Genomic DNA, 144,179 nt, shown 5'->3' on the forward strand with positions numbered 1-144,179 from the left:
ATCCATGAAGCCATAAGGATTTTGCTTTCAAAAAGGAGAATCTTGGACGGTGCAACCTAATCAGTTCTCTTACAGGAAGAGTTTTCCTTTTGGTCATTGCTAATTCTTTTGGAATGAATGTTGCATGTGAATTCGAGTATCCCTGTTCCTTCTACTCTTCCCATTGTGGGCCGCGTAGAAGATCAACTACAGAGGGGGCCGCGTAGAGGACCGACTACAAATGTGGACGTCGGGGACATGCAAGACCCGGGGGAGTTTAGCAATGCAAGATATTGTACCAGGAGCAAGATTGTAAAACGAGAATTCACGTTATTTATTGTAAAACGTTTTTTTTTTTTGCTAGAGGCACAAACCACTCTTCTCCAAATCGTGATACAAATTGATCCCGGTCTTTCCTTTAGAGATCTATTTCAAAATTATATTTTTTTTCTTCTACAGGCTTTCCTATCTTCTATGTACCGTAGGCTGGGGGTCTAGGCTTAAGAGGTTTTCCAAGGTTTCCCTGCTTAAGAAAGTTCCCGAATGGGTAGACCCTGACATCAGTTCATGAAAGATCATCTTCCTTGGTTGTGCACAGCAAATATAACACCTAGATGCACGTAAAAGCAATACAGCCGCGGTACCGGTCTCTTCATTTCTTCTGTCTTCAACATTTCTTTTCTTCGTCTGTCTCAAATATAATATTCTTTTTCAGTCGGAGGACTGACAATCATCACTTCCGGGTTATCCACGCTAATAGATAGCTCGCGAAGTGTGTTCGGTGAATCAAAATTGAGCTCACAAACTTCGCTCGCTGCGAGGGGCATTGTAATCTCCCCACGGAAAATTACCCTCTACCACGCAATAATTAATAATGGTCAACCAAATCATCCACATGTATTTACGTTTGAAAAGTATCTGATCAGATTTTCTAGTAATATATGCGCCGACAGCTCGTCGACGCCAAGGTATTTTTCTAGCACGTTTATTCTTTGGAACAACAGAAGTACAGAAATGTATGCTCCATGGTTATTATAGTGGGAAAAAGGAACAGCTTCGGAAGTATCGGTTGGAAGATTATCGGATTGCTAAAAGAGATTTATTTACTCGTCTTCGCGCTAAAGCGAGCTAGGAAGTTTGTGCCGCTAGCGTGATATACAGAAAGAGAAAGAAAACCCTGTAAAAGAAAATTACATGAGACTTGGAACCAACAGAAAACGGAACATGTACGAAAATGGATTCAATATACAATTTTCCTCAGAAATAAGGTTTGTGACCATTTTATTCTAGAGTGAATGACGAATGAGTTCTCTGTCTGAATCATTAATGATTGTCTGGGCCCTGTAATTAATTGGGAAGTTTCAGCTGTGACGAAGAGAGCCTGTAATCTCAGAGTTTTTTGAAATCGTCCAAAAAGGCTTCGTCCACATCTGAAATTTTAGATCTGTCGTAAACTGAACGAATTGTTCAAACGATCGATTTTCCCAACTGAATGCAGCGCTTAATAATAATAACAAATGTAAAGATCTTTTCTAGCAAGCCAGCCGCTGAATATTAAGACGAAGGGCTCCACCAGAGATTCTACTAGGCTGATTTCACGTAAATAATATAGTTAAACTGTACACAGATAAAGGACAGAGAGAGAGAGCGAATGAAATTAGAGAAATTACTCAGAATCCTCCATTAGCATAATTGTTTCTCTGTCTCTTCACGGATCAGCCTAATAAGAAAACACGAAGCCCTGACTTTATTGTACCGATTTATGTGTGAGGGTGAAAGAGCGATAAAGGCGACAGATACACATCTGTACAGACAAAACATTACACCAAGTTAGCGGCAAGCTGCTTTCGTATAGACTTTCATCATTTACAGAGTAGAAGTCATTATAAACTGTTACAGAATTATGTGAATAGATCGAGCAGGCACAGTGTAATGTGTCCCAGGACAGTATTCGAAATATGTAAAAACAACAGGATGCCTGAGTCAGCAACTGCATTGCCACCAGTGGGGGCTACACCACATACTGACATGAGTGTTTCAGAATGTACTAATTCTTTTCCACGAGTGCAAATCAATGTACAAAAGAGTTGCCATAATCTGTAAAATAAAAAAAGGAGTGATGACTCGTTATTTGTTTATAACAACATTTTCAGAACTGAAGTAGGGATTTATATAATATCATACTAAAGTACATAGCCCTTCCATATATTTCACATGATGCACAAAATATTAATAGTGCAGAACTGCACATCAAAAGTACACAAAAAGTATATATTTATCATTTTCAAGACTAGTCAGTCCAATTCATATCGAATCTAATTGTATTTCATTGAACTTCTGGTACTTTTTAATGGCTGAATATTACTCTTTGCAAATTTAAAAAATTCTGCACATCACATGCTTTCATGGCTGACTGTCATCTGGAGTTCTGCCTTTATTAAATCTGTTAAACATCTGTTTCTTGTGTCATACCATTTAATCTTCATGAATAAAAAGATTCGCTCCACAAAGTAGTTGTGACACAGAACAAAAATTCTACCACTATGAAATATTTGGTACACCTTGCTCAGGCACAGACGAAAATAGCTTAAGAAGTTTGCACCATAAGAACCTTCTTCACAGTCATTTCCACTTTAGTGCATCCACAAGAAAGTAGTTGCAGAATCAGGATCACTAAAAATATAGGACACAAGTTTGTTTCCACAGTCAAGACTTGAATAACTTATGTTATGTTTCACTACCTGATACACCAAACCAAGTTAATATGCAGTGCTTTTTCATACTCTTGTTTACTGTTTAAGTTAAAGAAAAAGCTTGATAGCTTATTTGAATTTCCAGAATTACACTTTTACTTTGATGTCTCTTGTATTTTGCATGTTGCCTCAGGTCAGTCTGAACCCACGCAAAATACTAAAATGCCTCATTCACGAAATTCAACATAACCAAAGAAACTACACACATAGAAAAAAGTTTTGCATTACCCCAGTTCCCAGAACTCCTGAAGATATACATTGACTGTAGATATTGTATCACAGACACAGTCCCTTTGACTGTTCAGAGGTGTCACTAAACCCACCCGAAGATATAAACAACCATCCATGAGTTGCGCCTGTTAGACAGAAGGGGTCCGATAGCTGGTCAGTTCCATTCACTCCACCAGGAAGAAAGTACATGGCACGTGTTGTCTGTAGTTCAACCATGCCTAGACGGTCAATACCACGGCTCGATCGCGTCCGCATTGTTACTTTGTACCAGAAAGGGCTCTCAACAAGGGAAGTGTCCAGGTGCCTCAGAGTGAACCAAAGCGATATTGTCAGGGCATGGAGGAAATACAGAGAGACAGGAACTGTCGATGACATGCCTCACTCAGGCCGCCCAAGGGCTACTACGCAGTGAAAGACAGCTACCTGGCATGGAGAAACCCTGACAGCAATGTCACCATGTTGAATAAAGCTTTTCGTGCAACCACAGGACTTTCTGTTACAACTCAAATTCTGTGCAATAGGCTGCACGATGTGCAACTTCACTCCAGACATCCATGGTGAGGTCCGTTTTTGCAGCCACGACACCAAGCATCATTTTGGTACACATGGGTCCAACAACATGCCAAATGGACTGCTCAGGCTTGGCATCACATTCTCTTCACCAATGAGTGTCACAAATGCCTTCAACCAGACAATCATCGGAGACGTGTTTGGAGGCAACCTGATCCAGGCTGAACGCCTTAGACACACTGTCCAGTGAGTGCAGCGAGGTCTAGGTTCCCTGATGTTTTGGGGTGGCATTATGTGAGGCCGACGTATGCTGCTGGTAGTCATGGAAAGTGCCGTAATGGCTGTACAATACATAAATACCATCCTCTGGCCAATAGTGCAACCATATGGGCAGCATATTGGCGAGGCATTCATCTTCTTGGACAACAATTCGCGCCCTCATCGTTCACATCTTGTGATTGACTTCCTTCAGGATAACGACATCGCTCGACTAGAGTGGCCACCATGTTCTCCAGACATGAATCCTATCAAACATGCTGGGATAAATTGAAAAGGGCAGTTTATGGACGACGTGACCCACCGACTACTCTGAGAGATCTACGCCGATTCGCTGTTGAGGAGTGGGACAATCTGGATCACAGTGCCTTGATGAACTTGGGGATAGTATTCCATTTGAATACAGGCATGCATCAATGCAAGAGGACGTGCTACTGCATATTAGAGGTACCGGTGTGTACAAAAATCTGGGCCAACACCTCTGATGGTTTCACTGTATAGTGGTACAACATGCAATGTGTGGTTTTCATGAGCAATAAAAACGGCGGAAATGATGTTTATGTTGATATCCATTCCAATTTTCTGTACAGATTCCGGTACTCTCAGAACCGAGATGATGCAAAACTTTTTTTGATGTGTGTATGATAGTCATTTTTCAAGAAAATCAGTTATAAAATTACATTTATTCCATAAAATATAATAGACTTAAATACAAAAACTGAGAATATTCACTGTGGCTAAAAAGTAAATGGAGGCAGAAATATTGTGAGAAAAAACACACAAATTCGTTAATAGTGGAGTGTCTCTTAACCCAAACATACAATGTCATAGAACAAGAATGTTAGTTCAGCGATATTTGCAGTAAGCAAATTTTCATCTGGTTCTTTACAATTAAATAAATAGTTCATCCTGCATGTTTTCACTCATCAATGAGTAACAGAATCAAATGAATTTCAGGTTTTCAGTCAGTCATCACTGGCTACAAGCCCAAAATTTGTTTGAACATTCACTTAGTTGGGAAAATTTTAAAACGCAAAAATGTGTTACAGGAATTATATCTGCTGTTACTTCTAGAACATATTACAGAAGAACAAGATATTTTGAGAACTCTTTCAGAAGACACAACTCATCAATGTCATCCGCTGTTACAATTTTTTTTCTTTTTTCAAAAATAGTGCAAAACGTGCATATAATACTAGAACCAACAACAAAGCTCTATAGTGACTACAAGCATTTGACATAAAGGAGTCAGATAAATGGATATACATGTATTCAAGAACCTACCAGAATATGCCAAATGTCTTACGCATAATGTGGTGAAGTTTATGACTGAATTAAATAACTTTAAGTTGGGGAACTTCTTCTACTCCCCTGAAGATTATCTTCTCAGAAAGTATTTATATAAATTTTTAAGTTACACTTTAATTGAACTGCTAAGTGGAGCAAGTAAACACGGCTGCTTTTCCTAATTTTATGGGAAAGACAAAAACTGCTTCATAAGCCCTGAAGCAAACTTATTCTATATTTTTTCAAATATATATATGGTTATGTAGTGCTTTAGGTTATATAATTTTTATCCAACTTTATGTAATTGGAAGCTCAACTATTTTTCCCTTTTTACAGTAAACAATGTGGAACATAAAAGCCTTATGTTTTGGAATATAAATTAAATTTTTAAAATACTTTCTGCATTTAAGATGATTATGGGTAGTTTGGCTTTGTAGGCAGTTTCCTTGGTAGTTCTAGATTCAGCGAAGTATTCCTTAAATAAAAGCTCTCGGCTTATAGGCCATTGATTTTAGCGTTTATCTTAAATTGAGGTACCTATGGTGTATCTTTGCTGAAGCTAAGTTCATGATGCTTTGATAGGGCAAAAGAAATGTTTTACTCCTTTGGAACATCTTTCCCATACGAATCCTTACCAAGGCAAGTATTTTGTATAATGTTGGCTACCAAGTACTGTAATTGGTAACGTCTTCTGTTTTCATGGGAAAAACACTAAGCTTGTCTTTCTTCTGTGAAGAATCCAGTACAAGAGTAGTAGGGAACAGCCAGTTCTAACACATTTTGTCTGTACAGGTTGCCTACATCAGGAGCAAGCATACATTCAGGGGCAAACTTGATTGATTTATGACTCACTCACCCTTCCCTTAACCTATAGTTACGCTAATTGATTTATGACCCTCTAGGGATAATCCATCATTCTCAGAAACACCCACCCTCCCTTTCTCCTCCTCCATCCTTCTGGGAAAACCCCAATCCTCTTGTCTTCCCTTGGTGATGCAATCACATTATTGATATCAAGTTAATTGACTAATTAATTAAATTGTTTAATTAATTACCTCCTCCCCTCTTGAAAAGACCTTCAACCCTCCCTCAACCCCCCCCCCCCCCACACACAGAAAGAAAATTGGTGGGAAAATCGCTCAGTCTGTGCAGACCTGCTGGTGTGGAACTTGCAAGTATTGCCCTACCCAGCAACTACACATCATAATTATATAATTACGCTGCTGGAGATCGGAGGTGTTGTCTTGTGCAAAAATTTTTGTATGTGTGCTCACCTTGATGAGCAGGAATCAACTGAGCTAGTGCACAATGCCACTACCAGAGGATGAATCACTCCACCACCTCTCGCCCCGTCCCTCCCCAACCTCCCAGAAAAAATTGGCGGGAAAAGTCGCTGAGTTAAAAAATGGCTCTGAGTACTATGGGACTTAACATCCGTGATCATCGGTCCCTTATAACTTAGAACATCACACACATTCATGCCCAAAGCAGGATTAGAACCTGCAACTGTAGCGGTCGCGCGATTCCAGACTGACATGCCTAGAACCGCTTGGCCACATTGGCTGGCCTCGCTGAGTTAGTGAACTGGGAGGATCCCATGACAGGAAATTCAATTGCATTGCAGAAGGTATAATAATATATTGTGTATTTATAAAATTCAGTTTGCTGGAATTGGATCTCTTTATTTAGTGGGGAAAGTTCATCAATCTCTGATGTTTATTTAATTTTGTAAGATGCAGGTCACGTAAAATACATCAAAAAGAAGTAACTAAGTATGTAAATAAGTATTTTTTTTCTTCAATTGGGTAAGGATTACCATCACGAAATCGACCTCAACAAAACTCACCACACATAATTACACTGTTAAAAACCTTCTGACCACATCTTCTCACTAACCACAGGCAACTGTCACGGGGGCTGAGGAAGCTAGACCATTGCTTCTTCATACATCCATGAGCCAGTCACTCCACCATAAGTGCAACACGTGCCACTGGCCCAGCCAGGATAGGAGTGGAGGTCCGCATGTGCGTCAACCCCTCTCAAGTGGCTACTTCCTATCGAGCAAAACATCATGTGATGGTAACATTTTGATATTTGATACCTATGAAACCATCACTGCTCTCTCTCAAGTGACTACTACCTGTCTGTGAGCGAACCAACATGCGCAAACACACATAGACCAAGATGTTTCTCTACCATCCCCACCATTCATGCAGACCTGGTGCTAGTAGTTGGTATATCCCTTTGTTCTCATGCTTCTGGCTCTACGGAAACCTGTAAAAGATGAAGCAAAGGCATTCCAGAAGGACTAGGTAGCGTCTGTTGTGTGCCACCAGAAACCACTCTAACTCTTCCACTGTCCTAAACAAAACAGTGGGTCCTGGAAAACCCCTAACCTTTCCAAAGGTGCTGGGCTATGGATGTCTTGGAAATAGGTTCTGCACTCTATCAAAATGATTAACTAATTAATTAACTCAATACCTTCTGTTTGGGACAGTTTTTCCTTGCATCTTATTGGTGGATACTAACTCCTGACTAACTATTCCGTTAGAACAGGTCTCAGGAGACCCAGTGGTACTGTCTGACCTCCATATCATCCTCAGCCTATAGCAATCACTATTTGTGGATATGGAGAGGCATGTGGCCAGCACACCACTCTCCCAGCTATTGTCGTTTTGATGACCAGAGCTGCTACTCCTCATTCAAGTACCTCCTCAAGGTGTCTCACAAGCATTGTATGTATCCTGGTTTCCAACAGCTCTCAACAGACCAGATGGTCATCCATCCAATACTAGCCAACCCTGCAGTACTTAACTTTGGTGATGTGACAGGGACAGGTGTTACCACTGCAGCAAGCCCATTGGCATTTGCATATACTAGGACTGGTATAATTGGCAGCGAATTTTGAAATTCGAACCCTCAACTGCCCAGTTTCCAAACCCTACTCTTCCCCCTTATGGATTTTTTCCTTGCATCCTGCTGGCAGATAGTGGCACAGGTAGGTCTTTGACAGGAAGTTCATCATGACAGAGGCAGCTGATAACTTAGAATCTCAGCTCAGTTGCACTATGTCCTTAAACAATTTGCAGGAGATGAGGCAGAGATTTGACTGGAGTGTGCTCACAATACCACTATCGAAAACAATAGATTGATGAATCACAAATTTGATGTTGCTATTGATATTTAAATCACTATATAATTCTTACGTTGGTTCTCTCAGCTGCACTAGTTCGAAGAATGAGGACGAGGAGGAAGGGTCTACCACATGGTAGGATAATAATAACAACAACAATTACCATTTACAACTCCCCCCAGCAATACTGAGTCCCCTGGACTGTATTGAGAAGCATTAAACACCACACACTTAAATCATATTCCATTCCATAGTAGTAGTTGTTACCACAGGAGATAGGACATGTACAGGGGGGACATTTAGAGACTATCATTCAGTATCGATGAATTGTAGGAGCTACGCTTATGAGTTTATTTGTGCACTGGAAGTTAGTGTTTTTCTCACTGTGATAGCTCCTTACCCAGTCAGTGATGGACGGAGGACTAGACAGCCCTCTAATTACGAAAGAGTGCTGTTGGAATGTAATGGGCTTTACAGGGAATTAGTAGGGGTCTGTGACTTAGTTAGGGTATCAGTTCTTCCTTCTCTGGCAAACGCCATCTATGATGTAAGAACATACATAATGTAAATAAAAATGCGAGGGCTTTTTAATTGTAATTACGCCCTGTATTCCTCGATAAATATGTGATAACCACAATATGGCAGAAGGTTTTCGCTGCTGGGAAGCTACTGTAGGCTTTGTAAAACAGCGCCCAGCTGGTGTGAACATGGCCATACCATAATTTTTCGGACGCTATACATTTATAAACCAGAATCGCGCTACCTGTCGGAAATGTGATGCTGTTGGAATGTTAAGTTACTATGGCTACTATCCCATCATATCACCAGACGTCTGCTGGAAGTGATCAGACTACTGTCCCTGTAAAAAATTATGTATGTCTGTATGGGGGGAGGGGATAGATTGGAGGTGGAGAATTGTGATTTCGATGCATTGAGGACTATATCCGACTGTGAGGGGTTATAGATACCTTTTTGTAAACATCTGCGCGATATACCAATGCAAGGGTTCAACTAGACTGCTATAGCACATTAGCAGAGTGGGCAATACCACTGTAACCAAAAGAATACATATAACGTCCTCTTATTGGTTCCTCTCAGCAGATCGTCACATGCTCTTTGTCACACTATCAACTGCGATGTTTATTAAAGTACACAAACCCATATTGGTGATGTCCTTCGAATCCTTTCGTCCACAGAAGTGCTGTTGATTATTGCATAGTGCTAGACACCTGTGCTTCACAACATTTGCCTGAGAGAGTTTTGGTGGGATGCAGCACCTTTCGGAAATGGTGATTGGAAATACCTGCAGCCTATTCTCGAATCTGATTGGCTGCAAGATTCAAATGTCAAATGACTTCCTAGAACTGAGGAGAACCGAGACACCTAGCCAGTGTCCATGTGAATATACTATAATTTTTTTTGGAGGCTACACACTATTTGTGATGATTCGCTCATTGTTGAATGTCATCAGACTGAGACTACAATCGTAATATCTAACTGATAAATAGGTGGCTGGTTTCCTAGGAAGATTTTGCCTGGATTCTGGGTGCATGGTGGAAGTAGCCAGTGACTGGAACGATTGGACATTTCCAGTTTAAGGTGTGGGCTGCCACTTTGGTGCCCAAAACGGTCAGGTGGGGTTCTCACCGTAACGCCCTCTGAATGGGTGAATATGCGTTGGGCAGCCTTCGTGATCGCATGTGTTCGATATTCTCTGATTTTTACGTTGATGTTCGAGAAGATTCAATATCGATCACTGAAAGGTGTTGGCGCTGAACATATTGGTAGCATCCGAATTCTTGTTACTCTGGTCATGCTGGACACCCTCCACAGCCACACAGTCCTCTCCAATGGGTCGAATCCGGCTGCAGACCTGGCTCGATCACCGAGTCGCACGTCCATGGCGGCAACTAGCGCCTCGCGACCTCTGGCCTGGGGCGCTGCATGTGGACATTGGGACGTGAGCGCGTAGGATGTACAAGTGTTCCAGCACTCTTCAACATCTAACTATGACAACTACTACTATGGAATGGATCGTGGTTTAATATTAGAACCGCCAGAGCGCTCAAAACGACAGCAACACGTTTTCAAAACGTTATTTTGACTGCAGTTTTTGTCGTATTTCAATGAGCTCCAGTGACTTTTCTAGATTAAAGACCAGAATCACTCGTACTAAATATATTTATTATTTGAAAAATGGTTAGGACGCTGTTAACAAATGTACCTAGAACTGCGAGAGTGGTCGTTTTGACCGCTGTATTGATTATTGTAATAAAATGTTTTACAACATGTCCTTCTTCCCCTGGTTGAGATTAAATCTGTTAACAATCAGTCTCTAAACAGTAATAATACGCACAATAATGAAATTCTTTTAATTTATTTATGTCCACTGTTTGTCTCAGCGTCTCCAGTCATTTTGCCATTCGCTAGCTTGTAGCAGCATAGTGATCATGGCTCACAGGTCTCCGTCGCTTACCGATGTAGAATTGTTCGCTCTCTTCCGTGATATTCCAGATGATAAGTCTGAAGCAGAATGTGGCCTAGATGAAGAAGTCCTAAGAGAAGATGCAGACGAATATTACCGTCACTCTGGAAGCAGTGATTCACATTATGCTGAAAACGTAGTTGTTCAGTCAGGTTAATAATAATTATGAAATGCGTTATTTACATGTCAAAATTCAACTTTCATATAAAATTTAGGATTTAGATGACAATTATTCTGAGCAGACACTTCTAATTTGAAGTTTTGTATTGTTCTGTTATGACAGCAGAAAATGTATCACGTAAAAGAAGATATCAGAAGGGACAGATCAACACATGCCTCCCAGGACCATGTAATATGTTGTTGCTGGGTACTGATGGCATCACGGACTGGACTGCAGCTAAGTCTGGAAAGACCACATCTGGTAGATTGACGAGCCATAACATCGTAAGAGAAAATGTAGGACATACATCATATTCAAAGTGATATGTTTCTGATGCCAGTGTAGTGAGTGCATGGTGTCGGTCTATTGATGAATCAATTACTGAAGATATAAAACAGTGTACAGAAATGGAGGCAAAATGTGTTCCAGGAAATGAATTGTGGAGTGTAAGTTTGGGGAAACTGGAGGATTTTATTGATTTATTGTATGCTCATTATGTTCCTGGAACCTATAGTACTGAACTTGATGAACTGTGGTATAAAACCGGGGCCCACCTATCTTCAGTGATACTATGAGGAGAAACTGCATTCGAGAAATTCCAACATTTTTGCGCTTCTACTTTAGAAACACATGATCAGAACATTTGAAGACAGATAAATTCGCTTCAGTATCAAAATTTTGGAACAAATTCATTGAAAATTGTCATTTGATCTATATTCCAGGTGACAATTTGACTCATTAAATGTCTTTTTACAAGCAAAACAAGATGTCCATTCTTACAGTATATGCCAAACAAACCAGATACATTTTGTACAAAATTTTGACTTCTGGTCGACTTTGACTCAAAGTTTCTGTGCTATGGTATCCTTATTTAGGAAAAGACGACCACAGATCACGCGACCAGACTCTTCCTGAAAGTGTAGCATTGAAGTTGCTGGAGCCAATTCAAATGAAGGGGCGGAACATGACTACGGACAATTTTTTTGCAACAGTGAAACTGGGCGAGAAGTGGAGAACTAAAGGTACTAGCATTTTTGGAACAATTAATCGATCAAGAAGAGAAATGCCTAATGCTGTCAAGGCAATGAAGGCTAATCTTTACAACTCAGATCCCTTCAAACATTCCATTGGCACTCTTACTGTATATCAAGGCAAATGAAACAAGAATGTTCTTCTGTATAGCATTTTGCAATCAGAAGTTGAACTTCAAACTGGTCCAAAAAAAACTCCAGAAACAACAGATTTCTACACCAATACAAAATATGGTGTTGATGTGATGAATCAAATGGTAAGAAGATACACTGTTCGAGCTGGTACTCGTAGATGGCCACTTCATGTATTTTATAATAATCTTCAGTTGGCAGCTATCAATTCATGGATCATTTTCACGAAAGTAACAGGGATGAAGATCACTCATCGAAATTATATCCTGAAGGTAGCAGAGGAGCTTTGTATGGGATACATGCACTTGAAAATTAACTTTGTGGAAACAGAAACTGAATCTGGAAACTCTCCAGAAGAAAATAAAATGAGGAGACAATATCAAATATTATATTGGCAAAAAGCGCAAACGGCGAGTGTGTGGTTCTTGTTCAAAGGACATAACAAAGGACGTGGTATGTAGTTCCCACTACTAAAGATATTTAATCCACATCTATGTGGATTTGGCAAACAGATTTCATGACTATGGGCGCAGTACATAAAATATTACAGTATATAAAAAAATCAGACAGCAAAATGACAAGAACATTTTTATCTTAATACAATAACAGTTCAAACTCATTTGTACTGGAACTGTTGCAGCTCACATTGTTTTTGTCATAGTTATACAAGACCACTAGAACAAATTATTGAGCTTTTGTACCCAAAATGTTTAAAAATTTATATGTCCTGAAATTATTTTTCTGGTAGCTTAACAAACATTACTTCTCGTCATTACATCACACACTTGTAAGGAATCACTTCAAACTACACTCATGCCAATTGAACATTAAAATTTCGATTAATACTATATACTAGTGTAGACGTTTGTTTTAAAAAAAGTGGTGAAACGTGTGTTAACTCAATTTACCATACTTATTGGATGGATCATCCTAATCAGAATAGAACTATTTTCACATGCAGCATGTAGCCATAGAAGCATTTGAAGTAGGAAGAGATTAGTGTTTAACGTTCCATCAGTAATGAGGTCATTAGGAACGTAGCAGAAATTGGTATTAGGGAAAGATGGAGAAGGAAAGCGGCCATGCCATTTCAAAGAAACCATCCAAGCATTTGCCTTTAGCGATTTAGGGAAATCACGGAAAACCTAAATCAGGATGGCTGGTAGCGGGTTTGAACTGATGTCCTCCTGAATGTGAGTCCAACTAGCCTTTTCCATCAGAAGCATTTGAAAGATGTATTTCTATTTTCACTTAATACCATACCTACAAATTCCAGTTCACAGTGAGCCATGTTAGAGACAATAAACTATTTTATTAATTATGGTAGTTCAGCAGTCTGTCATAGAGAAGCTGAGACTGCATTCTATATATGCCAGAGGAGTACTCAAGTAAGGCAACTTGAAACATGTCTAAATGAAGCCCGGAACAAGCGACAAATTAATCTCAGTTATCATTCATGCTAGATTAGCAGTGCATAATAGAAAAAACAAAAACAAAAAAGCTCAGCCGCCCGGAGTGGCCAAGTGGTTCTAGGCCCTACAGTCTGGAACCATGCGACCGCTACGGTCGCAGGTTCGAATCCTGCTTCGAGCATGGATGTGTGTGATGTCCTTAGTTTAGTTAGGTTTAAGTAGTTTTATGTTCTAGGGAACTGATGACCACAGAAGTTAAGTTCCATAGTGCTCACAGCCATTTGAACCAAAAATGCTCGGATTATTGCAGGAGAGGAAAAGAAGTAGGCAACGCTCCTTTCCAAGGAACTATCCTGGGATTTGCCTTAAGACATTTGGGTAAACTACGAGAAGCCTAATCAGCGTGACCGTACGGAGATTTGAGTCGCCATCCCGCCGAATGCAGCTCCACCGTCTTACCAAGTGGAGAAACAGTAAGTATTAGATATGTCCCAGATGAGTCCTCAGAGAAAAGCAAATGAAACGCGTTGAAGGCTACCAAATAAATACGGAGAGATAGCGAACAGTTTAAAAATGAATAAACAAAGACAAATAAGAAAAATTGCCATCTTTTTAAGCTGAGGTACCTGTATAGGGTATATTAATATATCACAAATTTGAATCAAAACAGCTAAGTCGAGTAAATAAAATGGTGAGTCTTTTGGCACGCGGTATTGAAAAAAAAATGTTGGAAATCCTATTTTCTGACTTGAAGACAACAAGAAAGTGGGTGTTGTTGTTCCAAAGTTAACTTCGATTCAGATTTGTTATTGGAGGCGGTACGTACAAAAGGGGACTGGTGGGTTTTGTAGAATAACTGTGCCTTGTCGTCTTTTAGCCTAGTCTGATACATAGATTTCAATTTTGCATTGAGAATAAAGAGACATGGTATTTGTTTGATCTAGAGATAGAATAATAATAACAGTAGCGCTAAGACCTTATATCTTAATGAAAAATATATCGCTGTTTCACTATTTCACTAAGACTATTAAATATAAATAATTCAATTTCACTTTACACAATCGAGGGAAGGAATCAACTGGTTTAAGGCTCTAACGGAAGTATTGCATTTATAAGCCCCAGGATAAAAAGATACCTGTGGACTACCTTTATCAGCTAAACAAAAAGAAAATATTCAGCAGCTATCTCCAGATCTTATCTTTCCCCGGAAATTTTCCTTTGCTTTCATATTGTCGCCGCGATGTCACAGATTTTGACGTGCGTCACAGGAAGGCAGTGACATGACATGTCACGGGAGTTCCGAGGTTCGGGGGTTGATTGGAAAAGAACACTAAGTCGTTGGCCGGCGCCGGCATGTTATTCGTTTTCTTGGAGCTGAACTTCGGAACTTTTGTATACATGGAAGTGGATATATTCTAAGACGAAAAATATACGGAGCAGATCCCCCCAACCCGTACTCCGAGATGACATTAGGAGAAAAAAAAGAGAAAAGGCAAAGAATTATTGCACCTCCATGTGTCAAGGGGATAGCGCGGTTGTTGGAAGCCTTTGAATATAATTTTATTGTACATACATGCAGTTTTCAAATAAAGAAATACACCAAAAACGAAATTTACTATGATTACAAATTGCAGTTATTACAGCCTTTCCGTTAGCAGAAAAAGTGTTTCGTAGGCTGTCATGGTCAAATATAACCATGGCCTCAGTCAGTTCACGATTCGTGCAGGATGCCGGCTTGATGAGTCAGTCCTTGGCGAACTGTACTTGATACAGCGATTATCGACTACAATTCAGTCTGCTGTCACTGCATAACACAATTGGCATCATAATTCCTATTATAGTCGGCGGATTAACGACGGCGAGAAGAAAAGCAAATGACGATGACAGGGGCCAAGTGAATGTTTATCGGCATATCGAAACCCACATGTCTGTACAGTAGTGGTATAATACATTACCGCCACTTACCATGTCGTCCTCAGCGCTAAGAAAAATTATAAAAGCACGTTTCTTGTTAAGTACAGAAAAGAACTTAGTTAGGTAAGTTGGAGCATTTTTATTTCACGAGTCGCCTTTAAAAACAGTTCTGGAGACGCTAGTTCGCATTCGTACACGTCTTGCAAATACTCTTTTGCTATAGTATTTTCTCCTCAACAGAGGCGTGGTTTGTCAGTACAGTCAGGAGGCTCCTGTGGAAACTGTACAAGATGGTAAGTAAACCTGAACGATATTGCGTTTAGCAGACGCATTTTTCTTTTCAGGGGATGCGCTTCCACTGCTAAAAGGTGCTTACTCTCACTGACAGCTCTTAAAAGCAATTATAACTCCTGCATAGTTTGTTGTTTGTTTTTGGACTGCACGTTATTATAAATATCTGGCCTTCCCTTCCGAATCTTGCTCATTAGCACTGTGCTTTCTGTGTTAAATAAATTTACCTAAATAACAGTGAAGTATGGGCATAACACTTGATTGTACTATGTCCATTTTCGAGTGGGGTTCCAGCCAAGCTACTGGTCTGCAATCTCCAGAGTTCATATTCAGAGCATACTGTAATAAAGCATTGATTCTAAATTATATCTAACATTTTTTGAGTAGCCTAAGTGTTCACACTGTTGAATAGCCAAAGTCAGGGAAGAAGACTGTGGCAAGTGATGAAAGCATGTATTCTCTGTAGAGTGAACTTTAGTGCTAACTCAAGTATCTTGCATGGACACTTTATCCACATTAACAAAACTATACAATTCGGGAGTGTCATTTTTCTAGTACTTTAACTTTTGTGTATGAACTTTTTTTTAAGTAATTGCTCTTTGTAAATTAATAGCTTCATATCTAGTTACATGGAAACAAAAGCTAGCTTTCAGAACTTCTTTCACAATAACATGTATAATTACAGGTTTGCCAAGATACAAAATCAGTTACAAAATATGATATGCACAAATTTACAATTGATTTGGGCATTTGTTTAAATGTGAACTAGAGGGTGCAGTAATACGCACTGACTTCAGGACTTAATAGTCCCTCTGAATTGTGCAGAAATTGAGCTTTATGTTGAGCACACCATAAAGGATTATACAGAACTGTATGAAAGACCACTTCCCACTACCAGTAATCACATGTCCAAGAATGCCCTTTGTACAATTTCTCGAAACTGTGGAGCACAAAAATATTACATAGATAATTGTTTAAGAAAATATAAGGTCTCCTGTATATATCTCCTGCATTCAGAGAACAGTTCTGAAAAATACTTCATGAATGTGTGTTCTGTCTGGTGCTGAACTGTACATTACACAGCAAATTTCATAGCATTGTTAAAAAAAAAAAACACCTGATCAACTATGTTCATCCTGTTAAGGCTTCTTGTTTTTGCTCATAGGGGAATTTGAGACTGTATTGATTGTTTGACAGTGATAAGCAGGTAATTATAAGTAAAAATGCATTATTAGTCTTTGAGCATCTTTACAAGCAATCAGTGTGTTAAAAAATACCTTCATAAATGTCAGTACATAAAAGGACAATAATTAAAACATATACTGCACAGTTATGTAAATGACAATAACAATAAACAATTAGCCTATGTAACAGACAATTAAAAAATATATGCACTACATAACTAGGTAACTGACAAGGCAGTAAACAAGGAAATACTTAGAATGAAGACAAAAAGTATGAAACAATAATAAAATACAAGTATACCTGAAAAATAGATAAAATAGGTACCAGTATCCAGCCTGTTGTTTATTAACAGTTAAGTCATTTAAGAAATGTAGGTCTTTGTTTCGAACATTTGTGGAACCACCGATCAAAGTAAAATTGGTCCATGTATCATATAAATAAATTGTTTTGCTTTGTGTAACTGCAATGTAATTATTTCCAAAGGTGATGTTAAGGCATTAGGAAATCCTGTAACAGAAACTTGCCTTACCTTTCCCTACCTCTCTTTTTCCTTCATATCTCCTTGCACTCCTCCTCTTATCTCCTAAATTCCAGTCATACATGAATATTTCAAATTTTGTGTGTTTCCCACATCCTACAAGTTTTTCTCAGTCTTGTACGTGTATGCATGGATCACGTCACACACTTTCTTGTCAAAAACATATTCACATGATGTCTGTGAATTCTTTGGCAATTTGACAAATTATGGGAGAATAGTTCTGATGAACATATAAATTCTGAGTGGAACACTGAAACAAGAGTATCATCAAATGATTGTTCCTGAGTGAGTTCCATTATGCACATCATAATCTGAATGCTTCACCCTGGAGGGTTCTTGCACAGCTAGTTCATGAAACCAGTTGCTGCTGCCAGAAAAGTGCATTAGTAAGTATAGTTTTAATAGAAAGTGAAGTATGTATTACACGACACAGATTGATGTACTGCATACATGTTTCTAGCATATTTGACACAAAAAAGTGGCAAATAGCAAATAAATGAATAACAACTTTAATACTGATATGAGAAGGCAAACAAATTGAATCAAAATGGCAATGAAACACACACCAGTGAACACTGCAGTGTTTCCTGTTTATATGTGTATGTTCTCAGATTAGAGGTTCTTTATTTCTCATAGTTTTAACCTTCTGCTCTTGAAATATGCCTATGGATGACCATAATGGTGCAAGGTTATCAGACTTCATGGTTGATATCACAGTCTTGTGTAATGCTGGAACTGAAATGCTTCAGGGTATATGGAACTTTTATAAATAAAGGTGAAGAGTTTCTGCTGTAACTATCTCCATGCACTGTTCCATATCTTCTTCCAACATGACTACATGGGAAACATCACCTAAGAGAGTGTGACAGTTTGTTACATGAATGAATATCTCGTAAGCTTCATCTGTATCTACCTGGATCTCTTACAGTACTGTTACACTATTGGCATTTACTCTGGGCATGCCCCATTACTCCAACCTGGTATGACAATGCATGGAGTTGCACAAACACTCATGCAGGTATTTCATCTTGTGGAGTTACTGCAATTTTCACCTTATCTTGAAGACACACAGCGTCCCTCTATACACTTGTTACATGCAAAAATAAATGAAACTTCCAAATAGGTTGATGCCCATTCATTCATCAGCTGTGTAGACACACAGTTACACATCACTCCACCAGAGTAATACAACACTTCTTGATGCAAAGACCCATCAAAACCTTTAGTATCAACTGCTGTATGTAACATGGACATAGGAACACAGTTATGGTGGCTGTGGGAGAATCGCTGTGGCAATAACATTTATGCTTGTTGTTATTATGCCTGATAAGGCAGAAGCCAAACCTTTCCTATGAAAATAAAATTAAGACAAGTAAATTTTGATAATTTAGGGTTGATCAGAGACAGTGAAAGGAGTGGCTGTTACTCAAGCAATGAAGGTGAGTACCGAATTGTACATATTAATGAATGAACTGTGAACAGCCCTTTGAATACTGTAATCTTGGCACTCATAAATACATACACTATTATTCTTTGATAGGTTATTATTCTGGAAAAGGAAATATCCTGTTAAAAAGGCTCATTGAGTATAGTGATGTTTCCAACTCACAACTGGAAAGTTGTTAAATGCAAGAAACTTAAATATATCATCAAATAAATCTATGCAAAGCTGCTGATGGTCATTTTGACTGCTCCTGACAGTAACAGACACAAGGATGACATAGGGTGTAAAACAGGAGATGTCATCAATTGGCAGCAATGCACATAAACAACTGGTAATAAATTACTTGCTCATCAAGTGAAATCAGTAGAACATCATGGCAACTCTTTCATTTATTCAGTATATCACACATGGTGATCTGTAAATGCCATCTTGAAGGAGTGTGGAAGAAATCAAATTGTACACTAACAGGGAGAAAGAACTGAAGCTTCTTCTGTAAATTATACAACAAATTATGACTAGTGCTAATCTGCTTACACTGATGATTACTTCCAGGTTACTGTGATGTATGTATGCATGTATTAATTACAAGAAAAATGGCTGCTCTGAGAAAATGTCAGTGCTGTGTGTCTTAAAGTATTCAGTTGCTAGAATGAAATTTTCACTCAGCAGCAGAGCGTGTGCTGATCTGAAACTTCCTGGCAGATTAAAACTGTGTGCTGGACCAAGACTCGAACTCGGGACCTTTGCCTTTTGCAGGCAACTGCGTGGTACAGCACTTGCCCAAGAAAGATAAAGGTCCCGAGTTCGAGCCTTGGTCTGGCACACAGTTTTAATCTGCCAGAAAGTATTTAGTTGGTATTTTTATGCAGTTCTGAAAACAGAGAAATTATATGACTGCAGAAACTGCTATCAGCTGTCCATTTACTGGCAAAGTCAACATCTACTTGATGTAAACATTAGTGTCATGTTGAATTTATATCCCCAAGTCTAAATATTTGGATAAATTTTAGGAATGGCTAATGATGTATTCTTTTACTTTCAATAACAGCAAGTTCAAATTCCTGATGGTGTCCACTGGAATACCTGTTGTCCATTGAACTCTAGAGAGGTATACTTAGTCTCTGTTGATGATGGTTCTACTTCTAGTAATTTGGTTGTGAATTGCTAAGTGCATCATAAACTCACTCGTGTCAGTTATCATGAATACCATTACAGAGTATAGGTATTGACACAAAGGTGTAATAATCCATGGATCCCAGAAGAGGCATATGCAAGATGCTTGGTTATCAACTGTACACAATATTTTTATTGTTCACTTCTGTAGAATAAATTCTGTATTGACCTTACCTGTGATTATCCAGTAGAACAATATTGAGTGAAAGAATGTTCTCAATAATACAATGTGAGAGATTTCGGACTACAAAGAGGGCAGAGCTGAACATTCTGATTAATCACATTTATGGTGCCACCTTACCTCAGTTTTTAACTGTATGGATTAATAAGAATTAATGCAAGGAGGTTGTGTGGGGACATCAGTCCCAACTTCCACTAACTGTAAGCAATTTTTTGTTTGTTCACAATTATATAACACAAGTTTTTATAAGATGAAGGATTACACTGTTTGGTGTGAGCCAGTTGTAAGCGTGCGCCACTGTACTCCTGGCTTTGTCTGGTTTAAATTTGTTTCTGGCCCTTCATCAATGTAGTTACCAGCAGTAAACATCACAGTTTTTGAAAAGCTCTCTAAAGTCTTTTGGGACTTGGTATTTAATGTTTGCAATCTCAAATTTAGATTTACTCCTGTCGTATCATTTGTTTTCCGCTATTAAGATATGACTCAATTCATGATATGGATATGCATTTAACATCATACCCTGTTAGTCAACCAGTAATCAACAAATATTTCATAACACAAATAAAACATTTTAAATTTGTACACACGCTATGATAGTGAAAGTAGAGAGAGCTGGGATACTGGAGCTGGAATAACCTACTTGTTAAAGTTATTTAAATACTTCACTGTTAACATTTGAAATGGTAAAATATTAAATCACCTTGTAAATTTTAAGTGAGAAAAATAACTGCCAGTTTTTTTATTTTAAGGGTTTCTACATCTCTCTTGATTTTCTACTGAGGAATATTGTAGAAGAAAGAGGCATTGTGCAACATTAAAACTTTTAATAATCTTTCTTCACTGAAGTTGCCAAGAATATTATACTCTCCCAGTTCTTCGTCACAGCAAGAATTGGAGATGTGAAGCTATTTACTGAGAATGGAAACCCAGTACCATAAACGGATTTTTTTTCTATCAGTCTTCTGGCTGGTTTGATGTGGCCCGCCACGAATTCCTCTACTGTGCTAACATATTTATCTCAGAACACCACTTGCTCCCAACATCCACAGTTATTTATAGATATACTCCACTCTCTGTTTTCCCCCGTGCAGTTTTTACCATCTACAGCTCCCTCTAGTGCCATGCAAGTCATTTCCTTATGTCTTAACATGTGTCCTATCATTCCATTCCTTCTTCGTGTCAGTGTTCTCCATATTCCCCCCCCCTCACTGATTTTGTGGAAAACCTCATCTCCTATCAGTATCAGTCTACCTTATTTTCAACATCCTTGCTTATAGCATCACATCTCTAACACTTCAATTCTCTTCTTTTCAGGTTTTCCTACAGTCCATGATTCACGTCCAGAGAATACTATGTTCCAGATGTACATTCTTAGAAATTTCTTCCTCAAACTAAGATCAATGTCTGATAATAGAAACTTCTTTTGGACAGGAATGGTCTCTTTGCTTGTGCTAGTCTGCTTTTTGTCTACTTCTTGGATTGTCCATCATATGTTATTTTGCTTTTAAGGTGGCAGAAATCCATCAGTTCATCTGCTTTGTGGTTCCCAATTTTTATGGTAAGTTTCTCATGAAATATATTTCCGCTAGTTCTCATTACTTTAGTCTTTCATCAGTTCACTTTCAGTCCATATCCTGTCCTCAGCAGACTGATCACTCCATTCAGTATGTCCTGTAATTCTTCCTTGTTTTCATTGAACATAGCAATGTCATCAGCAAATCTTATCATTGATATTATTTCACTTTGAATTTTAATCACACTTCTGAACCTACCTTTTACTTACTTCAATCATCGCCTCTTGGATGTATGGATTGAACAGTAGGGGAGAAAGGCTGCATTTGTCTTACTCCTTTTTAGTTCAAGCACTATGTTGTTCGTCCTCCATTCTTATACTTCCTTCTTGGCTCTTATACGTATTGTGTGTTAACCAATCTTCCCTTATAGCTTACACCAATTTTTCTGAGAATTTTGGATGTCGTGCGCCATTTTAAATTTCAAATGCTTTTTCTAAGGCGACAGATCCTACTGATGTGTCTTGAGTTTTCTTGAGTCTTGCTTCCATTATCAAGTGCAATGTCAGAACTGCCTCATTAGTGCCATTACATTTCTTAGGCCTAACTAAGCATCGTCTAACATGTTTTGGTTTTCTTTTCTGTTCTTCTGTATATTATTCTTGACAGCAACATTGATGCAAGAGCTGTTTAGCTGATTGTAGGATAATTCATGCACTTACCTACCTTTGCTATCTTCGGGATTGTGTGGACAATATTTCTTCAAAATTCTGAAGGTATATTTACAGTCTTGTAGATATTACATACCAACTGAAAAGTTGTTTAATTGCCAAATCTATAAATGATTTTACGAATTCCAAAAGAATGTTATCTATGCTTTCCACCAAATTATCTCAAGTCTTCCAAAGTTCTGTTAATCTCTTTCCAATACTAGATGTCAAGTGTTTTTCTCATTGACTTCTGTTTCTTCTTCTATCTTGTCATCAGACGAATCCTCCCCTTTGTAGAAGCCTTCAAAGAACTCTTTCCAGTCACCCAGTCTCTCCTCTTGCATTTGATAGTAGAATTCCTTGTACATTCTTAATATTGAAGACTTTGGATTTAATTTCACTGGAGGTTGTTTTGACTTTTCTATATGCTGGATTTGCCCTTCGAACAATCATTTCTTTTTTCATTTCTTCACATTCGTCCTGCAACCATTTCATCCTGTGTATTTTATCCCTGAGTGACTTAAATTTCTCTATACCTTTCTCTTCCTGCACATTTTTGTCCTTCCTTCTTTCATCGATCAATTGAAGTATTTCTTCTGTTACCCAAAAATTCTTCGCAGTTACCGTTGTAAGGTCTCACTTTTGAATTTTATATATATTAGTATGTATGTAGTTGTTTTTCTGTGATCAGACCTTAAAGGGCAACGGTTTACAACAGATCACATCAGGCACAGAAATAAACCATCTACCAGTTGTTCGTGACATTTCTCTAATTAAAGTCCATTGACTTGGAAATTACGCTTGATCAGTATTTGTTTTAAACGAGAAAACAATGTATTTGAACTTAGTTTATTAGCTCCCAATAATGACTGCTTCGAGCTATGCCTTCCAAACCTTCACTTCTGTAATCCACACAGATAATTTGTCTTTACAGAGAAGTCACTATTTAATAGATCTTGATTCTTTCATTTACATCAGTTTCGACTTTTACTACAGTCTCCTATAGGTCATAATTCTTCCTCTCAATATTGCATTTAGCCTTTACTGCTGCCAATCTCCATCTTTACAATCTGACCAACACTTCTAGTTCTAGGCACCTACCTACCTGTCTGTCCACTCTTTACATATTGGAACAGTGAGGTGCATCTTGACAGTGCTCCTGCCACCAAAAACAGGTGCATTCCAGAATGTCAAGCCTTCTGGCTGGTGCATGCTAACGAAAGAGTGCAAGTGTAGTAGACATAGTACTCTTACTCCTTTCGTATCCCAGTATTTGTCTGTCCAACTTCTGTGATAGCCCTTTTGGAGATGTTAATTCCCTTTTAACTAAACTGCTTACTGTACCTGCCCGGAAAGCAGTGCGTGTTAAAGCACCATTTTCAGGATGGGGAAGTGCACTGGCCCTGGATCGAATCCAACCATTGGATTGGTGGCAAGGATCGATGTGCTGCACAGCCTGGGTGTGGGTTTTAGGCAGTTTCCCACATCCCAATGGGTGAACACTGGGCTGGTCCCCAAGTCTACCCTCTGTTATATGATTCACAAACATATAGAAAACTTTCACATGAATAACACCTCTGCAGACAGTTGAGGTATACATATTTGGCTCAGAGGCGGAGGTGAGGGGTGATAAGAAGGGCATCAGGCCACAACTTAAAGTAACCGTGCCAATCATACACTGACGTGTGACAAAGGCACAAGAAAAAGAAGAAAACCACACTGCTTACTGTGGCGGTCATTACTGCCTTAAAGAATTACAAACTCACATCATTCCTTGGTACTTCTGTACCCCATTCTTTCCACATTGATTTTTCTGGAAAATGCTCTTAAACTTCATTCTATGCAAATTAATCTGCTCCTGAGCATGCCTTACAACCCACTCATTTCTGGATTCAGGTGGAATCTTCCCATGTCTCCATGTCATGTCCAAGTACACCATCTCTGCTTGTGATTTTTGAACAGCTAAAATTTATTGCAGAGCTCAATTAGTCTTTCTCCTGTCTCATTCCTACTACCTGGCTGATACTCCCCCATAACTCAGTTTTCTATTCCTTTCACTATGTTCCAATCCTTCACGATTATTACATAATCATCTCCCCTTATGTTCTGAATTGTGTGTTTACTACCCTCATATACTTTCTGTATCTCTTTATCTTCTGCTTGTGACACGGGCATGTCTCCCTGAACTGGTGCTGGTTTGCTGTCAATTTTGAAGAGAATAATCCTATAACTGAACTGTTCACAGTAATTTACTCTCTGCCCAACCTTCCATTCACAATGAAACCTACTCCCATTATACCATTTTCTGCTGCTGCTCTTATTAACCAATAGTCATCTGACCAGGTATCCTTTCCTCCTTTCCATTTCACTTCACTGACTCCTTTTATATCTAGACTGAGCCTTTACAGTTATCTTCCTGATTTTCTAGCTTTCCTACCACATTCACACTTCTGACATTCCATACTTTGAATCATATAATGTTACCCATTTGTTGATTACTCAGCATTTTCTCATTTTTACCTCCACTCTAGCAATCTCCTTCCAGAGATCCAAAAGGAATCTTTTGCTAATAGAGAGATCATAATGACACTTTTTCAATTACAGGCCACCTGGCCTGTTGGTACATGTTGTCTTTAATACAATGGTTTTCATTGCCTTCTACATCCTCAAGTTATTGATCAGTACTGATTCTTCTGCCTTTTAGGGGCAGTCCCACACCAAGGGCAAGGTGATGCCCCAACTTCTGTCCACTCCTTTGCTCTTTTCGACAAGGCTGTTGGCAGAATATGTGTGACTCCATATACCAGAAGTCTTGGGCCATCTTTTGTGATGAGATTTTTTCAAAATTCAAACAATGGCTGGAATTAAACCTGAAACGTTTTGACTACTAACTGAGATCGCTACCTCTAGACCATGGTGACAGGTTTCCATACACTATATAGTACAGAAGAGGACAGCTTTAAGTGGTGTGACATGTTGGAATGAAGAGGAAGCTTGTCAGTTCGTGTGATGTCAGATGATAGCTGTGTACTGCAATGTTGCCTAGAGAAATGGGGCTGTGAGTACAGAACTGAATGGTTCAATCAGCTGTAGTAGTCTCAGTGACAATAACATGGTGAGCACAAGTAAAACAAAGCAGCCAGTTTTTCTGTCTGTATGGGATTCTCTTTTTTTCTATTTGTGTGATGTGGTGAAACTGCAAAACATTTAGTATGTAACGAAGAAGTGAAGAGCATTAAGAAATGTAATTTACAGTGTCATTATTCTGTGGACCATGGAGATGAATATGAGAAATGGCAAGGAGAACAGGACTCAGTAATATTGGAATTAAAGGAACGTGCTGATGTGGAGGCCTGTCAATGAAGCAAAGCATCTGTCTATGTGAGCCACAGAATAGTTCTTCTTATAGCCAAGAAAGTAGGGCCATTTACTAGTGGAAAATTTCCGAAATAAGTAATTGTGATACCTGCTGAACAAATGTGTACCCATCAGGTGGAAGACTTTGAAAGAGTAAGTTTGATGAATTCTTCTCAGGCTATCAGTTGAGTGGTGGCATTGTCTTCTCGCAACGTTTCAATGAATTTTGTACCCATCATCTTCTGCCGAAGTGTCTGGATGCTGTGTTCTGCATATCTAAATAGCTGCTTGGCCATCATCTGCTTCTGTAGGCTAGCCAAGCACATTCCTCCGGAAGGGGGTGCCATGTCGGTGGTGGTGGAGGGCCACGGCCCGACTATCAATCTGTCTGCGGACGCCGCTGCCTTCAGATTGGAGCATTCCTGACGTATTTTGTCAGTTGCGGGATTCCACGCTGCACTGAACTGAAAACCACAATCCCTGTTTACTAAATTGTTGTGCAGATGTATCTCCACTGCCTCTTTGAAGATCAAGTCCCAGAAACCGTTGGCGCTGCACAGCTTCTTTGAACGATGGCGACAAGACAGCGCCACCACCTGGCTGATAACCTGAGAAGAATTCATCATTGGAATACGCCGAGAAAGACTACAATTGCAAGAGTAAGTTTGTCTCCTAAGACTACTGCATTGTGTATTCAGGAAATGGGTGTAGATGTCCAAGAGAAACTAAGTGTTATGACACGTAAACTTGTATATTATTCATCGGCTGTCGATGAGTGGTGAGATATCAAATACTGGGCAGTTAGCTGTTTTGATTAGGGGTGTCATCAATGACAAATTGAACATCACAGAGGAAGTATTGGATTTACTTCCCCTTAAGGGCACCACCGCAGGGTTGGACACTTTCAAAGGTGTTCAAAGAGCTGTTGAAAGTGCTGGCCTGATTTGAAATTAGATGGTTTCTGCCACAGATGTGGCTCTTTCTGTGGTAGGAGTCAATGCTGGATTAATAACACAGATGAAAGTACATATGAAACATGTTCCTTGCAAGACTTATGATCTTGTTGCAATCCACTGCATCTTTAATCAAGAGAATCTTCGTGCCAGGTACATTAAAGTTAAAATGGTGTGGATACCATGTTTTAAGCTATAAATCCCATCCTTTCAAGAGACCTTAGACACAGAGAGTTTAAAATTTTTCTTGAAGAGTGTGGCAGTCTGTATTGTGATCTCCATTAGCATTGTGAAGTGTGCTGGCTAACCAGGATAAGGTGTTAGATTGGGTTTTCGAGTTAAGAGATGAAATAGCATTATTCATGACAAATTAAAATAGTCCACTTCTTGGTTGCAAGAAAAAACCTGATTTTGTGACTTAGCTTTCCTTGCTGATTTAATTTAAATAAATCATTCCAAGGCAAGGGCCTCATCATAATAGGAATGTATTGTAGTATCAAAGCTGCCAAATGGCATTGGATCTGTGAACAAATAAACTGCTGGCTGGATACATTGTGCATTTTCCGAAGTTGTCACATATGTGTACTCCAGATATTAGTCTCTCTGGTGAATATGTGCAGATCCTACAAAATCTTCTTAACCAGTTTGAGTTCAGGTTTCATGATGTAGCAACATCACCTATTATGTTTCTTTGCAACCCTCTATTCAGTAAGTCATCAAAGTTCCTACTGGCAACCAAATGGAACTGTTAAATGTACAGTGTGATGATTTATTGAAAGACAAGTATTACCACAAGGAAGACCTTGCTGATTTCTACAAGAATGTTAGCCAAACCAGATTTTGTGGTTGTATGCACTCACTCCACAGATATTATGTATCTTTGTTTCAACTTACATGGGAGACCAATTCTCATCTGTTACAAGTCCAAATCCTGAAGCACCTTGTCAGATCACAACCTAACACCCAGTCTTGGATTACAAACATCACAGACATTATGTCCTAATATTGATAAACTAGTTGAAGAAAAATGAAACAGAAAATGTCTACATAATTGTTCTGTATAGCTCTCTTTTAAATGTAGCAAAAATAGTATTATGCTCTGTTCTATTTATGTTATAATATGATTGTCCTACAATCACATAGATACAAAATGCTGCTGTTGTTGTGGTATTCAGTCCTGAGACTGGTTTGATGCAGCTCTCCATGCTACTCTATCCTGTGCAAGCTTCTTCATCTCCCAGTACCTACTGCAACCTACATCCTTCTGAATCTGCTTAGTGTATTCATCTCTTGGTCTCCCTCTACGATTTTTACCCTCCACACTGCCCTCCAATACTAAATTGGTGATCCCTTGATGCCTCAACACATGTCCTACCAACTGATCCCTTCTTCTAGTCAAGTTGTGCCACAAACTTCTCTTCTCCCCAATCCTATTCAATACTTCCTCATTAGTTATGTGATCTACCCATCTAATCTTCAGCATTCTTCTGTAGCACCACATTTCGAAAGCTTCTATTCTCTTCTTGTCCAAACTATTTATCGTCGATGTTTCACTTCCATACATGGCTACACTCCATACAAATACTTTCAGAAAAGACTTCCTGACATTTAAATCTATACTCGATGTTAACAAATTTCTCTCCTTCAGAAGTGCTTCCCTTGCCATTGCCAGTCTACATTTTATATCCTCTCTACTTCGACCATCATCTGTTATTTTGCTCCCCAAATAGCAAAACTCCTCTACTACTTTAAGTGCCTCATTTCTTAATCTAATTCCCTCAGCACCACCCGACTTAATTCGACTACATTCCATTATCCTCGTTTTGCTTTTGTTGATGTTCGTCTTATACCCTCCTTTCAAGACACTGTCCATTCCGTTCAACTGCTCTTCCAAGTCCTTTGCTGTCTCTGACAGAATTACAATGTCATTGGCGAACCTCAAAGTTTTTATTTCTTCTCTAGGGATTTTAATACCTACTCTGAATTTGTCTTTTGTTTCCTTCACTGCTTGCTCCATATACAGATTGAATAACATCGGGGAGAGACTACAACCCTGTCTCACTCCCTTCCCAACCACTGCTTCCCTTTCATGTCCCTCGACTCTTATAACTGCCATCTGGTTTCTGTACAAACTGTAAATAGCCTTTTGCTCCCTGTATTTTACCCCTGCCACCTTCAGAATTTGAAAGAGCGTATTCCGGTCAACATTGTCAAAAGCTTTCTCTAAGTCTACAAATGCTAGAAACGTAGGTTTGCCCCAAGGTCGGCTTCTACCAGTTTTTCCATTCGCCTGTAAAGAATTTGCGTTAGTATTTTGCAGCTGTGACTTATTAAACTGATAGTTCGGTAATTTTCACATCTGTCAACACCTGCTTTCTTTGGGATTGGAATTATTATATTCTTCTTGAAGTCTGAGGGTATTTCGCCTGTTTCATACATCTTGCTCACCAGATGGTAGAGTTTTGTCAGGACTGGCTCTCCCAAGGCTGTCAGTAGTTCTAATGGATTGTTGTCTACTCCCGGGGCCTTGTTTCGACTCAGGTCTTTCAGTGCTCTGTCAAACTCTTCACGCAGTATTATATCTCCCATTTCATCTTCATCTACATCCTCTTCCTTTTCTGTAATATTGTCCTCAAGTACATTGCCCTTGTATAGACCCTCTATACAGGGTGTTACAAAAAGGTGCGACCATACTTTCAGGAAACATTCCTCACACACAAATAAAGAAAAGATGTTATGTGGACATGTGTCCGGAAACGCTTAATTTCCATGTTAGAGGTCATTTTAGTTTCGTCAGTATGTACTGTACTTCCTCGATTCACCGCCAGTTGGCCCAATTGAAGGAAGGTAATGTTGACTTCGGTGCTTGTGTTGACATGCGACTCATTGCTCTACAGTACTAGCATCAAGCACATCAGTACGTAGCATCAACAGGTTAGTGTTCATCACGAACGTGGTTTTGCAGTCAGTGCAATGTTTACAAATGCGGAGTTGGCAGATGCCCATTTGATGTATGGATTAGCACGGGGCAATAACCGTGGCGCGGTACGTTTGTATCGAGACAGATTTCCAGAACGAAGGTGTCCCAACAGGAAGACGTTCGAAGCAATTGATCGGCGTCTTAGTGAGCACGGAACATTCCAGCCTATGATTCGCGGCTGGGGAAGACCTAGAACGACGAGGACACCTACAGTGGATGAGGCAATTCTTCCTGCAGTTGACAATAACCCTAATGTCAGCGTCAGAGAAGTTGCTGCTGTATGAGGTAACGTTGGCCACGTCACTGTATGGAGAGTGCTACGGGAGAACCAGTTGTTTCCGTACCATGTACAGCGTGTGCAGGCACTATCAGCAGCTGATTGGCCTCCACGGGTACACTCCTGCGAATGGTTCATCCAACAATGTGTCAATCCTCATTTCAGTGCAAATGTTCTATTTACGGATGAGGCTTCATTCCAGCATGATCAAATTGTAAATTTTCACAATCAACATGTGTGGGCTGACGAGAATCTGCATGCAATTTTACAATCACGTCATCCACACAGATTTTCTGTGAACGTTTGGGCAGGCATTGTTGGTGATGTCTTGATTGGCCCCCATGTTCTTCCACCTACGCTCAATGGAGCACCATGATTTCATACGGGATATTCTACCTGTGCTGCTAGAACATGTGCCTTTACAAGTATGACACAACATGCAGTTCATGCATGATGGAGCTCCTGCACATTTCAGTCGAAGTGTTTGTACGCTTCTCAACAACAGATTCGGTGACTGATGGATTGGTAGAGGCGGACCAATTCCATGGCCTTCACGCTCTCCTGACCTCAACCCTCTTGACTTTCATTTATGGGGGCCTTTGAAAGCTCTTGTCTACACAACCCCGGTACCAAATGTAGAGAATCTTCGTGCTCGTATTGTGGACGGCTGTGATACAATACGCCATTCTCCAGGGCTGCATCAGCGCATCAGGGATCCCTTCTTTGCTTAGAACTGGGTTTCCATCTGAGTTTTTGATATTCATACAAGTGGTTCTCTTTTCTCTGAAGGTCTCTTTAATTTTCCTGTAGGCTGTTATCTATCTTACCCCTAGTGAGATAAGCCTCTACATACTTACATTTGTCTTCTAGCCATGCCTGCTTAGCCATTTTGCATGTCCTGTCGATCTCATTTTTGAGACGTTTGTATTCCTTTTTGCCTGCTTCATTTACTGCATTTTTATATTTTCTCCTTTCATCAATTAAATTCAGTATTTCTTCTGTTACCCAAGGATTTCTACTAGCCCTCATCTTTTTACATACTTGATCCTCTGCTGCCTTCACTACTTCATCCCTCAAAGCTACCCATTCTTCTTCTACTGTATTTCTTTCCCCCATTCCTGTCAATTGTTCCCTTATGCTCTCCCTGAAACTCTGTACAACCTCTGGTTCTTTCAGTTTATCCAGGTCCCATCTCCTTAAATTCCCACCTTTTTGCAGTTTCTTCAGTTTTAATCTACAGGTCATAACCAATAGATTGTGGTCAGAATACACATCTGCCCCTGGAAATGTCTTACAATTTAAAACCTGGTTCCTAAATCTCTGTCTTACCATTATATAATCTATCTGAAACCTGTCAGTATTTCCAGGCTTCTTCCATGTATACAACCTTCTTTCATGATTCTTGAACCATGTGTTAGCTATGATTAAGTTGTGCTCTGTGCAAAATTCTACCAGGTGGCTTCCTCTTTCATTTCTTACCCCCCAATCCATATTCACCTACTATGTTTCCTTCTCTCCCTTTTCCTACTACCGAATTCCAGTCACCCATGACTATTAAATTTTCATCTCCCTTCACAATCTGAATAATTTCTTTTATTTCATCATACATTTCTTCAATTTCTTCGTCATCTGCAGAGCTAGTTGGCATATAAACTTGTACTACTGTAGTAGGCGTGGGCTTCGTATCTATCTTGGCCACAATAATGCATTTACTATGCTGTTTGTAGTAGCTTACCCGCATTCCTATTTTCCTATTCATTATTAAACCTACTCCTGCATTACCCCTATTTGATTTTGTGTTTATAACCCTGTAGTAACCTGACCAGAAGTCTTGTGCCTCCTTCCACCGAACTTCACTAATTCCCACTATATCTAACTTTAACATATTCATTTCCCTTTTTAAATTTTCTACCCATCTGCCCGATTAAGGGATCTGACATTCCACGCTCCGATCCGTAGAACGCCAGTTTTCTTTCTCCTGATAACAACATCCTCTTGAGTAGTCCCCACCCGGAGATCCGAATGGGGGACTATTTTACCTCTGGAATATTTTACCCAAGAGGACGCCATCATCATTTAACCATACAGTAAAGCTGCATGCCCTCGGGAAAAATTACGGCCGTAGTTTCCCCTTGCTTTCAGCTGTTTGCAGTACCAGCACAGCAAGGCCGTTTTGGTTAGTGTTACTAGGCCAGATCAGTCAATCATCCAGACTGTTGCCCTTGCAACTACTGAAAAGGCTGCTGCCCCTCTTCAGGAACCAACTGGCCTCTCAACAGATACCCCTCCGTTGTGGTTGCACCTACAGTACGGCTATCTTTATCGCTGAGGCACGCAAGCCTCCCCACCAACGGCAAGGTCCATGCTTCATGGGGGGGGGATATGCAATTGTTCATAATCTGTGACCCATATATAATTTAAACATTCAGCATTACAATTATGATATCCAAGACACCAGTTGTGTTATTAACACCAGACCTGTTTGCTGCATCCCACATGCTTCTTTCCCTGCCAACACCAGTACAGAAGACATAGACATCACATACTGAACTCCTCTTCCTTTGGAGCATGTACAGAGCTGTGGACTGATGTCATACCAGCACTACCCATTCTCCTTTGATAGAGTCTATAGATGTAGACTAGGCATACACTACTAATGAGAAATGTAACTTTTATTTTATTGACAAGCAACCCGAGGATCTGATGATTCTGATCTCAGGCTCTGAGATAAACACTCAGGCTTGGGCTGAAGTGTCTGTGAGCATAACTCTGCCAAGGTTTAGCACTATTCATGTGTCTCATGGAACTTTGGGGCCTGGTAGGCTAGCATATCACAGATGGGTTCTTGGAAATTTTACTGCACTTGCAAGTTCCTCACACGTTGGAATTCTGATCTTAGTGAAAGGCTGCTGGGAGCAATGGATTAAGGGTACCTAGGTAATGGCTTTAAGTCATGAGATACACCTAGCTACTTCTGTTTCTGTGACTTTCTGTACAAAGTTTGGCTGATGACACATTAGAAAACCAATTGCTTCTATTTTCTAACATTTTGGGAGAATAAACTGCAGATAGAAGAGAAATTAAGTTACATCAAACGGACTACAGTAGGATTATTAGGTGGGGAAAAAACAGAGGCCAAATGAAATTAAAATTAAATCACATATTTCATTACAGAGGAACTGAGCTGGGAGAAAAGTCAGATGAAAACTTTGTTGTAAATTTAAGATTAAAAACAATACTATAGATAGAGAAGAGATCTTAGACATAATAGCAAGACTTATAAAAAAAATGTTGCATGAAAATCATTTAAGTCTATGCACCAATGTCCTCCCTCTCTGATGAAATGACAGGAGCTTCTGCCTTTACTACTTGTTTCAAAGATTAATTCCTTCCATAGTCCTTAATGACCCAATAATGCTTGTGACATCATTTCTGCAAGGCCCTGTGTCTTCTGTTTTTCTATCTTGTGCCAGTAAGACACTGACACTGCATATTTTCCTATACCACAATAAGAGCCCTCAATTTATTGCACAAGCACAAGATACCGTAAATAGCAGGGTGGAACAATGAGTTCACTTGACAACAAACGCTAGTCTACCAAGCAGAGTTTTTGAGACAAAACAAAGTATCATAGCAGTATTTGTTGTCAATGGGTCCACATAGCAGATCACAATGGTAAACAACATAGTCTAACAATGTTGATGTTGAAATGATAATTGATCTTTATCCCAGACACCATGCCACACCACGCCACTAAGGCCTTAACACGACATTGCCCTGCTCTTGTGTGCTTCCCTCTCATGAGAGACTGCCCCAAGCTGCATAGCCATCTCTGATGGGCTTGTATCAATAGTGCTTCTGGATACTATATCCCTCCCCATTGGGTTCAGTACAATAGGCCAAAATGACCCTGCAGCACTGACAGTCCCCAGTCTGGGCACAGCCTGGCCACTGGAGCATCTGGCTGAGAGACCCTGGTTGTGATCTCCATTAGAGGGACTTGTTAAAACTGTGTGCCCGACCGAGACTCGAACTCGGGACCTTTGCCTTTCGCGGGCAAAGGTCCCGAGTTCGAGTCTCGGTCGGGCACACAGTTTTAATCTGCCAGGAAGTTTCATATCAGCGCACACTCCGCTGCAGAGTGAAAATCTCGTTCTGGAGAGGGACTTGTGTCAGTTGGAGCAGGAGGTGTGGCTGTCATAGTACTGGCTCAAGTTGCTACAGAAGTTACAGAGGATGAGGGGAGGGAGGGGGGGGGGGGTGTAGTGGTGGTGGTGGTGGTGGTGGTGGTGGTGGTGGTGGTGGCATCACCATCACAGCCACAACTGATTTTGGTGTCTTCTCTGCAGGCCCCACTACTGGCGTCAACCTCATACGTGAGGTAGCCCTGCAAAGACATAACCGTGGATGAATATAAGGTATCGTCTATATGAAACAGAACATCCTAGTGTGTGTAAACACAATGGTTGTTAGGCTCATTATGTTCTTGACTCTGGAGGCAGGAGATGGAACAGCATCCATGGCTGACAGCTGTGAAATACCTCAGTCAGGCTCCTTCCATTAGTCACCATTGTTCTGTAAGTGTTAAGAAATAGTTAGAGCTGTGTTCTTGGATGCCTCCCCAGAAGTTTTCAGAATCTGCTGTTCAAATGTCATGATCTTACTTTCCATTTTGCCATTGCTTCAAGGGTGAATAGTACCAATTTCCTGTGTTATATACCATTCTTATATCAGAAATCCTCAAGGTTCTTCATTCTAAACTGTGGTCTATGGTCATAAATTATTGTCTGAGGAGGTCTTCAATAAAAAAATTAAAAAGAAAACTTTTGTTTATTGCCCTAATTGATGTTTCTGTGGTAGTGGATATAATTTTATTAATATAAGGGAAGTTTGACAATGTGTTCACCTGCACAGACTTCACCACCACCACCACCTTCATGGAACTGAGGAAGGGACCACCAAAATCAATATGGAGTCACTGCATCGATGTTGACAGAGATGCAGAATGATGGTGAGGCTTAGGCGATAAACATATTGGGAGCCCAAGCTTTTCAGTCTTGTCATTCCCAATAGGCTCTGGTGGAGTGAAGGAAAAACTCATTGTTTCAATACTGTGGAAAAATGGTGACATGACACTGCTGATCATCATCTGTGGAAATCATTATGCCATTTAATAGTTGTACTGATGGCATATCAGGAAAAAGTGTTGAGCTGCATGTCCACAAGGTGTTTTTTCAGCCATTCTGTTATGTATATGACAATCTGTAATCAGACTGAGCTGTCACTTGTAACTTGAGCAATGATCAGGGATGTCACAGGGAAGTTGTTGGTTGCTGAAGTTCCAAATCTAATTGTAAGCAGATAACTGTATCCTTGTATGATGGTCCCTAACCCGCAGGTAAATGGGTCTAGGCATCAGTGCTTGCATGTTTCCCTGTTAACTTTTAGTAGATGGCATGGTTGTGCTAACGTAGATACAGCGCTCGCCACTGCAGTCTTTGAGCTGTCTTTTCTGAGATTTGTTGTCCTTGGACTAAATTATCCAAGGAATGGTTTTTGGTCAGTGACCAAATGGAATTTCACATCATTCACATATATGAGATTTCTTTAGTGCAAAAATTACAGTAAGTGCCTCATTTTCAATTTGTGAATAATTTCTTTAGACTGCTGTTAACGTCTTCTAAGCAGAATGAATGGTGTACATGGCTAGAAAGGGTCATGATTTGAGTTTCCATTTCAGTTTTTGGAATGGTAATTGTCATTCCTTTAATCAAATAAACATTAAATCTTTGTAGCATTGTTTGTTGAATGAATGCAGGAAATCAACTGCTTCTGTGATAAATATTGAGTAATGGCTGAGTTTCCGTAAGAATGCTTGTAGTATTGATAGTTTCTATGTGTATGGCAGTACACTGATAGCAGCTACATGGTGCACTTCGTGTATGGTGCCTTTTGTGCTAATCCATGCTGAGGCACTCTACTTTCTTTTTGAAATACTTATATTTGTCAATGTTATGCTTTAGGTCGGCTTCTTAAAGATGACAAAATATTGCATGAAAATTCTTCAGGTGCTCAGTTTTGCTATGATCTGTCTCTAAGATATTGTCAGGTAACTTGTACAACAAATGAAGATGCTCATAGTTGCTCAAGATAATACTGAGAAATTGTTGGCACAATTTTGACACAACCAGAAGCAGTATATTTTTGCACAAACCAAAGGACTTTTGGTAACCATTATATTTTGTGAATTTTTGTCTAGTGGCAACTGCAGGCAAGTATCTTCTAAATTTGTTTTTAAGAAATACTCCCCTTGAGCTAATTTTGATGGCAATTTTTGTAGCTTGGGGATTAGACATGAATCTATGATTGACTCATAATTAATTGTTGATTTTAAATCTCCACATTATCTTAGTAATTCACTTGGTTTCTTTCTTACTGTTGTCATTATATCCTAATTACGTGACATGAAAGGTTTGAGAATTTCCAAACTTTTTTGGTGGTCAGGTTCTTCTTTAATTGATTGTGTTGCTGCAGTTGGCACTAGGTATACCATGCAGAATTTGGATGTTGCTTCAGGCTTTAAAATGATATGCACTGTGAGATTGTTAGCATACTAAAGACCTGGTGCAAATAGTGACTCAAATTCCTTATGTAAGTATTTTAGGGTTTGAAGAGAATGTCCTGCTCAATTAAATGTACTGTGACCTGTATGTGGATTCAAAATTTGTAGATACAGTGTCTCAAAATATTTGTTATTCTATACTGATCCACTATCAATAGTTGCAAGTCACTTTCTTATACTTTGCTTCAGCACTGAATGTGTCCATATTCGAGTGCTCTGATCACTCTATGGCACCAAATGTGGGATAGCTCAAGGTAATGGCATCGACACAATTTGATGATAAATTTCCAAGTTGATTAAAGTTACTATAACACCAGTGCGATTAAGAAACACCTTTGGTATTACTTTATAGTTAGGTTCACTGGCATTTTGTAGGATTTTTTCCACCACAGGTTCTGTAATATTTAGCTACTACTGTGTCTATTTTTCATGCTGAACCTTCCCAGAACCCCTGCACTTAATTGCTATAGTACACAACTACTGAATGGCCTTGTTTGTTACAGCACTGTCATACCGCATCACAGAAACAGCAGTTAAGCCAGTTGTATGAAGTGAAACATTGAGTGCAAGAAATGAGAGCACAGTGACTGCTGAAGTGTGAATGTTGTATACATTCCCCCTGTATTCCATGAGGTGGGAAAAGTTTCAGGTTGCTGTCCAGGCTGGCATGCTATTTGCTTGCTCTGCACTGATTTTTAGCTGAAGCCTGGCTAACAATTTGATGCTGTGGCAGCATTTGAACTACTCATACATGAGCTTCTATAGCTTCATACTTTAATTATATCTGGAAGCTAATCTATAAGTTCTGCATTGGTCCATTGAGTGAGGTCTGTTGCTTGAGTAATTTGGATTTAGTAATTTTAATGCTTTGTGGCAGATTTATTTATCTGCATATCATTACTTAGTGAATTCATGTATGACACTGACCACATATATGAGACTGACAACATTAAAATGAGCACTTGTGATCTAAACCAAGCTTTGATAAGCTTGGCCTGACTTTTTTGTGACTGATGAAAATGCAGTATAGCTGCTACTATGGGTGTTTGCTTCTATAATATGTCATTAGCAATTCACACATTTCTACAAAAGGCAACAAATCAGGGTCTGCTGCTGGAGCTAGTTTATGCAGTAACTGAAACATATCTGGACCATACCAAGAAAGAAAGACTTGCTTCTGACTATTGAGATTGGTTTACCTCAAATGCTGTGAAGTGCTGTTGCAGTCTATAGGATTACTAGTCCTCTTTATCATCATTGAATGCCGAGAATGCATGTGGCAAGACTGCAGGCTGCTTTGGTCCTGCTGGCAGCTGCGGGAGGGGGGGCTGATGGTGGGTGCTATCTGCTCCAGATGAAGCTCCACAAATTGTGCTCCTAGCTTTTATTCTTGCTGCTCCTGTTGCTCAAGTCGTTGCTCTTGCTGTACCCACTCTTGTTCCATTTACTGTTCTTCCAAGTCCATTTGTAGCTGACATGCCTTTACAAATTCCAGATGCATTTTACTGGTTTTTGTTCACACACAATTGAAAATACCTCATAACCACACTTTATTGAACTAATACAAGATACGTTAATGACAGGATGGAACACAGAGTTCACTCAGTAGTGTAATACTAGGCTACACAGCTTGAAAATCAGTTCTACTTAAAATGAAAAAAAAAACTAGTTAAATAGTTATTGTTTTCAGAATGAAATTTTCATTCTGCAGTGGAGTGTGCACTGATGTGAAACTTCCTGGCAGATTAATACTAGAATGGCAGAGTTTCTGACATTCCTAAAATGGCAGAAAGGACTCATTTTGATTCCACATAAAATATTTTCATATTTGACTTAAACAAGTACTTTATTTTAGTTTTTGTTATTCCATTCCTTTTTTACTAGTAGTCACAGTAATTATTTAACATGATAATTAATAATTACTTATTTATTTCAACAAGAAAATATCCTACAAATTGATTGTTGCTAATGCCAACAAATTGCTCGAACTATAGATTTTCATTTATCATCTATCTGTACAATCTTCTAGACACATTTAGTATTTTTGGTCCATATCACTCTTACAAGTGTTCTACAACTCAAGTCATTGGACTCTGCTAGATACACTTAGCACAGGTGATTTCTGTTTTACACCCACATTTTCCTCACACAGCTTTGAGGCAGTTTACAAAGTTTTCACTAGTCTTGCTTTTGCAGAGGCTGATTTGGCACTTCCTCTGCTTTCTGCATGATATCAATCCCATATCCTCTTTCTTTGCCTGATGTTCTTGCTCGCCACCATGACCAAGATGTTGCAGAAGGCTTGCATTCCCCATCTCCTACATGCAATCTCTGTAGTATATTTACGGGTCATTTGGTCAACCACGTCCGCCCCATATTTTGCTGCTTTGTAGAATGTTAAGGCCTCAGGTTTCTTCTTTCTTTCCTTCCTTGCTTACTGCTACTTCAGCATGCAATGTACTCAGAAGAATGACATCGTTTTGATTGTTATTTTCTTGGTATAAAGTCTTATGGCACAGTCTGTGTTGCCAGTATGATGTAGGATGGTGGTGGAGTGTGTTTCGGCATTGGGCGTCCTTACTTCATGGGGGATTTCACAATGAATCTTGTTCATTGTACAAACTAATGAAGTTTTCTTTTCTTTGGGTGTCTTAGCAATTTGAAGACACATAAAGAAGTTGTCTCATCTTATTTCTTCTTTTATTTCCAAATTACTGCATGACATACAGAACAGTGTACTTTCCAAATGGTTGCTTCTCTCTATGCATGTCCTCTTTGCTGAGGTATGAGAAAGCATTTCATGTATACTTTGCTGTTACATCGACAGCCAACCAGAATTTGAGACCATATTTGTGTGTGAATTGAGTGAACTTGCATCTTGTTTTGCTTGTTGCTCATCAGTGGTCATATTTTCTCCAGGGTGTTAAGAGGAATACAGTTTTCAGTCAACTTTCCCCAAATTTCAGCTACAAGAGCAAATTTGTTGGGTGCCAGACATTCAGCTCAGGTCCCCAAGAGTGCGGCATACCTTTTGCACAAATGACACCCCAAGCCTACTTGATGGCTCTCGGTATCTGTATTTCCTCAAGTGACACAATCCAGCTATTGGTTTTTTAGTATTTTTTGAGCATTTGATTCTTTGTATTTCTTCATGACACATAGTGTTCCTTCATCAAAAATAAGACGGAAGGCACTGATGACAGAGTCATCTACTCATTGGCAGATGTAAGCATTGGGACCTCCTCTCTCCTTTAGAATGTTCACAGTTGACCTTTTTCCAGAAAACAAAAAATTGGCGATCTCTCAAATGGTTCAAAAATTGGCAATATCCCACATTGTTCCATCCATAGCAACCATCTTTGTAGACACTTCCAACTGTACCTGTTGTGATGAAAGCTGTGACAATTGATGTAGATCAGCATATGAATACTCTTCCACTAATCGCTCCTCGGTCACATGTCTCAGGTACAGTATCATCATCTTCATCAGTGAAGTCAATCTCTGATTCAAATTCAAAGAGATGTAACACTTCTTCATCAGAAATTCCATGCTGTTGACACATGTTTGAAAACATTTTTCATGGACAAAAACTATTCCTAAATGACACAGTAATAACTGTGATAGATTGGAATTTACAGGTGGCAAGTTGCAACAATAAGCAGCAACTGCTCTGCATGACTGCTGACTCTTGCTTCTTCATCATTGGATAATTTATATGTATTCAGAAGAATTTTACCCCTTCTGTCATTCAAGATATATTAAATGAAATGTTGAAGAAAAAAATATATTTCGTAAATCCTAATACATCACCATACACAAGAGAAACACTTAGGTAAAGTCATATGATTTCATTAATGAAGTAAATAAATTGGATATGACAATGAAAGAAAAAAGTACGACAGGGGTAATTTTGACTGCTTCCACCATTCTAATGTCAAAACTGTGGACCGGACCGAGACTCAAACTCGGGACCTTTGCTTTCCATAGGCAGTTGACTTTCATAGGCAAGTGCTCTATCGACTGAGCCACCCAAGCATGACTCACAACCTATCCTCACTGCTTCACTTTGACCAAGGCCTCATCTCCTACCTTCCAAACTTCACAGAAGCTCTCTTTCATGCCTGGAAGTAAGGATATTGTCAAGATATGTCCTAGCCACAGCCTGGGATGTTTCGAGAATGAGATTTTCACACTGCAGTGGAGTGTGCTGAAGTGAAACTTCCTGGCAGATTAAAACTGTGTGTCGGACTGAGACTCAAACTCAGGACCTTTGCAAGAATTATGTTCACCCAACTTGACTGAAATCTGTTATATTATTATATTACGAAATTTCAGAGCTATATTGTCAATTTCGTGACAGCCCTGCATTCTTTTGTGTGTATACTTTTACTCCTGCTTTCTCTCTCTCTCTCTCTCTCCGACCAACTGATTATTTTCCAAGTATTTCTCATAACATGTGATCACTGCATATAAATATTGTATTTTGTTTTAGTGTGAATGTGTTATTTTCTTTCACTTCTCAGAACTGTTTCCTATAGTTTCTTGCATTTACATATTTCAGGAACTTCATGTAATTATTGCAAACCACATTCTATTTCCCTGAATTTCAGCAAGGAATTTACTGTTGGCTAACAATGATAAGAATCAATGTTTGCACTGATTTTCTGTTGCAGCTATCCTCCTTAAAGCATCATGATCATCAGCTGTAGCTTTGTTACATCTCCTCATTATAGCCAGATTGATCCATTTCCTTTATTTTCTTTTTAGGTACAACCAACTGGCATTTTGTGCATCCCTGAAGACTTACTCTCTTTTTCCATTCTGTTCTTTCAGTTATTTGAAGCCACAGCATGATTAGGGCTTAGAGATGAAACAAAAGTTTAGCTGTCATATTTATTTAAAAATACCTTTAGTAACTAACATGTTTATGTTATCAGGGCAAAAAAATACTATATATTCATGGCACTGATCACTTGTTAATGTCAATATCACACACTTGTATGTGCCTCTTTCTTTTTACTTGACAGTGAAAAATCGTCTTATAGAAGTCATGGGGATTCAGCGCAGCTACAAGCCATTACCGCTGAGTCGGAGTCATTTGCTGGAGTACCTACCAAAGAGCCAGGATGAACTTCCTGTTAGGAAGATGAAGGTATTCAGAAAACAATTTCCTTGAACGTGTTTGTGAAGAGAATTCTAGCTGTTTCATATAAATTAATAATTTATTGAGACATATACATGTACTTTTAATGGGACATAGTTGTGAGGTAGAAGAAAGATATTCATAGTGAAATATGGAGTAAGTAGTAGATATAGTATCATCATTACAAAGATTGCAAATTGGACAAAATTTCGTGAATGAAATAGATGTTGTATAACATCAATAAAAATATGACTCTAGTCGTGATCACCTCCTATCCTCTCCTATCAGTTGTGGAATCTGAAATAAGACACAATTTTAATTTATTTTACTGATGTATTTCTTTTTGAGATTTTATTTATTTCCTGTACATTATGCATCAAACCTCTGTCAATTCTTCTTTTACTATATGCTGTTGAGGAAATTCATGGTTCAGAAAACTTATTCATTTTCTTATCTCATTTCCTCTCCATTCATAGCTCTACACCTTACACCCAAAGCAATTTCCTCTATTACTATGTAATTGTATGTGTACAACTTTAGAAGGCTTAAAACAGAATAGCAAAGAATGTAATAATTGCAAGGATTTGAGTGTAAGACATTTCAGATAATGACATATGTGATATGTACACTTTGTACACTTTGCTCTTCAATCATGTCCGATATTTCATGACAGTAGAGGAGAGTTTGAGTAGATGTTGGCTATTCACATTAAGCTGTTTAATGACATCCATCACATATGTTCAACCTGTATTGTTGTCTGTGTCTGAAATTTACAAAGGTAGAAATTTAGAAGCAGATTTGACCTTGCATGTTTGAAACATCACTCAGAATGGTCATTATGAAGAACATGATGGTTTATACAAGCACATAATATGCCAAGATGATGATTTGTGTCCTGATGATGATCTTATAAATAAAAAATGACGGCTCAGTAAATAGAATCACTTTTGATGTATTTTCCAACATGAATTTCATAAAATACATTTCAGTTGTGGAGTTCTGATGACTGGAAATGATTCATATAATGAAATGAAGCCTATATGTTGCCCAAAGGTACACTCAAGATATCTGCAAAAAATGCTCTGAAAATTTGTCTACTAGTTTTGGAGATTTGTGTATTCAGACAGCCACAGCAGTTTTACAGTTTCATTATTAGAATTGATTAGTGGTGTGGACACACTCAGTAAAGTGCTGTAAAATCCTTATTACCAACAATTTGCATTTGAGATGTATAGTTTACTGATAAATTGACCAAAAAAAAGTTAACCTTCACACAAGAAAAAGTATTATTCCGCTACATAAAACACACACACAATTAAAAGACATTTATGCATAATCTTTCAGCCACAGACTCTGCCAGGAAAAAAAGAGAAACACATCATTCATTCACACAAGGAAGCAAACTGCATGCATGCATGACTGCCAACTCCAGTAGCTCAGACAAGCATGATTGAAACTATACATGCCAGGAAAGTTCTCAGGACTTCCAAATTAGCTAATAACATTTCTTTGGTCAGCTGTACTTCATCAGTGCCAAAATTATCTAAATTCACAGACACTACTTTCGTTTACATTCATCCCATATGCATACTATACTTCTCCTTAAAAAGCAATGTGATGTGTCTAATTTGTCATTTTCACCAATGGCTCCACAAAGCCCAATGCATAAATGGGCCATTCCAGTCCCATATTTACCTAGACCAACTTCCTGCTTACTTGCAGCATGATATCATGTGAATTAATCTTTAGTGTGTTGACAGTAGTTTAGGTGGTTCACTCCTTAAGATTGGTGCACCTCGCATTTGTAATATCCTGGCAGCCGTATCCTCCAGTTGGAATGTTGTCCCTCTACCTTCAACTATACATCATATAAGGTCAATTTTGGCATACTGCATTATCAGAAAGTCTTAGGATTAGACCATGCAGTGATGATCACTTACCTGGACTACAACCTCTATGCACTGCTTAAAACACTACATCCCCACCTGAAAATCTACCATTGCTGAGCCTCTGGCCCACAAGGTCCATATTTGCTACTGACACACACTCGCCAGTGACCAATAACAACTTGTGCTTCATACCCTTCATTATTCCCTCTATACTACATTCCACCTCTGCGCTCATACTAGTAGAATTGGGGTGTCCTTTTTCATTTAACACTTGCTTATTCATCCCGTTTCTCCTTACCATTTCTACAATCACATTGGTGGTGTCCATGTCCCATTGCCCAACAGCTGCAACATCTCACGTTAATAAAGAACACTCTTATCCCGTATTCCTGTTACTACATCAGTTTCTTCACACTCACCGATAGATAAACTGACCATAGGATATAAATAATTCGGAACACCCCTCCTCACCCTTCTAGGCACATCACACGGCGAACCCCTTAAAAATGCGTCCGATGCCCTCTGTTCTGTTTCATGGAGTAGATCTCTGTTTCCCATGTCACTCTCCTCTAAATCATGTGTCAGCACATTCACCTTCTGTATTCTGCCCACAAAATTCTCTATCGAAGAGTAAAAGAATCGATCTGAAAAATTACACACCAATATCCTTAACATCGGACTGCTGCAGAATTCTTGAACATGTTCACGAATCAGTAGAGTTTTAGAAAGTAATACTCATGCAAAACTCAGCCTGCCATTTTCTCTCATTATATACTGCAAACTGTGGATGAAGGGCAACAGGCAAATTCCATATTTCTCCAAAAATCATTTGACATGGTGTGCCACTGCATGCTGTTAACGAAGATACAAGCATACGCAATGGGTTCCCAGGTATGAAAGTGGCTCATAGACCCCTTAAGTAGTATGATTTCCACAATGGTGAGTGAAACGGCGTCATCAATAGTGCCCCATGAAGTGTGATAGGACCACTGTTATTTTCTATATACACAAATGGTCTGGTGGACAGATTGGGCAGCAATCTGTGATGTACAGGAATGTGTCGAAGTTGAGTGACTGTAGAAGGATACAAGATAACTTAGCCAATATTTTTAGATGGTGTGATGAATGGTAGCTAGCTGTAAATGTAGAAAAATGTAAGTTAATGCAGACGAGTAGGAAAAACAAACCAACATTGCAAAGCAATATGAAATGAAATGAGCATGAGCATGTCAGGATTGTAATGGGGAAGGTGAATGGGTGATCTTGTTTTCTTGGGAGAATTTTGGTTCACCTGTATAGATCACTGACATTCATGTTGGCTTCCTCTACTAGCCGTAACTTTGTCACCTCTAATAACTTATCTTGTGATCTCCCCTCCTCCCCCTCCCTCCCCTTCCCCCCCCAAAAAAAATTAGCTGCTAACTGCTGGTCATTATGTCTTCAGTTGACTTTTCAGAGAAGGGTGTGATCGAACTGGCTGTGGCTGGATCTAATAAAGGAATAGCTTGTTTGGCTAATTCTAGCCATTCCTCCCTGGCTGTAAGCCTATAATGCAAATATGCATTATCTGCTTTCAGTTGCACCATTTCATTTCATTAATCAATGTTTGAACTGTCTCCCAACTAGTGACACACTACATTTGAGACTCTACCATTGAGGCACCTTAATCTCCAAAACAAACTTAAAGAACACAAAATATTCTCACAACAGGCTGTATGACACAGCTCACACTGACGTATTATGTTTTATTATCATCCATCATGACCCTGTGCACTGACTAGGCCCTTACCAATGACAATTAACACGAATTACTGGTACTGAAACCACACAAGGTGCAGAATGCCCTGGCAAATCACACTAACCACATATCACAAGCAGTAAATAATGCTCCTTTGTATTGCCACAGAATTGTGAGCGTTGAGCCAGTTCTCCTGGCTGTACAAATATAACCATCAAATCCCTGTGTATCACTTGCTTAGACTACATGCCCTCTACACATAAAACAAAGAAAACAACCACAAAAACCTGTAGTCTTCTCACCCCACTGTTTGATGAAACTGCATGCTGTGGTTGTGAAGCCATGCTGTGTGGAGATCGACTTTTTTGGCCAGTTGGCAGATGAGGTCCACAGATACTTCTGACACCTCTCTGTAGCAAGCTAGGATGATTGTGGCTACTATGATGTAGAGGTAGTTGAGTGGCAGGTTGTGAATGTTGAATGCATGTTATTTGATATTAAGCTACAAAATCAAAGTGCTGCGATACCCGTGCTGTCTGCAGGCACGTGGTCCACTGGCGGTACCAGTGATGTCAAGAAAGCCGTGGCAGCAGGACGCCGTTTGATATCCACTTCCTGCTTTGCTGACGCTGTTCACCCCACTCATCAGTGCATGCCTCAGTTTACACTCTTTGGCCCTGAATGAGCAAAGCCAGCAATGTAAACATCTGCTGAATTCTCACAGGCACCCTTTGCTACTGATTTAGAAGTATGGCAGCATTATCGCCCTGGCTGCAGATCGCTGCTCTCCAAGGCAGAGCTTCAGTGCTGCCATGGAGCCTGAGGGTGGCTTATATTTAGTGATTTTCTAAGTCCATGGGTGTGGACTAAAAACTTTGAGCTGGTCTGGTGGAGCAGACTGCCCAGACTGATGTTAGCTGCTGGTTGGGCCATGGTGTGAAGCATGATAGAGACTCCCATGGACCCAGAGTCATGGAGGGTGCTATCAGACTGTGCAAAGCTGTGCTATAAACAGAGGGTATTGCAGTGATCAATAGCACACTTGTTGTCATGATACATTGCTTCTAGGCACACCCAGATCAACATCTCATGATGGTGTAGAAATACTCTGCAGGCTGGTTTGTAATTGCATGGTCTCTCTGCAGTGTCACCATGATTGCATAGCATGGCCTAGCCACCTTGCGGTGTACAAATAGACTCGCTTGGGAAATTACGTATGGAGCTGCTTTTAACTCAGTATTGCCCAAACTTGGTGACAGTGCCCGTATAGATATCAGCAGAAATAAGAGATGCAAAAAATTAGCATGAGCATTTCTTTTTCAGTATTTGAGTAGTTTTTTTCTGCTTTATTGAGCTATCTAGAAGTGTATGCTAGTGGGTGTTCTTTCCTGTCTCTTTCTGTCTCTTGGCAGCTTAAGACACAGCCTAGAGCACAGCTGCTCAAATCACAGGGCAATATAAACTATTTTTGGTAGTTGGGAAAAGCAAGGGTGGGACCACAGGCTAGTAATTTTTTCAATCACTCAAATGCTGTTTCGCAATCTGAAGTCCATTGTAACTTTACTCCATCCTTCAACAAAGGCATAAGGGGCCTTCCTACATCTGCATATTTTGAAATATATCTTCAGTAAAAATTGGTGATCCCAAGATATGACTGCAACTCTTCTACTTTGTTTCTCGTTGGGAAATCTTGTATGGCTTGTACTAGTCATGGGTCAGTTTCGTACATCATCATGTCCGAAAATATGGCCTAAAGAGCAGGCCTCCTGCAATATGAAGTGGCAATAAGAGTCAGGGTCATACCCCTGCCGTACCCATTCAGATACCTCTCATAGATATACCATGTGCTCCCAGATGTCCTTGAAGAAAACAATGATATCATCTAGGAAGACCATGTATTCTTTTGGATTCAGACCCCCATGGCACTCCATCCAACAAGCTGTGGAATGTTCATAAGTCCATGAGGGTAAAATATCAGCATTGCCCCACACCGTCTAAGGTCTCCGTAATGTTCGGCATGGGGTATTGATCAGTTGTTGTTCACTGGTTTAAATAGCTATAATTGCAGCAGAACCTATTAACCTTCTTACCATCTCAGGACTTCTCCGGCACAATGACAACCAGTGCTGACCAGGGACTGGCATTTTCTTCTATAATTCTGTCCTGCAGCTGTTGTTCAGTAAACTCCTATCACTGCTAGTGGATGATGGGGGACCCAATATGGTTTCTTGTACATAGGCAACCTGTTTGCAGTGGCAATTATGTGCTGCACTAGTGACATAGCAGGCACTGGTCCAGGCAGGTTAAATAATTCTGTGTATTCCTCTAATAATCTCTCCGTGTCCGCTCTGTCACATCTGTTCAGATGCAACACCTTTCCCCTTGGTGCAATTAAACTGACAGACTGTCCTAGGTTCATGTACTCTACACTGAAATCCCCAGTCAACTCGTTCTTTGTTCTTGAATACAGATGAAGTATTATCAGCAAGTCAGCTCCTATATCGAACCAAAGCAGTCCTCCCATCCTTTTCATATTGTATCCCACAAGTTGTGTCTAAGAGACCATGTGTTCAGTTTAATTGGTTTTCCAACAGTTTGGTTCTCTCAGCACTAAAACCAAGACAGAATGTCCCATCCAGCTATTGTAGATTGACATTGGTGTGATGTTTAACAGGGAAGTCCTGGCCAATAGTGACATTGCAACTTATGCCTATGCTAAGGTGAACTTCCAGACACACCCGGAAGTTCCTCCTCCTCACTCAGAAATCCAACAATGCCAAACCGAGCAAGTGAGCACTATTACTACCTACACGACTTAGCCTACAACATGTTTGATGTAAATTGACTGCACCAACACTGATTAGCCAAGGATACCTGCCTGTGATCATGTATCCGAAAAAACATACACAGTCTTCCTTTAACATAGCCAGACAGGCAAATGTCTGCCACTGATTTCACACAGGGCTGTCCTGTGGTCAGACTTACTGGGAGTGTTGCGCAGAGATCACAGCACCCCCATCCCATTTCATGGAGGTACACGTGTTACCCTGATTCCATCTTCAAACAGCTGCTGCTATTTCTGAAAAGAGTGCCCCACCTGTTTGCACCTTTTAGACTGTAGCTTTGTAGAAAACCACTGAATGTGGTGAGAGCCACATCAATAACATATGACCTCTGTATTAAAAACTACCCGCTCCTCTCTTGGTCTAGTCACTGACACTGGCACAGACTAAGCTGCCACAGTTGCTACTGCTTCGTTCAAGGTTTTCAGGAATTCCATGCACACTTTCCATGGCATCTCAGCTGCAGACACCTTAAAAACACATCAAGTGCCCATTGTTCTGCTTCCTGCAGAATAGCCTTATTGGCTGAATCATCATTTGTCAGTTCATGTGTATTAACATTAAAAATTTTCTACCAATACCCATGTTTTTTATACTAAAAGACTGAACATCTGCAACTTCTCATAGTCCATTACGTATGTTCTAGCATCCTGTACTAATTTTAAACAAGCTGTACTTAACAGCTGCTTGTTACTCCATTTACCTAACTTCATGGCTGTATGTGGCCTAAAGAAAAAAGAACATCTTCCTCAGTTTATTCGAAAATGGGGCACACCAGTGAGTCAGTATCGGTATCAAAGGTGCGTGGAGACACGTTAGAAGTCAGCCATTTCTTTCTTTCGTCCATTAAACAATGTGTTTCTCTACACAAAGCCTCATTATCAGCTGGCTTTTTGGCTATCTCATTCAGCAAATCTATATCATCACCTGAGTTTAACTTTCTCACCGACAGACATTTTTGGTTGCTACTACCATCACTGGTGTACAGAAAAGAAAGGAAAGAAAGAAAAGCAAAACCTTAAAGGCCCAGACAAAAGTTAAAGTGCACTTACTTGAAAACTTGCACTGATTGCCACTGCTGCAGCATTGTCTTTGTTTCTGCCCTGAATTGGTTCACCAAAACAGCCTTCAACAGTTGTTCTAAAACCAAGTGTAATGGGTCAAAGTTATGGGAAGGTGTGGGTAAGTTGTTCCTTGTTGGAGGTGGATGGAAGTGCTGCCAATTTAAGCAGCCAATCTGTTGTCAAATCTCTTTATTAACAGCCATACGTGCAATGCAAATAAGTGCATCTGCAGCAACCAGACAATTTATGGTGAACAGTAATGAGCCACGTGGCAGCCAGGGCTAGGCAGGCAAATCTAGCAGGAATACTCACGCAATGAATATGGAATTACCAGTTGGTGAGCGGTGGTGGGCAGTGGCGATTGCTGGGCTGTCTGGAACTCCTGGCTTGACCTAGATCATGGAGGCAGAGGCAGATGCTTGCAGCCCCAGGTGACACTATCAGAGAGCAGACACTGCTTCACAGCCCAGAGACAGCAAATGTACTGTAGTGGTGTCGTACATACAGCGACAACCTGGCACAGGCTGTATTTTATAGAAAGGCCCAGCTGTGCCGATGGCGACAGACTGGACCTGGGAGTTTAAATATGGCATTCCAGTGCTGAGTTTACAGGAGAGCCATGTTTCTACATCGCCTGGAAGCCTCAGGAATGGGAGCTGATGACCAGGATCCAACTGTTGTGCAGCAGTCAAACTGCTGAAACTTACTGAAGACTGTTCCACTCCTACGTCAGTGGCACATACGTATGGTGGTTACAGAAGTGTCGGAGTTTTCTGGATTACAGTATCAGCAGGGGCATTGTTTGGCAGGCTGACTGTGGCTGAGACCTGATTTTAGTATTGGGCAGCTTTCCATGCTGCTAAAATTCTAAGCCGTTACAAAATGGCACTTAAGATTACTGTTGTTGTATGTTGAGTGTCAGTTTGATACTGTAAATTATGTAAGAGAGAAATAGAAGCTATTTGATGTAAGTGAGCTTTCTTCAAAGTGGCAGCTCCCTGTGCAACACAAATAATTCGTAGTAGAGTAGTGATAATTTATTGACTGCAGAAGACTCAGACTAATATACACTCCTGGAAATTGAAATAAGAACACCGTGAATTCATTGTCCCAGGAAGGGGAAACTTTATTGACACATTCCTGGGGTCAGATACATCACATGATCACACTGACAGAACCACAGGCACATAGACACAGGCAACAGAGCATGCACAATGTCGGCACTAGTACAGTGTATATCCACCTTTCGCAGCAATGCAGGCTGCTATTCTCCCATGGAGACGATCGTAGAGATGCTGGATGTAGTCCTGTGGAACGGCTTGCCATGCCATTTCCACCTGGCGCCTCAGTTGGACCAGCGTTCGTGCTGGACGTGCAGACCGCGTGAGACGACGCTTCATCCAGTCCCAAACATGCTCAATGGGGGACAGATCCGGAGATGTTGCTGGCCAGGGTAGTTGACTTACACCTTCTAGAGCACGTTGGGTGGCACGGGATACATGCGGACGTGCATTGTCCTGTTGGAACAGCAAGTTCCCTTGCGGTCTAGGAATGGTAGAACGATGGGTTCGATGACGGTTTGGATGTACCGTGCACTATTCAGTGTCCCCTCGACGATCACCAGTGGTGTACGGCCAGTGTAGGAGATCGCTCCCCACACCATGATGCCGGGTGTTGGCCCTGTGTGCCTCGGTCGCATGCAGTCCTGATTGTGGCGCTCACCTGCACGGCGCCAAACACGCATACGACCATCATTGGCACCAAGGCAGAAGCGACTCTCATCGCTGAAGACGACACGTCTCCATTCGTCCCTCCATTCACGCCTGTCGCGACACCACTGGAGGCGGGCTGCACGATGTTGGGGCGTGAGCGGAAGACGGCCTAACGGTGTGCGGGACCGTAGCCCAGCTTCATGGAGACGGTTGCGAATGGTCCTCGCCGATACCCCAGGAGCAACAGTGTCCCTAATTTGCTGGGAAGTGGCGGTGCGGTCCCCTACGGCACTGCGTAGGATCCTATGGTCTTGGCGTGCATCCGTGCGTCGCTGCGGTCCGGTCCCAGGTCGACGGGCACGTGCACCTTCCGCCGACCACTGGCGACAACATCGATGTACTGTGGAGACCGCACGCCCCACGTGTTGAGCAATTCGGCGGTACGTCCACCTGGCCTCCCGCATGCCCACTATACGCCCTCGCTCAAAGTCCGTCAACTGCACATACGGTTCACGTCCACGCTGTCGCGGCATGCTACCAGTGTTAAAGACTGCGATGGAGCTCCGTATGCCACGGCAAACTGGCTGACACTGACGGCGGCGGTGCACAAATGCTGCGCAGCTAGCGCCATTCGACGGCCAACACCGCGGTTCCTGGTGTGTCCGCTGTGCCGTGCGTGTGATCATTGCTTGTACAGCCCTCTCGCAGTGTCCGGAGCAAGTATGGTGGGTCTGACACACCGGTGTCAATGTGTTCTTTTTTCCATTTCCAGGAGTGTATATCAAAGAGCCATGTATTATAACTTTATACGCAGTGAGTACAAAAAGTTAAGAGGATGACAAATTTCTGAGAGACTGCAGGAAATGGCTTATACCTAAGTGTTTAAATCCCCCAGAATTAAATCATGTAGTTGGGGGAGGGGAAGAAGAAGAAGAAAAAGAAAAAACCTGAAGAGTTGTGCTACCAGTTTTTGTTTTTGTTAAATGTACCTGTGTAGCTTAAGAAAATGTGCATTATAAATCCTCTGTGTTGTGCTATTAATGAAAGAATTACAGATATAATTTTCTAAGTTAAGCTCGTGCTTTTTTTGTCACTTGTTGGAAGCAAATTAATTACTTAATTAACTGCTGATACTGTGAACAGAATCACTTATTCATAGCTGTGTTTGTTGTTAATGTCTACCAAACTCATTAGCAGCTCTATAGGTTTTGCTCCATGTTGTGATCCATGAATGAATCAGTAAAGAAATGCTCAAACAGAAACTATTTAGATTTTCTTCTATCCTTCTTACTGATATACTTCAAAGAAAGCATTTTGTTTCCACTCAGAATCCACAGATAATGATGTATGAAGGTGTAAATGTGAACGAAAGCTAACAGTTAACCTCTCTTGAACTTCGTATTTAGAGTTATTAAGGATGTCCAAATAACTGAATTATAGATTTCTTAAAAATATCTGTTTATTGTGTATGGCACTTATCTTACTAAAATAACATGTAAAATACAAGTCCATTGCACATTTATCTGATGTTTTGTGTTGCAGGTTGGAAAAATTGTTTTTTTATGGGTGATAATTAAAAATGTGTAACACATGGATTTTCCATAGATGGAAAATATTTGCTGCAGTAAGAATGTCTGGATAATGTAACAGAGAGTTGTAACTTGAAGATAAAATATAATTTAATACTGCATACTTTACACTTCAACAAAGAACATCCCTTAGTTGTAAAACATATTATTGAAAAAGAAATGTTGGATTATGGAGTGTGTTGCTTCATTTTCTACTTTTATTTTTCTCCAGTGAATGAAGCATCTTAATTGTGTTCCTGAAAATGTATGGCATTTGTGACGAAGCAAGCTGGGATATTTTTTACTTCTACTCTTGTTTTGCCATCTGCCTCCTTAAAATTCATTTTTTCACTTTTAACCAATTACCATTAACGTACGTGAATATAATCTGCATTTTCATAAAAAGAAATGTTGGCCCTCAGTTTTAAAGAGTATAACACAAGATCTAATTTTGTGTGTAGTTTTATGTATGTAATTGATTTTCTAATTTATTTTGGCTATTCTTGGTTAGTATTTTTCATTATAGAACAAAATCAGTGATTGTTTTGTAACTTAAATTCTATTGTTGACTTACAAACAAATATAGTTTTTGTACTAAATATAAACATTTGGAGGAACAACTAATAGTAATCTTAAAGGATCTATTTGGCTCTATTCGAAAACATGTCAGCAAAGCCAGACCTAAAGTAATTAACAGTTTTGTCAAAAGTATTGTTTGTATAACTATATATGTTAATTTCATGATTAAAACAAATAATTTGGCTTAACTCTTGCAGTAGGAGAAACTGTTAAAAAGAACAATTTTTCAATGTATTCAGTTAATTTAATGAGTTAAGTTTTAATTGTAATTTCTGTAATTTCAACTTCAAACAATTTGTAATGTCAGTACCTATTATTGTAAGGAGATATAAGGGCCCAATTTTTGGTCCCGAGACAATCAGTCCACATCCGAGTTTGAGACAAGAACCTATGTTGGTTAGAACAACAATAGTGCATCAAATTAACTGTGAAATAAGTGTAACACAATTAGGCTGTGTGTTAAAACAATGACAGTGTCTGTTCAATATGTACCGCAGTAGTCTGCAGGATTTGTGAACTGTGTGGTTAGGTTTTTACTTCTTGTAGATATACAACAGTAAACTATTGAAGCAGTCTGTGGATGTTCACCTGCAACCTATTAACAATACTTATCAAAAGTTAAACAATAGTGCACTGGCCATATAACTGTGTATTATTGGAGGGGGGGGGGGGGGGGGGGGGGTTTGTGAACAGGGAAAGTAAACATCTGTGAAACACAAATTGTGCACCTGTCAGCTACATCATTTAAAGTAGTCTGTGTTTGACTTCCATCCCCCAAATTTTTCAGCCAGTATAGCAACACCGAGGTCAACAAACGAAGAAATAAAGAAAGTGAACCATCACACGTTGTCTGAAGTAGTGCAGCAGGAGAGCTGGTTTCAAGTATGAGAGCCACTAGGCTAAACCCATCTCCCAGTATGTAAATTAATTTTTTCATAATGTCTTTTAGTAATAATAAACTGGAAGCCATAATAGTTCCCATAATAAGACTACAGGTAATCTTCTTCCTTCAGACCCATAGTATAAGCTGATGTTTCACACCTAATGATGTCACCATTGATTAGACATTAGATAAGTACATTCCTTCAATTTCAAACACCAATAAAGAAAGTAGAAATGTTCTTTCTTGCATTTTTTGTATCTACGTTTCTTGTTCTATGTTTCTTGTCAGTTAATTATCCCAATCGATGTGTTATTTTAATCTACAGATTCAACCATGAAAGATAATCTTCAGAAACATGGAGTGGTTCAATGTATACATTTATAAAAGTGAAGCATCTGTTAGAAAGTAAATCTGTATACTATATCAACAATAAGCTATGTCTGTACTGATATATATTATTGGCCTTTACATGGGCTAAATGTTTGACACAGTAAAATTAACAGGAAATAAGCTAGTTTGAAAAAGTTGTTAATTTCATAGTTTATTTAAACAGCTGCTATTTAGCTCATACTACTAGTCAGATAGATACATGACTGCATTGCAAGAATAACAATCATTTACATCTTCAGTGGTAGAGAACAGTTTGCAGTACACACTGCTGCTTGTCATGCAGCAAATAAGAATCTTCAATCCTGGAATACAGAGAATCAGGCAGCTTCTAATAGTGGATATTAAGAAATGTTTTTCATTTTCTTTTAAAGTTGTAATAAGTTTCAGTTTCTTGCTTCTGTGCAAATGACTGGTATTTCATAAATGATCTGGCAGTTGTGTTGTTACTCCATTTGGTTCTATTCTGGAAACTCCTTTGCAGTTACTGTTGCTACCTTAAATTTCTAGTGGAGTATTATGAAAGATGTCATTTTTGGTTACATGTGGTTTTTGCTCGTCATTCCTGTTCTTTCATCTGACTTCCTTTACAAAGCATATTTTCTCATTAGGTCAATTTCTTGCTCATTTTGAGATATGATTTTAATTAATGTTTGATATAAATGAATTTCTCCAAGCATTTGCTGGTGAACATGATAAAATGAACAACTCAGTGATAATGTATTTCACTATCTTAAACTATTGTATCTCACTGTATGGACATTTTTGTTTCAGGATAGCTTTTCCAGTGTAGTAATTCCACTGAGCACAGATATAACACTGCAAGAAAAGTATGTGACATTTCTTGGGCATGTACGGCTGGGGAGACTTATGGAGGACATGGATATATTTGCAGGTGAGACCTTGTTGGGAATTTGTCTACATTATATGTACTTATGAAATTTAAGGTCACCTCAAATACAACGTGCACTCCCACCTTCTGCATGCTTTCCAAAATTCGTAAATCTAACCATCCAAAATGCTCCACAGCAGCTGGTTACCGTGTTCCTCTGGAAAGAACCTCCTGAGTTGACAGACACCTTCACCTTCATTTCATTACCAGCAGCCTACTTCCCACATTAAAAACACAGACCACTTCTTTCATTGTCTCTCAACCATTACCGTATCACCCTGGATTGGAAAACTGAACCATACCCTTCACCAGTTCTTTGATTACTTACCGTATCCAGCAAATGTGCAACATCCAACCCACAATTCTTCAGACTCCTCTCAAAGTGGTGTTCAACCAACCACCCAGTCTACAAAATATCCCGTTGCATTCTTATGTCACACCCACTCCTAACCCCTTACCACATGATCATTCACCTGTGGAAGATTCTAGTGCAAGACCTGTCCTATGCACTCATCTAGCACATTCTGCTTGAGTCTCATCATAAATATATTCTAACCCATCATACACAGGGCTGCCTATGAAGACAATCACATCATATACCACATCCACTTTAACTTAGCCTTTTATGTGGGCATGACCACCAACCAGCTGTCCATTCAAATTAATGGGCACCAGCAACCTATAACCACGAACAGAGTTGACTAACCAGTAGTGGAATATGCTGCTAAGCACAATATGCTACAATGAATAATTTACACACATCAAAAAAAGTTTTGCATCACCGTGGTTCCCAGAACTCCTGAAGATGGACGCTGACTGTGGATACTGTATCACAGACACAGTCCCTTTGGCTGTTCAGAGATGTCACTAAACCCACCCAAAGATGTAAACAATTATGCATGAGCAGCACTTGTTAGGCAGAGGGGTTCCGACAGTCGATCAGTTCCAGTCATTCCACCCACCAGGAAGGAGGTACATGGCTCGTGTTGTCTGTAGTTCAACCATGCCTAGACAGTCAATACTACAGTACTTTGTGCCAGGAAGGGCTCTCAACAAGGGAAGTGTCCAGGTGCCTTGGAATGAAACAAAGCGATGTTGTTCAGACATGAAGGAAATACAGAGAGACATGAACTGTCGATGACATTCCTTGCCCAGGCCGCCCAAGGGCTAATACTGCTACCTATGGATTACGGCTTGGAGAAACCGTGGCAGCAATGCCACCATGTTGAATAATGCTTTTGTGCAGCCACAGGACGTCGTGTTAAGACTCAAACTGTGCACAATAGGCTGCATAATGCGCAACTTCACTCCCGACGGCCATGGCGAGGTCCGTCTTTGTAACCACGACACCATGCAGTGCAGTACAGATGGTCCCAGCAACATGCCAAATGGATCGCTCAGGATTGGCATCATGTTCTCTTCACCGAAGAGTGTCACATATGCCTTCAACCAGACAATCGTCGAAGATGTGTTTGGAGGCAACCTGGTCAGGCTGAACACCTTAGATACACTGTCCAACAAGTGCAGCAAGGTGAAGGTTCCCTGCTGTTTTGGGGTGGCATTATGTGGGACCGACATAAGCCGCTGGTGGTCATGGAAGGCACTGTAATGGCTGTACGGTATGTGAATGCCTTCCTCTGACCGATAGTGCAATGATATGGGCAGCATATTGGCGAGGCATTCATCTTTATGGATGATAATCCCTGCCCCCATCGTTTACATCTTGTGATTGACTTCCTTCAGGATAACGACATCGCTTAACTAGAGTAGCCAGCATGTCCTCCAGACATGAACCCTATCAAACATGCCTGTAATAGATTGAAAAGGACTGTTTATGGATTAAATGACTCACCAACCACTCAGGGACCTACGCCGAATCGCCGTTGAGGAGTAGTACAATCTGGACCAACAGTGCCTTAATGAACTTGTGGGTAGGATGCCACGACGAATACAGGCATGCATAAATGCAAGAGGGCGTGCTACTGTGTATTAGAGGTACCAGTGTGTACAGCAATCTGGACCACCACCTCTGAAGGTCTTGGTGTATGGTGGTACAACATTCAATGTGTGGTTTTCACAAGCAATAAAAAGGGCAAAAATGATGTTTATATTTATCTCTATTTAAATTTTCTGTACAGTTTCTGGAACTCTCGGAACTGAGGTGATGAAAAACTTTTTTTGATATGTGTATAACCAGTGCCACCTGGATTTCCTCTTTCCCCCTTCTTGCAATACCAGTTTCTCTGATCTATTTAGATGTGAATAATCTTTACGACACATCCTACTATCTCGCAATCCTCCTGGCCTTAGTCTCCATTAGCTCCTGTCCCAGATTTAAATCCACCTCCACCCCTGTCCTCATGCCTCATATGAAACTTATTCTACACTCATATCTTCCTCTTATATATTTATTCCTAACACTCCACCCTCCCTCATCACTGTGCACAGCACATAACTCCTGCTGTCTGCACCAGAGAGAGCTCACGGTTACCACCCAGCATCAACCTCCATTCCTTGCAACCCTCCTGCCCCTGGCCCAGCCTCCTTTCTCCACTCACCCACTTCATCCAGTACAACCCCTCACCCCATTCGAGATGAAGTGCTGGGATAAAGTTGGTGTGCAAGTGCAGGTGCAGGTGTATGTGTATTCTGTAGTTACCGCCAGTAAATGATGTCATTTGCAAACTTAACAACATTTTCAGTCTTATTGAGTTGTTCCCCTTTCCCCAGTCACTGTTTACCCTGCAATTTTGTTTCTCTGATTTCTTTTCTAGCAGTCTGTATCACTATAGTTCCTTTGCTTGGATGCATCCAAATAACAATTCATTTTAGATATTGTTTCTCTGAAATTCAACCTTATTTCTGACGGAACACACAATTCTTGTAAAAATTTCTTGTTATTTTATCAAACCATAATGATATACAAAAATTTTTTCTCAACAGCTTGGGTGGCTCACAAGCACATCTTGAACCCAAGAAAGCCAGCTGGACAACCAACACCATATGTAATTGTCACTGTACTTGTTGATCAAATTGATTTCACTGACATAACTCCTAAGGTAAGAAGTTGTGCTAACAATGCTACAGTTGGAATATAAAATGACCTGTCAGCATGTTTGTACTGTTGGTACCATCATATAGGTTGCCCTTTCAGAAAAATTATAAATAATAGTTGTGAATGGTTTATGGCTCAATCGCTGAATCCTTCAGTATTATCCAACAAATAGTCAATCAGAGGTCAGTCATAGTATACTTATTATTGTGCTCACATGTCAAAATGTTTTGTGTGGTATAAAATTCAAATTTCTCTATGATTCAGACTCCACGTTTCTCCTGTGGGGTCTCTCTACTAGTGACTGTGAAAGTCAGTTCACTCATCATAGGGAGGCAAAGTCACACATCTCCAACAAGACCATCCCAAGTGAAACACAATAGTTTTCATGCAAACCTTCCCTTTACTGCTCTCTTTACTTTTATATGATTTGTTGTACATTTGAACATTTTTGTACACTGACAGACACAAACATAGTACTAAATTAAACTAAATTTGGCTGCTGTTAAATGTTGTTTTTGTTGTTGTTGTTGTGGTCTTCAGTTCTGAGACTGGTTTGATGCAGCTCTCCATGTTACTCTATCCTGTGCAAGCTGCTTCATCTCCCAGTATGTACTGCTGCCTACACCCTTCTGAATCTGCTTAGTGTATTCATCTGTACGATTTTTACCCTCCACATTGCCCTCCAATACTAGATACTAGCCAACTCGCAAGCAACGGCTGAGGAACTGCTGCAGCTGCTGTTTGTGCACGTTTCTCGACAAGAAGAACAATGACCTGCTGCAGCAAGGGAGGAAAGGGGCTCGGCAAGGGTGGCGCCCAGCGGTACCGCAAGATGCTCGACAGCATCCAGGGCATCATGAAGCCCGCTATCCACCACCTGGCTTGGAGGGGCGGCATGAAGCGCATCTCGGGTCTGATCTATGAGGAGACCCACGGAGTGCTGAAGGTGTTCCTGGAGAATGTGATCCGCAACGCGGTGATGTACACTGAGCACGCCAAGCGGAAGACTGTGACGGCCATGGACGTGGTGTACGCCCTGAAGAGGCAGGGGCGCACCCTGTATGGTTTCAGCAGTTAGGCGTGCTGCTGTGCTGCAGCCGGCAACGGCCTTCCGGCCGTGCTTTGGGCGGGGAAGGGTAGAGACGAAAACCACCCAAAACCATGGACCATGCCACAGTGGTATCACTTGGATGTCTCAATAATCAAGACAGCTGTATGGTAGGTGCAATCACATTGGCCAGACTTTTATATAGTCCCTGGAAGCAGTCATCTGCCTTAGTCAGCTGCAAAGCTCACTGTGCTTGGCCCCAAAATCTCCACACCTCCCTAGAGATACCTGCTGCTTTCACATCTGGGAACCCATGCTCCCCTACCTCAGTGCACTTCGCTCTCCGTTGTTACCTCACCCAAAGTTGCTAATGTCCAGCAGTGGCATCTTCATGAGCTTTGCACCTGAACATACCAAGTTGCACATTGCCCATGCCCAGTCTCTACCAGCTCATCTCGATGAGTTCCATCATATATTTCAAGACACAGATATCCATGTAATCCTTTTGTCAGAGACCTGGCTCAAACAGAGTATTCCCACAAGTTCGCTAAGTCTAGACAGCTACATCTTTCTAAGACAACAGATGTAACAGATGAGGGGGCATACATATGCTAGTGTGCTGCACACATCCAACAAAAATGAAGATAAACAAGTGGAATATATGTTCATAGAGATCAAATCCATTAACAGAAAGTGCCTGATGTATGTCCTGTACAAGCATCCTAAAGTAGGCAGGTTTGCCTGCTTCGAAACTGCTCTTTCAAGTCTCGAATGGACATTTGAGCATATAATTAATACTGGCGACATTAACATAAATTTCTTGTATGAATTTTAAGTGGATGCTTTCTTCTTCAAACATTTCACTATTTCACCTTGCTCCTACCCATCATAAGATTAGTGGTCACACTCTCAAAGATATATTTGCAACAAAATCCCCAAATAGAGTAATTCATGCCTCTCAAATATCTGCACCTGGCATGTTTGTTGATGACATAATTTTCATGATGTACTTACTAGAATGTCCCTGAAAGAAACCACAACTGACTACACAACAAGACTTGAAATCCTTTAATTTATCTTAACTTGCAACTAATGTGCAAGAAAGAGTTTGGGGGGATGTCTTCTATTCCCTTATTGCACATAAATGATAAACTTCATGGATTTACTAACAAACTTGCTCAACTACATGACAGATATGCTCCCTTAAATACTGGAAAAGTAAGAAGGAAACCTGTGCCATGCCTTTCTGAAGAACTAAAACAGCTCATGAATCTCAGAGACACTGCACATTGGGCATACAAATTGTGCCCCATGCCTGAAAATTTTATTGCTTGTAAGCAGAAGTGGGGAAAAGTTAGTGAAGCTGTAAGAAATGCAAACCTCAGGAATGTCCATACATTAACTAGCAGTAGAAATAGTTCAGCTGTCATAAGGGGGAGGGGGAAAAAAAACTGCATTGTCTTGGTATAGGCAAAGTAAAAGCTGCAGCTGATCCATTTGTCCAAGCAAAAGAACTGGACCCGCACTTCACATTACCTCAACCACAAATTAACCACAAACAAAACAGACTCATCGACCACTTTATGCATATCAGATCAGCATCTACTGGACATGATGGCATCGCAGTCCAAATGATGACGCTTATTATTGACGTACTATTGCCCACTGGAACATAATATCAGGCTAAGATCAATGTCCAATATTTCAACATTGAATTAAATTAATTCACTGTTGAAACATTGGACACTTAATGAGAAGATCAGACAGGTAGCTACTAGAGATGTTAAAATATTACAAGATTCTCATAAAAGTACAATGAAAAATAATGTTAGTATATTGCATTAGAATATCAGGCAATTAAACAATGAAGCAGATGAGCTCCTTCTTTGTTTAGAAGATTTAGAAACTGAGGGTGGAATATATGTACTACCCCTGTCTGAAGATGATATAGTCACAGATATGAAAGGTATATGTAGGTGCATATAAGCTTTCTGCACATGTAAGTAGGAACACTGTAGAGAGAGATGGAGTTGCCGTGTGTGTAAAACGTCCCCTTTGAACAATTATACATGACTGTCCTTAAATTGACACACAATATTTTTAGCGCAACGCAATCTGACTTTCAATAATCCCTACAAAAGAATGGCCCTGACTAACATTAACCTATACCTTTCACAAATCACTTACCTCACAAAAATCTTCGTTACTCGAACTACTGCAATACAGCGAGCGCCACTACTGCCAGCTAAATAAAAGATTCAAATTACGGAAGGCACTAACTACTGATAGGCATGGTTAGCAAATGAAAGATTTTAATAGAGAACAAACAATGTATTTACCTTAATAGTGTTGAAAAATCATAATATACATAGCAGTTCATGACATCCAGTCTTACAAATTTCAAAACTCTGCCATTTCTCTCCCCACATCCACCACTGCTGGCGGCTCACCTCCAACTGCGCAACGCTACGCGCTGTTCACATCCAGCTGCCCAACACTACAATGGCAGACAACAATGCAAACTAGCCACAGACTGCACACAGCACAGCCAGTGATTTTCATACAGAGCGCTACGTGGCGTTACCAATATAAAAACCTAAACAGCGTACTTACATATGTTAAAATTTATCTTAGTGTAAAAAATGTAATGGTGGTACTTTTATAATTGCAGCTATGTATAGGTCCCCACTGGGAAATTTTCAGCTATTTCTGAAAAGCCTGGGTTCTTTGTTGTGCTATCTGTCAGACAATGGGAAGCAAATCATTGTTTGTGGGGATTTCAATGTAGATTTTCTGAAAGAGTCTGACCAATAGAATGACCTTAAATAATTACTTAGTTCTTTTAATTTGACATCAGTTATTGATATTCCCAGTCAGGTAGTACAGGAAAGCAGCACACTAATACATAATGTTTTCATTGACCATGATAAATTTAATCAAATAAAACCTTTTCCTGTCAAAAATGGTCTTTCTGATCATGATACACAGCTAGTTTCAGTATATGACATAGCTGCATACAGTAATGCAAAACAGTTCTCCAAAATAATGCATTCAGTTAACAATTTAACAATTGCAAATTTTAGGGAAAGGCTGCAACAGTTACACTGGGATAAGGTGTATAGGGAACTTGATGCTAATTTAAAATGTAACCTATTTCATGATACCTCTCTGAGTATGTTTGAAAACAGTTCCTGTAAGAAAACGACTAAAAATAATTGTAAGAAACCATCTTAAAAAAACATGGCTTACTTAAGGGATAAAAATATCTTTTAAACAGGAAAGGAAATGTAGCTTATAACTAGAAGGAGTAATGAACAGGAACAGTCAAACATTATAAAAACTACTGCACTGTATTCATAAGAGTTATTAAAAAATCCAGACATATGTGCATTTGTCTGAGATTAGCACCTCCGATAAGAAAAGTAAAACAATTTGGATTACTGTTAAAAAGGAAATAGAGAAACCGAAAGCACAGGAAGACTGTATTTCTATCAAATGCAGTGAAAAGTTTGTCAACAAATAGAAGCAGAAAAGATTTTAATAATCATTTTTAAGTGTTGAAGAGAATATAGAAAATGCAAGGCTGTATAAGGAAGAGGCAATACCTATACAATTTGATAAAATTGAAATTCAGCCCACATCTCCTACTGAAATTAGGAAAATAATAAATTTACTTAAAAATAAAAATTTATGTGGAATTCATCGCATTTCCAACAGATACTAGAGCACTAAAAACTCGTTCCCAAGAGATAAGTAGGATTCTCAGCCACGTATGTACACTGAAACAGGGCATTTCTCTGGATAGACTGAAGTATGCTATTATTAAACCATTGCATATATAGGGGGATAGGTCTGATGGTAACAACTACTGCCTAATCTCACTTCTGGCAGCTTAGTCCAAAATTCTAGGAAAAGTAAGGTATTCAAGAGTAGCTTCACGTACTTGTTAAAATGAAATGCTAACAAAATGTCAACTTGGTTTTCAGGAAAGCATTTTCAACAGAAAATGCTGAATATGCTTTCTCTGATCAAATATGAAATACTCTGAATAACCAAACATTTTTTGTGATCCCTCAAAGGCTTTTGAGTGTGTGAAATCATGATATTCTTCACGACAAGCTTAAGTATTGTGGTATGATTGGGACAGTGCACAAATGGTTTAGTTCATATTTAACTGGAAGAATGCAGAATGTTGAAATTAACAGCACAGGTAGTCTGCAAAAATCAGCAGAGTCCTGTAACTGGGGAGGTATCAAGAATTAACTGAGGAAGTTATAAATAATGTCTTTCAGAAAGCTATTAAGTGGTTGTTTGCAAATGGGCTCTCACTAAATTTTGAGAAAACATAGTATACACAGTTCTGTACAGCAAATGCATAACACCATTAATAAATATAGACTTCGAACAGAAGTCTGTTGCTACGGCAGAATATTCATAATTTCTGGGGGTGTGCACTGATGAGAAATTGAATTGGAAAAACACGTTTATGATCTGCTGAAATGTTTGAGTTCAGTTACTTATGCTGTTAGGGCTATTGCAACAAAAGCATGTAATCAGAATAATAGCTGCAGCCCACCCAAGATCACCTTGCAGACATTTATTTAAAGAACTAAGGGTATTCACAGTACCTTCACAATACACATATTCACTTAGGAAATTTGTTATTAATAACCTTAATATCCCATTTTAGTTCAAAAATAAGAGCAAAGTGCATAGTTACAATGTTAGAAGAAATGATGGTCTTCATTGGTCTGTGTTAAGTCTGTCTTTGGCAGAGAAAGAGGTGAATTATGCTGCACAACAAAGTCTTTGGTCATTTATCAAAAAACATCAAAAGTCTGACAGTTAACCAACCAACATCTAAAAACAATTTAAAAGAATTTCTGAATGACGACTGCTTCTACTCAGAAGATGAATTTTCAAATATGAAGTAGTAATTGTAAAAAGAGAAAAAAGAAAAAAGTCAGACACATTCCACATCATTACAAAATGCTGGATTCATGATCTATGGAAGAAGTATTAATGTAATCTAATGTGATATCTTTAACCTCTCCCTGAGGCATAGAAACAGGGACTAATTTAGCTACTATGTAAAATGGACATTACCACACCACCCTCTGATTTCCGACCTACTTGCATTCTTCCTGTATTGTCCAAGGCCTTAGAATATATAATCCATTATCAGTAAACAAACTACTCAACCACAAATAGCAGACTAGACAAAAACCTATTAGGTTTCTGTAAACATCGCAGCACATCTTCTGCCTTTATAAAGGTAGCAGATGGTCTGAAGCTTGTCATGGGTGCACAAGAGGTGACAATCACTTACTTCTTCGACTTCGACATGTTACTTGCCACATTTAACAGCCTAAATTTCTTGCTAAATGCAATGCAGTGGTTTCGCTCTTGCTCGATGTCTTACCAGCAACGCGTCATGAAGTCACAGGGGGGGCAGGTAGTATCAGGCATCCACAAAGGTTTGATGTTAGGTTCTGTACAATTTTCATTGTATGTCACTGATGTGTCATCAGTTTTGTCATATTGCAAATACCACATGTATACTGATGACCCTTAGTTTTATCTAACAAGGACCCCTTGAGTGTGAGGTCACAAGTTCAGTCTTTGGTAAGGCTCATTTGAAAGAGTTATGACAGGAAAAATATTAGCTCCTAATGACTAGCTATGTGCATCTCGAGGGTGACAGAAAATGAGTGTCTGGGAGGTGCAGAGATCAACCTTCTATGGAATGAACCCATTACATTCATCAAATGGACATTTTTGACATTCAAGAAATTTTTAAAACAAATCATTAACTTGCACCATGAACACTGAATGTAAAATGGCGTGCCACAGTGATCACAAAGGTTCGCACCATCAAGATTGAAGCCAGACTCCTTGGGAATTACAAACTGTGCAGGATGTTCAGGTAGATATCCACTCTTAAAGAATGCGTACAGAATCATATTGGTGTAATGGGATGATGAGAACTGATGAAATGTGATGACATGCAACTGAATACGAAACAGTCTCTTGTGAAACTTATTGTGAAATGGCTATCCTTTAATGTGTAGCTGTGGATAGGGCAATAATATGTTTTATAGGCATGGAAAAAACAAATGTACAGAGGCTGAATTTGTCCCTTGGTTCCAGGTGGTATGAATTAAAGTGTCACAATTTTCATGAGGGATAGTGTGCTCTAGAGAAGTTTGTGTGCAGACCAGAAATCAAGCAAAAGCAAGTTAATATTGACCAGCTATTGACTCAAAGCAGTGCTCATACCAGTATTGTAGTTCCATTATGCCCGTTTTCCCACTCCTGTTTGATGTGATGTAAATGTTTCCTACTGCCCTTGCAAGATCTCACACATGAGAAAGAATCGTAGGGGTCAGCACACCTCCAACTTCTCACAGCACAATATATAACTTTCCAGCCAATTTACCATTGAGATGAACGGTTGACATAGTTGTATATGAATGTGTTAAGGCACTGATGTTAACTGATCCTGATACATTTTCTTAATACCTCCAATTTCCAGGGTCCCTTTCATATGTATTTCCTCTTCAAATCCTGATTGGCTGGCTGGTTGGGGTTGAAAACAAATTTGTTACTGAATGATGGGATAAGTTTGTTTATCTCATCTACACATTTTCAGGCTGATCCAGCAGTTGGCTGTGCATCACCAAGTTGACACTTTCTTTAAAATTTCGTTAACTTACATCTTCCAGTTCTGTAGCACTGTTTGAAGTTATGCAGCCATCCACTGCTCCCCTTGAAATCACTGTCAGGCAGATCCTGCAAATTGTACCAATCATCCGTGAAATGCCAGACACCAGATTTTTTAACAAGCGCGTCTTGTTCTCCCTTGAATATTTGTGATTTTTCGTATGCACTACAGTCATATTGCTGTGGACTTATTGGAAATCTGTTCATAATTTTTTTTATTCCTATGCTGTGGACAATCTTCCACATACATTCTTATGTTGGACAACCTTTACTACATTTCACTGGAGATGGGATTTGTGGCTACATGTCTGACAAGGATGATGAACTACATGGCTCGACACCTGTTTCAGTATAATTTTCACTTGTTAAGCATGTACTGCCTGCATTGCACTCATCATGTACTTTGTCCACACCAGTCGAGTGTATGTGACACCACTGACTCATCTTGCAGTAACACTAATATTTCATCTGACACTTCTTTCTCAATCTCCAAAATTCTGACAAAATGTGAACTTCAGCAACTGTCTTCATAAACATAATACAATGTTTGGTTTGTTTAGCATTGTCATTGCTCTGCTTTGTATCAATACCAATAGCATTGTTGTGAGTTACACGTTGACTAAGCAGTTCAACTACGCCGCATAGCCTGGTGATGCGCTCACCATTGGACACCTCCAGTCCTGCCTCCTGTTGTCATTACCAGCCAATATTGTGGTTGCATAGTAGACAATATGTGGGGCATTGAATGCCGTAAACATCACTGGCCTTTTGCGACCTCTCATTCCAAGAGTTCCTTGTAAGTGCAAAACTAATAAAACCCAAAGACAGCCACTGAGAATCTCACTACTGACCTGTGTGGACTATCAAAATGGGTGCAGGATATAGGGTTAAACTCAAACAATCCAAAACCCAAATGGTACTGGTTGGTCATTCTAAGCCAATTAGCCCAAATTATTGGGAATCCCTACCATCTTTAACCCTGAAAGGGACAAATATCAATGTATGTCCTTCAACAAGAGTAGTCTAGGAGTAATCATAGATGAAAATCTAAATTGGACAGAGCACGTAACTGCAGTGTGCAAAGGTGTATCAGCATCTCGCCATGCCATACAAAAATATAAAAATCTTTTCTTCCTTGACCTGAAAAAGAAACTTGTACAAACACTAATACTTTCAATTGTTAATTGTAGTGTTGTTATCCTGCAAGGCCTTTCTCAGGAAAGCTCACAGCACCTGGAAATGGTTATGAATGCCTGTGCTCATTACATGTATGATGATTGATTCTTTGATCATATTTCACCATCATATTCACAGCTATCCTGGCTGCATGCAGACAAGCATGGAGATTTCCGTACCCTCAGTCTTCTCTACTGTCTTATAACCTGCAGTGTCTCCCATATCTCTCCTTAACTTGTCTGAACAAGATGGCAGAAACACCTGTTCCCATCAGAGCAAAATCCTTTCTGTCCCACTCCATTGTTCGGCCACTTCTTCTCAGCAGCAGGAACGCCACTCTGGAATAACTTGCTGCATCATATTAGAGAACTGAACAAAATCTCCTGCTTCAGAAGAGAGTTATGACTTATCTGCTAAAACAACAATAAAGATTACCACTGTTCCTGTATACACTCGTTACACTTGTACAACCATCTTTACAACCAGATCTTCCTTATTTGCCAGTATTCTTAGCTGGTGCAGTCTCGATAAATTTCCTTATCCCAGAACTAGCTATATCAGAAAACATCTGTTTTGTACACCTATAAATTCCATTGTCATTATTATAATTATTGTCATTATTATAATTATTGCCATTATTATTATTATTATTATTAGCAGCAGTAGTACAGGTGCTGCCAGTATTAACTTTATTAGTTCATGGTCAGTATTATTTACTCACATTGTCACTATAGACACTCAAGTCATTTTGATACTATTTGTCATATTAAAGTTGTTATTTCTTAGGCACTGTGATGTAAAAAAAGGTACTGTACGTGTGAAACCCTGGTCTGATGCACGAGGAGGCCTAATGGCTCAAATCAGATAAGGTTAAATAATAAATAATATTATGAAAAAAGAAGAGTAAGTAGATGAAGAAGAGTGGGAATATGGTACTGTGAGAATAATTTGACAGAGCACTGAAACGTTTACATCAAAACAAGACACTGTAGACTGTAAAGATACCAAGTGTTTTGCACCTCTTAAGTCTCATGGAAGTTCATCTTCTTCATCTTCATACATCTTCCTCAGCTAATTAAAGCATCTTTCAAAAGTAAATAATTACTTTACATGACACTATAGTCTAATTTACTGGTGTAGTTCATAAGGTTTATTGCCTGAAATATATAATAATCAGCTTTTAGTTAGAAACTTTCACAGTTAATTTCACATGTCTGTAACTCAAAAACTCTCAAATTATTCTAACAAAATTTGATAAGTAGTAATACAGACAAATATATTTAGATGCAGAACGACCACTTCAGTCATCTAAACACTATGACCCTCTGAATGAACAAGCTGAATGATATAGCAATTGCAGTGACTGACTGATATAGAACACTACAGATTGACTAAATGGCATACAATTTATGCAATTGGATAGATAAAAAATTTACTCACCAAATGATGGCAGAACACACAGATAAAAGACTGTTGTGACTGGCAAGCTTTCGGAGCCAGTGGCTCCTCCTTCAGGCAGAACGGTTGAAGGGGAAGGAAGAAGGGTGAAGGAAAAGGACTGGAGAGTTCGAGGAAAAGGGGTAAATTTTGGGAAAGTCACCCAGAACCGCGGGTCAGGGTCCTATCGTCCTGTCATGTCTCCTTATCAGTGTTTTCCACATATTCCTTTCCTCTCCGATTCTGCACAGAACCTCCTCATTCCTTATCTTATCAGTCCACCTAATTTTCAACATCCATCTGTCATCTCAAATGCTTGGATTTTCTTCTGTTCCAGTTTTCCCACAGTACATGATTCACTACCACACAATTATGTACTCCAGACGTACATTCTCAGAAATTTCTTCCTCAAATTAAGGCCGATATTTGATATTAGTAGACTTCTCTTGGCCAGGAATGCCCTTTTTACCATTGCTAGTCTGCTTTTGATGTCCTCCTTGCTCCATCCGTCATTGTTTATTTTGCTGCCTAGGTAGCAGAATTCCTTAACTTCATCTACTTCGTAACCATCAATCCCGACGTTTAATTTCTTGCTGTCCTCATCCTTACACTTCTCATTACCTTCATCTTTCTTCGATTTACTCTTAGTCCATATCTGTACTCATTAGACTGTTCATTCTGTTCAGAAGATCATGTAATTCTTCTTCACTTTCACTCAGGATAGCAATGTCATCAGCATATTGTATCATTGATATCCTGTCACCTTGAATTTTAATTCCACTCCTGAACCTTTCTTTTGTTTCCATCAGTGCTTCCTTGATGTACAGATCGAACAGCAGGGGCAAAAGGCCACATCCTTGTCTTACACCCTTTTTAATACAAGCACTTCATTCTTGGTCATCCACTCTTATTATTCCCTCTTGGCCATTGTACATATTGCATATGACTCCTCTCTCCCTATAGAGTACTCCTGCTTTTTAAAAAATTTCAAAAATCTTGCACCATTTTACATTGTCAAACGCTTTTTCCAGATTGACAAATCCTATGAACATGTCTTGATTTTTCTTTAGTCTTGCTTCCATTATTAACCACAATGTCAGAATTGCCTCTCTGGTGCCTTTACCTTTACTAAAACCAAACTGATCATCATCTAGCGCATCCTCAATTTTCTTTTCCGTTCTTCTGTATATTGTTCTTGTAAGCAACTTGGCCGCATGAGCTTTTAAGCTGATTGTGCAATAATTCTTGCACTTGTCAGCTCTTGCCGTCTTCGGAATTGTGTGGATGATGCTTTTCCGAAAGTCAGATGCTATGTCGCCAGACTCATACATTCTACACACAAACATGAATAGTCGTTTTGTTGCCACTTCCCCCAACGATTTTAGAAAGTCTGATGGAATGTTATCTATCCCTTCTGCCTTATTTGATCTTAAGTCCTCCAAAGTTCTTTTAAATTCTGATTATAATACTGGATCCCCTATCTCTTCTAAGTAAACTCCTGTTTCTTCTTCTATCACATCAGACAAATCTTCCTCCTCATAGAGGCTTTCAATGTATTCTTTCCACCTATCCACTCTCTCCTTTGCATTTAAGAGTGAAATTCCCGTTGCACCCTTAATGTTATCACCCTTGCTTTTAATGTCACCGAAGGTTGTTTTGACTTTCCTGTATGCTGAGTCTGTCCTCCCGACAATCATTTCTTTTTCAATGTCTTCACATTTTTCCTGCAGCTATTTCATCTTACCTTCTCTGCACTTCCTATTTATTTCATTCCTCAGCGACTTGTATTTCTGTATTCCAGAGTTTCCCCAGAACATTTTTGTATTTCCTCCTTTCATCGATAAATTGAAGTATTTCTTTTGTTACCCATGGTTTCTTCACAGTTACCTTTTTGTACTTATGTTTTCCTTCCCAACTTACTATTATATTTAATTACTATGCACTTAAAGCAATGACATGTTCGTGATTGTGTAAAAAGAATAAAAAGAAAGAAATCACTGAAAACATGATGCAGCCACAATGACAAAATTAAGTTGAGTACAGAAGTTCACAGAACTATAGCTTATAGCTCTTGTTCATAGGTTGTTGGGCACAATTTAATGACACCTAATAAGAAAGCAATGTCTTGTCTGTTCTGCAGTCATTTTTATTCTTTACTAGAATTCTGCTAGCATGTGGCCCATCTGAATTGTCTGTAGTGTGTGAGAGAGAGTGCCAATAAACTTCGTATAGCTTGGCGGAAGTTAGCAAAGATGAGTGACATTGCCTCAGCTAATGAAATAGCCAAATGTCTGTTGTCAATAGCCGAGCAGATGTCACAGGCATGTGTTCACTGACACATATGTTGTAAATCTGTAATGTGCACATGAGTGATGCACTTCCTTTACCACTACACATTGCATTGCACTTCCTTCCTCTTTCTACTCAGTGTAGTTACCATTACCTACTGTAAAAAGTTCCAGTAATTAATGTTCTCAGTTTCCTTGTGACAGGGTACTATGTAGCTTATTTAAAATGCTTTTGTTAATTATAAATAAAGTTATAAGTTATCACATACATCAATATAAATATTTTTCATTTATTCTGTCCACAATCTGTCTCATTGTCAGTGTGATTTCAGCTGGAGACTGAATGAAAGCACTATTTCATCAGCTCTTCCTTCACACAAAATTAAGGTTCCACAGTTAAACCAGTGACCATAATAACATGTAATATTCCATAAACACATTTTTCATCATATGTAATCATTCTAAGCCACTTTGGTAATATTTGTGGAATGTCAGATGTACAGCATACACTTGCTCCATAGAAAACATGGAAAATCGACAGTAAAAAGAAATTCTTATTCTAAATGGATTCAAGTGCTTGCCAAGCCTATTATAGCTGCTATATTGTGTTGAAGCTGTATAGAGTCCATATTTCCCTAGACACATAGACGCGTGTTGCCCCCACTCAGCGAGTGAGGAACAAACACCATTTGTGCTGGTCTGCCACAGATGCAGTGCTCTGTTCCACTACTATTTGTCTACCAATAATACAACTATTTAACAATGTTCAATCACCAGCAAAGTCATTTAGAATTTGAGCAAAACACCAAAATGTGAAACTATCAATAGTGTTAGGGGACTGAGTTGAGTTCAGCACAAATTTTAAAGTTATATGTGTTTGCAGCTTTCATTGAGCAGTAATAACAACTAACTGACTTCTACATCAGATTTCTTGTTTAATATTCTGGAAGTGGAATTTCTGTAATGTGGCATTTTAGACGTCAGTTACTGCAATCCATTCTTTTTCCAAAAAACTGCGTATGTTAGTATGTACCACTTTATTTTCTTCTTGAATATGGTATATTAGAATGGAGACACATCCTTACCGATTAAAATCATATCCCATACTTATTGACAGAATGACAACATTGTCTCGTGCTGGGAGAGTTGTCTGCAAAAGTCAAAGATCTAAGATCAAGCCTTTATTCAGTGTGTAGTTTTAATATGTCCTGGTGATTCAAAAATGTGTAACATAGCAGAAGAGTAGAAGTTTCATCCTGATAATGTGACATTAATTGTTGTCTGAAGCTTTTATTTTTATTGTAATAAGCCTGTGACTAACAACAATATATCATGGAATCCGTAGTGATGTGCATAATATTTATGCAGATGTTGTTTGGTCCCCATTGCTAATCTTTATTGTTATTTATGTTTCATTTCTAGGTTTATATTAAAAAGTTGTATTCTTCTTGTTTGACAGCACGATGGTGATATCAGATTGTCGGGGCATGTATCATGGGTTGGGAAGTCCTCAATTGAGGTGACTGTGTGGCTGGAACAGTTATTGCATGGTTCTTGGCAGAAACTGACTAGAGCAGTTTTCCTCATGGCAGCTCGAAATTCTATTTTATCCGGGCCAGCAATAGTGAACCTTCTTGAGCCCGAAACTGAAGAAGAAAAGGAAATATTTAGAGGTGGTGAATGTAAGTATTGCATTCTCTCTCTTGTATATTTTCCCTGTTTGTGTGTTGAGCCACTTTTCACATGAAAAATAGATGCACTCCATAATGGTGTAGATCCTATATGTCCTGGTAGGTGATAGAGCTAGAAAGCACAAATGCCCATGCATAGATATGGCATGTCTGTAGATTACATGGTGCTGGTATCTGCACATGTTACAGGCCCAACACAGTTAGGGACCTAGAAGCTGCACTGCCCATTATTACAAAAGAAAGATAAGTATTGGCAGTTTTTAATTAAAATAAATATTATTACATTTTGTGGAATATGGAGGCCATGCAGTTCATCAAGGCTATGGGTCTTCTGCAGATTTAAACTTGCTCTGGATATGAGAGCTCTGAGATGACACTCAATGACGTGTCATAAATTTTCAGTAAGCTTAAATATTTGGCAAACTTAATTTTCAGCACATTGCAATTGGGTAGCTCAATTTTCCACATCATCAAAGAATAATTACAAACAAAACTACCCATTAGTCATTAAAATTGTAATTTGTTTGGCCTCTAGCTAACTGCCGGCATTACAGTAACTTCTTGTTTTGGTTTAAGTGCAGTGTGGTGAAATGTACTTAAATTAACATAGTATAGTGCATTGAATAGTATTTTCAGTAATATAATTGGCAATTTTAAGCAATATCTAGTATCACTCAGGCAAATGGACAAGTACAACTAAGTATTACAAATGAAGTAACAGAATTGTGAAATAATTATAATTACACCATTGTTCAAATAAATCCAGTAGCTAAATATGGTCAACATACTGTACTCTATTTATTTCCCTAGTTAAGTTTTTAGTGCAGTTCAGATCAAATCTCATTAATTTTAGCTAACCCCATCACTATAAATATGCCAATAACCATTGTTCAAATAAATCCAGTAGCTAAATATGGTCAACATACTGTACTCTATTTATTTCCCTAGTTAAGTTTTTAGTGCAGTTCAGATCAAATCTCATTAATTTTAGCTAACCCCATCACTATAAATATGCCAATAACCATTATTATTGTTATTATTATTATTATTATTATTATTAGTAGTAGTAGTAGTAGTAGTAGTAGTAGTTGTTGTTGTTGTTGTTGTTGTTGTTGTCTTGTCTCAAGTAAGCACATATTCACTTCATTTATATTGTGCTGAAAATTATAAGATAGTGAGTTATTTCATAAAACAAATCAGCTCTCCAGAAGAACTTCTTTATAATAGAAACAACAGTGCCAGACAAGCAGCATTTAAACACAAGGTAGTGATACTGTAAATATTCCATGAAAATTGGCAACAACAATCTTTCACCAAAATGTTCAGCCCATTTACAACAAATTAGAACATTTAAATATGTTAATAACACATGAATTCATCTTTGGTTGACTACTATTGGAAACCTGGTGGTCACTGCAGGGAAGAAGCCATGCACACCCAAGGCAGTATAGAAGTTACTAATATAGGTAATATTACCCTCCAAAGCAGTGAAAAAGACTTCAAGGAGGCAGTGATTAAAATTCTAAAGTTACATTTGATAATAGCTGTAGTATAACATTCTCCATCAGACAAATTAAGGATATTTCTGGAAAAAATGGAATGATCCCAAAATAAAGTAAGTGCAACAAGATGTGATGTTATAGTTTGTGGTGGCTTTAAAATAGAATTTCTCATTAAATGTAAATAGAGAGCCATTCTTGTCAGTCTTATCAGATAATATAATCTTACTGTAAACCTCGTAATAAGAATAACACCAACCAGTCAGCCAGACTTGGATCAATTCCTGATTGATAAATAGAATTTAAGTGGTCAGTAAAAGCGTTCAGCACAAGGTTCTGTGACCATAAAGCTTTAATAATTTATGTGATGTTAAGTCTTATGTTATGGAAACCCAGTGACTACATCAAAATTTGGAGGCTTTCAACTAGTTTTTCACGAGAAGGAAAGCTGCCCGAGTTTCAAATAATTTAATTAGACACTGATGTGACACTTATTGTAAATGCCTTGTTAAAAAGGCAAAATGTGTCTAGGCACATAAATGAAATAAAGAAATCAACCTGGAGCATGTAAAAGGCATTTGTCTTGTAAGCTACAGCAATTTATTTATAGTTGCTGCATAAATGGCCACCACAAAGAACATGTTGTCTAGAAGAGTACTGTGGTTTATCATGTCAGAAGTTGGTTAAGTTGAAAAATATACATCTGTATGATTACTTTGCAGTTCACAATTAAGTGCCGACAGAGGGTTCATCAAATCACCTTTAAGCTACTTCTCTACTGTTCCACTCTTGAGCAGTGCGCAGGAAAAATGAACTTATCAATCTTAACACGTGAGCTCTGGTTTCTCTTATTTTATTATCGTGGTCATTTCTCCATATGTAGGTGGACACCAACAAAATATTTTCACACTCTAAGGAGAAAGTTGGTGATTGAAATTTCGTCAGAAGGTCTTCCCACAGTAAAAAATGCCTGTGTTCTAATGACCGCTATCCCAATTCGTGTATCATATCTGGGCATTCTCTCCCTTATTTCATGATAATGCAAAATGAGCTGCCCTTTTCTGAATTTTTTCAATGTCCTCCATCAAAAAATCATAGTTCAACTGGAACCATGTACGGAAATGCGTGTTAGATATCTGAAGATGTGTGTGCAAGATGTGCAGTTACCTACTTTACACTATATTCTTACTGCTCAATTTTTCTGGATAAATAACTTATTAATTATAATTGCATTTTCCTACAATTCAAGTAGAGAATAGGGAATATAAGGATAAAAGACAAGCTCACACTTTGCTGAGTTTCTTAATCAGTTTAACTATATGTGTAGTATAAAATTTATATTGTTGCCCACTTGGATTATAGGAACTTTTAAACATAGTGTATCATTTAGTGTATGGTCACTACTACCTCTTTGAGGTCCCAGCATGCTATATTTTTCTTTAAATTGTATACGTGAGTCTTTGTGTTATTAAAGTCACTCATCTGTTTAATTCACATATCATGTTCTGTAAATCCCATCATGAACAAGAGCTGTCAGGGATGTGGAACAAGTCAAATTATACATTAACAAGCAGCAGCAACAACTGCTGCTCTAAAGTATACAGACAACAAATTATGGCTATTACTAATCTACTCGCACTGATAATTATGGTAACTACTATTAGATTACCTCATATATTAGAAGAAAAACAGCCATTTAAATAAACTGCTACTTTTCCTACATCATTTGTAATATTTCTGTCTATTGTGAGCCATGAGTGGGCCTTGTCATATATATATATGTACTGTGTCTGTTACAGTTCAGTTTGGATAATTAATTAGTATGCTTGCATAATCAGAAAACATTTCCGTTTTTGAACAGCCCTCTTAAAATCACCAGAATATCATTTATGTAGGTTAGAAAAGGACCACACCCAGTATTAAACATTCTGGATCTCATGGTTTCCCTATTCTGAGGTTAATTTTATTACTGTAGTGCAGTTTATCCATGTGACCATCTGATTTCCATTATGGTGGTAAAACAGGTAAAGGGAAAGCCATAACTTCAGTTTCTGTAGTAGAATTTTATACCTTACACAAGCAAAGTTGTTGACTAGTTCATAGAATATACCCAACAATCAGGTTTTAATAGTTCAGCTCTGAAAGGACTTCATTTCTGAGATCATGTATATCTTACTGTAGATAACTATTTTGAGAAGCCAATATGAGAGGCAGTTGATATGTTGTGCTACTATCTCAACACAATTTGAAGAGACTGTAGTGAGTAAAAGGGGTCACTAACGGGAGATCTCTATTTTTATATGAGAACATCACTAACCCATTTTTAAGTTTATCAGGAAACATGCCTAGAATTGTTGACTAATTACAAAGACAGGATAAAAGTTTGCTATCAAGTCAGTACAAGATTTCCACTCTCTGATTTCAACACCACTACAACTAAAAGAATTACTACAATTTGCAACAAAATTAATTTTATAACATCATGAGACGCTGTATTCTTTTATTTTTTTTAATTAATGGCTGTTGATGGAATAAACTGTTGATGGTATATAACTACTCTATCTGTATTTAGTTGTCTGTTAACAGATGCCATTTTTTTGTCATTGTGAAGATGTAATGATAGAATTTGGTGGCCAGTGATTTCTGTTAATCATAACTTCTGTCACAGATTGTCTGCAAAATCAGGAACACTTTCAACACTGTTTCCTTTCCCTGGTATAGTAATTCCCAGATTGTTTTTACTTAATTCATCATGTTATATTTTTTTGCGTGTTTTACTTATTTGATAACAGACAAAGGAAATTTGTAATACTGATGTCAAGAGTTTGAACTCTTAGTTACAGACTGGAATGTATTGGTCATGATTCCATTTCACAATATTTTTATCTTATGATCTTTGGCTACCTGTTTTACATGTTTTATTCAGAATATTTGACACTGTTGTTAGATAAACCATTTACTTTCACATTTACAGCTAATTAACTAAAAGTATTTGGTTCTGAGAACAATTTATCATTATCTTGTGTTGCAGTGTGATTTTCAACCTTTTTTGGGAGCTTAGTGTTAGGCCTAAGCAAAAAATGGATGTCAACAATTATAGATGTCCTTGGTATGCACTCCCCCACAGGAAGACAATATTAAAGTCATCACAAATATTGAGTCTCCAATTAAGAACACCTAAAATTATAAACTACAATTGATGTTTCTGGGTGGAATAATACATCAAAGAAAGGAAAGGCAACCATTTACCTATGACTGATTGATGTGTTCTGCATAGAAATCTGCAACAGAAAACAATATTTCCACTAGCTTTCAAGCTCTTGCTCATTCTCTGGTTAACTTTCACACATGTCTTTATACTTTTAGTAGAAGAAGAGCAAGAGCTGAAAAGCTAGAACAGGAATGAAAGATAGAAAAGGTAAAAACCTAAGGCAGACAGAAAATAAAAATGGAGCAAGCGGTATTTATCCCTGCATCTTAGTTTCTGATAAGCAGTGTAGTAAGCCATATTCAGTCCTTTTGCGAAGTAGGCAAGTTCTCAGTCGATAATAACTTCATTGGCTGCTGTAAAAATCATCAAGTACACATGGGCATTACTTGTTACTATATTCCATTTGCATTGCACCTCATGCATTTTGATGTAAAACTTTCCAGCTGCCTGCTGAATGTAGTCATCTGTCTTATTTATAAATGCTGAAGGAAGGTAAGTGCAGGTAGATGTACTAGTACTCAGTGTAAACAAGGAAGAAATGTTTGGAAAAGCAAGTTATGTATATCTGCTTTCTCTCAAATGTCTCATTAATTTTCAGTGAGAACTCTGTCATTAGTGCTAAATTTAATTTAATATGGAACAACACTTTAAACATCTACAGAGTCCTCTGTTATGTGTTTATAACATAGTTGCAGAGTAAAAGAATCATTTTTGTATATGCCATGTGTTTCAGTAAGGAAGAAACGACGTGTAAAAGTACAGCAGGAATCACTTTTCAAAATGACACCAGATGTTAATGAGCAGAGATTAATCCATGACCTTTTCCTGAAAACAATTGATCTACATAGAATGTCGTTCCACAAAAGAATTCTGCCTCCCAGGAGCTTATGGATGGAAGATGCACAACTCAGCAATATTGTTTTTAGTCACCCCGAAGTAAGTATGTATATTCATAGTTACAAGTAACTCAAAGGTGTGCTATGTCATTAATGGTTTTACTGCTGTCTTTCCAAACTCATTTGTCTTTTCATCAAGTTTTACTGATAGTTTCTGCATGTGTTATTGCTCTGTTTTGTATAAGACTCTATTTAATTTAGAGCAAGCAGAAACAACTTCTCATATTGCTTCAATTCCACAAGGGCTCTCCAACTAAATGTCCAGGATTTACAAAGCCGTTCGTGGCAATTGTCACAATAATTAGGTATTAATATTTGTGAGAATTTTGTTCTAACCTAAAGCATGAGTCTGTCTTTTCACTCTTATTTTTGAATAACACTCTTAGTCAGTGAATGAAATGATCGTATGGCATTGTTGGCCAGGTGGCCCCATGCGGGGAAGTTCGGCCGCCGTATTGCAAGTCCTTTTTAGTCAGTATGTTCCCATCTTAAACAAATACTACATTGCGAGAATGTTGCCTGTCAATCGTGTTTCACAACCTTGACTCTTTTAGTGATGAGTAGTATACATTTTCTACTCATATTTAGATTTATTTTGTGTGCATTTGTGTCGTGTGCCTATATGTATGCAGCCTACTTGTCAAAGTTATCTTTCACAACTTATCTCACATTTTGTAATCATTCTTCTTATTTTTATGTTCACTTTTTTTCCAAGTTCAAGAAACAGCAAGTCTTTTTGTTTTTGTATTAAGCAAATTCAAAAATTAATTTTTTTCTATTTTCCCAGTCTAAAAAAGAGCTTATTTATTATTCTTTAGATATTGAAATATATGGAGATGATGAAATAAGACAGAAGTTTGGAACAGAAAAGACTTCGTAACAGTAGAGATAGTGATGAACATTTTATGATATCAGTAGTTACATTCTGAGAATGATTAACATTGTTTCATGTATTATTGAAACAATTTGAGAGCTAAGAATCATTCACATTAATAAATGTTATGAAAAGTTAATATGGCAAATATCGGAAAAATTTCCCTTGACCTGTTGGGTTTGAACCACCAGTCTTTGAATTACTACAATTGTGTTATGATAACAGGAGACTCCAATCTAATTTTCAAAACTGTATGTTTGCCTGACTACGTGCCTTAACTCTTTGCAGTATGTGACCAAATGCTTCTTGTCATATATTAAAAATGTACAAACAGCAGAGTGTGTCATGAGCTGTGTGGACAGTTACATTCACTTGCCATTCTGGATATCATGATATGAGCAACACTCAAGAATGGAACGTTGCACTTTTTTACTTTATATTCCAATCTGGACAAGTTTTCCACCTCTAGTGGCCCAATCACTGATGAAATTCTCTAAGCTCTATTCTTCCATTCTTTTCTCTACTCTACACAATAGTTAATTGATTCTGGTGATCGCAACACAATTTGTCATATCTGCTCAAGATAGGTACATTTATCATATAAAAGACTTTTAAAGAGTTGTCTTCTTCCTTATTCTCCACAATGTTTATTGGTGCATACAATGACTGAAATGTGTGAAATGATGCACATTTTCTAGGACCGTAACCTGCACAACAAGGTTTTTGGGGGCTTTCTTATGCGACAGGCTTTAGAACTCTCTTGGACTGCTGGTTATTTGCACAGGTATGTAACATCATAATTATGATTTACTGTTCTACATTATTTTGATGTAATGATTTTTATGGTGCTCTTTATTTATATATTCATTACTGGAATCTTCAAATGGAATTACACAAGCATTCTGTCATTGAGAGTTAGTTGCATTGTCTCATATATTTTAGAAGTTGTTGGCAGCTATATGTATTAAGTAATTTATCCTTAGTATAGATATGTAAGAAAGGGTCATTCAGTCTCAGGCACTTTGTATAACCACTACCTATTATATAGGAAGATTTAACAGTTTTCCAGTCTTATATTTCGACAAATGTTAATGTTGTTTTTATTTGAAATATTGCATGTGAGTATGTCGTGGGACACCACCAGATCATCATCATGATCATCATCTCTCTCTCTCTCTCTCTCTCTCTCTCTCTCTCTGTGTGTGTGTGTGTGTGTGTGTGTGTGTGTGTGTGTGTGTGTGTAGCTGGGAGGTGTGGGTGGGGGCGAGGGGGCACATGATGGTTGTTTATTCTTCACTCAGCCCTTTCGCTATATGTGGTGTGGTTAGGTTAACTCATTCTGTTTTATGTGTTCCGCCCATGAAGCTCCAGTATCAATTAAAACTAAAGCATATACTTAAAATCTGGCATCTTGTAGGTGTCTTTTAAATGGTCTCAGCATATGTATTTTCAATATATTTACACATTCCTATATTCAAAGTTAATAACAAAAGTCAGATCTAAATGTACTGTGATATTCACAATGACAGTACACGGCATTAGAAAGAAGTCCCATATGGATCTTATGTTCTTGTTTTGTGTTTCTTATTTCAATGGAAAACCTCTTAACTTGCTCACAGCGTACAGCAGGTAGGAGAATATACATCTCAGGAAATTAGAAAAAAAACTGTTAGAGGTATTTCTTTGTAATCGTTTCTGCTGTTAATTACCTGAATCTTTGGGCTCTGGAAATGCAAGAATTGAAATTGTTGGTAACAATATCAACTGTGAATTAATGCTGTTTGCTAAAAGCAAACTGCTCATATGCTTTTCAGTGCCTCCAAAAACTACCCTACCTACGTGAGGCTCATAATAATTGAGGATGAAACAATAGAGCAAGTCAATGGGACTAAATTCTGGGTGTCTACGACCTGGGGGATCCAGGAAAAACCCGGGAATTTTTTTCATCCGGTAAAAAACCGTGAATTTTTTTGAATTCCGGGAATTTTTCATTGTTTTTGTTCTCAGTTAAATTTTTGTAATTTTAACTGGTAAGAATGAATACTCTAACAAAGGATATTACTGTATCCTGCTACTGCAGAATAATACTGCAGCAATAAAACATGAACGAGAGAAAAAACTAAATAAAACTTAAATTGCAAAGGAAATGCACCATATACAGCAACAAAACACAGTGCTCATACAAGCGTCTTCCAACAGCAAAATGTTTCAGAGGCTTCAGGAAGACTATGCAATGCTTCATAACAACAAATTGCCTCCGATGAGCATGACATCACAACTGTTAATATTAGATTTGTTTTAGCAGTTACGAGTGGGATCATGCGCATGCGCAGTTTAGTAGTATCTTCTTCTGCTTCTGGCTACAGAAACGTGGCTGTTGGATGTGTAAGCAGTCACAGCAAAAAAAAAAAAAAAAGGGGGGGGGGGGGGGGGGGGAGCAGCTAGGTGCTACTGGGAAAAATTTTACTGGCGCGCCCAAGCCGCCAGTTGCACAACAGCCCTGGCTCAGAAGTGAGGGGGGGGGGGGGGGGGCAAATTCATATAAACCTTCTTTTTCACAAAGCACCTAGTATCCAGCGCACGTTGGTCTATCGATTATTTGTATGACTTTGAAACGTCTCCCTGTCGGTTTTTGAACATTGTTGAACACATTCTAAGTTGATTTCTGAATGAATCATAAGTTGATTTGTGAATGCGTGCATAGTGTACGTGATGTCTCTGTCAGTGGAATCCTCGTCACATCTAGAAATAAACTTTCCTGCAGACAAAAGGGGCTATACAAGCTGAGCAGAGTATAGCCGAACGAAAGAAAGCCAACCACTGTCTGATTATGTGGTTGACTGGGTTCGTGAATGATGAGCGTTGTTACGATTACCAGCGAATCCATAGATTCAGACTACCAGAATGCGAATAGACGACTTACAGGAATAACAGGTAAGAAAGATTACGTATTATCTTCTCGATGTATCCAAGAAAATGTAATTTTGACAGAAAATTTTTGGCCAGATCGCTATACTAGCAAGGGCCAGTTGTACAATCTCCAGCAAGCAGCTGCTTTAAGGTCTGTTCTGGAAGTAGCGCGGAAAAAGCGTTGTACAAACACGTAACAATACCTAACCAGAGAATAACTGCGGGATAACTAAACTGGTGATTCTGGCAGAGTTAGTGAAGTTAACCAGCGAATTAGCTTTGACATTGGCAGGATTAGATACAAAATTAGTGATGACAACATTGTTTGTTAGAATGAGGAAGGAGAAGAAACGGGGACATCACACAAATTATGGAAGCATAAGACGATTCCAAATTGATATAAAAATTTTACACTACTACTTTTCGATCTCATGCTTAAGAAACTGGAACGTATGAATGAAGTGTAAAACTGTTTCCTAATGTAAAGCTTTTTGCTCGTAGTAGGCCTAATAGGCATTTGATATTGGTACTTTGTGGATTATATTCTGCCATGTTATAAAAATGACCATTTTTGCCAAAACAGTCTCGTTTATTTGGCATGTGTTAAAATTGCTGCAGTATTATAAAGGCCTATTTTGTTTTATCTCGCAGACAGTTACAAAATATAGGTAATCAGAGAAACCACACCAGTCTTGGGCCTATTTGTAATTACAGCTTTTTCAGTATTAGACAACGACATTTTGATTTTTCATGTAGCAAAACGTTTGACGAACTTTGATGAGGTAACAGATCCTTTTGCAGAAAGGAAAGCATGCTATGTAAAGCTGTATCAAGATTAGAGAGAAAAAAATTCTAGGAGCTAAGGATTGAAGAAATGTGTACGGTCTTGCTTGTCTCTTCTCTTTACTGGTTTTATGTATCCTATACTTAATTTTATATCACACAAAGCAGCAGGTTGTTATCTAAAAGGGAATAAAGAGTGCAAGTTTTCTGAAGAGTTTAAAAAAAAAAGAGGGGCAGGATGTCAAACTGGCTTACTGGAAGCAGGAGAGGCACCATAGGGCATTTTAATTTCCACTGTCCTGAATATAGTTTGATGGCATCCAGTACAAAATATACGCGTTTCAATTCCACAGACCGAAATACAGTGACATGCGATAGAAGAATGCTGTGTGAAGAGGTGTGGCGCCGCACTTTGGCACACTTAAGATGAGTTAACATATCTTAAAATTCCTCCGACAAGTATGTATTATGTATTAGAGTCTTCAGAAAGATGTGCACTACAGAATGATCATATTTTTGAAAATTCGTTTTTTTATTTATGTCCTATCTCAAACGCTCGAGGGACGCCACTATCTACCCCAGTTCGGAAATATTGTAGATACGGGTCTGATGCGCAGAGCAGTCTGAGTTATAATAGGAAAGTGGGTAGTCTCGATGTGACCTGCGTTTACATTTAGTGATTTTGCTGTTTCCTCTTTGTCTACTGCACTCACGTCAAATGAAAACAAAATTGATTTCTTTGGCCAGGAGCTATCATGTCAATTAAAATACATTCACATAATTACGGAAGGCCAAAATACGTTATTAGTTTCAGATTTTATTTTATTTCCACCTTTCTGACAGTCAAGCATTAATTGCCATGCAGAACAATGAAGTTATTTTTATCGGTTTGCTGAAGAAATTTTCTTTTATTAATCTTTTCCGCTGAGGCAGTCAATGTATTTGAAACAAAGAGTTTAATTTCAAACTATTGGCTAGTTTCAACTGTTCGGTGCATTTCAAGTTTACGTTTTCATCTTCTAGCACATATGGCATTATGCCATAACAAAGAACCAGACATGAAATAACAAAGTACTGGTACCCAAGGAAATTTACATCCCGAAACCACATTGAAAAGCTTAATATCAGGTCGATGCCTACTTCACTGGGAATCTGGGACTCATTTAAAAATCAGGTCTTTGATGACGAGCCACTTGGAAGAATTTATAGCCCAAAAAATCACACTTTTATGTCGTTATTAAAAAATTTACTGGCACATTTGTGTGATACATCTTAAAATGTAATACGTGCATAAAAGACCAACATTATACGTGAAAGCTTAGGTTCTCTTGCAGCATATTGGCCTTAGAGACCAATTTTATATGTGAAAGCTTTGTTTTTCTAGTAGCAACATTACATATATTAATGTAAACCTTTAACTTTTCCTGTTCGTGTGTTCACGCTACTTAACAGTGATGTTGCTATTGGCTGACTACACCACTGGCGAGATCACGTGACATGAGCTATGACTGGCTTACAAATACACATCGCAACCTCGATTTCAATGCTTCAGAAAATAACATGCGGTGTTTGGGTGGAATTCGAATTTATACTTTCGTAATACGAAAATATGCAGTGTACATGTTACTGCACATCAAACATCTTTCCAAAAGGTGTTTCGTTTTCTAAAGCGCCGCGAAATTCTACGCCCATGTATAAAACCATAACCATTCAAAGGATTGATAAGTTATACAGTTCCGAGAGAAAATATACTGTCAATTAACAGGGAAAAACTATGTTTCCATCCTGGAGAAAGTGTATTTTTAACCGGGAAATCTGGGAATTTTTCTTCCTTGTCCGCATATACATCCTGTAAATTTCTTGAAGTGTGGATGGACACTAACTTACAAGGGAATATTCACAGACAAAAGCTGCTAAAGAAATTGAGCAGTCTGTACTATGGTTTTCAGATTCTTAGTCAATCTGTGATCTCTCAACACTAAAAACAGTTTATTTTGCTTTAGTATACTCAATTCTCTCTTATGGAATCCCACTGCGTAAGTCGGTGTTTGGTAAAATTTTTGTGGTGCAAAAAAGGCTCCTAAAGATAATATTATAATAATAATAATAATAATAATATAATAATAATAATGGTTTATTTGTCCATAATGACTTTTACAGTCGTGGACATAGTCAGTCAGTACATACGTGAACAATAATAATAGTTTAGTAGTAGAAATAAAGTACACACAACATTAAAAATCCTTGATGGAGTACAAAGATTTAGCAATTAACAGATGCTTTAATTTTATTTTAAATATGTTTCCTTTTAACATTTTTATGGTATTTGGCAGTCTGTTGTAAAAAAATCTTCCAGCGGAAAATGGATTATGATTGGTTGCTTTTTTATTTCTTCCTTGTTGTATTATAACTATGGATATCACTATTTATTATACTGTGCTCCATATTTTCTTTTACAGACGGTATAGTCCTTAGAACATATAATAAATACACTGTTAGAATACTATACTTAATGAAGTATTCTCTACAGGATTGACGTTTACTAATATTCGCTATTATCCTAATTGCTCTCTTCTGGGCTCTAAAAGCCCTATGCATGTATACTGTTGGTTCCCCACCCCAAATCTCAATACCGTTATTGTAGGTGGGAGTGTATAATACCAAAATAGATTTGTCTGGTGACGCTATTATGCTAGAAAGGCGTTTTAGCAGGTAGGTATTACACGAGATTTTTTTACACATGTAGCTGATGTGCTCCTTCCATGTAACATGTTCATAAACTATAATACCCAGGAATTTATGTTTATCAATTGTTTCAATTGATAACTCTGGCTCAGTATCCACTTGTCTTGATTTGTAATTTAGCATAAACTCCATTAGAACTGTCTTTTCCTTATTTAATGCCAATTTATTTTTAGTCATATATTCTGTGATGAGGCTAGTGTTCTTCATATTATTTTGCACTGTTAGCTGTTTTGTAGGGCCCCAGCTTATGAAGGAGGTGTCGTCGGCATAATTCACAAGGTCTGCATTTTTTTGGAATTATTATATCATTGATGTACCCAATGAACAGAAAAGGCCCAATAATACTTCCCTGAGGGACTCCAGAGTTGAGAATTTTATAAGATGATTTTACTGTTTGTATAAGTCCCCCAGTTGTATGATACAACTTAACACATTGTCTCCTGTCAGCAAGGTATGATCTTAACAAATCTAATGCCACTCCTCTGACCCCATAAGTTTCTAACTTATGTAGAAGAATGGAGTGATTTACAGTATCAAAAGCCTTAGCTAGGTCAAGAAAGGTGCCAATAACTTTGTTTCCATCATCAAGTTTATTCACTACTGCTTGAGTAAATGTGGTTATGGCTGTTATTGGAGACTTGCCCTTCCTGAAACCGTGTTGAGAACTTTTTAATATATTGTACTTAGAGAAAAATGATTCCATTTGATCAAAAAATAGCCTTTCCAACAACTTACTAAGTTCTGATGTCAATGAAATAGGCCTATAAGTTTGTACATCAGTAGTTTTTCCCTTTTTATGCACTGGTCTTATTTCAGTGACTTTTTAACAAGTCAGGAAATGACCCCTGTCTGAATGAGCTGTTTATTAAATGTTGCAGTGGCTTTATTAACTCATTACTGCATTCTTTCAGAAATTTGGCTGGGATGTCATCCCAGCCACTGGGTGTACTTGCTTTTAAGTTGGAAATGGTTCTCAGGATTTCCTGTTCTGTAACACACCTCAGGAAGAACGAATTACTGACATTAATGGGATTTAGCACCTACGGTGGGTTGATCACATCCTCCTTACTCATCTTACTAAATTGATCTATGAATCTCTCGCATACTTCTTTTGGGTCACTAACCAATTTTTCATTGCCTCTTATTATTATGTTGTTACACAATGCCTTGTCATTTCCCCCACTTTCCTTCTTTACTATATTCCACGCAGTTTTGCTAACATTACAGGATTGACTCATCTGTTCTGCATACTTCTGTTCCTTTAATGTCTTAAGTGCTTCCCTATAGGTTTTTCTACAGGCTTTGTATTTAGACTAAAAGTACTGCAGTTTGGTGTCTTTAAAAAGAATATATAGATCATTCATGTCATTCTTTAATTTCATCACATTAGGGGGGAGTTTAAGATTCCTGGAACTGTCAGTTTTCTTTAGTATTTTGACCCTTGGGCATACTTGATTTAGACAATGGGTTAATGTTCTATAAAATGTTTCCCATTTTTCATTAATGTCTTCTGTTGCATATAGACCTACCTGATACCAGTTTGTGTGTGCCAGTTTTTCCTTTAATGCATGATAGTCAAGCTTTCTTTTATAAGTAAATTGTTCCTTATGAGATACTATTTCTTTGTCAGTTTGAAGCTCTAGGACTAATGCACTGTGATCCGAAATGTGGTTCTCAACAGTTCCAACTACAAGGTCCTCCTTACTTAAGTTCGTAATAACATGGTCAATACATGTCTGAGAGTCACCTGTAATTCTTGTTGGTGTTGAATTCACGTGGTTGTAATTATAGGACTGTAATATATCAATATATCTAAGGTAACTTACACTATTAGTTAAGGAGTCAATGCTCACATCCCCTACTATTATAGTCTGTTTTTTATGAGGTGAGAGTTTATCAATAAGTTCCTCTAAATGGCAAAAGAATTCTTCCATGTTACTGTTAGGGGATCTGTACAGGCTAGCTATTATTAAACTGCTATATCTGAGCTTTATTCTTATGGCAGCTATTTCAAAGACCATCTTACATGCAAGTTTATCTATCCAATCAATTTTTTCACACTGGACATTATTTTTGACATAAATACCAGAAACACCACATTTATGTTGTTCTCTACAATAGACACTGACAATTTTATAACTACTTAAATTAATGCTGCGTAATTCTTCTAGTTCATTCACAAGATAAATATGAGGGCTACTAACACTTAGAAATTCGTCAATTTGTTCAATTTTATTGGTAATATATTGGACATTTTGCGATGTTATTTTGATTTTACTGTGATTTGCGGTGTTGCCAAGTACTTTGCCTTCATGTATGTATGGTGAAGGCTGAGTTAGTCTAAAAAAGTTTCTGTCGGACTTCTTTCAGTTGTGAACAAACTGTTTTTATATATTTAAGTTTTTCAGTTCGATTCTTTCTTTTATGATTAAATTTAATTTTTCACACAAATAGCATTTACCTGCATAATTTAAGTGCAATCTGTGGGATGTGTGTTGACCTCTATCCAACTTTCCTATATCTAGAATAGAACAATTTCCATAGTTTGTACATAGTGCTTTAATTCTAATATTCGTTTTTCGTATTTCCTTGTTTACGCACGAGTTGTAGATCAGATTGTGCCGATGCGGAACAGTAGCGACAGTTGTATTTTTCTGCTTATTTTCTTCAAGGAAGTTCTTCAGGGCTTCAATGCAGATATCAGCTTCATTTCTTCCCATGTCATTTGTACCACTTACACAAAATATAAAGTCGTTGCTACGCAGCATTTTTCCTTTTATGTCGGCGTCTTCTATAAAGTTTTTTGTTTTCGCACCGGGTTTCACAACACTACTCACTTGAAGATGATTGCTCGTGTCATTTAGGATTTCCGCGAGATTTCTTCCATGACTATCTGAGAGTAGGAGCACATGCACTTCAGAGTTTGTTTCATACTACAAGAATTATACAGTTCGTTGCAGGAGTCACTAACTTCATTGCAATGTTTATATTCACTCTGTGAACTGTATCCGTTTTCATTATTAATTGACATTATTCCGTTTGTTTTTGGGAGTTCATCACACTTCGTTTTGGCAATTTTCAAAGGTTCCTTACAATTTTTAACTGAGGATCTCGTATTGTATCTTACTTTCGTACTTTTCACAGTGTTTCTTTCAAGTTTGCATTTACTATGTTCTTTATCAAGTTCTGTAGATTTACTGTGAGCATTTGTTGAGAGTAGACTATACCTATTTTTATCAATAATATTTTGTTCACTTGCTACAATTGATGCCCTTTTTGCTTTTTCAGCACTTACTTGTTTCCAGTCTTGCAATTTAGGTTTACTTGTCTGAGATACAAGAACATGTGTTGTCTGTGGCTTTTTCAGCACAGAATTTTCATTTGTTAGGCGGGAAATTTCACGTCTTAATGCATCCATTGTGAACTGTAGACTTAATATGCGCTCTTTTAACTTCGTAATTTCTCCATTGCAATCACTACAAGGTCGCTTTTTTACCACTCCACTGTAACTTTTGTTCACTTTATCATCACATAAAACTTCACTTGACGCCATCTTGGAAGTCCATGTGTCTCCATATACCTCCACTAACTTTATTTTCAGTGAACTGAAAAATACTGCTGTTCCCTGCATTTATATCTTAGAAACAGTGGCCTTTGTTAGTCAGAATCTGCATTTGTTTGAGACCAATAAATGTTTTCATGTTCATAATACTAGCTGTTGTGCAGACATTCATGTAAATAGCCAAAGACTGCCCAAAAGCCTGCTTGGTATTAGAAATATGGGAAGTGAGCTTTATAATAAACTACCCCTCTCAGTTACAGAAAGTAGAAATGCATATAGGAATAAAGAAAAAAGTATGTTAATGGAATACTATATAATTGGACTGAGTTGTTCTGTTATGATTTTTTTGCTAATTTGCAGTTAATCAAGATTTTAACTGTAAATCTAGTCTAATGGCTGTGCTGTGCTCAGTTATTAGTGAATTCTCTTAAACAAGCTAGTCTGTTTAGCAATACTGTATAAGTTATAGTTAAAAGCTTGTATCACATAAAGAGAATTATATTCTAAAAAATTCGGTTTATCCAATATCCCTACATATCTTGTACATGTAGGATTTGATGCACCAAATAAATAAATAAATAAATTAGATAAAAAATTTTCTCTTCATCATTAACTGTTTATCCACACTAGTAGTTAACAAGATGCTGTTTTAATTGCCTTAGATAAGTAATACAAATATCCTGATGGTAGTATATAGAAGCATTTCACCATACTTGCATCAAACTTAGTGTGCTTTGATTTGTTCCACAACCCTTGAGGTTTTCTTTCATGATGGAACATGCAGAATACAACTTGTGAGTGAATTAAAGTTGGTTTGGATGCTGTTGAACCACAGAGTGGACAAAGTGGACATAATAAGAGTCAGTGAGATATCTAATGACATAGCTGAAGAAAATTATTCAACTGGAAGGAACACAAAGTATGCTTTGAGGAGATGGACTCATTCCAAAGTCAGTACCTCAGTAATACCATAAATATGAAATGGAGTCATGCAAGCATAGCATGATCAATGAATAGGAGCTAGTAGTCCACAGTGTGAAAATTCCAAGGCCATCCAGTGAGAAAGTTGTACTGTATAACAGTCAGTAAAGATAAAGTCTGAATGACAGTTTTGTACGTATAGTGCCAGTTTCAGAATAAATGTATCAAACGGCTACAAGTTATTGTTTCCTTTTCAAGTATAGAGGAAAATGTTGGGAGAGGGAAGAGTTGGAGACAGTTGACTCTCAGAGGCAGTTGCAAAGAGTTAACTGATTCTGTCACTAATTCTAAAACAGTAGCAGAAAAGCAGGAGAAATATTGGTTGGATTGGCTAGTTGGTTGGGGGTTGAGGGACTAAAGAGCAGTGGAAATACAGTGAGAATTGCAATACAGAGACAGAGTGGGGAAGTGGCAGAGTGGAAGGGTGGTGCAGCAGCATAGTGGCAGCTGAGAAAGGGGCAGAGAGGCTCTTCGCAGCATGGGGAGCAGTGGTCTAGCTCCAGAATGGTGGAGTGGAAATGTGGTGAAACAAGAGAGTGACAGTGGCACAGCAGAAAAGCAGCGGAGTGAGATATGGCAGAGTGGGAAGTGGCACAGTGAGAGAATGTTGTGGAGCAGTTAAGCAGCTGAGTGGTGGAGTAAGAAAGCAGGACAGAGGTAATGTGGGAATTGGAGGGCAGCAGGTTGGCAGTGGGAGAATGGCACTGTAAGACTGGGAGAGGGGCAGATTGGTGGAGTAGGAGTCCAGTAGTAGAGTGAAAGAATGATACAGCAGAACCCAAGATGTTAGAGTGGCACAATTACAGAGCAAAAGACTGTGTAAGAGAAGAGCAAAGGCAGTGCTTGATTTGTGACGATGTGCACCGGCACACTGTGCCGGTAGCTCTAATGAAAAAAAAAATCAGAACTGTTGCTGCAGTTGAAGCAATGTAAAACAAATGTTGTATTCATACTTTTAAAATGATCATTAAAGTGTTAAAATAACATTCTAAGAAGTCTAAACTTCAAAACATCCCCTGGAACATTGCAGTGCTGGAACCTCATTTTTTTTAAAAATCAAGCACTGAGCAAATGTATAGGTTAATAAAAGACAAACAGATTGTACAAACTTAATATGTATAGACTGTATTAACAATAATCTCTCACTACACTGTTCAATAAAATTCATGATCATTACAGTTAAATTGAAGCAAGTAAATTAATAATAAAGTTGCCACTTCCTGAGTTGTATGAGAAAACTACTATTTACATCCTAGTGGTAGCTTAATATTTACTTGAGTACAGTAGATTTTGTGTGTAGTTGGGTGGATTTTGTGTGTAGTTGGGAACATACACCAGAACTAGTCTTGTCTTATTCTATGACTTTGTAGTACATAATTCCGATGAAATTTATTTCTGTTATAAACAACAAAAACCACTAAGGGGTTAATGTACAGAGGTTAGTCTAAGGACTATAAGATCCATAAAAAGGCCAGTGCAAGCTGTCTGATTATCTACTTTACACAGTTACCTTATTACTCACTTCTGCCGTAAATACTTCATTTATTTTAGATGCACTTTCCCAGGAGATAATTCTGTAAGACAACAAGAAGTGAAAACATGCAAAATAGGACAACATTCTTGTGTTTAGGTTAATACAACGTGTGATGCTTCCAAGAAGAGAAAATTAAATTCTTGACAAGTTTTTCTATGTGCTGACTCCTTTTTAACATGTTACTTAACCATACCCCAAAGAATTTTACACAGAATATCTCATTTGGTGTGTGACCCACTAATTCTTCTAGTGGTGCTAGTGGGTCATTTCTGTTTGTTTAAATCAGTATATTATGAGTCTTTGTGAGATGAATTACTTAAAAAAGTAACTGAAACCAGCAGTAGGCTTACTGCTGCCTTCACCTGAGCTGTGTCTGGTGAGACTGAGTCGGGAGACTTGATGAGCATGCTTGTATCATCAGCAACCATTATAATTTTTGAACTGTCCTTTAAACTCACTGGAATATTATTTATGTAGATTAAGAACATGAGTGAGCTCAGTACTGATCACTGCAGGAGCCAACATATTATGTTCCCCCATTGTGAGGTTAGTTTCACGTTTGTGACACAGTTTGTCAATGTAACAATTTGCTTTGTGTTATGAAAGTAGTACTCCATCCATTGAAGATGGATGTCATTTGTGCTGTAACAGTAATTTTCCAAATCGAATTCTGTGATCCAGACAGTTGAACCTGGCATGGTCACAAAATATACTAACAGGGTCATTTTTCTCATTTAGATTTGCCAGGGACTCGAAGGAGTGAAATAGGTCTGTAATTAGAGGAGGATTGCTTATCTTCTGCTTTATTGGTGGGTGTTACTACCACGATTTCTGTGTGTCAGGAAATATACTCTGAGTCATTGGTTGATTATAAAGACAGCTTAAGGCTAATCAAACCAAGCTAGACGGTATTTGATTATTCTGCTAGAAACACTTATCACTGCTAGCTGAATTACTACATTTTGTAATTTCATGAATGTTGCAATCTATTTACATATTCATACATTCATTTAGGTATCATTTCACAATGATACAGAATTTGTCATCGTAATATGAGTACAATGAAAATAATTAGATTCGATGTACGTACACACTAAATATATAAGTATGTTTATGAGGATAGGAGAGGTGGTAGGCCGTGGCATTGCTGAAGCAACAACCCCGGAATTTGCCTTAAGTGTTTTAGGGAAACTACAGAAAACCTAAATCAGGATGGCCAAACAGAGCTTACTCCATCCTCTCAAATATTAAGTCTGTGTTTTAACAACTGCACTACCTCATTCAATCGGCAAGCTCCTTAGGGGTTGTATTTTGGAAACTAATGTCTGTTCATAGTACTTACAAGTAAATTTACAGCACATGTTTATTAATGGGTGCAATATTTGGTTCCACAATGAGGAAATTATCTTTGAATCTGACGGCCAGTGATTGCAATATGTTGGCATTTCTGCTACCGCTATTTTGAAAGGGCTCAATTTCATTTCCAACTGCTTTGACCTTATTCTTGGCTGTGTTTAATTTCTCAGTCATAGTGCTTATGTTTTGGTTTTTTAAATAATTGATTGGAATATTTTACAATGCTGCTGGTAATGGAATTTCCTCTCTTGACTGTGGATTGTCCGCTGAATAAGGTGGACTCTCTCTTCGTAGCAAAAGATATGTAAATCTTAGTAATTATCCATTCCTTGTCCTTGCTTCTATTCAATTTAGCTTTGTTTATTTTAGGAAAAATGAGACTCAAAAGTGCCCTGTGAATATGTTTATGAAAGAGTAAAATTTTTTAGATTACTCCCTAATTGTTTTTTGTGGTTGATAATAAGAGTATGAGGTAATAAGAGCTAGATAAATTGTGAATTTCACAACCACAATACTGTAATTATTACATATTAAATAAAAAATAGAATACTTCATGTAACAATAAGTACAAAATGTACCCACGGAGGATAATGTAGCAAATATTGAGGGAGGTATCCATCAACTTCCACAGCAGTCTGCTGATGTAATTATGATGGAAACAGCTAGGATTTTACTTACATATAAGCCACCTAACAATAATTTGTCACAGTCACAAAGGAAGGCACTGAGAGACATCAACACACATGATATTTTGGTTCCCTCCAACTACATAAAACTTCAGAAGGAACCGCCTATGAAGATTTTAAAAATAACCAATCGACTGGTGAAAACGTCTTCATTCTCCTTCGATGATAAGAAGCTGCTTTGTAAAACAGAAGAATACCCACCTAGACTTTAGGGATTACCCAAAAAGCATAAACCTGAGGTTCCTTTGAGGTCAATTGTCAGCGTAGTAGGCTTTCCCACCCATGAGTTAGCTAGACACCTTATGTTGGTAGGAATGACAGTCATATTAAAAATTCAGCTCATTTCATTGACAAGTTAAGGAAAATGAGTGTTGGCCCAGATATCCTCATTAGTTTTCATATTGTATCGCTATTTACTCTGATTCTGGTAAACGAAGCTGTTTCATGCATAGCGGATATTTTTCCTACCGATATTGTGGCATTATTCCGACACTGCCTCATCACAACCTGCTTTCAATATAATAGTGACTTTTATGAACAGATGGATGGAGTGGCTATGGGCAGTCCTCTCAGTCCTGTGGTGGCTAACTTGTTTATGGAGACTTTTGAGCAATGGGCATTGCAGCCTGCCAGTAAGAGACCAACCAGGTGGTGTCGCTGTGTCAATGACACTTTCATAATGTGGACACATGGAGCAGTGGAGATAAATGCCTTCCTGACACATCTAAACAGCATTAATCCAAAAATCAATGTACTGTGTGTCTGTGATTAAACAACAGGGCAGAACGGTGGGCCGTATGGTGTATAGAAAGGCCACTGATCTTTATCTGCATAAAGATTCAAACCACCAACATAGACAAAAAAGAACTATAATGAAAACCTTGGTAGACAAGGCATACAAAATGTGTGAACCTGTTTATTTAAAAGATGAGATTGAACACCTACAGTCGACTTTTGTGAAGAATGGCTATTGTAGCAGAAGATAGATCAAGCACCTCGCTCTAGGCAGAGAATCAGGAGCAACGATGAACAACAGTTGCCCAACGGCAAGGTTTTTCTTCCACTCATTAGTAAGGTCACAGATTGCATTGGAAAAGTGTTAATAAAGTATAGGGTGGAAACTATTTTCAGACCCACTAGGAAATATGAAAGAATATTTAAGGTCGGCAAAAGATGCACGACATCCTTTGGCTACACCAGGTTATATAAAACTCCTTGTAGTTGGGGACAGGTTTATATCGGTACCACAAAGAGAAGTGTTAACACCCATCTTGTTGAACATAAGGGGATCTGCCACCTGGGTCACACAGATAAATCAGCCATAGCAGAACATATTTACCAGGAAGGTAATCATGAGATAAAATGCAGTGAGACAAGTGTCATATCTAAAACCTCATTATTATGTGCGCATTTATTGAGAGGCTATAGAGATTGATAAACACCATAATAATTTTAATAGGAAAGGGGAAAGCGTTAAACTTGATAAAATTTGGATGTCAGCTACTGCCTTTATCATCAGTGTTTCCTGAAGTTCTCTCTGCAGTTTGGCACTTTGCCTCAGAGGATGTCTCCCACAGTCGGAAACAAAACGTCCAAGTTTTATACATCGACCACGGCCTATCAGCCCGGAAGTTTTAAGTGAAGACAATCTCGGCTGTGAAAGCCTACATTGTATGACCACAACAATAATTTCCATGTAGTCTACGCATACTAGACTTGGACCAGGAAGGAGTTTTACATACTGGTGAAGGAGTCTATAACAAGTTGCTGGAGGGAATGAGACAGGAAATTGGAAATCCTTAATATTCAAAACTTAAATGAAACCATACTTTATTAAATACTCCTATAATTTATCAGGATATTTTGAATCCATGCAGTCAATTACAGTTACCACAGATGCCCATAATAAGAAATCTTGACTGGCTCATAATAAGAAATCTTGACTGGCTCATAATAAGAAATCTTGAAAGGCTCATAGTGTTATGTGAAAATTACATAAATGCTTAGTTTTTGAGTATTTGTGAATAAACATAGCACCTGAGTAGTGTAAGAGGAACAGCAGTGCCATTTATAAAAGTAATTGATGTTTTGCTTACAAGCTATTCTAGAAGTAAGTCCCATAATTATAAATGAGTGTGATTTAGCATTAATTGTATTTGTTTTTTAGTATATGTTCCATAGGTAGCCTAAAGTGGCTTCTTCTGTCAGTTAACATATAATTTGACTCATTCCATACACCTGAAGGCTCTCCTTCATGTTGGGATTTATGGATTAATCAGTGAAACATATCCAGTGGCAATTGAATTTCTAGGGATAGAGAACTTTGTGAATGAGAAATTACAACTGTTTGAACAAAATATTATTGTTTAGTTATTTTATGACTCACAAGAGTTTGAAGGTATGTCCAATAATTCACAAGTATAAACCACATGCATTCAGAGGATTTCTTTATTTAATTATTTACATTATAATAGTACCACCACACAATTATACCACTTCTTTATTTCAGCAAATTTCGCCCCAGATTGTGTCACATAAGTGACATCAGTTTCCACAAGCCAGTTGATGTTGGATCACTTCTTCGAATGAACTCCTTGGTATGTATGTAATTATACAACACTTTAAAAACTTAAATCTAGTTTCTACATTCTTCTTCTTCTTCTTCTTCTTCTTCTTCCTGGCTCTATGGCCCTTGAAGGGCCTCTGCCTGTTCTAGAACGTCATTCCATTCATCCCTGTCCAGTGTCTTGTGGCTCCATCCTCTGACACCAATAATTTGTAAGTCTTCTTGTATGTCATCCAAGATCAAAGCCTTGCAAGAAACCTATGCAAGATTGCAGAAGGCTAATGATGTGTACACCATTCAGTGCCCCACATATTGTCTATCATACAACCACTACATTGGCTGCTAATGGCAAGCAGGGGGCGAGACTGGAGGTATCCAATGATGAGCACAGCATGAGGCTACAGTGCATAGTTGAACTGCTTAGTTGACGAGTGACTCACAACAGTGCTGCAGGACTAGTGGTGTTAATACAAAACAGAACAATGGCAATTGTAAATAAAACAAACATTGCATTATATCTACAACAACAGTTGCCGAAGGTGACATTTCGTCAGAGAGGAATCCAAGAAATTTTGCAGAGTGAGAAAGAAGTGGCAGATGAAATATTAGTGTTTCACATTGAGGCAGTGGAATGTGTGGTGTCATATACACTTGACTGTGCAGACAATGTACATGAGGAGTACAATGACGATGATACATGCTTAAAAACTGAAAGTGATACTGAAACAGGTGTTGAGTCATGTAGTTCATCATCCTTGTCAGACAGCGAGTCACAAATCCCATCTCCAGTGAAACATAGTAAAGGACCATTGTTATCCGAGGAATACCAAACATAATTACGTACATAGAAGGTCATCTGCAGCACAGTAAAAAAAAATTTTACAAACAGATTTCGAATAAGTTCACAGCAGTATGACCGTGCAGTGCATAAAAAGAACTATGTGTATTCAAGGAAGGACAAGGTGCACTTGTTACAAAATCTGGTGTTTGCGTGTTTCAAGGATTCGTGGTACAGTTGACAGGATGTGCTTCATAGCCACAGACTATGTCACACACACCAAATTGCACATGGTATAGATTATAGTGATTTCAAGAGAAGCAGTGGATGGTTAAATAACTTCAAACAGTGCAACAAAATTTGAAGACATAAGATAACGAAATTCCAAACAAAGCGTCAACTTGATGATGCATAGCAAACTGCGAAATCGGCCTGAACATTTGTAGGTGAGGTAAACAAACTTATCCCATCATTCAGTAACGAATTTGTTTTCAACTCCAACTAATCAGGATTTGAAGAGGAAATAAAGATGAAAGGAACACTGGAAATTAGAGGTACTAAGAAGTTGTATCGAGATCAGCTAACATCAATGCCTTAATTCATTCATGTACAACTATGTCAGCTGTTTGTCTGGGTGGTAAATTGGCTAAAAAGTTATTTATTGTGCTGTGAGAAGTTGGAGGTGCTCTGTCCCCTACTGTTCTTATCATGTGCGAGATCTTGCAAGAGCAGTAGGGAATATTTACATCGCAGCAAGGAAGAGTGGTAAAATGGGCTTAAGAGAACTACAACTATGGTATGAGCACTGCTTTTGGTCAATAGCCATTCAAAATAACTTGCTTTTGCTTGATTCCTGGTCTGTTTATTAACTCCTTTAGAGCACACTATGCCCCCTAAAAAGTGTGTGACACTATAATTCATACCACCTATGGACAAACTCGGCATCTGGATGTTAGTTTTTCCCATGCGTGTAAAACATATTATTGCCCTATCCACAGCTACAAATTGAAGGATAGCCAATTTCACAATAAGCTCCACAAGAGGCTGTTTCACATTCAGGTGAAAGCCATCACATTCCATCAGTTCTTATCACCCCATTACGCCAATATGATCCTATATGCAACCGTTAAGATTGGATACCTAGCTGAATGTCCTGCATGGTTTGGAACTCCTAAGCCTTCAATCTTGATGGTGCGAATCTTTGTGATCACTGTGGATGTCGATGTGCCACTTTATTTCCATACTATTAACAATCTGGGCCCCCCCATGAACCATGGACCTTGCCGTTGGTGGGGAGGCTTGCGTGCCTCAGCGATACAGATAGCCGTACCGTAGGTGCAACCACAACGGAGGGGTATCTGTTGAGAGGCCAGACAAACGTGTGGTTCCTGAAGAGGGGCAGCAGCCTTTTCAGTAGTTGCAAGGGCAACAGTCTGGATGATTGACTGATCTGGCCTTGTAACAATAACCAAAACGGCCTTGCTGTGCTGGTACTGCGAACGGCTGAAAGCAAGGGGAAACTACAGCCGTAATTTTTCCCGCGGGCATGCAGCTTTACTGTATGATTAAATGATGATGGCGTCCTCTTGGGTAAAATATTCCGGAGGTAAAATAGTCCCCCATTCGGATCTCCGGGCGGGGACTACTCAAGGGGATGTCGTTATCAGGAGAAAGAAAACTGGCGTTCTACGGATCGGAGCGTGGAATGTCAGATCCCTTAATCGGGCAGGTAGGTTAGAAAATTTAAAAAGGGAAATGGATAGGTTGAAGTTAGATATAGTGGGAATTAGTGAAGTTCGGTGGCAGGAGGAACAAGACTTCTGGTCAGGTGACTACAGGGTTATAAACACAAAATCAAATAGGGGTAATGCAGGAGGAGTTTTAATAATGAATAGGAAAATAGGAATGCGGGTAAGCTACTACATACAGCATAGTGAACGCATTATTGTGGCCAAGATAGATACGAAGCCCACACCTACTACAGTAGTACAAGTTTATATGCCAACTGGCTCTGCAGATGACGAAGAAATTGAAGAAATGTATGATGAAATAAAAGAAATTATTCAGATTGTGAAGGGAGACGAAAATTTAATAGTCATGGGTGACTGGAATTCGAGTGTAGGAAAAGGGAGAGAAGGAAACATAGTAGGTGAATATGGATTGGGGCTAAGAAATGAAAGAGGAAGCCGCCTGGTAGAATTTTGCACAGAGCACAACATAATCATAACTAACACTTGGTTTAAGAATCATGAAAGAAGGTTGTATACATGGAAGAACCCTGGAGATACTAAAAGGTATCAGATAGATTATATAATGGTAAGACAGAGATTTAGGAACCAGGTTTTAAATTGTAAGACATTTCCAGGGGCAGATGTGTATTCTGACCACAATCTATTGGTTATGACCTGTAGATTAAAACTGAAGAAACTGCAAAAAGGTGGGAATTTAAGGAGATGGGACCTGGATAAACTGAAAGAACCAGAGGTTGTACAGAGTTTCAGGGAGAGCATAAGGGAACAATTGACAGGAATGGGGGAAAGAAATACAGTAGAAGAAGAATGGGTAGCTTTGAGGGATGAAGTAGCGAAGGCAGCAGAGGATCAAGTAGGTAAAAAGACGAGGGCTAGTAGAAATTCTTGGATAACAGAAGAAATATTGAATTTAATTGATGAAAGGAGAAAATATAAAAATGCAGTAAATGAAGCAGGCAAAAAGGAATACAAACGTCTCAAAAATGAGATCGACAGGAAGTGCAAAATGGCTAAGCAGGGATGGCTAGAGGACAAATGTAAGGATGTAGAGGCCTATCTCACTAGGGGTAAGATAGATACTGCCTACAGGAAAATTAAAGAGACCTTTGGAGATAAGAGAACGACTTATATGAATTTCAAGAGCTCAGATGGAAACCCAGTTCTAAGCAAAGAAGGGAAAGCAGAAAGGTGGAAGGAGTATATAGAGGGTCTATACAAGGGCGATGTACTTGAGGACAATATTATGGAAATGGAAGAGGATGTAGATGAAGATGAAATGGGAGATATGATACTGCGTGAAGAGTTTGACAGAGCACTGAAAGACCTGAGTCGAAACAAGGCCCCCAGAGTAGACAACATTCCATTGGAACTACTGACGGCCTTGGGAGAGCCAGTCCTGACAAAACTCTACCATCTGGTGAGCAAGATGTATGAAACAGGCGAAATACCCTCAGACTTCAAGAAGAATATAATAAATCCAATCCCAAAGAAAGCAGGTGTGGACAGATGTGAAAATTACCGAACTATCAGTTTAATAAGTCACAGCTGCAAAATACTAACACGAATTCTTTACAGACGAATGGAAAAACTAGTAGAAGCCAACCTCGGGGAAGATCAGTTTGGATTCCGTAGAAACACTGGAACACGTGAGGCAATACTGACCTTACGACTTATCTTAGAAGAAAGATTAAGGAAAGGCAAACCTATGTTTCTAGCATTTGTAGACTTAGAGAAAGCTTTTGACAATGTTGACTGGAATACTCTCTTTCAAATTCTAAAGGTGGCAGGGGTAAAATACAGGGAGCGAAAGGCTATTTACAATTTGTACAGAAACCAGATGGCAGTTATAAGAGTCGAGGGACATGAAAGAGAAGCAGTGGTTGGGAAGGGTGTGAGACAGGGTTGTAGCTCTCCCCGATGTTATTCAATCTGTATATTGAGCAAGCAGTAAAGGAAACAAAAGAAAAATTCGGAGTAGGTATTAAAATTCATGGAGAAGAAGTAAAAACTTTGAGGTTCGCTGATGACATTGTAATTCTGTCAGAGACAGCAAAGGACTTGGAAGAGCAGTTGAGACAGTGTCTTGAAAGGAGGATATAAGATGAACATCAACAAAAGGAAAACAAGGATAATGGAATGTAGTCTAATTAAGTCGGGTGATGCTGAGGGAATTAGATTAGGAAATGAGGCACTTAAAGTAGTAAAGGAGTTTTGCTATTTGGGGAGCAAAATAACTGATGATGGTCGAAGTAGAGAGGATATAAAATATGTAGGCTGGCAATGGCAAGGAAAGCGTTTCTGAAGAAGAGAAATTTGTTAACATCCAGTATTGATTTAAGTGTCAGGAAGTCATTTCTGAAAGTATTCGTATGGAAGTGAAACATGGACGATAAATAGTTTGGACAAGAAGAGAATAGAAGCTTTCGAAATGTGGTGCTACAGAAGAATGCTGAAGATTAGATGGGTAGATCACATAACTAATGAGGAAGTATTGAATTGGATTGGGGAGAAGAGAAGTTTGTGGCACAACTTGACCAGAAGAAGGGATCGGTTGGTAGGACATGTTCTGAGGCATCAAGGGATCACCAATTTAGTATTGGAGGGCAGCGTGGAGGGTAAAAATCGTAGAGGGAGACCAAGAGATGAATACACTAAGCAGATTCAGAAGGATGTAGGTTGCAGTAGGTACTGGGAGATGAAAAAGCTTGCACAGGATAGAGTAGCATGGAGAGCTGCATCAAACCAGTCTCAGGACTGAAGACCACAACAACAACAACAACAACAACAACAATCTGGGATGTTGCCAGTATTCCCAGATAGGCAAATTCACTAACAGATTCTGCTTGCACCTAGTCAATTTCTAACATTGCATTTAGTTCTGGCCATATTATTTGTATGTATTTGGTTTTATTGATACTGTGCCGATGCCAGTGATTCTGTTCTTGCAATAATATCGACATCATCTGCATGAGTCAGAACTTACGCCATTCTATTGTGTATTGCACCTGTTGTGTTGATTTGAGCTGTCCTTATTACCTTATCTAGTGACATGTTGAAAAGCATATGTGAAAGTGCATCCTCTTGCCTAAGTCCACAGTTAGTTTCAAAATTTTGGTGTTAAATTTCCTTGTATCCATACTTTATATACAGATTTTCTCTTAGTCAAACTTATGAGGCATATTACATGTTATGGTGTGCCCAATTCGTTCATGGCTTCAATAAGTTTATTTCTTCATATGGATTCATATCTGCTTTAAATTCAATGTATGTATGATGTGTTTCTATATTGTATTCCCTTTTTTTTCTGATATCTCCCAGCTGCTTTTTCTGCAAAAGGTTTTTTCATTGACAAAGTAGAGAGGAAAATATTTTATGTATTGTGTTCAACTATGTAGTTCCCCTACAGTTCATACATTCCAGGATGTCCCCTTTCTTATGTATAGCACATATTATGCCGATATTCCAATCATATGGGATGACTTTTTGCGTCCCTATATCTGAGATCTGGGCATGCATGTATCTAACCAGATGTTCTCCATTTAATAAGTTCACCTGGCATGTTGTCACTGCCAGGTGACTGATTGTTGGCTAATTTCTTTAATGGTAGCCAAATCTCTTGAATCAAGGGCATCCCATTTTCCTCTTCTTCCATTTCTTGGTCTTCAGTTAGTTCCAGTGCTTCCGCATTCCCCAAGTATAATAATTCTTTAAAGTATTCTGCCCAAAAATGTAACACTCCTTCCTGTGATGCTATAATTTACATTTTTCCCCCTATACTGCTGTTGTTTCTGGATGGAATTCCTTTCTAAGGTTATTGAGTTTAGTAAGTGTTTCAATGACCTGCAAGTGTCTTAACTCCTCACACTATTCATCATACAATTCATTCCTTCTGGTCTATTGTTCCATACCAATCACTCCCTCTGCAGCACCCTGTATTTAATTTCTGGTTGCATTCCACTGCTCTTATACGTTTTGACTATAGTTGTGCACAATTCCTGTCAATCTATTTTCCTAATTAAAAGCTAGGTGTTCAGCCTTCCTTAGGTCCTCATGTTCTGAGATATTATACTGATTTCGTCTTTCTCCTTTAACTTTATGTGCATTTGACATGCTGTCTCTGATTTTTGCTATGAGGAGGTAATGATCAATGTCCATATTAAGCACATATGAAACTATGGCAGTCTAGCACATCAGAGCAATGCCTGGTAGCTATTAATATATGATCAGTTAGGTTCCATATATTGTTGCTGATGACACTCAGATCATTTTATGTATATTCTTATGCTGGACCCACATGCTAGAAACTGTTAAGTAAAATTTATCAGGCAGAGTCCATTGTCATTACTCTCTTTATTGAGGCTGTATTTCCCCAGCGGTAGGGGAAAAGACCTGCTCCTACCGTCCAGTAGCATTAATATCTCCTATCACCATTTTTATATCACTTTTTGGAAACTGTTGATAAGCTTGCTCCAGCTCCTCATAGAAGGTCTCCTATTCTGCTGTCTTCTACTCAGTAGGGGCATGTGCATTTAGGATACTGTAGTTAAAGAATTTCTCTTTAATTACATGTAATATATCCTTGGACTTATTGCTTTAAATCCTATCACTAGTTGTACAGTACTATGACTGACTATAAATCTCACACCAAAAATGCGTTCACTATTGTGGCCTCTGTAGTACATAGTACACTACTGTCTTTGGAAGGTACACTGTCCAGTCCATCTTATCTCTTGCAAGCTCATGATACCCACCTTGTATGTTTCCACTATTTAGGCTTCCAAGGGTTCCAGTTCCATATAATACCAGTATGTTCCATGATCCAATTATCATGTTCTTGTTACTTTTCCATGTCTTTGCCTTGGGGCCTGTCTGGCAGTATTTCGTGGGATATCGTAATAAGACTTTTTTCTGGGTGTGGGTTATCTGTCCATAGCCCAACCCCCTGTACTTCAGAGAACCATTACTCCTACCCCCATCTGTTCTGAATCTGTTTCCCACTGGGGTTGGCGACACAATCTTCAACAGGGCTGCTCACGTTCCTACCAATTTAGGAAATTTCTCTTTAGCTGAAGTCACAGAAAGCTATTTTAATTCACATTTGCTTATTAGAATGAGCAGACATAAGATTTCAGGCTTATAGTAGCTATCTGATAATGTGTTCTACTGGCACTTGATTTAACAGTTAATGTTTATGAAATTGACAGTTCTCTGACACTGCTGATTTGCTACAACTGTATATTACTGTTGTGATATTTTATTACTTCTTGCTTTCATTTAAGTGCAGTGAAACATCCTTGTTATTATATGGAACAATGAAAGTTCTCTGCTATCCAACTTTTGGACACATACTAGTTGTCACTTAAGGCATTTCCTGAAGTTTTTATGGTTGTTGTCCATCATCATTTTTTCTTATATTAAATATGCATAAAACACAGTTGTTTTACTAACTAATTGTCATATATTTGTATCAGTAACTAAATATTATTTTAATAGTGCTTCTTCTCTCACACTGAAACTGTGGTTCAACAATTTTGACAGGATAATGCAATGAAATCAGTGCTGAAACTTGTTTGCTCCATTGTTTTCTCTTGATGTATTGAAGAAGGACAAATTTAAAGGTATTCAGGGTTTTCAGAAAATGTTGCTCTATATTAAAATACACAGATTGTACATAATATAGTTCACATCCCTTTTTCTCCCATCCCATAATGCTCTCCCTTTCTCTCCTCCCTCCCTCCCCCTCCGACCTTGCTTTCATCTTCATCTAATTTATGCTTTTATTTTCATCTAATTTATGTACCACATTATTGTACCAAAATAAAAATAAATCATTCTTCCAGGTTACATATACAGAATGCAATTATGTGCAGATAACAGTTTATGCAGAAGTGTTTGACCCTCGTGGAGGGCAGCAAAATACAACTAATGTGTTTCATTACACGTATGAAATGCCTGAAGAAGTGCCACAGATAATTCCAAAATCCTATCAGGGTAAGTATTCTCACTATAAAAGGACTACTGGATACGTCTAATTTGGACATTTATAAATCCAGTCGGACACAGATAACTTCCATTGTCTTTTACTCCTATAGGCTTATTTTGTAATCATTAATTAAAGTGCATTCATGGAATGGGGAAGGGCAGAAGAATAGGAAAATGGCTTCATCAATAGGAAGAAGTGGTCATTGTTACGTTGTTAGATAGTACAAGAAGCGTTTGAAAAGTCCATGCAAAAATAAAAACTACGTACGTGTTTGGGGTAAACCTTTTTTATTTTTTGACATAGTCTCCTTTTAGACTTACACACTTCGTCCAACACTGTACTAATTTGTTGATCCCTTCCGAATAATAGGAATTGTCCAAGTCTGCAAAATAGCTATTAGTTGGTGCAATCACCTCCTCGTTTGAATAAAATCTTTGTCCCGCCAGCCATTTCTTCAAATTGGGGAACAAATAATAGTCCGAGGGAGCCAAGTCTGGAGAATAGGGGAGATGTGAAACGAGTAGGAATCCTATTCCTATTTCCAATAATTTTGCGACCACAACTGCTGAGGTGTGTATGATGTATTGTCGTGATGGAAAAGGACTCTTTTGCGGTCTAATCACCAGTGTTATTCTTGCAGGTTATTTTTCAAACTGTCCAGTAATGACGAATAATATGCACCTGTAATAGTTTTACCCTTTTCCAGATAGTCAATGAGGATTATCCCTTGCGAATCCCAAAAGACAATCGCCATAACCTTTCCGGCCAAAGGAATGGTTTCCCCTTTTTTGGTGCAGATTTTCCCTTGGTAACCCATTGTTTAGATTGTTGTTTGGTCTCAGGAGTATAGTAATGTATCCATGTTTCATCCACAGTGACAAAACGATGCTTAAAGTCCTGCAGATTCTTCCTGAATAGCTGCAAACCACCCTTGCAGCACTTCACACAATTCCATTTTTGGTCAAGCGTGAGCAATCGCAGAACCCATCTTGCGGATAGCTTTCTCATGTCCAAATGTTTATGCAAAATATTATGTACCTGTTTATTCGAGATGCCCACAGCCCTATCAGTCTCACGCACCTTAACTCTTCTGTCATCCATCACCATATCATGGATTTTATCAATGATTTCTGGAGTCGTAACCTCCACAGGGTGTCCAGAACGTTCAGCATCACTTGTGCCCATATGGCCAATCCAAAAATTTTGAAACCACTTATAAACTGTTCTAACTGAAGGTGCAGAGTCACCATAATGTTTATCAAGCTTCTCTTTAGTTTCCTGAGGCGTTTTGCCTCTCATAAAGTAATGTTTAATCACCACACGAAATTCTCTTTCGTCCATTTTTTGACAATCACTCGACTTCCTTGATTTACACGAATGCAAACACAAAGAAATAGACCAATATGGCTGAAACTTGGTGTGCATTCTTTCCAAAGATGCTACTAACTAAACATGACCTCGATACATGCTGGTGGTGCCATCTCTCGGACTTTGCACGGACTTTTCAAACGCCTCTCGTATATTATTAATTACAATACATAAAGGGGCATTACTTACCATGCCATAATGAAATGATACACAATGTAATGCACATAAATATAATGCAAGGAAAATATAAAAAAGACAAATAACAATAATATTAATTAGGACAGATTGCTACCCACCATGTAGCAGTGGTGTTGAACAGCAGAGGGGCACATTCAGAAGTGACTGTTCGATACTATTAGCTATCATACAGTCCTTCATCAAATGTAAACACACACACACACAGCCATCCCGACAGCATTGAGTGGCAACCTCACCTAGAATAGAATAGGATACTCTCAAATGGACAAACATATACCTCTAAAAGAAGCTAAGTAGAAAGCGAAAAATGATACGAATATGACTGGAGCTTAAAATCAAACAAGTAACAACAAAATACTATGCCCAAAAAAAGTTAAGTGCAGTAGAAAGGTTACAAGAAAGTTAAATTAGACATGTGTTAAGTTATGCAATTGCTTTGCTTTCCGCCCTGTTAATGTTCTGGTTGTAATTTTTCATTTGCTGCTTGTTTTCTCACCTTTCTGTCTCCTTAGCAGCAATTTCTCACCTAACCCTGCAGTCTCTACTCAGTAAAGCAACACAGTTCATTCATATACTTACGTGCCTACTTTTGAAGGCAACAGCATGGGACATGATAGTCTTGATAATGCTTTTGTTCATTAAAAAATATTTTTTGTGTTTAAGAGGTATTTCTTGTAGGTTATGATGTATGCCATTCATTCAAGAGGTGCATGATTAAGCTGGGAATCTTTGCCAACGAAACCCTGCATTTTTTCACTCTTCAGAAGCTGAAGAAAGCTTCAAGGGTATTTAGTAATTTTATATCCATTAGATTAACCATTTACAGAAAGACTTATATAAAGTAACCAAAAGTTTTATTTTTACAAATAATACTGCACCATAATTTTTTATTTATTAGGTTATTTCATAACATGCTTCGGATACAGCCATAATCAGACCTAGTAATAAAAAACAAAAGAATGTAAGAAATGTTATGTGTATGCCAGCAAATCAACAACTGTCAAATTTATGCTTTTTGAGCCAATTGGTAGCTGATACCTTGCCTTGGCATAAGATTTACTAAACTTTTGTTTCAGAAGTTCTAAGTTTGGTGGGTGATATTTTTATTGCTGCTGACTTTCGTTTTTAACTATAGGGTCTGATGACGGTAGTAGGTGAAACATGTTAGAAAAATGTATTTTTTTTTCAAAAACCATTGGGAGATCTAAACAGTGTTATTTGTAAAAGTTCACAATGATTGCAGATTCATTCTAGGAATATATTTTCTTTGTTGATAATCAAAGTACACTTGATATGAAAGTTACTTCACATGCCTTCAGATGTGTTCTTATAGGGTGCCTTGGAATTTGAAAGAAAAAGAAGCATCTGTGTTGCCAGTTGTGATGTCAACTAAAATATAACAATTATATAATTTTGTGAAAGATTTACATTTTATGTAGTTAGTTGAAACCAAGAGATGACATAGAAAAAGTAGAATTGAAATGTTTGTGTGCAGCCAATTTCTTGTGAAGGGGCAAGGATCGATGAATACTAATGATGCAATACATTGAAATACTATAGTATCAGTGCCACCCATACTAGTACTTAGCAGCTTTATTAACTTTCTGAGGCTTGTTTTTAATTTGAACTTCACTACGGGTGTTGATGTTCTTTCTTCAATATTTACAGTCAGTTTTGAATTTAAAACAACATGTAGTTTAATAGTACTTACCTGAAATCATGCATTTTATGAGATTTGTGCATTATTTTTGTTTCAGAGGCAATGATGTACCTGGATGGCAGACGACATTTTCAGCATGTGATGGGTCTTTCTGACAATACACATAGTTCAACAGCCACATAAACTTGCTTTGGTCATCTTATTTGCTAAATTATTCATTCATTAAAGCGCTCTCTCTCTCTCTCTCTCTCTCTCTCTCTCTCTCTCTCTCTCTCTCTCTCTCTCTCCTCCCCCTCCCCCTCCCCCTCTCCCTCTCTCTCCACACACAAAATGTACTTAATGCCAATGTGGACTATGTGTCAGCTTAACCTCCCTAATAGTTTTTGTGCTGTAACATCATGTTGGCATCTCTGTCAGTATTACTTAATGAAGGTAACATAAAATTTTGAAAATTTTGTTAAGTGTCTGAGAATATTGATGTAAATACATGTTCCAGCAAGAATGAGAAAACGATATCACTAGTCATTGAAAGCATTTGTTTGGAACATACCTTATCAGAAAAAGTGCACAAAGTATAGAGTGTAGTGGTATGGTGATCCAAAAAATAACTAAGTTTCAGACTTGTACTAATGTTGATATATATAATGAGCTGTCCATATAATGGCTATTGTTACTAAAATAAAGAGCAGCTTACATGTGAACTGAGTCTTATTTCTGAACTCTGACAGTTGTTACCACATTTCCTTAGAACAGTCTGCACAATAGTTACATCACCCTTATTTTTGATCGGCTGAATTATAATTTGTGCTCAATGAATATTTTATTTTGGAATCAGAACCTCTCAGAAAACATGTAAATAGGGAATCTGTTAATCAACATCTTAAGTTTAGAGCTATCACGCTAATTTTTCACATAGGTCTATGGCTTTGTATCCTACAATATTTGTTTTCAACTCTACTTATGAATTACCAATTTTTATTCTGACTAGTGAGAGACAAATATCTGACAATATATACCACTACTACCTCAAAAGGATGTGTAGATTCTGGCAATCTTCATAATGAAGTTTTGCGCCTATTATTCCACACACATTTGGCAAGGAAACACACTCAGTGTGTGTTTCTCTAGACCTCAACTGCTTTTGCTATCCGTAATGGCTTTATGCTTATTACACATTCAAATGCCACCATAGTAGGGATAGATAATACTTTGTTGAAGTGACTCTGGTGAATGCAGATGTTACCCGTTCTTTTTTATGATGCAAAATTTTATCTTTGGCTATGAACTCTGACAGGTATGGATATCTTACACATTTCTTATTATATTTCTGAACTCATTTAAAATCATAATTTCTGATTCATCTGTCTGCAAAATGTTGACTTTATTATTTCAGACATCAGAATGCTAATGTGAATTGCTCAGTTTGTGCTGTACAGTGACGTCATGTTCTATCAACTGAAAAAAGTCTGGATAAGGCTACACAAGCATTTTTAGTATTACTTATAACGCATAATCAAGATCACAATTACGAGGTGCATTCAAGTTCTAAGGCCTCTGATTTTTTTTCTCCGGACTGGAAAGAGATAGAAACATGCGCATTGTTTTAAAATGAGGCTGCGTTCATTGTCAATACGTCCCAGAGATGGCAGCACCGTATGGCAGATGGAATTTTACCGCCAGCAGCGAGAATGAGAACTTTTTTAAATACTTAAAATGGTGATGTTTTCCTTACTTGAACAGCGTGCAATCATTCGTTTTCTGAATTTGCGTGGTGTGAAACCAATTGAAATTCATCGGCAGTTGAAGGAGACATGTGGTGATGGAGTTATGGATGTGTCGAAAGTGCGTTCGTGGGTGTGACAGTTTAATGAAGGCAGAACATCGTGTGACAACAAACCGAAACAACCTCGGGCTCACACAAGCCGGTCTGACGACATGATCGAGAAAGTGAGGAGAATTGTTTTGGGGGATCGCCGAATGACTGTTGAACAGATCGCCTCCAGAGTTGGCATTTCTGTGGGCTCTGTGCACACAATCCTGCATGACGACCTGAAAATGTGAAAAGTGTCATCCAGGTGGGTGCAACGAATGCTGACGGACGACCACATGGCTGCCCGTGTGGCATGTTGCCAAGCAATGTTGACGCGCAACGACAGCATGAATGGGACCTTCTTTTCGTCGGTTGTGACAATGGATGAGACGTGGATGCCATTTTTCAATCCAGAAACAAAGCGCCAGTCAGCTCAATGGAAGCACACAGATTCACTGCCACCAAGAAAATTTCAGGTAACCGCCAGTGTTGAAAAAATGATGGTGTCCATGTTCTGGGACAGCGAGGGCATAATCCTTACCCATTGTGTTCCAAAGGCCACTACAGTAACAGGTGCATCCTACGAAAATGTTTTGAAGAATAAATTCCTTCCTGCACTGCAACAAAAACGTCCGGGAAGGGCTGCGCGTGTGCTGTTTCACCAAGACAACGTACCCGCACGTCGAGCTAATGTTACACAACAGTTTCTTCGTGATAACAACTTTGAAGTGATTCCTCATGCTCCCTACTCACCTGACCTGGCTCCTAGTGACTTTTGGCTTTTTCCAACAATGAAAGACACTCTCCGTGGCCACACATTCACCAGCCATGCTGCTATTGCCTCAGCGATTTTCCAGTGGTCAAAACAGACTCCTAAAGAAGCCTTCGCCGCTGCCATGGAATCATGGCGTCAGCGTTGTGAAAAATGTGTATGTCTGCAGGGTGATTACATCGAGAAGTAACGCCAGTTTCATCGATTTTGGGTGAGTAGTTAATTAGAAAAAAAATCGGAGGCCTTAAAACTTGAATGCACCTCGTACATGGACTAGTTTCCCAAATAATACTTGCAAATCTTGTACAAATTAATTGCAATCTTGATTGTACATGTGTGGCATAAGCGATACTGAGGACCAGTTTAAGGTCCAAGTGACACAAGCAACTGTTTGAAGCATCCAGCTGAAAGGGGCGCCACAGACTCCCCGTGCAAGTATTGTATAGGCACCGAAGTGAATTTATGTATAGGATGTATTATAATTGGTAGTGAAAATTAACACAGGTGAAAGTATATGACAATAGAAGCAAAAATGCTGCACCAAACATAGGTTTGTAAATGTGCCATTTGAGAGAGAACTGTGAACTATGGTTACAATTCACCATTGACTTAAGTATAAAATATTTGTCATATCTGTTGTAAATGTATTTGAAATGTAAACTTTTCAATTCAGCCATGACCTACCTCCACAATACTACTTCAGCAATTTAAATATTATTATTTACTGTAAAGTTATACTAGGTAAAGGAGGTCTTTTCACATGTATCTTCCTCATATTTGGAGGCAATACTACAGTCATCTCTGCAGTCAGTATGAATTCTTTTGCACACCCCCAGATCAGCTAGCATAAAGACTGCTGGAGAGTTTGGAAGTTAGAATTTATGCCAGTCTGCATTCCTTCTTTGCAAATTTATGCATACCAAGGCCAGTAACAGAGAGAGCAATGTGACTCCCAGGTCCACTATAGCTATAACTGGCCTGATCTAAGTGAGGGAAGGCTCATTGATCGTCTCAGAAATGCCACACAATCAATGCTGACACCACACTGGCAGTAAGGCATGAGGGCCCCCACCCCATCACCCCTGCCTCGGGAGGAAGAATCAAAAATTTCAGGACTGTTACAATACTTGATAACAATTTTACATTCTACACCTCCCCATCTCACAAAGGCCCAAGTGACATGGTGATCTTGCTGTGAATGGAGACTTATAACTATGGGAGGGAATACTAAAGAAGAAGAAGATGAAGAAGGGTTTAATGGTGTTACATTCACAATATGCAATTTTCAAAGGCCATGAAAGCAGCAATAACAATAACATTTATGTGACTGGCCTTCCAAAGAGCGGTAGCTGTGGCCTGGCGATTCGATGGCGACAGTAGATAGAACAGAGTAACTGCCAGGCTGGTACCGGTAGAGATGTGAAGCAGAGCTTAAACTTGTATGAATCATACGAGCATAGTGACTGAGGAATTACTGCATTATAATCCTGCTGGCAGGGCTATGGAAAATTACAGTTTAAAACTTTTGGTTAAACCGAGATTTCAGAAGTTAACAGTAATTACTATGGTTTTTACTTTTTTGCTTTGAGAATGAAATAACAACATATTACTGCTTTAAGAATAGCAATCACAAAATCAAAGTTAAGTAGTTTATATATCTTTCTGCATATTGTGAGAAATCAGAATAAATTAGATCTACATAATCCATTGTAAGCACATGTAAATCACTAGATAGCTACATATTCCCAGTGCTTCATTAGGTTCTAAATTAACTACCTTAACAATGATTAAGAAAATAAGTGGACATTAGTTTGATCTCTTTTGCTCATCTAGGACCAAGTTAAATATAGCAAAATGACCAATTTTATCTTCAGAATTAACTGATAAAATGGGGAGAGGTTTCCTACATAGGTATCATAATTGCCACAACATTCTCCTCTAGTTACTCATACTCGCAAGAATAAATCATGAAACAAAATAAGAATTACATATAATTGAGCTCTTCAGCAATGGGGTTATTGTAGGAAAGCTAGACCAGTGCTAATGTGAATGTGAAATTAGTAGAACATTCCTGGTGCCTGTACACTGAGGCGACAAAAGACATGGGACAGCAATATGCACATACACAGATGGCAGTAGTATTGTGTGCACAAGGTATAAAAGGGCAGCCATTGGTGGAGCTGTCACTTGTACTCAGGTGATTTATGTGGAAAGATTTCTGACATGATTATGGCCCCACAACAGGAATTAACAGACTATGAAAATGGAATGGTAGATGCACGAGACGTTCCATTTTGGAAGTTTTTAGGGAATGAGCCACAGTGTCAAGAGAATGCCAAGAATACCAATTTCAGGCATTACCTCTCACCATGGACAACACAGTGGCTGACAGCATTCAATTCGGGTTCAACCGATATCATCACGAGCCCAGGAGACAAGCTGCAGTGGAGTTGTGATGTTAGCAGAGACTCTCTCACCTGTTGTCTGCTGCTGTAGTCCATTAGCCCCAAATTTTGCTGCACTGTCATTATTGATACATTCATTATAAGTCCCACATTGATTTATGTGTTATTTCATGCTGTGTTGCTTGTCTGTTAGCACTCACAACTCTTCAGAAATTATGCTTGCTATTCAACAACCAAAAGGTAAGTATAATACATGTGGAACACAATGACTTTCAATTGTGAGGGAGGATGGGGAGAAGTAGATGGGATAATGCCACTTTAGACTTCCTCCATACCATGTATGCTGTTCAAAGTATACTGATCTCTCAAATGGGACATCATTCAAATGGCACAAGATACAGCAATATAACGTAGCATGATCTGTTCCTTAATAGAGGTAAATAAAAATTAGTGAATAAATTCCCAAAATATTTCTTTCAAATTCAATGACTAACATACATGGAACAAACTGAAATGTGGTGCCACACTTTGCATGCTTTTACTATGCTTTAATATGGTATATATAATTTGCACATGTGTAAGGATAAAAAATATTGGATTAATAATACACAGTTATTCATTAGTATCAGCTGATTATTGGGAGGCTCCAATTTCCTTCAGTATATGGACTAGGCAGGGCAACAGCAGGCAAAGGGGTATCTTTCATTCTACAATTACTCCAATATTCCTATGATTAATAAATCTGCAACTGTAAATGATGTAAATTGGAGTAAGCATTTTGGTATGATAACACTACTCTGGAAATAGGGAATTGCTTTTTTCCTATGAGAGTTGTAAGTAATTCACCATTAGTAGAATTAGGCAGTTTTGGTAAAAGGTCAGAATGTTCTAAACTGAGCATGAAAGGTGGAACCTATAACAAGTTAGATTGGTAGATGGAAAACATGTAAAAATGAAATAAGAATTAGTAGCTGCTAGTGATGCCAAAGTGTTTGTGAGAACAAAAGCAGAAGTGCTGACCTGAGACGAGGTGCAGTAGTGCGACACTGACAGGCAACTGCTGAGAATTCTTCCGGGTTGTGTGGCTTTGGTCCATGGAACTCTGCAATCCCTGATGTTTCGTCCAAGGCTACATTGGACATCTTTGGAGGTGTTCCTGGTTTTGCTGAGTCTTGCCAACAGTCGGCAAGACTCAGCAAAACCAGGAGCACTTCCAAAGATGTTCAACGTAGCCTTGGACGAAACATCAGGGATTGAAGAGTTTCATGGACCACGGCCATACAACCCGGAAGAATTCTTGGCAGCTGAAACATCCGGTCGTGAAAGCCTTCATTGTGTGACTGACAGGCAACACTTGCATGTGTCACCACAGGCACTCAGTCAACTCGTTTATGTAACAGCACTGACTTTATGGCACTGTGAAGCTTACTTGTGAAATCAGCATGCACACAGCAATTGAATTCAATGTTGAAAATTCAAATTAGGAAAGGTTCTTGCATACTGCACATTATCAGTGATGTCTGTTATCTGATGCACCAGTTTTCTGCTCTTCAGTGGGAAATGAGACAATGTACTTTAGAAAATATATCAATAGGTATAAGGGAACATTAGTGGTATTATTGCATGGTTGGAGGGTTCTATATGACACTGGTCTGATTAGTCCCTCTTAAGGTCTGACATTAATGTACAAAAAAAAGATGTGATCAATAGAGCAGAAATATCAAAACAGTGGGTATTGTTTTAGCATTAACATGTTTTTCAAAAAAGGGAATAATCCTAAGGATACCACTAGAATGCGGAAAGCCTCCAACGAATATGTGAAATCATGATGGGCTAGGAAGACAGACTCTACTGGCCAGTCAGGCCATTTTCCTTTCATCAGAAACACAAGACTGCTGCTGCAGAAAGATAATAATGAGCCAAGGTTCAAATGCAAGGAGCACACAAATCTAGCTCATCTTTTTATACATGTTGTGTGTTAATACCATCCTGATGTCCCATTGAAACCTATGTACTTTCCCAGAGGAAGAGAAAATTGGTGGATAAACAAAAGCTATGTTCTTACAGAAGGCTTTGCCTTAGGTACAAATAAATCACAAGAACACAAAAGTAGCTATATCTTCATCCTCCGATTACTTATGTTACCAGATCACACTCCAAAACCAGATTCTCTCTTCCTTTATACAGGGTCAGAGAAAATTTAAGTCTCCCCAATTCTCATTTCTCAGGACTGTCACTATGCGAGTGCTGCATGGCTTCATGTCCTCCTGCCAACACATCCACTAATGTCTCCATTGCCATAAGGCTATACTACATGCCAAAGCTAACATTATTGATCGCATCAATTACAGACATTTTCTTCAAACATAAAACATTAGAACCCTTACCATACTTAAAGTTACCCACCACATATGTAATTTCTCATTCAGTACATATAAAACAAGGTACAAAGTGAATAGCATATCATTTTAATCAATAACTGTCTTAATCTATTTACTCTCAGATCTGGTAGGTGCTCAGTCATTTTACCAATGCTGATACAGGGAGTTGATTGCAAATTATAGCGGAGCATAACAGTATACTGCCAGCTGGCCTTTCTGGGTCTGGGGCACTGTATCAGCTGATTTCTGCTGGTCACTGCCATGTCATCCTTGGCAAAGTTGCAGCCATTCAAAGTGCTCCACAAATATTTAGCCTGGCATCTGTAAACCTGCATTTAATTGAGAGGTTAAGCATGTTATTCGGTCCAGATTCCTGAGCAACACCCACTGTCCAGGCTGATAATCAAGAATTCTTGCCTTCTTTTGGCCTTGTTTTACTTGTCTACCAACAGCAGTAGCAGTACCTGTTTCCATATAATTCTCACTCATAGGGACAATTGTTTTGCTGCTGTTACATCAGCATCTGGGGAAAACTTATCTAGTTCAAATGACGAATACAGTTTGCATCCATATACCATCTCGAATGCTGTCCAGTCAGTCAGTTCATGCTCTCCTGCATTATATGTGGACAAAGTGAACCAGAGAAGTCTGTAAAACTTTGATTCAAATAATGCAACAGCATTTTGAGAATAGACTTATGGACACACTCAACACGCCTGTTACTTTTTGGATGGAAGGGGGTAGTACCTCACTTCTTGATTTTTAATAACTTACAAATGTGCATGAAAAGAGATGATAAGAAGTTGCTCCTTTGATCTATTATGATGTTTTCAGGGCTTCCATGTGGCAAAATGACATGTGTCACAAAAGCTTTGACAACTGATTCTACAATCATATCTGCCAGAGGCACCATAATTTAAAAAAAGAAAAGTGATCAATAATTAATTAAACATATTTACCATTGTCAGCTGAAACTGGAAATGGTCCCACAATGTCAAAGGCACCAAGTCAATAGTTTAGTGAGGATGTGTTTGAAGGGGTTTTTTGGTAATATATATTGTGCCTTTGTTCACATTATAAGCAAGAGTGTACATAACTTCTAATGTCCTCCTTACAAGTAGGCCACCAGAACTGTGAGGCTATTTTTCCATTAGTTGTCTTCTTACCCCTGTGGCATGCTTGTATACTATCATGTGGCTTTGGCAAAATTCTTTCTCTAAAGGATTTCAGAATAACCAGCTGACTGCCTTGGTGTGTTTTACTGTAAATAATTTCATCAACACCATGAAGTCTGGTGATGCTGCAAATTACTTACATTCATCATGCTCTAGCTAGTCTTTCTGTAGTTCAGCAGCCAGGATCTTGTTGGCTTGTATATACAGAACTTTTCGACTCAAGAGATCAGCACTTTGATGGAGCTTTCCTGGTTTGTCCCTTACTAAGGGACCATACTCACTTAATTTCCTAACAGCCTTTCTGCAGTGGTAACACTGGTTCCCATCAGATCACCCAAGTTAAGCACTATCAAGCTCGGCTAGCACTTGGATGGATGACCATCCAGTCTGCCAAGCGCTGTTGGCAAGAGGGATGCACTCAGCCCTTTTGAGGCAAACTAGGGAGCTACTTGACTTAGAAGTAGCAGCTCCAGCCCCATAAACTGACATACACCCAGGAGAGCAGTGTGCTGACCACATGCGCCTCTTATGCACTTCCAGTGACGCCTGTGAGCTGAAGATGACATGGTAACCAGCCGGTCATTCCTTCATAGCCTGTACAAGCAGATTTTTTTTTTTTTTTTTCACTTCACTTCAGAGCCCACCTAGCCAGTCCTTGATGCTCAACAATTACTTTAACGGTTCATGACCAGTCACAACTGTAAACCTTTTCCCGTATAAATAACATTTAGTTCACCCTATATACTTGAGCTAAAAGCTCCATCTCTGTTGTGTTATAGTTGAGCTTGGCCTGATTTAACTGCCTAGATGCAATACTCAATAGGCTATTTAAATTCCCTATGAACTGGTACCAAAAACACACCCGATTGCAAAATCACTGGTTTCCCATGAGAGTGTAACTGGTTTCTCAAAATCAGGGAGCTCAAAAGAGGTGACTGTGTGAGAATTTCTTTTAATTGGAGCATTGCTGTTTTGCACTCAGGACTATGTAAACATTACTCCATTCTTTAACATTTTGGTAACAGGTTTGTCAATACTGGTGCATTCCATCAAAAAATTATGATAATAATTTTCCAAACTGAGGAAGGACTGTAACTATTTCATATTACATGGGGAACGAAAGCTTTTTACTGCATCAGTTAATAGTAGATCAGGCTAAAACCCATCCACTGAAATTAAGTGGCCCAAATAATTAATTTGTGCTCAGAATGAATTTTTAACTCTGTAGTGGAGTGTGCACTGATGCAAAACTTCCTAGCAGGTAAAAACTGTGTGCCGGACTGAGACTTCCAATGGGACCTTTGCTAATCATGGGGAGAGTGCTCTACTGACTAAGCTATCCAAGCACAACTCACAGGTTGTCCTCGCAACTTTACTTCTGCCAGTAACTTATCTCTTAGCTTCCATATTTCACAGAAGTTCTCCTGCAAAACTTCCAGCATTAAATCCCCTGGAAGAAAGGAACCTGCAGGACTGTTTCCCAGGTTCAAGTCCAGGTCCAGCACACAGGAAGTTTAGTGAACATTCTGCTCCAGAATGAAAATTCGTCCTAAAAATAATCTTCCAGACCGGGAGAGCTGATCCTGCAAATGACACAGGAGAACCTCTGGAAGGTAGAAGATGAACTAGTGGTGGACGTAATGCAGTGAGAACTGGTCATGAGCCACACTTGGGCAGCTCAGCCAGTAGAGCACTTGCCCACAGAAGACAAGATCCCAGCATCGAGTCCCAGTCCAGCATGCAGTTTTAATCTGCCAAGAAGGTTTGAATTAACTTGTGGTTCTGCAAATTTACACTTCCCTTATTTCAGGCTGAAATTTGTGTTCTGTATATGGGAAAGTAAAGCTCTTGTTCATTGTGCATATTCCTCTAGGGAAGTGGAAAAAAACAATGATGTTGTCTAGGTACACTAGGCACATGAAATATTTTGTTCCCCTCAACAATAAACACACAAACCACTGGAATGTGGCGGGTGTGTTTCGTAATCCAAGAGGCTCTCAAATACTCTTCAAGCCCTGACAGTACTACTACAAGTGCAGTTTTCTCGTGATCTGCTACGGGTGAGGGATATTTGGTGATATCCAGAATACATGTCTAACACTGTTAAGTATTGGCAGTTGCCTAAATGGACCAAAATGTTTTGTCTATCCTTGGGAGGAGATATGAGTCTGGAGTGGTTACTTTATTCAGTCCACTTATGTTGACACACATTCAGTAAGCTTTTTCTCAATTTTGTGCCTTTTAGGGACAATGGCAATAGACAAACACCAGGTACTGCATGATGGTTGTATTATCCCCACTTCCAACTGTCCTCTACTGCTGTGTTCAACCACAGATTGCAAATAACATGGAATTCTACATGGTTTCTGACTGGTCAGCATTGCATCTCTGGTAGCGATTCATTATGAATCAAATTTGTAGCAGACAAATCCTACCGTTCCTCAAAAACACAACTAAATTTTTCAAGTAATGAATACAACACATTTTTGTTCTATTTTTAAGGTGATCATGATATCTACGTTTACATTATATACATATTCTCTTCTACATCTTAATTTTCTCCTGTTCCTTCTTTTTCTTTGTCTTCCCATTTCCCAGTTTCATTTGCTGGCAACTCTCGTACACTCACTAAAATGTTCCCTTGGGTATCATGGCATGTGTCCTACAAAAATTATCAGTACTAACAGCAAAAAATATTTCTTCATTCAGTACAAACAGGTGACACATAATTATTTTCATATGCACTTGCAACTTATTGCTGGGGACCGGATCCCCCAGATAAAAAGGGTGTGCTGGGAATTTAGATTTGGCCTTGGCCCATCTCATGTCACTGAGTATAGTTTCGTATTCAGTTGTTTTAAGCACTCTATGGTAGGATAGATTCTGTCATGCCCTTTTCAGATGCTAGGATGGACTCTTTCATGCCCTTCTCAGATGCCTGTGCTCTAATGTCACTGCCAAACAAGAGTTCTTGATCACCTATTCAAAAAGTATGCTAAAAAAGTTAACTGTACTGCAAACGCAGCACAGAAAATCACTCCCCAGGAGCATATCAAAATCTGTATTTTCCGGTGACAATACCTCTACTGGTAAGCACAACTACTTCCAAATCAATCTTCAAATTAATCTCCCATGAGCCTACAGGGAGTATTATTTCACCTCCTAACCCCCTCAGAAGACAGTGAGGCTGTCACAAGACATACCTGTCTCCAAGGGGGGCTAATATTAAACTCACCTGTGCTCCAATGTCATAAAGTATCTTCACTTATTTCTTATCTAATTCTCCGACCAACATCACATTTCGTGCCTTTTCTAATCCTTGGTTCCTCACCAAATTAATCCAAATCAATGGGAGCTCAAGCTCTTGACTACTCCAGCTCCTAATGCATTTCGGCCTGTATTATTTCCTCTGTGAGTGCCTCTGATACTCGTCAGATTCCTTTTTTGCTGGTACCATAGTCTATGGCATTCCTGTTACATATGGACTACTAATGTGAATGCTTGCAACATGGTGCTCGGAAATTGTGTGCACAGCATCAGTCGCACATCTTGCAGTTGTTACAAATTGGTTTGCCCCTCCATTAATAAAGCAAGTCATACCACTTCTTGTAAAGCATCAGGGGACATGAACTTCATCTTGCTTTCTACTCTGAGATCAACCCCTTTTAAAAGACATCAATTGAGCATGCCTCTGCAACACACAGCAAGATATCATTGTGTTCTTGGCATTCTATTAAACATATGTCCAGCAAGAGACAGTCCGGGTTCTTCTGTACATAATTCAAAGTCTTTGGCAGGTTTTTTTCTTCAGTGTGGAGAATTTATTCTGATAAAAACCAACACATTTTTTGTCTGTTCTGCCAACCTTCTCAATAGAGGATGTCTTTATAAGTAAATCTACTGACTCAAGACAGCTCCTGTCATCACCAGACAATTTAAGTTGAGCAATATTCCAATGAAACACAGTTGTCTTTGCATGCATAACTCTACATCTATACTCTGTAATCCACCGTGGGGGGCATGGCAGAGGGTTAATTCCATTGTACCAATTATTAGGGTTTTTTCCTGTACAATTCAGTATGGTGTGTGGGAAGAATGATGGTCTGAATGCCTCTTTGCATGCAGTTATTATTCTAATATTATCCTCATGACCCTATGTGAGCAATGCATAGGAGGTTGTAGTATCTTCCTAGAGTAATCATTTAAAGCTGATTCTTGAAACTTTGTTATTAGATTTTTGCAAGATAGTTTACATCTACCTTCAAGAGTTTTCCAGTTCAGTTCCTTTAGTATCTCTGTGACACTCTCCCACAGATTAAACAAACCTGTGACCATTCGTGCTGCCCTTCTCTGTACACTTTCAATATCCCCTGTTAGTCCTATCTGATACGCGTTCCATAAACTTGAGTAATATTCTAGAACAGGTCACTTTAGTAACTTGTAAGCACTATGCTGGGGTACACACCCGAAGTTACTTCTACATTTGATGATGACTCCCCGTCCAGGATAACATGCTGTGTCCTCCCAACCAATAGGCCTCAATCCAGTCACAAATATCACTTGACATCACATGTGATCGTACATTTGACATTAATGCTTTTCAGAAATCAAGAAACCTACACCTACCTCATTGCCTTGATGCACAGCTTTCAGTACGTAATGTGAGAAAAGTGCGAGTTGGGTTTCACATGATCGATGTTTTTGAAATCCATGTTGTTTGGCATTGAGGTGGTCATTCTCTTAAAGATACCACATTCTGTTTGGGCTCAGAATATGTTCTAAGATTCTACAACAAATTGATCTCAAGGATATTGGACAGTAGTTTTGTGAATCACTTCTATTACTGTGCCTGTAGATGGGTGTGACCAGTGACTTTTTCCAAGAAATGGGGACGGTTTTTTGTTCTAGGGATCTAAAATAGGTTATAGTGAGAAGAGGGGCTAACTCAGCCACAAATTCAGTATAGAATCTGACAGGGATTCCATCATGGCCTGGAGCTTTGTTCAATTTTAATAATTTCAGCTGTTTCTCAACACCACTGACACTAATACTTATTTCACTCATCTTTTCAGTGCTGTGAGAATTAAATTGTAGCAATTATCCTGGGTTTTCCTTTGTAAAGGAACATTTGAAAATGGAGTTAAGCATTTCATCTTTTGCTTTGCTACTCTCAATTTCAGTACCTGTCTCTTTCGCTAGGGACTGGGCACTAACTTTGGTCCCACTGACAGCCTTTATATATGACCAGAATTTCTTTGGATTTTGTGAAATGTCATTTGACAATATTCTGCTATGTTGGTCATTGAAAGCATCACAAATTGCTCTCTTGACAGCCAAACGCATTTCATCCAGCATCTCTCTATCTATAGCCCTACAATTTGTTTTACACCTATTATGCAGTAATCTCCATTTCTTTAGAAGTTTCTTTACAGTGACTGTATACCATGGAGGTTATCTCCCATTATGAACTGTTCTACTGGGTATGTATTTATCTAGTGTGTGGTCCACTTTTAAACTTGAGCCAGAGTTCCCCAACATGCTCCTGAATTGTGCTTAAAGTTTCAAGTTCCTCATTGAGATGTGACATTACTGATTTTTATCTAGTTTACTGAACATGTATATCTTTCTGCTTGTTTTAGTTGTCCTTTTGTACTCTGGTACTCATCATTGTCACAACCACGTCATGGTCACTGATACCAGTTTCGATGTGGACATCCTCAAAGATCTATTTTTTGCCATTGGATCCAATATATCTCCATCATGAGTAGGGTTCCTAACTATAGCTGTTCTAAGTAGTTTTCAGAGAAGCATTTAGTAAAGTTTCACAGGATGTCTCATCATGCCCACCACTAACATAACTGCAATTTTCCCACTTAATTGTTGGGTGATTAAAGTCTCCACCAACGATTACAGTATGACTGGGGAACTTACGTACAAGTGAAGTGATGTTTTCTCTGAAGTTTTCAGTTACATCAGGAGATGAGTCCAGTGGGCGATAGAAGGATCCAATTAAGATACATTTATCCAATTGATGTTTCATTGGGCCACAGATAAGACTATGGCTAATTGCAAATATTGCTAGCGATACTGGAAAATAATATGCTTCAATGGCCATTAGTACATATTTTTATCATTAGTCTTTTACTTTTTTCTGTATGGTGTTTCATTTATTTTTGTGTGTGTCATCCTTTACAGCGGATGGGGATTATAATAATTTTAAATATTATATCCTTCATATCCCAGCTGTTGTCTTCTGCTACAGTACTTTTCTGGCAGTCTCTATCAGCTGACATGTTATTATTCGAAATGCTGGACTTGTAACTCAAAATTACACTCACTTCCTAACTGCTTAACTTAATAATAGCAAAATTACATAATATTTTAATAGCATACATATAGACAGAAAATAAACAATGGGATGATAAAAACATTGTACCATCACAATGCAGCCCTACTCAGGAGCATAATGAGTTACATGCTGTTCGGAAGCAGCTATAAATCACCTAGAATGATGCTAAGCAATTGGACACTACTCTTGGTTGGTGTGTCAGGAGAGCTACTGAGATACACATACCAGAGGTACTAAAAGTATCCCAAGTATTATCTTCTCCAACGGACACAGTCTCCACCAAAAGAAATGCAGGATCTATTACTACTCATCTACTTGGCTGTAAGTGCCATATCAGTGGTAGGTCTAAGGGCCTTGTAAAGGGAAGGGCGGCACCAAGAAGAACCTTGGGTATTATGCTCATCTTCTTACCAAAAAGTTGAGATGCTGTCTTCCACTGAAACTGAAACTTAACCAGTGAGTCACACTTGACCCGTTGGGAAGCCTATTATGTCCCATGTCAGAGGGAACATGTATGAAGGGTTGGGGTCTGTTAATCATCAGCAGTGAATGTGTGTCAAATAATGGTAGCCCTCTGGGAAATGGCAGTAAGGACCGCAAGGCACATCTAGTGTATTGTGTGTGCATGCGTGCATGCATATATGGAGGCATTATTCAAAACGTTGGTGATGCTGTTCAGGCAGCTATTGACAGAACAAAGTGCAACCAACTGTAGATTGTGGCACACTTCAGTACAAATGGTGCCTGTCATCTGGGCTTCCCAAGTCATACTAGAATCATTCCAGTGATCCAGTGACTGGAAGAAAAGGCTGAAAAGATTAATTGCTCTTGGAGAATTTCAATAAAGCTCACAATCTGCAGCATGCAATTTTCTAAGTGGTGAGCATGGCAAGAAATCGGGCAAAACAACACTAAGTGTCTTCTCTGAAAGCTATCTAGAGCAGATTGTTTGGAAGCCCACTTGTAATAGAAACATAATAGGTCTAATAGCAACAAACAGACCTGACCTCTTTTCAAATGTCTACACTGAAACTGATATAAGTAACCATTAGGCAGCTGCAACAATGATAGTACAAGGGCAACTAAAACAAACTGAAAAATTCATATGAAGGATGAAAGGATGTCTACATCCAGGTAGTTAGTGAGAGAATATTTACGTGTTCAGTAAACTAGATAAAGAGGCAGTGGTGTAATATCTCAAGGAGGAGCTTGAAACATTTCAGTGTGGACAGGAGTGAGTAAAAAAATTGTGACGTAAGTTTAGAAAAATAGTTGACTGGATAGATTTACACCTAGAAGAATAGTTCAAGATAGGAGGGGTCAAGGGCCAATTAATGTCACATTGAGCCCATAGCTCTGCTGAACTATATGGCACCTGTTCAGCAATACACACTTATTTGTTAAATGTGTAATTTTACCTCCATATAATATGTAAAAGTAACTTCTAATAAAATTTACTTTCACTAATTTAACAACTAAAAGATACTATGCACCATTCTTTTTAAATTGTGTGGTCAACATAATAAACCATTAATCAAGACATTAAAACCACATTATGTGCCACAGATGGACTTCCATTAGATAATTTCACACAGCAAGAAAAGTCAATTGTTATACACACATAAATGATTAAATGAGAGTCTTACCCCCCCCCCCCCCCTCTCCCAACACAATAACAATCTTCTGAGGTCATTACGCAATAAAGTTTGAAAAGATTGTGTTCAGATTGTGTAGATGAATGCTGTCCCAGTTTGGTCCCAGGCTGTTTCAAGTCGGTCCTGATGGTCAGTCCCTGTACGGTTTTCCAGCAGTTATCTGCATCTACTGGTGTATTAAATTAATGTTTTGACCTCAGTTATGCTTGACACAAAAAGTGAAAAAAAGTCTACATCAGAACAGTAACATTTCAATAAATTTCAGTACTCGTACACCCACCTACAGATTTAACCATTAGTAAGCCTAATCCAATTAGGGCATAATATGCACAGAATGGCATTTAATCAAAAGAGTAAGGTCAGGCCTGCATCTCTGCAACTTGTGTCATGAGTGTCACTGTCAGTGCTATACGGAATACCATACCCTGTCCCCACTCTTCCAAATCCCTTTCTGAAATTAATGTTTAAAACTTTTAAGCCTTACATTGAACAAGCCTGCACATCATTATTATGGCTATTCATAATAAGTATAAAATTATGTTAGCGACAGCTTCTAAGAAAAACAAAACATGCCTCACTATTACTCAACATGAAATCACTTGTCATCCAAGTAGGTCTCACTCTGTCGCCTATGCTGCACAACATACTGCTAATTTACTTTGGTCCCTAGTGAGAAAGAGTCAACCATTTTCTTCTCGAAAATATACAGCCCAAAAGAAAACTGACGGAATCATTGTCTATTTTGAATAAAAACTCTCCAACATAAAACGAAAATAGAATTTTTGAAACTGCCTACTTGGGCTATGCATCCCTAAAACTCACCAGGTGTCCAGGGTGTTGTTACTCTTGTTTTTATACATTGGAAAGAATAAGGTAACCACTGCATTATGTTTTATTACCAAGTGGAACTGACAGTTTCCCACTGTTGCAGGTGTGGAGCTGTAAGATAGGCGCACCAGTCTTTGACAGTATAGTATTACATATATTTCATACACAGTTCTCAACATATTACTTAAAAACATGTTTATTTATAATTTAGAGCTCCCTTGGGGATTTACTGAATACCATGACTAATTTTTTATGATAAAATTGTTTGTAATACTTTTCAAAAATGTTCTGTAAGCCAAGGCTTAGAACCAGTTTTCAATAAGCAAGATTTTCATGTGTAACAGTAATTGGACAATCATGTATGCCTACCAGTCACTGACAGCTGAACACAGACTTAAAGGGTTCTAAATAATTCTATGGTAATTATAACATGAAAATATTTGAGTTACGGAACAATGCAATAAGCACTATCCCATTCTCCAAACAGATCTCAGACAAAAGTCATGTGAGATACAGGTCCATCAATGAAAAATGATATGCCATTGGATTTCTTGTTCAACTATTGTTTTGTTTTGTGTTGTCTCAAATGCTGTTCCATTCCCAAAAACTAGTTATGAATTTGTTGCTCAGTCACATTTTCATGGTAAGTTGTCAAGTAGTGTGTGATTTTTTTTCAGCTAGAACTGGATGTTTTTTTTCATATCCTGGATGCTCTTACATTACTAAATGGATTTTGTCTTTATTTATTGTGTTTAATTATTTTCCACTGTACACTGTCCAGCAATATTTCTTTTGTTACCAGGACTGGATAGTGTACTTTTTAAGTTGGCAAAAGCCACTAGACTAGAATATTTCCTTCATCCTCAGTCAGTATAACAGATGGGCCAAAGTTACACAGTTCAGGACTTCTGCCATTTAGTTTCTAATACAGTGCCACCCTTGGCACACCAAACTCTTTGGCTGCAGTAACCATTTGTGTGCCTGCCTGGACAGCTTCTATCATTTCTTTTGGGCCCTATACCTGCAACAAGATGCTCCACTTATTTGTTGCAGTGATCAACACATGTCAAATACTGGAACAAATGTGCATAGAAATAAAATTCCATGGGATGTAATGTAATTAATTTTGGTAACTGATATGTTTTTAATTCAATGTAAAAATAACACCATGGTTCCAGTCATTGACAGAAAGTATCTAATACTGGAACCTCACAGAAAATGATGTAACCCTCCTTAAAATTAACATCTGTGACCGATTTACTTTCTATAGTATCATTGATCAATTCAATATAATACTATTGTTAAATGTAACTTCTAAATATTGTTCATCACACATTAAAGAAGAGCCTTCTCGTAACATTTGTCTTTATGAACATAGTGAAAAATGCTTTCAAAACATCAGCTTCACAATTCAGTATTCCTCCAAAACAGCTGAGTGTTCAGATTCTGCTAACCTAAAATGTTGCTGTATAGTAAGACATAAAATTTGCTGTACATGTACCAATGAGAATTTCTTTCTTCATTAATTAACAAAGCTGATATAAACATCAAAGGCTGGAACCTTGGGTGTCTGTGGGAATTTACCTAACAGGGTGTGCAATTCTAAAACTGCCATTAATGGTATAGCTGATTCAGTGAGTGTTGTGCTCCAAGAAGAAAATGCAAAACATATAGTAACTCAAAAGAGTGACAGGCAGACTTCCTTGATAACTGGCAGGTTAGTATATTTAATTGGGGTACACAAATTATGTAATTTTATATTTATATTATTAAATTATGGATACTGCTCAATTTTTAAATAATGATCCTAATTTTTATCTGAGTATCTAATGAGTTAGGATATAAAGCTACATACACAAAACATTTATAAGCCAATACTATTAGGCTGACAGCAAAAATAAAAAATCTGAAATAATGGTAGGAGAAAAAAGAACAGAACTGAGAAATTAATATGGGAAATCAACAAATATAACTATCAAAAGATATCATTGAGCAATGCTCCTCAAAGTGGAATGCAGGACATAAACTTCAAAACTATCAGTATTTAACTTTGATGCAATCTGTAACACTTTGCCTTACAAAGCTTCACATATGATCCTTTAAATGAATTTCTTACATTATCTTCATGATATCTATTTATTAATGTTGACTTGAGATAATTAAAGCTCAAGCAAATTGTTTTGCAAGCTACATTTTTTTTAGTTTTTTATGTAACCACACCCCACACCCAGCATTCAACTACATGAATGTGACAAAACCTCCCAAAATTACCTTCATATTGGCCTAAATAACTGACTATTAACATCTTAAGACTGAACCACGAGTATCTTCACCTCCCTAGCTAAACACCATACTACGCAGCAGCGCTCACTGGACTGCCAAATTTGCAACTCTGCAGCTATATGTTGTGCTGTTTTGCACCCAGTAGAGGTCAAGAGGATTTAAAAAGGGCATACTTTTACTTTAAAAAATTCCAAGCTTTTTTTTTTTCTCTCTTTTCTAATTCAGAAAATGGAGCGTTCTCTTTTGCACTGTTGCTCTTGAATCCACACATAAAGCATGAATGAGCAGGCATATAGCATACCATGGCCTATTTTTTTCAGGATTTATTACAATTCTTCTCACATATAAAATAAATTCACTGCCTCTCCCCATCTTCTTGCAGATACCTATGACTAGAGTACAGGGTGCCCATAAAGTATGTATCCATTTTCATTTTCCAGATGTGCTACAACAAAATAAACATTATATTTAGAGAGAGTAGCTAATACTGCTCAACATGTCCACCTTTATTGGCAAGACCCAGTTCCTATCGCCTTGTGGTTGCGTGGAACACACGCTGTAACATTTGGGTGGTTATTAGAAAGCATGTCTCTCAAATTCACCATTTCAGTACATTCAAATGTGGCACTCTTGTAGCATAAACTAGGCTCTTGATAAAAACCCATGCAAAAAAGTCCAGGGGAGTGAGATCGGGGGAGCGAGCAGCCAACATGTGACCTGCAGCTCTTCCTATCCAGCTGTTAGGAGAGGTCTCGTTCAAGTAATCCAGGACAATGTTTGCATAGTGGGGTCTTGTTAATACAAGACAGAGGCAAGGATACCATCCTGTTGCAACTGTGGCTCCAAGAACAACTGCAGCATGTCCAGGTAGATTGCTCTGGTAATCGTCTTGGACCATAGATCCTATCTTTCATAAGACCAAGCCACACATTGACTTTGGGAGAGTCCCTTTGCCACTCAGTGCATTCATGGGGTTGCTCCTCTGCCCAGATCTGGCAATTGTGTTTGTTGATGACATCGCAGACATGAAATGTCACCTCGTCGCTGAACATAACATGATTCATCAGGTCCTCCTCAGCTACAGCCCCCAACAGATCATGACACATGGCTGCTCGTACTGCATGGTCTTCATCCTCCAACTGGTGAAGCACCTGGATATGATATACCTTCTTTTAAGGGTGTAACGAAGCACTTTCCACACTGTGGATTTTGGCGTGGATAGTTCATGACTCAGCCAGCAGGTAGATTCTGTTGGACTTCTTTCAAAAACTTCCCTCACATACTGTGCAGATTGTGGGCTGACTGGTGGTCGCCCAGTGTGTCTCTCATCAGCTACAGATCCTGCACACTGGAATTTGTTGACGAGCTTCAGAATGGCAAGTCATGTAGGGGCATCCTTCCGATACTTTCTCTCAAACAGCCTCTGGACCTCAGCATAGGTTTCACCACGTAAACAATGCTCCAGAATTGTGATTTTTTTTCGACAATTGTTAACATTGTGATGTCTCTTCACGGTTCCTGTATAATCCACATATACGTTTTCCGCAAAATGGATACTTAGTTTATGGGCACCCTGTATTATCAAATACCAGTCCTTCCACCTCACAAACTGTATGGAAAATGTTTATAAAATATTACATGTCATCTTAAAACAATCATCATATTTTAAAGTTTAGAGCACTGGGGAAAAAAAAACATAGTGATTGGAAAAGCCTGGTCCGAATCATGCGTTGTGCTTAGCGGTGGAAGCTGGAAACAGCACTGTGTGAGAGAATGAACACACTGGCATATCTGAGTGGGTTAAGCATTAACTGATGCATTAGAACATTACATAAATGATTTGAAACATAGTAAACAAACCATACTGTAAAAGCACATTTTGGCTGAACTTAAAATTACTGAAAGGAATATCTGACCAAAATTGTAAGAATAATTCTAATTGATCCAAATTATCACTAACCTTAACCAATGTATGTAACTATTATGGGAATACCAAGACTGTCTGGTTTTTCGCTTTGCAGTCGCCGTTGTTTGATACAAGAGTATACAAACCCATTTTTTGGTGAGATTGGTTAGGACTATAAAGCAAACAACTCGTTAATAAAACTTTTGGACTAATTTATAGAATCACTATGTGGTGTAACGAAATAGATTACAATGAATGTGATCTTTAATCTATGAAAGCACCAATTTTAACGTCAATGATCTATTATGTTGAATGTTTTAAAAACTGTTCATAGTCATGCAATCTGTTTCCCATTCTTTTTCTAATCTGAAAATAAGGACCTTGTTGAGGCCTGTGAACACATGCATTCTAAAGATAAAACTTAAAAAAAGAAGCTGCAAACTTAAGATAAAATATTCACTAGTTCCACATAATTGAAAAGGCATTATGAGTCACTTTAAAATATGTATTTTGTAAGTACTTTTAATTTTATATACACACTATACCACCATCTATATACACATTAATTATAATTACATATTCTAATTTAATTCCATATCTTTCAGCATGGATTCAATTTTAGTGATTACTCCTGTTAGTTCTTTTTTGTCCTTCGATGATCTTCTTAAACTTTTTATTGGAAAATATATCTCGTATCTCCCATATTTTCAGCTTTTTTCTGCCAAATCATCAGCATATTTCTCTACTTCACTTACAGCATCTTCTAATCTCCTCTTTTTCACTTTCAATCGGCCTATTTCATCTAACAATGCTTTTCTTTTATAACTTTGGATTTCAGTTTGTCTACGTTTTTTCTGTTCTTCAATATACATTGTGTATTTTTGCCTGGAATTAACAGAGGGTAAATGAAGTTCCTTGCCCACTTCAAAATTAACTAATACCCCAGTAAAATTTAGGTGATTGTTATTACTCTTTAGGCAAAAAATGTTTCACTTAGCTATCAATTTGTTTGATGAGAAACCTCTTTCTACATCTGCATGCTCTTGAAATAAAATCAATTACTTTTTGATGACACTGTAGAGCTTTGAAAAATTTGGAATCAAGAACTTACTTAAAGAAAATCAAGTCTTTCCTCTGAAGGATTGAAAACTTTATAAGAGATCATAGATAGATGATACTTGCCCACTTAGAAATTTATTATAATCTGTCAGCAACACTTTACACTCATCTTCTCTTATAACTTCCACCTTCATAAGATTTCTTAATACCAATTTCTTTTTAGCATAACAATCAAAGCAATTTAATGCCATCTGCCTTGGCTCTAAAGAAGATAAGCTTTGGACCATTTGTGAGTTGACTGGAGATTTTTCTAGCAAGTTTTTAAACAATGAAATCAAAAAGTTATGAGCATCAGATTTTAAATTAAAGATATCTTTCTCCAAGACTTTTCTCTCAAGAAGTAAATTTGTTGCTATTAGATTTCCTAGAAAGCCTAAGCAAATTTTATGAACTTCTGTATGCATTGATTTATCTTCCACATCAAATTTTATTAGTTTGTTTGCAGAGGTCAGTTTATCTGTGCTTTCTTTTATTACCACATTGAAACTTCTAAGCAGATTAAGAACAAACCTTCTTAGATCCTCAGCAAAAAAGATAAGATTGGATAACTGATTTGATACTTTTCTAAGAATGTGGTTAACATTCTGGTAACAGATAAGAAAAAATTAAGTTTCACAGTTATCAAATTATCTTTGGTAACTTTTTGTATTGTCTCATAATATTTTGAGTGTGGTTTTGTTAATTTGCTTTTTTTCCACACAAGAAAGATTTTCCATATCCTGCCATATCTCTAACGTCCTCTCGCTGCCGGAATATTTTCAAGCCACCTATGGCTACAAAATTCGTGTGGCATTACTGGTTGAAGATTTAAGAAATCCTCCCTACATGAAGGAGAATCCATGAACAGCCAGTAAATTACTGTAAACAAAGCATCTAGACTTTGCCACTCTGTTTCCTTTCTTAAAAGCGTTATTCATCTTATGCAGACCACAGCTGCCAAAATTAAGCACCTGTTTATTGAGCTCTTGATTTAAATTTCCTTGAATCATTCTGAATAGTTTCCACTTAACAACTGGGCCATCCATTGAAATCTGAATTAACTTTCGTAAGTCCAGTTTATTTGTTAGAACATAAAACGCCATATAGTATCCTCAACAGTACTGTGACCTAGGAAAGCAGAAAATAGATACTGTGTTTCTACTATATTGTTTACATCACCCCAGTAACAGATGTGTACATCCATTTATTTGGCCTATAACAATTTATTTAATGCTTCATCGAAGCATAGTGAAAAACTATCCACAGTATTAATTTTATCATCCAGTATATTCATGAAATATGATGCTACCCCAAAGCTTATCAAATATGCACACTTAGTTAGTCCACATGAAAACTGTTTCGCAATGTCGCTGTCTGGAAATGTTTGATGAAAAACGTTACTGATACCCTTAAAAAAGCTTGACATCTAACACTGAATTCTTAAAAATATCTTCTTATAGAGGAGCCACTTGTTCTACTGCTTCATTAGAATTTTTCTATTTTTGTTTGTAAACTACAGTATCGGGTGTTTTAGTTAGTTCTTTTTTTGTTGAAAATGATTTTAAGTTCACAGCAGCCGTTTCTTTGGCAATCATTAACATCATATGACTCTCACCTAAAAAAGAAAATAAAAATGTAATTGTCGTTAGCTACCGTATGCATATGCAATTTCATGAAAGGAAAGTTCAGTTTGGGTAATATTTACCATAAAGGTCCTTTCTGAAATCCGATCATTCCATCAAATTTCTTAAGTGCAGGTACAACTTCTCAAATCAGGACTCAAGCCCGCATTAATATAGTGCAATTATTACAATGTCCTCTTTACAGTGCTGCTGAATTAATAAGTTAGACTCCATCCATACTGCCCATAAATGAATACAATGAAAATTATGCCCCCTCCCCCCCCAAACAAAAATTTTTATGTCACAGTTTCCAGTTTCATCTGCTAGGGGCGCAGTTCTCGCGTCGTGCGAACCAACTATATTCTTCTTGCCTCTTGGCTGTCGCCGATCGCTCATACTGCGTGCGCCGCTTCAGAGTCAAATGATTTGTGCCGTATTGGACAGTTTTCCTGCCTCAATAATGTGACGTGTGGTGTAATTGTGCATGTGTTGTGTTTTACAAGTTCAGCAACATTACAATAAAATTGTTAATGTACCATTAGGTTTTATTTAATCACTGCTTTTCCTGGCTAATGAACATCATTTCGTCAAGGAAATCTCCAACTGTGAACGTGTAGCAATGTTGTCTGTCAAGCAGTGTAAATGTCATCTAGTTCATTGACAAAAGTAACAAACAAGCTAAATGTATGATAAATAATCGGAACTAAACGATATTAATGATTCTCAGTAATTTCAGTGCTGTTATTTAAAAGACTAAGATAGTTGCAGATCGTTTACCAGAATTAACGCTACTGTTATTCGAGGTGGCAACACTTTTCTTTAAGCAAAATGAACAGTTTTGTCACACAATAGCACACGTACACAACACTAATGTATTTTCCTGTTAAAATATTTCATAAAAGTTGTTACGAAATTACCAGACTTCATACATCAGCAGCTGATACGTAAGAGGCTGTTTGTATTCATAGAAGTTCAATATATTCGCAGTCTAACTGGAATTTATTACCTCACAGTTGGTCCTTCGCCACTAATACACAATTATTATTGCAATTACTACCAACAACATTCAAGTCTGTATAGAAAATCAATTTATAACTGCCGCTGCAATATATCACTAAGATGGCGGTTAACATAAGACAATCACTTATCGATTCTGCTTCAGGCCGTGTTTTACTCATAATAATAATATATATTAAATCTTTTCTCACCTTCACTATATGCATTAACATTTGAAAATATTTCTCAATGTTGCAAGACATGTTGATATTCACCATTTATCAATAAATTGCGCTGAAGATCAATAGCGGTAAAGGCTGCGCTCTTCGCTAGCTGAGCAGAAAACTAAACATTCACATAGAACGAGAATTACAATAAAATAAAACTCCAAACAAAGAAGATACACTTCAATAACACATAACTCTATTTTCAAGTATCAGTCAGCAACATAGTCCAGTTTTTTACAAACCCTCGTGTTACAAGGTATCAGTTACAACCTATGAGTGCAACAGTTCGAACAAGAAGAAGGATTTTCTACAAAATCATGGATAAAAAGAGATTGAGATTTTTATTATTTATACGGGTATTGTCTGAGGTATAATTTTTTACAAAATATTAAATTGTGTCATTGACAATAATTATTTATTATTTTATTAACGAAGAAGTCCTCTTTATTATTACTATGAGAGTAGGACCAAAGTTCAGTCCTATTCCACATACAATGCTGTTGTGAATATTATTTTGAATGAAATATAGATGTGGATACGACAACAAATTGGTATCACATTTTGCCATTCAAATACATCCAATTAATTGAAAGCACTCATGAAACTGTTTGTTTTGAGCCATAAGTTTAGGTGTAGCAAGTTATTAAGTGTGGCATAGGAACCCTTCACACATATCCACTGGCCAAAGTAAACCCAGTGCTCAGGCCGCACCTTCGTCTTTCGTGAGGAAGGAAATGGGATACCAAGGAGGTATATAAACTAGGTCGTTGTGGGATAGAACCCGCTGGCTTTGACCAATGACGTCATAAGTTACCTGAGATGATGTATTGCACAGATTTAACACCAGAGACGAATGTTGAGAAACAAAGGAATGCAGGATAGAGAAAACAGATTGTAGACAAATATCACATACATTGATATTTCGAAGATAATATCAAGTATATTGCTTCTTTGAGTCCTACTATCCTATGCTTGAGTTGACCTATATAACTAAACTGAAGAATGTGATAATAGTGCAAAAAATAAAGAAAAAAAAGGAACAGAAGTAGCGTTGGCATGGAATACCTCAGTTAACATATATGGGTAGTATCTCGAACTTCAGTTGATCTGTATAGGCTAACTGCAGTATGGGATACAAATTTATCGTTAATCACCTTTTCACCTTCGCTAGCATTAGTATCCCAGTCGTCAGTTGACCTATGTAGGTCAACTGAAGAACATGGTACTATCTTCATAGTTCAAGTGAGGTACAGGATGCCAATGTTACGTATGTTGCCTTTTTTGGCCTTTTCTAGCACTAGTACCCTATTCTTCAGTTGACCTATATAGATCAACTAAAGTATGGGATACCAATTTTTCGTATGTCGGTCTTTTCGCCTTCGATAGTACTAGTATCGATTGAAAAACATCGTGGTAGTACTAGCGCTAGCTAAGACGAAAAAAAGCGACAACTGTAAAATTTGTACTCCCTACTGTAGATGATGAAACCTGCTTCAACTCTTCCAAAGCACAGCAGCGATGCGGCGGCAACGGGCGCGCAGCCTCCATGACCTCGCCAGCCACGGTCAACGTGGGTCGAGCACAACGCACCCTCCCCATCGTTGCGTACAGCAACCGGACAGCCGCCGCTCGTTCACTACATTTCTCGTGCGCGCAAAGTAACGCCATCCGCGAGACGATAGAACATTCGCATGCCGAGGAGGACACGCGTCCATTGTCTTGTGCGGCCACGAGTACATACTGCGCGCTCGATCTTTGGGGAGTGTATACCCTCCAGGATCAGTGTTCGAGCCGTTCAACGAGGTCACGCGATCGCCCACGCAGACATTTCCAGTGTAATTATTACAACTTTTCAGTGTATATATGTTGCTGTGAATAAATGTGTTGTGCATAACCACATTTATTTAATTCCTGTCGCCCGTGCCTACAGCTTGGACTTACGCGTGGTCACTGCAGTAAGCTGGCCCAAAGTACGATATATTTGAAAGTTGCAAAGAACTATGGGCTGCTCGCATCAGTTCTGAGCCAGACTTGATCATTTACAGGTAAAAACACGTGGTGACGGACTCGATCGGCGTGAGTGACGAGGAATTGTCAGCGGACTCACTGTCGAATGCTTGTATGCTCGTCTTTATTCGCACACAGACAACATTTGGACCCTGAACGTTTATTCTTTTTGTGTGCGGTTTCTTTGCGTGTATCTCGGTACTTTTAGTATGTCCCTTTTCCCTGAGAACTTAGTAAAATAGAACAATGGCGACTATGGAGGATCTCTAAAGGCAACTAGAAGGACTGTTGGCACGTGATCTGTTGCTGGAAAGCAGGCTGCAGGCACGGCCCATGCGCAGAAACCTGATGCCAGCCCATGAAAATTCGCTCGTGAACACAGCAGCACACCGCCGCTCTCTGTCATCACTGGACCGGTGACCGGCGTCAGATGTGTAGTGGTTAGGCCACCATCCTTTTGGCCCCACAATCCATTCGTGTGGCTTAGCCAGATGAAGGACATGTTGTGAGTCAACTGGACCATAATTACACAGCTGAAGTATGGGATGCAATAACCACCCTGTTCAGCAGTCCTCCAACAAGCACCTTAAGGATGAGTTGGTAATCTGGATTTCGTTGTCCGATGAGCAGCGAGTACAGCAGCTGCTGCACTAACAACAATGCGGCGACCAGAGGCCTTCGCAGTTCCTGTCCCATCTACGGAGCCTTGCACAGTCTGACATGGTTCTGGACTCGCTGTTGCACGCTATCTGTCCAGATGCAAGCTGTGATAGCTGCACAGACTGACATGCAGATAGATGCCATAGCAAACCTGGCAGACAGGGTGCACGATTGGCAGCACTCAGCACACACGTCGACTGGTTGATGTGCTCATGGGAAGAGGGCACCAGGTATCGCAGCAGCAGCAGCCCAGACTATGTGCAGTGCAGCTCGTGCGGCCAGAACCACAACAACAGCCACTCTAGCAGTATCCCACTGATGTCATAGCAGACTCCAAGCAGCATCTGCTGGTACCACGCCCATTTTGGCAGGAAAATGACCAAGTGCAGCACCACTTGCTCACACACAAATGCCAGCTTTGACCAGACCTAGATGCATCCAGCTGCAGTGTTATATTTAAGCATCTGTTTGTGGTAGAACAGAGTGTGGGCGTGAGGTACCTGGTAGACACTGGGTCAGATTTATTTATTTTCCCCAGAACCATTTGCAAGGATCATAGGAAGGCCAAAACACTGTGCCTCACCACAGCAAACAGTTCCGCCATAAAAACATATGGCACTCATCATCGGAATGTGGATCTTGGACTGCGTCACACATTCGTGTGGAGGTTCAACATGGCTGACGTCACCGAGCCAATACTGGGTGCAGATTTTCTCGGACACTACCAGTTGCTTGCGGATATCGCAGATGCCCAGGTGATCTACACTATGACAAGTCTGAAGATAGCAGGACAACAACAGTATGCAGGCTTCTTCATTGTTAAACCTGTGGCATACTCCAGACTGTTCACAGATGTTCCACACAAATTTCTGGAGCTAACTCGCCGATCTGTGCGCCACAGCAGCGCAGCGCTCTTGCAGTTTGTACGACAGTGAACTGCTCGTCCTGTATCAGCTAGTGAAACACTTCTGTTTGTAGGTAGAAGCCCGCCTATTCATTATCGTCACTGGCAATAAACACATACCTTCTGGATCAACAATACTGACTGTTCACTGCACCAGCTATGGCAGTTGGAATATGTGTCCCAGTTCACAACAGACATCCGACACATTTCAGGATGGACAACGTCTTTGCCGACTGCATGTCCCACGATTGTGCGGTTATCTTATCCCTGTTGAATTTCAAAGACGTTGCACAAGAACAGGAGGGCGATGGAGAACTGGACAACTTCTGGCACAATTTCTCCACTGGCTTACATCTAGAACTGGTGCCCATCCCTGGCCCCTCCTGGAAGATTTGGTGCAACTTCATGAGAGGCATACATCGACCGTTTCTCCCGAAAAAATTCCAGTGCAGCTCTTTCGACTCTGTCGATGGGTTATCTAGTCCCAATGCAAACGCCATGGTGTCACTCATGCAAGTTTCATCTGGTCGACACTCCAGAAGGACTGTCATTTGTGGGCACGCGCCTACACTGCATGCCAGCACATCAAAGCCGGGAGACACACCCACACGCCCATCGGTGCTTTTACCAATGTGACATGCCATTTCACACATGTCCAGTGCGAGCTAGCCACTGTTATTCAACAGACATCTGCATCGTTCTGAGATCTCAATAGCCACAGTCCATGTGGGTCGAGCACAATGCGCAATCCCCACTGTCATGTAAACAAATCAAACAGCCGCCACCTGTTCACTATGTTTCTCGCACGCATGAGTTAAACGGCATCCATGACAAAAGTGAACATTTGCACACTCAACTGGACACATGTCCTTTGTGTTCTGTGGCCTCGAGTCTGTACTGTGCGCTCTATCATGGAGGAGTGTATACCCTCCAGGATCAGTGGTCGAGCCATCAGTAGGGGGACAAGCTATGTTCTGGTGCATGTTAGTGTGGGTTGCCTACATCAGGGGCAGGTATGCACTCAGAGACAAATCTATTTTTCTCCTTTGATTGACAGGTACTTAACCTACTGTTCTCCTTTGATTGACAGGTCCTTAACCCCTCGCTGCTATAAGCACACTTTCATGTCTGAGTTATTAGAATAGCCCCTCTCAGGTTTATCAATTTCAGTAACTACTCAGTTAAATTGATCAATTAATTAACCCCTCCCACTCTGGTAAACACACACTCTCCTGGAAATTAGCAGGAACAAGACTTAGCTGATCGGTCATTTGGAGGGAATTTGATTGCAGTGTATGGAATACTGTTTAAATAATTTACAAAATGTACAAAATATTGTTTAATTATTTGTGGCACTGTATGGAATATAGTTTATTTATTTAGTTAAGAAAATTGTCAGGAAATCGATTGCAGTGTATGGAATATTGTCAATGTGTGGAATATTGTTTCTTGAAACAATTTAGGGGATTCAAGGTATTGTATGGAACATAGTTTATTTATATATTTAAAGAATTTTTCAGGAAATCGACCCCCGACCACCACCACACCCGCACCTCTCCCCCCTCCTCTACCTGGAAACTAGCGGCTCTACAGTGAAGAGGAAGGGTCTCACGAAGGGAAATTCGAGGGTATATTATTTATTTGAAAAAGATTCCGTTTGTGGGGGTTGTATTTCTCTTGATCATCATTCTCCATTGTTTGGAAAGATGCAGGTATTGTAAGAAGTTATTAAATCGACCTCCCTTCATTTTATTCCGATCATGCTAGGAATACTGTCATGAAGCACACATCACAAGTAATCTTTCGATCGCGAAGCATGCACCCGCGCATGTGTCAGTTCGGATCCCGCAAGGATGAGACAGCGGCAGCATCTCTTTCATACATGACACCTGAGAAATATCTGCAAAACACATGTTCACAAGGTACCGTTTCTGGTATGATGATGCATATCTGCGGGCCCAGCACCAAGAGAGATGTTTGCATAGCAGCTCACTCTCTCAGATGCAACTAAAATGGACAAGAATTTCTATGCATACAAGCTGAGATATCACGAAAGCTCCTACAACAACAACAAAAGAGACTGTTAACTATTTCTGGGACTTTTTACGAATTCCGAGATGGGACTGATAAGTAATGGATGGGCTGTCCCATTAGCATCGCTAGGGAGAATGCACCCTGTATTATTCTGTGAAGCATTGCAACAGATTTCTATAGTGCAGTCAGAGGTGGACTGGGCCATTATTTACACAGACATGTGACATAGGTATAACATTGAGATCTTTTTAGCTCCATCTGTGAGAGCGAGCTGCTATGCAAACATCTTTCTCGGTGAGGGGCCTGCAGCTATGCCTCATCAAACCAGCAATGGTGCCTATGTGAACATATGTTTCGACAGGTATTTCTCAGGTATCATGTATGAAAGAGATGCCACCACCTCATCCTTGCAGATCCCGAACGACACCTGCAAGTGGTTCGGCATTGTCACTTTGTGGGGGCTGCCGGTGCACCCCGACTGGGACGGCAGGCTGTGCATGCTTTGTGATCAAAAGACTTTTTCACGAAAATGTCCTCGAATAACACCGAATGCATTCTTCCTGATGATCCTCACGGGACAACCAGTCTGGGGCTGCGCGTGGTTCGGAAGATGGTGGCCACTTTGTAACTTTGCGGTGGCCACTGGTGCACCCTCACTGCGACGGCAGGCTGTGAATGCTTCGCGATCGACTGCCCATGCCCGTAAAACTGTTGCTGCTGCCAGTGTGGGAGCACTGTCCGCCATTGTTTTTGCAGATGAGACTTTCAATGGCAAAATTATTTTGTACAGATCGCCATATTGCGCTGTCAGTTAAATCCCGCAAAAGTGATCTACAGAACGTCAAATACATCCTACATTCTCACCGTGCTGCAGCGCAGTGGCGACAGAGGATATTTCCGCCGTAAACGTGGCCCATGACTGCAGTCGCAGAAGTGTGTGTCAGCAGAGAGAGGCCAGCTGGCCGTGGACGAGTCCCCACCCCAGGAGGACCTAAGTGGTACGAGTTAGAACACTGTCAATATGCATACACTCGTCGTATTGAATCTTCACAAATTTCCGTAGAGTATACACAAACTAGATATTAGCTCAGTATTCTCCCATTGGGGGGAGCTCCGAGCCAAATCGTCATATGCCAGAAGCTTTCTCGGATTCTCTGAACTGGTGAACAAAGGATGGGCAAGCCCTCTCCCAGAACAAAGGCGTCTGCTGAGATGTTGTTTCTGGCCCCAACCTGCTTGCTTGCTCCTACACTTTCTGCAGCCATCTCCAGACTCACAAGAATATTAGGAACCAGGAACATATTTATCAGTGTAACTACAATTAAACAGGATTGCTGCTGCAATCTGACACCAAGTGATGTGCAGGAAATGTCTCGTCTTGACAGCCATGGTTGTGGAACGAATCTCTGTGTCTATAGTGCACATAATTTTCTGCGTAAAAAACATATTTCATTCCCCTTACAGTTATCCATGTGCTGAATCTACACCTCCCGTAGATAGGACACACAATCATTTTCTCTGAACATGCCGGAACATAATGCACAGTAACTTTACACTGCGACATATAAGCATTTCGGACAAACAGTGCAGTTATCGTTTATATGAGTACAGTGTCCGAAAAAGTTATGGTATGCCCATACTCACACCAGCTACGTGTCTGATTCTCTTCAGTCCTAGGAAAGTATCTGACGTTTAAGTTTTCCAGTCAGCACGTCCGGAAGGTGCTGCAGCCTGCCAAGAGTCTTTTATACAAGTGTAACAAAGCACAGGCGTCCAGCACTACGTGATAATCAACAACGCCCCTGCGGACGACAGGGTTGGAAAGACATGACCGATACGGGTTGGTGTACTGTAATCAATAGCATTGTCGATAGTGCAATAAGGAAAACACTAGGATACGCTTAGGGGCGCCGATGAGAGGACGTTTTTTTTACAGCCTTACTACCCGTCCTGTTTGTACACTTTAGCAGGTCCAGTTGAGCCCTTGCACTGCTATATTGTGCAGCTGTGTCACCCATTAAGTTTGGATATATTCCTCAAGGCGTTGAATTTGTAATCCACCATGTCAATTCTGTCCTTCCCTTACAACTAGACATACGGTTTTTTTTTTTTTTTTTTTTTTTTTTTTTTTTTTTTTTTTTTTTTTACGTGTATAGTACAGGGTGTCCCAGAAAGAATGACCCGATTTTAACTTATAATAATATTGAGATAAATGTCACTAGGTAACTGAAACTGCACTAGATGTAATCGGTATAGTCTAGAATTTCAGAAAAAATCTATTAGATGTCGCTACGAGCGCGGACCTGCCAGTCTCGCGCAGTATGGCGTCCGCACAACAGAAGGCGTACTGTGTTATTGAATTTAGTCGTACTCAATCAGTGAACGCAGTTCAGCAGACGTTTCATATTCGATTTCGTGCTAAACCACCATCACCAAAGAACATTCGATGGTGATATAAACAGTTTGAAGAAACAGGGTGCCTCTGTAAAGGCAAAAGATCTGGCTGGCCGTGCGTTCCTAAACTAACAGTGTAGCAAATCCGACAAGCATTTGAGCGGAGAAGCCCCCACAAGTCTACGTGTCGTGCTAGGCGAGGATTTGTGTTACCACATGTGACAGTGTGGCGTGTGTTACAGCGTCGTTTAGCCCTCAAACCACACCGATTACAACTGGTACGAGCTCTTCGAGATACTGACAAAGTGAAGACAGTGGACTTCAGCAATGCTATCTAGAGGACATGGAAGATGACACTTTTATATCACAGTTGATATTCAGCGATGAGGCAACTTTCCATATTAGCGGTAAGGTTCCTCGTCATAATGTGTGTATATGGGGCCTCGAAAATCCTCATGAAACAATTGAACACGAACGTGATTCACCAAAAGTGAATGTTTTTGTGCTGTTTCACAAAGCAAGGTTTATGGACCCTACTTTTTTGAGGAAGAAACTGTAACAGGACACTCATATCTTGCAATGCTATGGAACTGGTTATTCCCACAACTTGATTCTGACAATTTCATCCATCAACAAGATGGAGCACCTCCGCACTGGCGCAACAACGTGTGCAGTTTCCTCAATGCCAACGTGCCTCAACGTTGGACAGGGCGTACAGGACTGCAAGACCTCCTAGGTCTCCTGACCTAACACCATGTGATTTCTTCCTGTAGGGATAAGTTAAACAATGCGTTTACGTTCCTCCCTTACCTTGTGACATTGATGAACTAAAAATCAGAATATCAGCTGCTGTAGCTTCAGTGATAGAAGACACCTTACATTCAGTTTAGGATGAATTCGGCAATCGGCTAGATGTCGTCCGTGGCTGGCTCTGAGCACTATGGGACTCAACATCTATGGTCATCAGTCCCCTAGAACATAGAACTACTTAAACCTAACTAACCTAAGGACAGCACACAACACCCAGTCATCACGAGGCAGAGAAAATCCCTGACCCCGCCGGGAATCGAACCCGGGAACCTGGGCATGGGATGTCGTCCGTGCAGCCAATGGAGGACATGTTGAACATTTATGATGGATTTTTATAAATGTCTGTCTCTTTTGAGTAATTTAGTATGCAATTTGTTGGTGTTAAGCCTTTCTTCCTAATAAATAATTATATTTAAAATCGGGTCGTTCTTTTTGGGACTCCCTGTAGTTTGATTCCTTCCCACAAACGTCTGGTGAAATGTTGGAACATAAGCTACGGTACCTTTACGTTCAAGCAGCAACATAACGCTTCTGACTATCAATTATAGGTATATAAAAAAATTAAGATACGCCCGCACTCGCACCAGCTGGGTGTCGTTCTCACACTGGAAAAAAATACACGAAAACTTGTTGTACTTTTGGTATTTATAAATCAAGCCAACACACATTGGTGACTTTTATATATACAGATCGCCAAGTAGGGGTTTGTGTCAGTGCGTTCCACACATAGCGACCACCACTCAGATCCGAGCAGATGGGTGGGGAAACCGCAAAACTGTTGTAGTCCAAGCACATTTTGAAGTTCCTGTTGCTAAGCACCATACCTGTCTAACATTTTGGAGCAGGAGGAGGATCACTGCAAGACGAATCTGTTGTTTCAGCTGGCAAAACTAAGTGTGATATGAAAAAAACAAAAGAGCCTGTTAGAGCGTCATGCAAAGATTTTGTTTGTTACATGTGCGATAAATGGTTACTTATTGATACAGACCTGTTTAGATCCTGTAACATGCCTGTGTGGGACCAGAATTTTCAAAAAGGAATATCGTGTTATGTAGAAACCTCCCATACACCTCAATGCAAAGAATGCTTTATTACAAGCATGCAATAGCCTTCAGGTTGTCTCTTTCAGTGCACTGGCTTTATGAAACTGAATAATCACTATGAATCAATCGTTATTCAGTTATTCAACTTCAAGTGTGTGCAGAATGTCTGATTATAAGGTATTTGTCGTAGTTCTAATAGTGAATCTGGGAAGTGGTAGTAAGTGTGTTGTACAAAGTATGGTTTAGAACTACTGATGGCCTTGGGAGAGCCAGTCATGACAGAACTCTACCATCTGGTGAGCAAGATGTATGAGACAGGCGAAATACCCTCAGACTTCAAGAAGAATATAATAATTCCAATCCCAAAGAAAGCAGGTGTTGACAGATGTGAAAATTACCGAACTATCAGTTTAATAAGTCACAGCTGCAAAATACTAACGCGAATTCTTTACAGACGAATGGAAAAACTGGTAGAAGCGAACCTCGGGGAAGATCAGTTTGGATTCTGTAGAAATGTTGGAACACGTGAGGCAATACTAACCTTACGACTTATCTTAGAAGAAAGATTAAGAAAAGGCAAACCTACGTTTCTAGCATTTGTAGACTTAGAGAAAGCTTTTGACAATGTTAACTGGAATACTCTCTTTCAAATTCTGAAGGTGGCAGGTATAAAATACAGGGAGCGAAAGGCTATTTACAATTTGTACAGAAATCAGATGGCAGTTATAAGAGTCGAGGGGCATGAAAGGGAAGCAGTGGTTGGGAAAGGAGTGAGACAGGGTTGTAGCCTCTCCCCAATGTTATTCAATCTGTATATTGAGAAAGCAGTAAAGGAAAC

At 38.9% G+C, this 144,179-nt stretch overlaps 1 protein-coding gene across 3 annotated transcripts; it reads left to right on the forward strand.

Annotated features, from left to right (window-relative positions):
• Positions 1-14,707: 14,707 nt before the first annotated feature.
• On the forward strand, positions 14,708-108,683 carry LOC124594189 (acyl-coenzyme A thioesterase 9, mitochondrial-like). Of its 3 annotated transcripts, none has more exons than XR_006978149.1 (12): positions 14,708-15,426; positions 15,544-15,596; positions 41,553-41,677; positions 55,106-55,226; positions 58,167-58,282; positions 72,410-72,632; positions 78,085-78,287; positions 79,820-79,905; positions 96,188-96,275; positions 104,614-104,764; positions 108,080-108,256; positions 108,294-108,683. XR_006978149.1 is itself a non-coding variant. In XM_047132548.1 (11 exons), exons 1-11 carry the CDS (start codon positions 15,356-15,358, stop codon positions 108,163-108,165), a joined length of 1,323 nt encoding a protein of 440 aa, XP_046988504.1. In that variant the 5' UTR covers positions 14,708-15,355; the 3' UTR covers positions 108,166-108,683. The 3 variants fall into 3 exon arrangements, 1 of the variants encoding a protein (XP_046988504.1); XR_006978150.1 differs by having other exon boundaries at positions 108,080-108,252; XM_047132548.1 differs by having other exon boundaries at positions 108,080-108,683.
• Positions 108,684-144,179: the final 35,496 nt, after the last annotated feature.

Source organism: Schistocerca americana, chromosome 2 (assembly GCF_021461395.2).
Source record: "Schistocerca americana isolate TAMUIC-IGC-003095 chromosome 2, iqSchAmer2.1, whole genome shotgun sequence".
In the NCBI taxonomy this organism is placed as follows: Eukaryota; Metazoa; Arthropoda; class Insecta; order Orthoptera; family Acrididae; genus Schistocerca; species Schistocerca americana.

What these genes read in the sequence shown, in the direction of transcription:
- LOC124594189 (XM_047132548.1), top strand. Translation starts at nt 15,356, where the DNA reads ATGTCGTCCTCAGCGCTAAGAAAAATTATAAAAGCACGTTTCTTGTTA. An exon ending in TGTGGAAACTGTACAAGATG is followed by an intron (nt 15,597 to 41,552) that starts GTAAGTAAACCT and finishes TTTACTTGACAG; the next exon opens with TGAAAAATCGTCTTATAGAA. An exon ending in GGACATGGATATATTTGCAG is followed by an intron (nt 55,227 to 58,166) that starts GTGAGACCTTGT and finishes TTTTCTCAACAG; the next exon opens with CTTGGGTGGCTCACAAGCAC.